This window comes from Syngnathoides biaculeatus, chromosome 11, assembly GCF_019802595.1.
Source record: "Syngnathoides biaculeatus isolate LvHL_M chromosome 11, ASM1980259v1, whole genome shotgun sequence".
Classification (NCBI taxonomy): domain Eukaryota; kingdom Metazoa; phylum Chordata; class Actinopteri; order Syngnathiformes; family Syngnathidae; genus Syngnathoides; species Syngnathoides biaculeatus.
In genome coordinates this window covers 29,955,004-30,099,182 of record NC_084650.1, presented here as the reverse complement: position 1 = coordinate 30,099,182, position 144,179 = coordinate 29,955,004, and the positions used below count along the sequence as shown (strand labels likewise).

The 144,179-nt window shown below is 42.0% G+C and overlaps 4 protein-coding genes, 1 long non-coding RNA gene and 1 other non-coding gene across 9 annotated transcripts in view; 3 read left to right on the top strand and 3 right to left on the bottom strand.

Moving 5' to 3' along the window:
• Positions 1 to 36,681: 36,681 nt before the first annotated feature.
• trnat-agu (transfer RNA threonine (anticodon AGU)) lies at positions 36,682 to 36,754 on the bottom strand. Its single transcript has one exon. It is a non-coding gene; the product is annotated as a tRNA-Thr (tRNA).
• A 17,018-nt stretch (positions 36,755 to 53,772) lies between these two features.
• Positions 53,773 to 93,719, bottom strand: LOC133508969 (uncharacterized). Its single transcript, XR_009797200.1, has 4 exons — positions 93,516 to 93,719; positions 85,584 to 85,723; positions 54,422 to 54,540; positions 53,773 to 54,325 (listed from the first exon to the last, which is right to left on the bottom strand). It is a non-coding gene; the product is annotated as an uncharacterized LOC133508969 (long non-coding RNA).
• Positions 62,312 to 80,789, top strand: hs3st1 (heparan sulfate (glucosamine) 3-O-sulfotransferase 1). Of its 2 annotated transcripts, XM_061835560.1 has the most exons (3): positions 62,325 to 62,421; positions 76,939 to 77,235; positions 78,163 to 80,789. In XM_061835560.1, the coding sequence occupies exon 3, from the start codon at positions 78,285 to 78,287 to the stop codon at positions 79,200 to 79,202; it is 918 nt and encodes a 305-aa protein (XP_061691544.1). In that variant the 5' UTR covers positions 62,325 to 62,421; positions 76,939 to 77,235; positions 78,163 to 78,284; the 3' UTR covers positions 79,203 to 80,789. The 2 variants fall into 2 exon arrangements, with proteins under 2 accessions (XP_061691545.1, XP_061691544.1); XM_061835561.1 differs by lacking the exon at positions 76,939 to 77,235 and having other exon boundaries at positions 62,312 to 62,421.
• A 26,345-nt stretch (positions 93,720 to 120,064) lies between the features above and the next one.
• LOC133508455 (uncharacterized) lies at positions 120,065 to 123,585 on the bottom strand. Its single transcript, XM_061834539.1, has 2 exons — positions 123,311 to 123,585; positions 120,065 to 122,959 (listed from the first exon to the last, which is right to left on the bottom strand). Exon 2 carries the CDS (start codon positions 122,869 to 122,871, stop codon positions 120,496 to 120,498), a length of 2,376 nt encoding a protein of 791 aa, XP_061690523.1. The 5' UTR covers positions 122,872 to 122,959; positions 123,311 to 123,585; the 3' UTR covers positions 120,065 to 120,495.
• A 95-nt stretch (positions 123,586 to 123,680) lies between these two features.
• gsr (glutathione reductase) lies at positions 123,681 to 136,031 on the top strand. Of its 2 annotated transcripts, XM_061834540.1 has the most exons (13): positions 123,681 to 123,985; positions 124,295 to 124,472; positions 127,586 to 127,612; positions 127,720 to 127,808; positions 128,902 to 128,971; positions 129,062 to 129,209; positions 130,130 to 130,184; positions 130,270 to 130,369; positions 131,399 to 131,653; positions 133,468 to 133,579; positions 134,587 to 134,718; positions 134,789 to 134,922; positions 135,864 to 136,031. In XM_061834540.1, the coding sequence occupies exons 1-13, from the start codon at positions 123,924 to 123,926 to the stop codon at positions 136,011 to 136,013; spliced, it is 1,512 nt and encodes a 503-aa protein (XP_061690524.1). In that variant the 5' UTR covers positions 123,681 to 123,923; the 3' UTR covers positions 136,014 to 136,031. The 2 variants fall into 2 exon arrangements, with proteins under 2 accessions (XP_061690524.1, XP_061690525.1); XM_061834541.1 differs by lacking the exon at positions 123,681 to 123,985 and having other exon boundaries at positions 124,341 to 124,464.
• Positions 136,032 to 141,763: 5,732 nt separating this feature from the next.
• Positions 141,764 to 144,179, top strand: part of slc30a9 (solute carrier family 30 member 9) — a 19,440-nt gene continuing 17,024 nt past the window's right edge. For both annotated transcript variants that reach the window (XM_061835532.1, XM_061835533.1), the window contains exons 1-4: positions 141,764 to 141,895; positions 142,275 to 142,384; positions 142,591 to 142,770; positions 143,850 to 143,897. In XM_061835532.1, the coding sequence (XP_061691516.1) occupies positions 142,297 to 142,384; positions 142,591 to 142,770; positions 143,850 to 143,897 (316 nt within the window). In that variant the 5' untranslated portion in view covers positions 141,764 to 141,895; positions 142,275 to 142,296. The remainder of the gene's footprint in view (positions 141,896 to 142,274; positions 142,385 to 142,590; positions 142,771 to 143,849; positions 143,898 to 144,179) is intronic.

The following is a 144,179-nucleotide window of genomic DNA, read 5'->3' as shown; positions in this document are numbered from 1 at the left end:
TATAAGTGGCTGAGAAAATCGACGGATGGATGGATGGATGGATGGATAAATTTTATTTCAATTATGCATTTTCTTACCGCGGTGGCTCTGCCCACCATCTTTTATTTATTGCATAACGAGTTATTTATGCACCACATCGTTCTTTTGTCAAATGTTATCGAACGGTTGTTATTTTGTTACTGAAATCACTAAATGTTGACTCGTTATGTTCGTTCGTTTGTTCTCCTGGTACTTTGAGTCAGACAACTTTGTCCACCATTAATAAAAAAACATGAAAATGACAAATATTGAAGCCGAAATGTATTCACGAGTGCTACCTCAGCACTTCCAAATATGATCAAGATTGCATCGGGGTACCAAAGTCCTTGCGTGCTGCGCTGTGGACTTTTAACATTGAGTGCAGCGTGAAAAGTCTGTAAAAGTCCGTCGACTTGCATATATGCAAGTTTGAAAGAAATGAATAAAAATTGCAGAAAATTGTTTGTGATTTCCAAAAACTTATTTTGGTTCATTTTGTCACCGTATAATGAAGTACAAAGTACAAAATAACTACAAGGTCACTAATATGACTTACAGTATTTGAATGTTAAATGACATGTTGTCAGTGCGCACCGATTCCATCAAAACAACAAGCATCAAGTTTGCGTCCTGTGTGAAATATTGTATCTCCTTAAATGGACATAAATTGATTTTTGAATCTGTGCATTTGAATTCAGGTTCTCTGAGGCTCACTGATGAACGTCTTCGCCCTCGAACAAGCATTCTGGCAGCAGAGTGACAGAATAATAGCCCGCTTTAGTCAGCGCTCCAGTCACACCCTGCTGTTATTAAATGCAGATATTATAGTGGTAGTCACCCGTCTAAAATGAAAACGTTTAGAGCCAGATGAGACATTATGAGGTTGATTAATAGCCCAACTTCCCATTGTGATTCATGGCTGACCTGGCAGCACACTAAGACGTGTTGTCAACTTGTGAATAGAAAAAAATGTCAAAAAATGTCTACTGTTGCAGTTGACCATGAAGATGAACCTACTTCCGAAGCTCTTTTAAAGAACCTTTCAAAATGGCAGAACCAAAACAATACTTCCATACAATTTTATAATTATTTTTTTTGTAATTGCATCTGGATTAATTTTAGTAATGTATATTTGTCTATATTTCTCTTTATATATAAAAACCCCTCCTTGAGCTATCACCTTATCATGTTGAGGGGTTTGTGTGTCTCAATGTTCCTAGGAGCTAAGTCCTCTGGTACTTCACTTCCCTCCTAGGGTCATCCATGGCAAAAAAGGTCTTAGGTGATTGACCAGACAAAGCACGGCTGTGAGAATCATGAAAGATTTAAATTGATAGAGGCTTCCCTTGCCCAGACGCGGGTCACCGCGCATCCCCCCCCCCCCCCCACCTGGAGCCATGCCTGGAGGTGGGGCTGAAACGCGAGTGCCTGTTGGCCGGTCTGCACTCATGGGGCCCGGCTGGGCACATCCCGAAAGCGAAACGTTGATCCCCCTTCCCATGGGCTCACCGCCTGTGGGAGGGGCCATAGGGTTTGGGTGCAGTTGACCTGGGTTTTGTTCAAACCCAAGGACCTTGGTGATCTGATCGCCAGCTTTAGGGATGTGAAATGTCACCTCTGGGGGAGGGAAGGAGCCAGAGCTGGTGTGTGAGGTTGAGAAGTTCCGACTAGATACCTATATTGTCAGGGTTACCTCCACACACGGCTTGGGCTCTGGTACCAGTTCTCTTCAGAGGAGTTGGACTCTGTTCCACTCTGGAGTTGCACACGGTTGCACAGTCCTCTCATCCATGCAGATATATCCTGTCTTACTTTTGCTAATCTTCATTCCTCTCCTTTGCATTGCACGCATCCACCTTTCTACCTGGTCCTCCACCTGCTCCCTGCTTTCATTGCAGATTACAATGCCATCAGTGAACATCAACGTTCGTGGAGATTCCAGTCTAACCTCATCTGTCAGCCTATCCATCACCACTGCAAACAGGAAGGGGCTGAGGTCAGATCCATGATGCAGTCCCACCTCCATCTTAAACAGTTCTGTCTCACCTGCAGCACACAACACTGGTGCTCTGCTGCCTTCACACATGTCCTGTACTATACGAACATACTTCTCTACCACTCCAGACTTTCGGATGTACTACCACAGTTCCTCTCTGGGTATGCTGTCATCTGCTTTTGCTACATGTTCAAAGACACAATGTAGCTCCTTTTGGCATTCTCTGTACTTTCTGACACAATCCAAAGAGCAGGCACACTTTCTTGCCTCATCTTGTTATGGTGCCATAGGGCTGAACTGTTGGGGGATCTCCCATAATGCATCCAGTTTCCCTTCTTCTTCTCTATCCTTCTTACCTAATTTTCACAATGTTGTTTATGATAACATCAGGGCTGTTATTATGCAGTTATTGTTAGCTGTGGTGTTGTCTCATCACCATCCATGTAGTGTGGTACTAAAATGTTTCTCGTTTTCTTTGTTGTAATCTCGCCTGTGGCCAGGGCTCCCTGTTTCCCATTTATCTCTTTGTTTTGGGCGGGGGTGTTGGGAGCAGACTAATATTGTCAATGCTGATGTCATCGTTGCAGTATTACTGTTGTTGATATGGCTGTTATTGTGTCAATTGTTCTCTTGTCTTTCTCCTGGTCATTCAACCCCTCTTTCCTGTTTTTTTCCCATCAACGTACCCTTCTACTTTGTTTCTCCATCTCAACCTAACTGGCAGAAGCAGGCTGGTTGCCCCACTGCCTGGTGTCTGTTTGAGGTTTCTTCCTCTCTTGACCTGCTCAATTAAGATGACTTCATCCATCCATTTTCTGAGACGTTTATCCTCACAAGGGTCGAAGAAGTGCTGGAGCCAATCCCAGCTCTCACTGTGCAGAAGGCATGGAATACCCTAAACTGGTTGCAGGGCACACAGAAACAGCCATTCCCACTCATAATCACACTAAAGCGTAAATTATATTCAGCAATTAATGCATGTTTTTGGGATGTGGGAGGAACCAGAGTGGTTGGAGAAAAACCACACAGGGACTGGGAAAACAGGCAACATCCACATAGGCGAGGCCGGCATTTGAACCCCGGTCCTTTTTGTCAGATGTCAAAGGCCAGCGGCACAGGGGCGGACCGCAGTGCAGGACTCTGAAGCAAGGGCATGATATTAAGAGTGGTTTTATTCCAGTTGGAGGTCGAACACGAAAAGGCTGCCCAAAAGAGGTGGAAACACAAGAACACTAGGCAACAGGCAAGATCCTAAAACGTGCACAAGGTCTGATGACTACGAGGCAAACTAAGAAACATAGACAAGACGTGGTCAATCTAAAGAGGCACAGACTCGCCGTGACAGAGGATTGTTCTACACTAAACTTGAGAACTTACGCACAGTAGCGCAGTATCCCAGGATGCAGTAAAGCATTCGCAACGAACTGGCAAATGCCGATGACACATTCACTTAAGTGCTTGGTCAATTAGTGTCCAAAATGCAACACAGCTATGTGACAGCTGTCAGAGGTGGCACCGCCCAGGGCAGTGGCTAGGCCATGCACCCTGACAGCAGATGCTCCAGGAACATTACACCAGCTAACTTTCAACTCTAACTCTAACTTCTCTTGTGAATTTAAATAACAATAAAATGCTGCACCATTTAGACCATCTCCTTACTTCCCATTACTACGGGTCACGACTTAATATGTTTGTTGAAAACAGAGCAAAAAAAAAAAACATCTATATCCCGCCTGGCACAACAGGATTTATTTGCTTTTATAGTTCAGTGAACTGCTCCCAATTATTAAAGCCAAATGTGGCAATGTCATGGGCTCAGCATGGTTCTGCAAACAATCTTCAGTGAGATATGGGCTGGAACAATTGCTTGTGGCACAGCGTGCAGGAAGAGATACATATTTCCAGTTTAATATCCAAATGGGAAAAGTCTTCACATTTTAGTGCAGATGATTGGTAAATGCACCAATCTGGAACAAGTAAGCAGTCCAGTTTATACCCTCCCTCTCTCCAAAAGTCAGCTGAGATAAGCACTGGCTCCCCCGTGACACTAAGCGTGAATGTGAGTGTGACTGTTGTCTTTCTTCATGTGTCCTACGATTGGCTGGCAACCACTTCAGGGTGTACCCTGCCTCCTGCCCGTTGACAGCTGGAATAGGCTCCGATATTCCGGTAACCCTTGTGAGGATAAGTGGCTTGGAAAATGGATGGATGGATGAATATAACTAGATTAAAGAACAAGATTTGCCACCCTTTCAAATGTAAATGAGCCCTGTCCACATCAATGTTTAATGCGACAAAAAGTCTTCTGAGTCTGAAGCACCAAACGGACCTTTGTGAGTCTCTTTTAAAATAGAAAGCTGAATGCGCTACAAAAAGAAATAACCTTCATTTTAGCATGAGCCATGTCTGTACAGTCAGTTGTCCACACCAAGACATAAATTGTGCTTTCCCCAGGTTTTCTAGTTTTCCTGCCACATCTTTTGCAAGTATAATTCCACTCTGCAAAGGGTTGTTGTGTGTGAGAGACATCTTCCTAATAGTTGAACCGACAAGCTTCTTAATTTGTTGTCAAAAATCCTTTCATCAATGACAGCAAGCGTACCTTTTTTTGGGGGTACTGTTTCTGACTTGTAAGAAGCTCTCTTCTTTCTGGTTAGCGTCAATGATAGAGGCAAAGATGCTATTGTGGTTTCTTTGTTTCCCTGTACAAAAACGACCACTTGCTTCCTGACTCAATTGAAAAGATGCTTCTACACATTATTTCCCTGCTCTGCCGAGCATTCTGGACAAGTTTGAAAGACGGAGTCAAGCATTTTCTAGTGCTGGCACTTCAGGTTACATTCCTACATCATCACAATGCTCTCTTTGCACAATGAGTCCACTAGTATAATAATTGTTGCATTCGGTTCTCAGTCTCCACTCTGTCCACACGTCCACCTTGTGTTATTATTCTTTTTTGTTTTTCATAGAGACATTTTGAGAGCCATCGTGCTTCCCAAAGTTTATAGTGAACAGCAATGTAGGAAGTTCTCCTGAGGTGTTGTTTCCAATGTTTACATTTTGGGGCATGCCACCGGGTAGAAGGTACCCGCAAATTGCTTGTTGGTGGGTGTTAATGTGAATCCCTAACGACTGCCATTCCAGTACAGTATTTGATACTTATATGTTCAAGTGTTGAGTCACTGATGGTGTAGTGGTACACATGGCAGACTTTGGTGCAGGCAGTGTGGGATGAATTCCCCCGCTCAGTGATGCTGTTGATATCTACCCTGCAACTGACTCGTGACCAGTTTGGGGTGTAGTTTGCCCTTGGCTCAAAGCTAGCTGGGATAGGCTCCGGCTCTCCTGTGACCCTTCTGAGGATAAGCGGCTTGGATAATGGAAGGATGGATGGTTGTTCAAGATGCTCCAAATGGGAGCCAATTTCAGCAAAAATGGTGAAATTATTCCACTTGTCTGAATTTCTCACACATAAACGTTGAATTAGAATTCTGCCATCCATTCCCACTGCTTTGTAAGACCAAATCGCTTCCCTCTGAGCGTACCCGCACTCCCAGGTTACAGTATAGACTTTGATAACAAGTAATAACTCCGCCAGTGATTCCTTCAACCATAATATTATTAGAACACAAGCTGATTACAACATGTGCTTTGTGTATGCGTGTGTCACAGCGATTTATGAGCCCCTCGCTGCTGACCTTTCCGCCTGCTGTACGCACCTGCTCTTACATCATCATTACAGAAGCCCCGCTGAGAGTGAGCTTTTATTTAAAAAAAAAAAAAAAAAAAAGAGCCTTTATTTTCCACACAATGCTCAGATGGACGCTTCAATTACATCATGGCACGGCAGACGTGTGAGTGTAGCCGGGCACACTCAGGCTTGCATACTGTAAACTAATACATATTTTCAGGTTTTGCTGATGCATGTCATACATTGACTCATCATTATGTAAATAACATCAAAGAGAACAGACAAGGTACAAAAAGATGTTTTGCCAGTTTTTACATAGATTTGAGCCCAATATAGTCCGGTAAAAAAATTTAATGTTTATCTGGTACATTTTTTACAAATGCCTAAAGAATGTAAGTATGTTTATAAAATGCAAAAAAAAAAAAAACAACAAACATTTGATTATACTACATTACCATAATTGCTTGGCATAGTCCAACGGAAATTGTTTTTACACAAAATTGTCCTCTACAGTACATAGTCAGATATATGGTATTTTGCAAAATGAATATACTGTGCCTTTAACTGTTTTCAACATACATACTGTAGTTGCATGCTTTTATGTAAATTATGTCAAGACTGGTAAAAATCAATGCAGATACAAGATCTCTGTATCTACCAAAGCCCATTATTTTGTCCTTCTTGTATTCTACAGGGTTGGAAGTCTTGCAAAAGAAATTTACGGTGTATTGATTTGTCGAAGACTCTGTTGTAGCAATACATATTGTAGGTCATGTTCCCATATTATGGCTGGATGTGCTATTAAAATGTTTGCATAGCAAATGAGTTTGTACAGGTTGTTAATTGTTTTAGACTTACTAAAACTCATGACCAGTTGGATTAATTTATTGAACTAACATTTCATCAATCTTGGTTGGAATATGTCACAGTGTTAAGGGGAAAAAGTTGTTTTCTTTAGATCATATGAAACGACGGACATTTGACTCCACTTTACCAAGTTGTTGTCATCGTACAATTGCAAGTATTGCCGACGAAAACTCTTGCTCTCGGACTTTGGCTGCAAAAAAAAAATAGAGTGATTAAAAAAAAAACAATACAAAGGCTACACCACAAGTTGTGAGCACAGAGCAACTGAAGATTAGCATTTTTTGTAAAGTAATGTAAAGTAATGGGTAATGTAACAGGTACAGGTACTTCTACAATGCCTAAAATATGTGCATTGGTGCCTGAAAAACAACTTTCCAAAAACTATGCCCCCATGCGACACACCGAAATTGCGCAACCCCCGGCCCATCATCGACAGGCCAAAGGAGTCGGATTCAGGACATTATTTTCTCATGGCACAAGCTGTATTTTTTATTCTACGACTTTGTGCAATTTCTAATTGGCTTTATTTCCTATGGTTGGTAGTTTTGTTTTTGCCCTCCCTCAAGATGAATTGTCAAGTTCGGCAGATGCCCAACAGTTCTTCAAAGGAGCTTCAAATAATTTATTTCCCAGCAGTGCTGTTTGTAGACCCTTTTTGGTTCACAAGGACCCATTGCTAACAAACAATGGGACACGACATGGCTCAAATATTCATCAGCATTACAATTTGACACAACAGCAACTAAACATGCCAGTACATTAACATCTATAATGTCAGGCTGAGCGGTTGAAGAGGGTGTTGACCTTCACGGCAGACCTCGGACTGCTCCACACCTACCAGGACCCTTTCTTCACATACACACATAATCACCACACTCTCTTTGTGCTCTAGTGATAAATGACGGGCCTCATTTTGCCTTGTTCCACCACCAAGAGCCTCCTCAAGAATTTATTATTCTGCTTGTTATTTTTTTTTCACCGCCTGCTGCTGCGTGTTGGATGTTATGCTATAAAATGCGATGGGACATGAGAGGCGGCTTGGGATTTTTGGTTATTAATGAGAGCCCCTCAACAGGAAACATAGCGGGGGGAGAGGGGACATATTTCAGCTCTATCAGGAGAAAGGCACTAAGAGATGAAAAAAAAATCTCAACTAAAAATAGCGGCACGCTTCGAGCTAGACTCAAGCCTGGGAGAAGCACTGCTGCAGATGTCAGCCACATGTGGCGGCGAGGTGTGTAGTCGGAGCCTACAATAACATGGCGGAGACTTTGGGCACTATAGTGTCCATTTCATTTCTTTAAAGGGCAACGAGAATCAATCGCATCATTTTTTTGAGTCATGGCTCCGACCTCTCACGCTGGCACTGTTTATCAATCACCGTCCGGCCCGCTTCCTCGCCTCGCTGCCCGGCGCACACATCCCTGTTGTTGAAGGGTGGGAGTGAACGCTGTCTACCTGGTCGCAAATGTCAGCCCAAACTTCATTCCCGCTGCCGTCAAGTCGAATTTAAGAAGTGTCATCATGATAAATGTGATTAAGATTCAAAGCTTTGAGATTAATATGGTCTTTCACATTAGTAAAGGAGTTGAATCAGTATATATATATATATGTATATATTTTTTTGTATCTGTATTCCTAAAGTATAGAGTGTGAGTTCTTTCACGTGCCACTTCGCGATAATCCCCCCATCCTGAATGATGGATCATTGCTCTCAATCCCTTGTGCGTGATTAAAAGTACAGTAAATAAATAAAAAAGAGAGCGGTGTTTTGGTGACAATGATTAATTTGTATGAACGGTCGATGGCGGTGAGGCCTCTACTGTAATCATCCAGACTCTTTTACAGCTACACGAGCCTCCTGTCACAGGTTTGAAAGGGAGGGATCGTTCCCATTATAGAGTAATTAGACTTGTTGTCACCACTGAACCTTGACAGTGATTCCACTTTGTGTGCTTCTGAAGGGATTTGCTTGTTTGCCACGGCTGAATAATAATCGCCTCTTCTTGCCAAGGACGAGGCCTCCAGACTCTCTGGATGGTTTTGTAGCATCTTGTAGGTGGGAGTGTTTGTGTTTGCATTATCCTGGCAGTGATGTATTTTTTAACATGATATAATTAAGGTGATGTCATTACGCTAACTGATGGATTTGCTTTTTTGCATGTTCCATCTGATACAGAAGCTGGTATGTTTGAATAGAGTACAAGTAACGTGTTTGTCCCTTAGGACATAAGGGATAGTGGTGAGCGGTTCTGGCTTTGCAAAATATGCATTTGTCAGGAGGCTGATGTTGACTATTGGCCCTGCGATTGACTGGCGACCAGTCCGGGGTGTACCCAGCCCTCTCACTCATATCCATTTGGGATAGGCTCTGGTTTCCCTGTGACCCTAAAGAGAAGGTTCAAGGTCCAGATTCAAGATATTTGTGAAAATCTTGGTCAAAATCCAAATTGTATAACCTTCAAGTCAAATTTGGCGGTCACAGTATACTTGAAAGAAATGTTGAGCTATACAGTATTGTACATTTGTTCCATGACCTCTTCTCTTTCAGGCTCTCTGGAAAGAACAAGACATTTTTGAGGACTCATTCAACAATTTCTTTTGGCCATAAAAAAAAAAAAAAATAGCGCAAGACACAGAGCTCTGATGAAAATATATTTCAAACTTGGTTACGGGTTCAATATCCTTGTGAGTCATTCAGCCTTAAGTGTCTCCTTCCATCTCATCTGACTTTTCTTGCTGTTTTCTTCCAAATACCAAAATAAAACTTCAATTTTTCTTTCAGCACACCAGATGTATGATTGGTGTCATTCCTTTCTTTCATTTTCTACGCGGCTTATTATTCGGGGTGAAGAAATGCAGCTGATATCCCGTCATTTCTTTTCATACTTTTTAGTTATAACTCAAAGCTCTTGTCAAAAGGTATAAAGCCTTTCCATTTCCTTATACTCTACAACGACCTGGACTGTTCATTTCCTCTACTGCAGCGACAGCTAGACATAGACTAATGATTGGATAAAGAACAAAGATACTTTTTTCAAGGGAGGGAAATTAGAAGTCATTGCTTTGTATATTGCATTTATTAAATGTGGTGTATTATGTTTTGGAGATTTGGCAACTATTAAAGTGGGGAGGTAGTCCATTAGTCAGTTTTTAAGAAAAGGTTTGTAAGTAGTTTAATATATTCCATAATCAGGTATCTAACTCAAAACACTTGTATCTCAAATGATCTTTCCCAAATTACATGCATGGAGATCCCATTCATCTGCTGCAGATCCCCAATAAAACATCAACAATTATTGTGGTAACGTGTTGTTTAACTAGAAAACAGCACTCTAATGTGATGTACAGTAATGGCATTATCATAAAACACAACATGCAATGATTTCCGCTGATGGAAATAAACATCATTAGCATTAGATTTGGACACAACAGCAGCAAAAAGTGCTAGTACATGAAGAGCTACAATATCAGGCACAAGTGGGCCGTATATAGCGTATGAAGAATCAAGCAGAGAATGCATCATGATTCATTTATTGTGTAGCTTCTTTTGGTGTGCGCTTGGTCCAACGGGAGCCAGTGTAATCCAGGCATATAGTATATAGTAGGCTATACAAAGACAGTTGAAAACTAAGTGACTCAGTTGGGTGGAGGATTAGTAGTTATTTATCACAATGGATAAATACTATATGGCTGTGAGTACTAGTATATTGTTTGTGTAAATGTGTTTTTGCACTATTTGTGTTCAATCATCTGTCACAAAGATTTGTAACTGTTAGATTAGTTAGCCCCTCTTTGGTAACTTTCATTGTGCACCCCAGTGTGCATTCTGGTTCCCCCGGCTCGAGTCAGAGAGAACTCTGTTGAAAATTGAGGCATTTTTTACACAGATTCTTTAGTCAAACACCGATTTGTAAAACAACCAAGACGTTTCAACTCCGAGGTTCCACTGTAGTGCCTTTTAATCGTGAAATTCAAAGTCATGTCAGGGTGAGTTGTTCGCATAGGTTGCATGGTTTTGTTAACTTTTAATTCAAGAAATAGCGGCTGGTGGAATGGTGGACGATTGGTTTGAGCATCTGCCTCACAGTTCTGAGGACCAGGGTTCAAATCCTGGCCCGCCTGTGTAGAGTTTGGATGTTCTTCCCGTGTCTGTGTGGGTTTTCTGTGGGGACTCCGGTTTCCTCCCACATCCCAAAAACATGCATGACAGGTTCCTTGAAGATGTGATTGCCTGGCAACCACTTCAGGGTGTACCCCGCCTCCAGCATGCCCGCGACCCTTGTGAGGATAAACGGCTCAGAAAATGGATGGATAGATGAAAAAGAGGCTTTTATTGCCTCATGAAAAGTGCAGAGGTATGTTCTTTCTTGATACATATATATTTCTCATATCTTTGGCCAAAATCAATTCAACAAAATATGAGCAGAGTGATAAATTTTTCAATGGGAGTTCTTAACTAATGCACCACAGCTGCCTTTTCATTTACACAACTCTCGAACAGATGATAACATGGACCGTGTATCTGTTGCTTAATGACAATGATTCATGTGCAAGTGCAAAATAGTCCCCTTAGCCCTTTAACACCTAACCCACAAAAATGTCTGCACTGGTCTTTTTTGCTCATGACTGAAATTTTGCTTTTCCTGCTTTTCTCAGAAAACCTTTTCAATATTTAGCAGGGTTAAGGTTAGGTTAAGTTTTCCCTGACGTATCACAGGTACGTCTTGCATGAACCTGTTTACTGAAATTGGCGAATTACTGTAGAAGGCAAACAAAACAGAGAGGAGGAAAAGTGATGACAAAACTTGAGCACCACAGAGCAGCGACAGTTGACTGATGGTTTTAATTATCAATAAATTGATGGCTTGCTTCAACTGTAGCCTTGACAGTATTGATGATCACAAAAGTTAGATTTAGTCTTAGTCTGTTAATACAGATAAAAAAGTACAGTGTGCATAAATATGTGTGAGTATGGCACAGTACAATATTCGACTATGTCATGCCAATTACCACAAAAACAAACAAACGAACAAAAAAGACTTTTACCTAACAGGAGACCACATAAAAGATGTCTGCAGAGAAGACAAGAACCAATGATACTACGTTCTCAAGGATAGACTGAGCTCACGCAACAAGGAGAAAAACACATACATCTGGATTTCGAATAAACATGACCGCAGTAGCTCATAAAACCTGACAATCTGAAACAAAACAAGACAAAACAAGAATTCAGTCCATTATCATCATTTCAAAGAAGGACAAAAAACACTCACGGTCCTCGCCAGCACGCTTTGACTCACAGTGTGAAAGAGTTGAGAGCAAACACAAAGGCTGCTGGACGTCAAGAATCAATATATTACGTTGAACTCATCATTGGAGGTCGCCGATTCTCTGTTCGTGAAGGACTCGCCACAGTACCAGCTGCATACTTTCACTTTGTTTAATTGTCTCTCTAGATACTTGCTGCTTATAAACTACTGCCTTATGCGCTCGGAACAATAAAATAGAGTCAGTGGATAAAGACCGGCAATAACTCAAGCGAGTTGAAAAGAAGCTGGATGTGTAAAAATTCACGGAAACGTCACACATTCCTGGATGCTGGCAGACCTCTGATTAGTTTCAAAACCTGTTGCAGAGTAAAACTGTTGTCTTCATAAAAGCTAAAATCCTGGAGCCAATCCCAGCTGTCATCAGGCAGGAGGCTTTGTACACCCTGAACTGGTTGCCAGCCAATCGTAGGGCACATGGAGACTGACAACAGCCGACACAGCACGGGGAGAACATGCAAACTCCACAGGAGCAGGGCTGGGATTTGAACCCTGATCCTCAGAACTGTGAGGCCAACAGTCTAACCAGTTGCCCCAACGTGCCACCTGAAACCAACTACAGTATTTCCAAAGAAATATTTCCAACCCTACTGATTCAATACCAAACAATTTCTCATTGCCAGCAGTTTCTCAGCATCTACAGAAGAAGTTATGAATGATTGGTGTTGAATAAAATAGAAAAAGATGATTGGCCCAGTTATTGGTATGTTTATCTTTAAGTACTCTCATCCCCACAAACTGCACATTTTCTTCCATTGTCAATCCATGTGGTTCCAAAGTAAAGCCCATTGTTTATATTGAATTGTTCAAGCATACATCAAACCAAACAAACAACAAAGTGACGAATGCACATTTTGAGCGTTAAATTAAAACGTTACATTCTCTTTGTCTGCTCTTGGCACGTAACAGGCGAGACACTTTGAACGTAAACATCCATCCGTAGTACAAACACATCACCTTTGAATCTTGTCAAGTTCAGTTTCACTTTCTCCTCCCAAAAATGCCAGAAGTGGGAAAATAAAAAAAATAAAATAAAAACAAGCAAGGGAACACAGCAGAAGACTGGCCTCAAGAAGTTTAAGTACTTGGCACTGCATCTTCTCATTCTGAGGTGGATGATGTAATGCTACGGTATGTTATGTTCACGTTGTGACTGAATTTAAATGTTGGGGTTTTTTTTGTGAAATCACCTTGTTTCCTTTGGATATTAATGTCTGAGTTTGATGACATGTCCATGCACGCTCATGTCTGAAATGATTTTTGCTGTAATTATCTTTTTAGTTTTAGTAAGTTTCCTTCGGCTTGTCCCATTAGGGGTCGCCACAGTCATATTAGCTGAATGCTCATATTTGTTTGGCACAGTTTTTACACCGGATGCCCTTCCTGACGCAACCCCTCTTGAGGAATAGAGGCCCCAGTGAGATACAAACTCATGACCTCTTTTTTACCAAACCAATACTCTAACCACTGAGATATGGGGCCCTAGTACTTAGTACTTAGTACTTACTTAGTACGTAGTATTGCAAGGGTAAAATGTTAGGTTGGTTACAGTAAACATTTGTTAAACATTTTCATTTTTATTTTATTTAATTTCCCCAAACTGTATTTTCAATTTAAATTGGCTGGCGACCAGTTTGGGATGTACCCCACTTCCTGCACGAAGATAACTGGTATAGGCTCCAGCATGCCCCTGACCCTTGTGAGGATAAGCACCACAAATGGATGGACAGATAGTTTTCATAATTTCATTCATTTTTTTTTTTTGCTCGAGTAACTTTAGTTCAAATACATTCACAAGTTTAATTAAAATGTATGTTCAGGAAATTGCCCCATTGTCTTTGTGTTCTTACTGTTTAAAGTCATCATCATCAGACTGTATGTGAATTTAACACTTTGAAGAAAGTCATGAAAATGGGGTAAAAGTACTTTGTCCTCACTCAGGTGAATAGCAAGGCCACCTGTGGGAAATTCAAGTGTCTACAATGTCTCTTTTTTTCAAATACAAGATGTCACCACATAAATAAATACATAACTGATATATATGAATACAGTGGCATGGTGGAACAGCTGTAGACCGTTGGCCTCACAGTTCTGAGGACCGGGGTTCAAATCCCGGCCCTCCCTGTGTGGCGTTTGCATGTTCTCTCCATGCCTGGGTGGCTTTTCTCCAGGCACTCCGGTTTCCTCCCACATCCCAAACACATGCAACATTAATTGGACACTCTAAATTGCCCCAAGGTGTGATTGGCTGGCAACCAGTTCAGGGTGTACTTGCACTCTCACAATCCTCATGAGGATAAGTGGCTCAGAAAATAGATGGATGGATGGATAGCCATTTTAGTATTGGCATGACATTCAGAAATGCAATGAACACTCTGAAGTTGAATGCACTCAAGTGCTACAATTTGCTGTTAAACGACAATGAAAGAAAGTTCAACTATGAGGAACTTTTGTGAGGGGAGTCATTTCAGTTGGCTAAATTGTGATGACAACCACAATCGGTTAATGCACCTGTGTAAAGTCCCCTTAAAAAAATAAAGCAGACAGCCGCTTACATATTGTATTTAACACATTCATTCCAGCAAGAACTATCAAATGCCTCCAGGTATCAGTAAGTAAGATCCTGCTCTCAAGTTTATTCAAAATGTTTTTGTTTTAAATTAAAGAATGTTTTTTTTTTTCACCCTACCTGCATTCTCAAGACTTCTAACAAGAGCTTTTAAGCTTCCATTGTATTGTACAGCTTGAGTTCTTTCCATTTAGTTTTAGATGTGAGCCCGGATTTGAATTATATGCTTCAGATATCCCGTAGAAAAGGAGATTCAGGTTCGCCGATACACCTTCAGCTGTCTTGTGATTATAAAATTGGTCATGCAGATAAATCCAAAATGAAAACATTCACGAGAAGCACGGAAAATACGCTTATACGCTCAAATGTGTGGTCAAGGTGAAGTTAGAGCTCTTGACAGATCACTGAAAAGGTCACGCCCACTAAAGCCACACACTGACACAGAACTTGATTTTCATCTTAATTACACTCTTTTACATATTTATACTTTATTTCTTTACATTCTTTTTTATTTACTTTTATTTTACAATATAATGATATTTTTCTCTATTGAAAATCTAATGGGAGTTCTGGAACGGATTGATGGCATTGTAATCCATTTCAATGGGGGGAAAAATTGATATGGGAAATTGAGTTACACGATTAGTCATGGAACAAATGAATCTCGTAAATGCAAGCTTATTATTTTCCTTGTGTCCTACGACAGAACTTTTAAAATGCTTTGATAGTCCTCCATATGGTTATGTTTTTTCCCTGCTGCACAGAGGTTATTTCAGTCACACCCTGAGAATAACAATGCAGCCCCCCCCCCCAAAAAAAAAGCCCCCTTTCTGCTTTCCGCACCCACTCCACAAATGTCAGTCTTCCATTGTCTGGCTTCCACATAATGGCCTGTAATTATCTCTGGTTGATTGGTCAGACTATCTAAAGTGTGCTCTTGAATTGTCATGCAGGCTCTAAATGTATCCAAGATCCGGTGAGTGAACGTGAAATTGCTTCCTCTTAATTCCAGCCAAACATTGTGCTGCAGCAGTCATTGATCATCTCCCCAAAGGAGAGGATTCATCCATTTTCCCTGGGCTGAGTCGGTCATTTGTATTATTTTTTGAATATACATGACACAAAAGTACAGCTTCAACACAGACGTAATGATGAACAGAATGAATGACTCTCAAGCACAGCATAGTTCACGTTTTGTTTTTCTTTAAAGGTTAGACTTCATGAAGAGCTTTAAAGTACTTGTCTTGAGTTGACCACAAACCCTTGCATATAAGTTGGGACTCCATCATTGTGCTGGTGGACTTCAATGCTCACATGGGGAACGATAGTGAGACCTGGAAGGGAGTGAAAGGGAATCAATCAATTGTGACTCAATCAATGAATCCATCGTAACTGGACTGTTTTGTTCGTCTTAGAAGACGTTTCCCCTCTGATACGAGCAGGCTTAATCCATTCATGCAACAAGGCATATTAGGTGTTTGTTTGAATCCAGGAACTTTTTTTTTTTTTTTTGGGGGGGGGGGGGGTAAATCAGCCATCTAGCACTTCATCATCCCCTGAATTTCCCCACCTGTGATTTTGTACTTGATTTGGAGTCCTGGTCTTCGTCAGTCCTCTTAGTGCTTCTATTTTCAGGTTAATGTCATCTTGTTTGTTTTAGCCATGTACATATCGGTAATTCCTTAGTTAGCATTGGTTGCAATCGAAAATAAAACGGTCAGCTCCTTGAAACACTCCTTGAAGCACTTCCTCTCTGGCATCGTTACAAGTATTCACCTGCCCGTCATAATCCTCATTTATTACAAATGTTCGACAAATGACAACAGTGTTGGGGAAAAGCATTTCCTCTCCACTCATGCGCTGTCTTTTGCACCACTTCAATGAACTTTCATTGCCCTCTCCTGTTATGGTCACCCCCTGCTAATGGATACCAAGACACAAATAATTCATTTGTCCTGCTGGTGTCAGGAAACATAACAGGCTTCCTCCAGAGAGATGCAGAAGCTTGTCATATGCTCGTGCTCAAAACACCAACAGACTGACTCTCAACCACTTGGCACAAATGTTGCTTGCTCAAGACGACTAAAGTTGCTTGCTCTCGTGTTGACCAGACAAGGTTCACCGACAAACTCAAAGAGGGCTCACGCTTTAGAATCCAGTAAATGTGAGTGTTAAAGGTTTTCTGTGATATGTTTTGTCTCGGGTAGGTTTTGTTTCCTCTCAGTTTGTGTTTCCTGTGCTTCTCTTGGTTTCCCCTCGGCAGCGCACACCTGTTGTATGCATTCTCATTAGCTTCTCTTTGGATATTATTCGTGCTCTGAGTTTTTGAAACAAGAGTTTTTCCTGGTGATACACTAATAATACACTTACTATGAAAAAAATAATATGTATTTGTTAGTTTTGGTTTAGGATTTGGTTTCATTACTCCGAATGCTGGCTTGTGGTATCTGGAGTGCAATAATGAGCTGTAATTGGTCTAAAAAATGTATTTAATAGAATACTTGTTTTGTTTGGTTGGAAGCAAATATAAACACAACATGAGTACAAGCCCAAATAAGTACTTTTCATGTGTAATTTATCATTGCCCACTCTGTTGGCTGAAGTGTTTCCTGTCCTTAAAACAACCATTGAGCACCTTGAATAATATAATGAAAAATGATTAATATAATAATCAAAATAAGTACTACCTAATGTGGATGATTAGCTTGTCAAGTCTCAGAAAGTGACAAATCCTGTTTATGAATTTGAATTGACTTCCAGAACAAATAAGGACAGTGCCTCAACAAAAGGAAATTGCACACTCTCTGAGGAGCTTTTTTTGGTGGGGTGGGGGTAGGCGGGCAGGAGGCTTCGACTGTGAAAGTCATCTCGGCTGAATGAGCTAATTGATTTTCACAGGCTATGAAACAATTGCTTCCTGAGCTCGGTGCACTCACGTTTGAACACTTCATTTACAAAAGAGCATCTAGTGTGTTCTCAATAGATTGGAGGGTTGTTCATTTAGCATAAAACATTAGTTTTATTAGATGAGCCCAAATGTGCCAGCAACAATGAAGTTATTTGTTTTTCTGCTAGATTGTCAGCCAATAATAGACAAATAACTAACAAAAAGGAAGGTAAACATCTCATGAGAGCTTTAAAGTTTCAGCAGTGAGTTGCAGTTGGAGCAGCTTGATATATTCATCATTTCAATGGTTCTGTTCTTTGTGTGGTATTTTTTTTCCAATGTGACATTGTTCTGAAGATGTAATTCAGCTGTATTCTTGAAATAATAATTATAACGGGGGTACTTGATTTATGACTTGAATTTGAATAATGTTGTTGACTTATGAACTGAATTCTCTAGGCTCAATTTTCACTACACAGTTCAATTGACATGATTCGAATATGCATTATACCAGTATTTTAATGCACGGCACCCAGCCACATACGATCACGATAAAGGGATAGTGCTTGCCAGTCGGGGACCATCGTAATTGGGTGGTGGGTATTCATATTTCTTTTGGCTTGACTCCTGGGACGTTCACCCAGACCCCTTCCATTGTCAAGCTGTGAGGGGATTTGGCCTTGTGAAGTGTGAAGTGGGGGCATTGGGTCGGGGGATGAGGGTTGGTGATTGGGCATGGGGGACAATCCGGTTCGTGTTTCCCTCCCTTTGGGGAATTCTTGCACCCATGGGTCCTAGCCTGGCACTAAAGGTGACTTCTCCCCAAAAATAATCCATCCATCCATTTTCTTTGCCGCTTATCCTCACCAGGGTTGCGCGGAGTGCTGGAGCCTATCCCAGCTGTCAACGGGCAGGAAGCAGGGTACACCCTGAACTGGTTGCCAGCCAATCGCAGGGCACATTGAGACAAACAGCCGCAGTCACAATCACACCTTGGGGCAATTTAGAGTGTCCAATTAATGTGGCATGTTTTTGGAATGTGGGAGGAAACCGGAGTGCCCGGAGAAAACCCATGCAGGCACGGGGAGAACATGGAAACTCCACAGGGACCTCAGAACTGTGAGGCCAACGTTTTACCACCTGATCCACCGTGCCGCCTCAAAAATAATTACACTCAAATTTAAAAAAAAAAAAAAGCAATTGTTTCTATTTATTTATTTATTTTTCTTTGTTTCATGCGATTATTGACTACCCCTTGAAGCTGCGGCACCCTTTTGCATAACATAACTCCGGCCTATATGCAGGCTGGCTCCGGATTAGTTGGTGTCGGCTGAAAAGAAAAAGTTGTGTGCTTTCACATGAAGGCAACACTTTTCATCGAGACTCACTAATCAAATGCAGCAGTAGACGATAGTCAAGGCTAGCGACGTTACCGCTACGACGTGGAATCTATGTCACTCAAGTCACATGTATGAGAGCATTTTGGTCATATTGTGAAATACAGGGATGACAGAAAAAGGTTGGTGGTCAAAACTATTGTGGTTATCATAATACAGTAGATACACATTGGCACAGCAAATAAGTATGAGAGTGAAACAATATATGGAGCTTGACCACCCATTTGAAACGACACCCCCCTGATGTTTTAGCAAGCAGCCAAGATGAAGGCTCGGCAGCAACTCCTCATCACTGTGGCAATCAAACAGCCCTTTGCTGTAATGTACAATCCCATCTATTCTAGTCTCAGCCATTACAAATGCTATTGGAGTGTTTAATGCTGTAGACATAGGGCCACACTGAGTTGTGCAAAACATGGGGTTTAAACATACTCAAAATACTTGAGCCATTTTTGAAATCCCATTGTGCACCTATCACAGTGAGATGATTGAGCTAAGTGTTCATGAAGAGGAAAAGATGCACACAAATGAACCTAGTTATCCTCCGGTGGTCTTCAGGGTAACAAGAATGTACAGTATATAACAGTTGTGAGACACTACATCACTGTGGAGTTGGAGATGATGAGCCCCCTGCAGCCGGTATCCCCCCTCTATGAGAGTCACAGGCATATGTGGTGCAGGTACTGTAGGTACTGTAGGTTACTGACAGAGTCAGTAACTGAGTGGAAGATAGATTCTATCTTGCAAAATGAAAAATAATGAATTCAGCTACGCTTTGCTATCTTAAAAATCTTCATTTTTGGTGATGTGGGCATAGGTTAGGGTTTAATTCACACTCCAGGTTTAAAGGAAGAGAATATTCATTAACTTCACTTACATGTTTTTCATCCGATAAAATATGATGTGGTGTTCAGTGGTCACCTTCAAAGCCCTCTCTGCAAGCCTAACCCTGATCAAACAATAACCTGCATTTAAAACTTTAAAATTTGTTTCCTAGAGTCTCTTGTATCCATTTCGTCGCATGTGTCTATTCTGATCAAGCTCCAGTCATTGAAGTGTAAATGTTTGAGGGGTCCAATCAGATTTTAGCTTCTACGTGTGTTGCAGTTGCCAAATGAGCTTCCAGGGCTCTAGATTGCTGTCTGATGCCAAATACACCCAACAGAAATATCAGAATATTTTTTTTATTACTAATCTGAACCAATCAGATTACAGATTAAATAAATTCTGGTACTGTGGTGATTTTTTTTCTGCATGCAGGTCTGAGCCGCTGGTCTCATGGGTGAACGTTGGCTTCTGCTGAGCAGGATCAAATAAAGGCTTCGAGACAGTGGCTTAAAGCTTATTATGAGCTGGCACTGTAGTGCGGCCGATACAACCTAGAGCTGAATATGATCAAGATTGTAGAGATGATCGTGGAGTTCAGACAGCATCCTTTGCAACATCTACCCCTCTGGCTGGCCTATGTCAACTGTTGAGACCTGGGAGTTCCTCGGAATTAAAGTGGGAGACCAACATCGACTCCCTCATCAAAAATGCCAAGCATAGGTTGTACATCCTGGAGGTTCTAATGAAAGTACAACCTGCCACGGGACCTGTTGAGGCAGTTTTAGACAGCAGTCATCACATCAGTCTGGTGTTCATCCATCAAAGTCTGGTGTGAAGCTGCCATAAAAAAGGACAAACTTCGAAAGCAAGAAACAATCAAAAATGCAGGGAAATTGACAGCACACCCCTAATCATTGTTGACGACAAACACATGAAAAATCCTCTTGGACCCTCCACATCCTGATCACCACCCCTTCCAATTCCTTCTCTCAGGTATGCAGCGTAGACATCTTCCATGTAGCCATTAACTTCTTCACATCTCTTTTCAGAGACTCCTACATCATTCGTACACTCACTGTAGTAGTTTTGCCACTCTGCATTATTTGCAGATTTGTTGTTTTGCCACTATTGGCCGCTCACCTGCTTGAGAAGTACCTGCACTGTTTGCACAACTGACACTGTTCCAGATCATCGTACTACTAGTCACTTTAAAATGCTCACATTTCTTGAAGTCTCTGCACCATTTGCACAATTTTTACTGAACCACGTTATTGCTCCATTAGTCATCTCAAACTATTTTAAATTGGGAGTGATCCCTGCATCATTTGCACAACCCCCCCCCCATACACAAAATGTATCAACATTACGACATTACCGATAACCTTTGACTTCTCAGTGCCTCTTGGAACTACGTTTTATATTTATATGTGTCAAAAGTATATTTTGTCAAAAGGCTGTCTGTTGTCATATGAGAGCAGCTCCAACTACCGGAGAAACATTTCATGTGTGTTTTTGACATACCTGGAAAATAAAGATGATTCTGAATCTGATACTGTTGCCTACGTGTCAAAACAACGGACGTCATCGTTGCATTAACTAAAAAACCGTTCCAGTTGTTGGTTCACAGTTTATAAAGGTCTAACTACAGGGACGTGGAATTTAACCCCAAGTTCTTCACATTCCCAAATTTTGTGTTTTCTGCTGTCCACAAGGTGGCTCTCTTGCCCGTGAATCAACTGTACACCCCATGTTAACGCGCAATCTAAATTGCCAATTCCTGCCACCTATCTGTCTGGTTTACCTACCAAATGTTACTTGTTGTCTTTTGTGTTGCAGAACAGACTTCTTTGAAGGCACAAATCCCTGTTGTAAAACGAGGTGTTTTTGTCTAAAGCGAGAGGTATATACCTAATAAACTAACAAATGTCCTCAGGAAATCTTTTGATGTAGAAATGCAAAGGAAATCTGGAGGGCTGAGAGAAGGGGCCATGCCCGAAATGTACCACCTGGCACTGAAAAAGAATGTATCATGTCTTTTATTGCACCTTAAGTTGTTTTCATACAATTTCAATGGCCATATATGACATGAGTTAAATGTTTTTATTTAATGGGCAAAAGTGTTTTAAAAAAAATACATGTAAAAAACTATGTCTTGTTTTCTTCCTTTTTTTCTTTTTTTTTTTCTCCAGTCCATGGTGCAAAAAAAGTTTGGAAGATTAAAATTGTGAAAAATGCCAATGTTCTTTGTTTAAGCAGTTTGATTGTCTATTGCCTTTGTACAATTTTACTAAGAGTTGTGAACTTTTAAACCTTTGGTGTATACTAAACGGATTATCTTATTATTTGAGAGTACAGAAGTGAGAAGTTTTCATAATTCCCATGCTGAGATTCTGTTATCTGAAGTGGACATTAATCACGACCCACATGGACAGCACATTTGTTCCACATGACCGTAACAGTTGAGAGTCATCTGCGACACAGATGGTGTGCCAAGTTGATTCCCCCCCACCCTCATTAATGTACACACAGTTCCCCATATTGACAGAAAAAAGGAATGAATTGCAGAATTTTTTTAAAAGATTTATTAAAAAAGAAAAACAGAAATTTCACACAGCCATAAGTATTCAGGCCCTCTGCTGTTACACTCATACTGTACCATCCATCCATTTTCTGAGCTGCTTATCCTCACAAGGTTCGCAAGACTGCTGGAGTCTATTCCAGCCATCTTTTCCGACAGGAGGTGGGGTACACCCTGAACTGGGTGCCAGCCAGTCGCAGGGCACTCATACTGTACCTGTATATTCAACTTGGGTGCTGCCCATTTCTTTTGACCATCCTTGAGATGGTTCTACACCCTCTTGAACTCCAGCTGTGTTTAAAAATACTGATTGAACTTGATTAGGAAAGCCACACACATGTCTAGATAAGACTTTACAGCTCCCAGTGCAAGCCAGAGCAAATGAGAATCATGAAGTCAAAGGAACTGCCTGAAGAGCTCAAAGACAGAATGGTGACTTTCTACCACCGGTTCATCCGCCGGGTGGCCCACACCATGCGCCCGCTGTATGAGGCTCTTAAGGGCATGGCCCAACCATGACATTGAATGGACGGCTGAGAGGGTGGAAGCCTTCGAGGCCACGAAGGCCCTGCTGAGTCGTGGCACTATGCTGGCCCACCCGTTCCACTCTCACTACTGACGCATCGGACTCCGCCGTTGGGGCCGTATTCGCCGTATTGGGTCGGCAGCGCCTGGCAACTGCTTGCCTTTTCCATCCGTCAGCTGGTCCTCAGGGTACGCAATGTAGCACATTCGATACGGCGCTCCTCAGCCTCTGGCTGGCGATCCGCCACTTCCGTTCCCTATTGGAAGGCCGTAAGTTCACGGCATATGTGGACCGTAAACCCCTCAGTTTCGCCATGTCCCAGGTGGCCGAGCCGTGGTCCACCCGCCAGGGACGCCAAATGTCGTTCATCTCAGAGTACACTACGGATATCCAACACATCGCCGGCAAATCCAATGTGGTCGCGGACTGCCTCTCCAGGGCGGTCGTCGGCACTGTGCATCTGGGTCTCGACTACTCCCGCATGAGAGCAGGCCCTGAAGACTTCTGACATGGGTTTCCGCCTGGAGGAAGTCGCTGTCACAGGTTGTTGTGCGACCTCTCGGCTGGCCAGCCTTAGCCGCTGGTCCCTGTGAACTGCTGGCAGGCTGTTTTCGAGGTGGTCCACAACCTCTCCCACCCTGGCAGGAAACCGTCTGTGAGGCTGGTGGCCCAGAAGTTTTTGTGGCGCGGGCTTAAGAAGGTGGTGCAGGCGTGGGTCGACTCATGCGTGGCCTGTCAGCGTGCTAAGGTGCATCGCCACATAAAAGCCCCCTTAGGGCCCTTCGCTGTCCCCGAGAGGAGGTTCGACCACGTCAACGTCGACTTGGTGGGTTCGCTTCCTCCCACGCGCGTTTCACTTACTTGCTCACCATGGTGGACAGGACGACCCGCTGGCCCTAAGCCGTTCCCCTCTCCTCGACGACGTCGTCGGATTTGACCTGGGCGTTCATCGGCTCGTGGGTTGCATGCTTCAGGACCCCATCCGACCTTTCCTCCGACCGTGGCCCTCAGTTTACTTCCGAACTCTGGAACGCAGTCGCATAGAGTTTGGGGGTCAAGCTGCACCACACTACCGCCTATCACCCCCAGCCGAACGGTCTCTGCGAGCGGTTCCACCGCTCCATGAAAGCAGCCCTGTGTGCCGGCTTGACGGACGGCAAGTGGTTGGATAAGCTCCCGTGGGTCATGTTCGGCCTCAGGTGCGCCCCCAACGAGGACCTGATGTCCTCGTCCACCGAGCTCGTCTACGGCCAGCCACTGCGGGTCCCCAGCGAATTCATCTCAGACGCCACGGCGCTGCTGGAGGCCGCCAAAGGGTTCGCGCCGGTTCCCACATCGAAACATGGCGCCCCGGCTGCCCAGCTGCCCCATTGCCTGCGCTTGGCAGATTTTGTGTTCATTCGACATGATCCCCACCATGGACCACTGTGCCCCCCATACGACGGGCCATTCAGGGTCCTGGAGCGCCGGGATAAGAGCCTGCTCGTGGACATTGGCGGTAGACCCGAGACTGTTTCCGTGGACAGGGTCAAACCCGCTCACCTGGACATTACCCAGCCTTTGGGGTTGGCCCTCCCCCTGTGCCAGAGTCGTCCCCCTTTGCCTTGCGCCCCTGCACCTGCCGGGGTGCCCTCGAGCCCGCCAGGGGCCTTGTCCATTGACTCAATGGACAGTGCGGCCCGACCCCCCCTCGGCCCCTGCAGTGCACACCCGCCAGGGTCGAGTTGTCATCCCTCCACAGCACGGGGATTTTGACTATGGGTGAATTCTGGGGGGGCTTGTGTGGTGTTTATATAATTCACCTGCGGGACCTCGAGTTGGGTTGTGGGGTTCCGCACGGACTGTTTTTGTTGTTACATTTCCGGTATTATTGTGTTCGAGAGTTCCCCGTTGTAATGGGTTCACTCTGTTGATGTCTGTATTATGGATTGGCAGAGGATCCCTAAATCCATGTATGAAAAACTTGTTGCATCATTCCCAAAACCTACTTCAAAAGGGTGCCGCTATATATCCTATATAACAAAGAGTGAAAAAGCTAAGGGGTCTGAATACTTTCTATATCCTCTGTATGTTGTTTTCATAATGACCTCACCATCAAGTTCCTAGCCCAGAATATCAATTGGGAACAACTGCAGGTCTGATGAAAGTAAACGCAGGATGAACTTTGAACAGAGGCCAGGCAAGAAATTGTCGCCGTATTGAGGCTATGCTAACGACAGCAGAGATGCTGCAACAACAACTCTTGACAAAAAGTTCTGAGAATCAATCAAGCATCTTGATTAGAACAAAGAAAGACAAGTGTTTATCTATTTAAAACACACTTCAAACTTGCCTCGCTGATTTTTATTTTTTGAACTAGAACTACAAGAAGATTTTTTTTTATATTTGGGCACATTTGTGCTGGCCTTTGGTGTGTCATTACTTACGAATCAATAAGCGTTGGGTTTCTATGTACTCTATTTCATTTTTGTAGAAGAAAGGACAAAAATTGAATGGCCTTCTTGGGGTCTTTTCTATGAAAGGAGGGATTTTCTGCACAGCTTGACATTACCACCGTAACCCGCTTTGTTCTTTGTTTGGTTCATTTGTCTTTCATGTTCTTTCTTTTTAAAAGAAACAAAAAGTCGGAGGCAAAGAAAAGTGCTACCTCTGCATTGGCTGTACAGTACATACAAGGCCTTTGTCTGGTTAAAATGCTGAATTTGGACAATGGGAGGGGGTCTTGCCAGAAGTTGAACTTTGACACGAAAGACCCGTCACCCTCATTTTTTCCGATAATGGACACAGCCCAAAAAAATGTAGTGTTTATCTTTCCGATGGAAATGGAAAACATACAGAAAATTGTCCAACACCTGACCCAAGCCAATGTTAATGGTTCCCATTAGAAATAAAGTACAATTGAGGTCATGTTGTGTTCATTCTTTATTTACTGTGCAGGTGATGTTTTAAGTGTAAAAATAACCTCACTGTTGTGTATAGAAACTGGAAAAATAGTCCGTAATGGTGAAGCAAAAAGCCAGAATGCCAATGTGCCTCACCTACAGGTGTCGCACTGTTGAATAATTTTACGCTTGAAGTGTAAAATGGAGTAAACAGGAATAAGTTAAGCAGCCCACTTACGGTGTGATACAAGTGACCCAACTCATGAGTTATTCAAGATATGAGCTGTTGTTTTTTGTATATTTATTTTATACTTATACACTCTATACTTTAGTGAGGGCAGTGTGGGATCAATTCCCGCGCAGTGATGGTGTTGATATGTGGCCTGTGATCAGTTCAGGGTGTAGTCCGCCTTTCACCCAATGTTAGTTGGATAAGCTCTGCCACTCCCGCGACCTTTGTGAGGATAAGCGGCTTGGACAATGGACTTCTGAAAGATGCTACAAGGTGTTTCCTGCCATGTTGAGTTTAAGCATGTTTTGGGGAGTGCTGGGAGACCATGTTGGCACAGGGAGAACATGCAAACTCCTCACGGGGGCCAGGATCTGAAGCCTGGCCCTCAGAACTGTGAGGTAGACGCTCTAACCAATCACATGGGGGGGAAATGTATAAAAACAAAAGGACAGTCACTATTCCATGTGCTGCCCACACTTGTTGTTTTTTTTTCAATAAAATGTAAAAACTGCACACATAAAACATAGTTACAATCAGAGATGTGAGTTGTTTCTCCAAGAAGTATTACAAATAAATATTCAATGATTGGACTTTTACTGTTTTAACTGTTCTCTTAAAATTAAATTATACCTGTAATAATATGGGTTTTGTTTCTCAAGAAAAAAAAAATTCTAGTTGTATATGTATTTTTTTTCATCTCAGTGTCTACCGAATACTCGTATTTGTCATTGTTATTCTAGATGCAATGCTACTCCCAAGGTGGACACAGATCAGAAACTGAAGAATGGTCGTAAATGCTCAAGATGAATATGATGCCGCGTTGTTTCAACACTTCACTTTGCTCCAAAATGGCAGAATATCAATTTAGCCTCAGCGACCGGATTGCAAATGCTCAGACAGCAGAGAGCAAAACAGATGGAGACCGCAAGAGAGCCGCTCAGATGGACGACGGACGTAAACAAACCTGCGATTTGGGATTTGATGCTTGAGAGGATTGTTGGCTCGAGTCAGTCATGAGAGAAGTGAACGGGAGCATGAACTGAACTATGCGAGCAACAGAGTGGAAGCACAGGAGTAGATGAGAACTGGACTCGAAAGGTCCGAAGGAACCTCCGCAATAACGAGCCTTTGGGATAAGACGAACACTGTTGCAGAGACACGCACGTACTAATTTAAATTGTTGTACAACTCTGCATCAATCAGACTCTGTTGACTTTCTTGTCAGATGAAAGACAGAAGAGCAGAAGGTCATTGTTCATGAAAAACAATCAGTTGAGAGTTACACATGGTACTGAAACAAAACAAAAACAATATAAGCTTCGACCCCAGGTCCCCCGAGTAGTGTGTTTGCAATTATGAAAAAATGATTAATCTGCTGAGACTTGCAACTGGCAGAGTACAAGAAAGGGAATATGTATTCATTTGACTTTTACAAGGCCATTACTGTAGCAAACCTGTATGTTTCAAAATCAAGGTGTCTTCATCTGAGATGCTTCAGTAATGTTTGCTTTTTGCCTTTCATCTTGCCTGCCTTTTGTGGATATATTTACAAATTGTAGGGATCATAATCCTTGTAGGTTTGAAAAGTGTGACCGCAAGAGTACTGCCACAATATGTATTGGTCTGAACTTAAATATGTAATAACTTCTCGAGTAGTTTCAAAACTAATAAATTGCAAACAATCTCTTATTGTCTAAAATATGAACAATAAAACACTGAAAATATTGCTCGATGTTTTCCACCTTTTACTGCCCTCTTTCTAAATCAGCAACATTCTTGCTCTGTCATGGCCAAATAAAAAAATATTAATTACCTGTAGTACCGACAACTGGTTAAAAAACACCTATTTAATAATTAGGTATTACTCTTCCGATACTTGCATTTGCTTGTGAGAGCATATGTCGGTGAATCATTTTTCACTTCAAGGGAGAATTTAATTTGTATAAGTGAGACAATTTTACAGCTATATGCGAGGGCATTTGATTAGGGTATGTGAGTGAATCATTTTTGGGTTGTTTGCGTGTGGATCATGAGCATTTTCATAGTATGTGTGACTGTTACCGTAGTGTTTGAAGGCCAATAATTTTTCAGGTGCGTGTGTGTGTGTGTGTTTCAACAGCATTTGTGAGAAGTAATACTGAAACACAGTCCATTCCTGACTGCCCCCGATCAAAATCAATTGTGTTAAAAGAAGTTTTCTCGTGTTCCAATTCATTCGTTTCTCACTCGTTCCTGAGTTAAAATGCGGACAACACTCCCAGCCTTGTGGAAAGCGTCTGAAAGAAGCAGACGGCAGTTGCGCCGTCTCATTATGTTCCTTCGACAGCAGCTCGTGCTTGACCTTTAAAACAGAGGTTGAGTTTAGCCACGGGGCTCAAGCTAAGACGCTGCCAAATGGCGCAGGAGCGAGACGCAGCATCATCATTTCTTTAAATGCTCGTGATGGATGACCTTGCGCTCCACGCCGTTTGGTTTGCAGATTTATTCGCAGGTGCAAACACGCATGAGCACAGAAGACGCGTGTGCTTGGTTATAAACACACACACACACATACACACCTGGAGTTTTCAACCCGGCGCTGTGTGTTATGTCATTTTTCCAAATGGAGCATGAGAGATTGGAGGTCACATGATCACATCAAACAGGAAGAACTGGCTTCCACAGAATACAGTATGTGCATAAATGATAGTGCTGCCGTGATTTATGACCTGAATTCATTCTAACTAGCCTGTAACTCAGTTTTCTTGTATATCTAATCAGTTTTCTCGATTGGTGGTTTTGGTATCTGCTCCAATGTCCTTGCGAGTGTTTTCAATTTGTATGTTTGACTTTTCTTCTGTTGTGACTGGGTAGTGTAACCATGTCAAGCATTTTGCGAGTACTCTCTGTGAGGTGCTATTGATGATCCATCCATCCATCAATTTTCTTAGCCACTTATCCTCACGAGGGTCTTGGGAGTGCTGGAGCCTATCCCAGCTGTCATCAGGCAGGAGGCAAGCTACACCCTCAACAGGTTGCCAGCCGATCACATATTGAACGTTGAACATCTTGACAGTGAGGGTACAAATGCGAGGTTCCTGTTCGTGAACTTCATCTCTGTGTTTTACACAATCATCTCTGAATTCCTCTCCTCCAAACTTCTCCAGCTCAACAGCTCGCCTTCCATCTCCCGGTGGATCTATAACTTCCTGACGGGCAGGACACAGAAGGTGAGGCTGGGGGACACCACCTCATCCATGCACACTATCAGCACCGGGGCGCACCAAGGTTTTGTCCTCTTCCCTCTGCTCTTCTCACTCTACACGAACGACTGCACCTCGTGGCATCCGAAACTCAAACTCCTGAAGTTCGCAGGTGACACCACGGTCATCGGCCTCATAAAAGACACCGACGAGTCTGCGTATTAACAGGAAGTAGTGATACTGGAGCTTTGGTGTGGTCAACACACCCCGGCGTTAAACATTCTAAAGACTACGGAGATGATTGTGGACTTCAGGAGGCATCCTCCACCACAGCTGCCCTAGATGCTGTCCAACTGTCTTGTGTCAACCGTCGAGACCTTCAAGTTCTTGGGAATTACAGTCTCAGAGAACCTGAAGTGGGGGATGAACATCAACTCCATCCTCAAAAAATACCAGCAAAGCATATACTTCTTGCCGCTTCTAAGGAAACACGACCAATTACAAGAGCTGCTGAGGCACACAGCAGCTATCCAATCAGTACTGTGTACCTCCATCACAGTCTGGTTTGGGGCCGCCACAAAAAAGGACAAACTCAGACTGCAACGGACAATCAAAACCGCTGAACAGATTTTCGGCACCACGCTACCCACTATTGAGGTCTTGCAGACAATGTGAAATAGGTCCAGAGCAGGCAGAATCCTTTCGGATCCTCCGCATCCTGGCCACCAGCTCTTCCAGCTCCTTCTGTCGGGAAAGTGCTACAGATCAATGAAAGTCAAAAGTAGCAGGCATTCCAACATTTTTTTTCCCTCTGGCAATTAAGTCATTCAATTCTTGATCAGCAAACCTACTATTTTTCTGCCTTGTGCCATGTGAGGACACTCACTCAAATCCTGCTGGTCCAATCATTATTAGTATTAGTAATATATATATTTTTTTTCTTTAAACATATTTATTTTTTTATATTTTGTAGACCACATGATTTGTCACTTTAAACTGCTCCCTTTCCACAATTGACATTGCACTGGTCAGAACCGCGAATGGGTCAAGGCACTCTGTACAAGCTTAACACAATGTGGGACGTTAACACACTTATCTATATAGATTTTACATCTTGCACGTCTTATGAGGAATAGTTCCTATAAACAGAAATGTCCCTTGTTCTTTGTTCTGAATGTCATACCAGGGCAGCACCGACTGCCGGAAAAAAATTCCTTGCGAGTTTTTACACACCTGGCCATTAAAGCTGATTTTGATTCTAAAATGGAGACAGACAACAGTTGCACTTACAACCCCACCTAGGGGCAATTTAGAGTGTCCAAATGATGCTGCATGTTTTTGGGATGTGGGAGGAAACCTGAGCACCCAGAGAAAACCCACACAAGTATGGAGAGAACATACAAACTCCACATAGTAAGGGCCAGAATTGAACACGGGTCCTCAGAGTTGTGAGGCCAATGCTTTACAGCTGCGCCACCATTACACAATGATATTTATGAACAAATAAATATATAGTACAATTACAGTATTTACATTCCTTTTCAGCATATATACAATTGCATACACTACATAGACAATATATTTACTATTCAAACTGATGAACAAAAGTTTCTTTTTTTTTGCAAATATTCTCTCATTTTGTAATATATGGGGCTGCCAACAATCCAGTGTCGTCCCTCGCTGAAAATGTGTGGCGCGTTGTGAAGGGCAAAATACGAGAATAGACAAAACGGACTGTTGAGCAACTGAAGTTGAACATCAAGCAAGAATGGGCAAGAATTCCACCAACAAAGCTTCAATAAATAGTGTCCTCAAGTCCCAAATGTTTATTGTGCGTTCTTAAAAGGAAATGTGATGTAACACAGTTGCAAACAGCCATTTTGGAACATGCTGTAGGCATCAAATTCAAAATGAATGAAAATCTATTCATACATCTATTCCCATTTTACTCTGGGAAAGAGGCAGCTTACACCCTAACGCCAGGAAATCGCAAGGCAATGAGTGAATCTTTAAAAGCAAACAAACTATTATGGTGGCACGGTGATACAACTGGTTCATGTGTTGGTCTCAGAGTTCTGTGGACCAGGGTTCAAATCCTGTCCCTGCCTATATGGAGTTTGCATCTGCCTATGTGGGTTTTCTACAGGCATTCTGCTTTCTTCCCACATCCCAAAACCATGCATGGTAGGGTAATTGGAGACTCAAAATTGCCCATAGGGGCAAATGGTTGTTTTTCTTTGTTTATGTACTCTGCCATCAGCTGGCAACCAACTCAGGGTGTTCGCCGCCTCCTGCCCATGATAGATGGATATATTTTATTTTACTGAGTTAAGGTTGTGCTTTGTCCCAGATGATAAGATTTTGTAACAACATTCAAAGAAAAAGCTATTTTAATTTATTAGAGTTGAGGCCATGTACTGTACGTTAATCCCATTCCTCTCCTACCTGGACCCCACATGACCTTTTGTGCGTGTGTGTGTGTGTGTGTGTGTGTGTGTGTGTGTGTGTGTGTGTTCATGCATTTAAATAATGGAATGAATGTGCATTTCAGCACACTTTACCGAGGGATTACTGCTTGTCAAAATCATTGCATAAGTATCATCCTCACTGTTCATTTCTTTCTTTCTTCTTCTTTCTTTCTTCTTTCTTTCATTCTTTCTTTCTTTCTTTCTTTCTTTCTTTTTTTTCTTTCTTTCTTTCTTCTTTCTTCTTTCTTTCTTTCTTTCTTTCTTTCTTTCTTTCTTTCTTCTGTCCTGCTCAGCTGGTAAATCTGTATGCCTTTTGTGCAGGAACAGTTTTTAAAATACTCCCTCTTTATTTAAAAAAAAAGTTTCTATCATTCTGAAACTTATTGAGGCAGCACGGTGGATCAGCTGGTAAAGTCTTGGCCTCACAGTTCTGAGGTCCTGGGTTCGATCCCGGACCCGCCTGTGGAGTTTGCATGTTCTCCCTGTGCATGCGTGGGTTTCCTCCCACATTCCAAAAACATGCAACGTTAATTGGACTCTAAATTGCCCCAAGATGTGATTGTGAGTGCGGCTGTTTGTTTCCATGTGCCATGCGATTGGCTGGCAATCAGTTCAGGGTGTACCCCGCCTCCTGAATGTTGACAGCTGGGATAGGTTCCAGTAATCCCCGTGACCTTTGTGAGGATAAGCAGCAAAGTAAATGGATTAAACTTTTTGAAAATTCAGCCGGACAAAAGGTTTTTAGGGAAGAGATAGAGGGGGAGAGTAGACAGTAGACAGAATGGGGGTGCAAACCACAATAGTGAAAACTGTCTTGATATCCAAGCACAGCTAAACTGTGTTCTTATTTGGGGGGGGGCACCCACTGAGGACATGCAATACAGCTAACTGCAGTAACCAAGAGAACAAAATGGGAGAGGACAGAAAAGGGCAGGAGAGGTTGTAGGAAATGAGCAAGGCAGTGCTACTGACGAGTGGTAGAGTGGAATTCATTTTTAGTGTCTGAAGACCTGGTCCCAGCACAAGCAATTTAGGCCTATTGCACATCTATGGTACTTATTAGTGAATGAACTGTCATGATCCTGCCGCTCCAGCACGAGCTGTCCGGGTGTCTGCGCAGGTGCGCTGATTGGCCGGTGCCAGTTCATTTGATCTTCATGTCCCGTTCGTGTGCTCCGGTATCCCTGATCGAACATGTGTGTACCGACCTTCGGCTGTTCTCCGACCAAGCCTTGTAAGCCCGACTCCTTTGTTACTGCTTTGATCGTTCTCCTGTGTACCGACTCCTGCCTGTCCGCTCACCTGCTCTCTTCGCCCGACGTCCCAACTACCGCTGCTGCACCGGACTGCCTGCTCGATCCCCGACCTCTGCATATAATAAACGTGTCTCTTCTTGAACTACCTTGCGTCTTCCGAGTTCCTGCATTTGGGTCCTACTCTCGTTCCGATGGGCCGTGACAGAACGAACTGGCCAATACAGGATCCAGCAGAAAAGACCCGGCGTCACCCCGCAAAAGAAAGACCCCGCAAGGTAGACCGTCTGCCGGAGGACCAAGCCTGTCCAATCCGGGTAGGCTCCCTGACGTCCTCCACTTCCGTGTCTTACGCTCCGCCAGCGAGGTATGAATACGTCCCGAACACGACCCGTCCGGCTCCTCATATTCTCCTGGACTCTGACTTTTCGGAATATGAGGAGGACCGTGATTTGTATGACCGGCTGCCTGAGTACGACTCCGATGACTTTGATTTTGAATCTCTTTGCCCGGCTTTTCATCCCAGTCAGTTTGTTTCACCTCCCCGCGTTTCCAGCACCCGAGCGACTTCACCCTGTAGGTCCAAGTACACCCATCTGTACGAGGGAACCCGCTTGGCCATCTACCCGGGACCTCCGCGTGGTGGCCAGAGGAGACGCTCCGGCCGGGCGCTCCCTTGTGCCTCCCGCTGCGCGGCAACTAAGACAGTCCTCCCACTCCTCGCCGGCTCTGGTTCACGTTGCCGTGGAAACCGACCCGCCCCCTTGCCAAGTGCACGTCGCAGTGGGAACGGACTCGCCACCTCAAGTGCACGTCGCAGTGGGTACGGACTCGCCACCTCGCCAAGCGCACGTAGCTGTGGAAACTGACCCGCCTCCTCGCCATTCCCACGTCGAGGTTTTGGCTGTTCCGAGCAGAGTTCACGCGGCAGTCGGAACTGACCCGCTCCCGAGACATGCCCACGTGTCAGTTTCAACTGACTCTCTGCCGACTCTCGTTCACGTTGCCCTGGAAACGGATTCGCCACCGCGCCACGCCCACGTTGCTGTTTCAACGGATGCACTGCAAGCTCACGTGGCAGTGGGGACCCACCCGATCCCGCCTCACATTGCTGTCCAGGAGGGGGCGATGGTGTCGCTGCCTTCTCACGTTCCTGTCCAGGAGGGGACGATGGTGTCGTACATTAAAAGTAGGGAGACTCGTGGGGGTGAGGTCACAGGGCAATAATGACCCCCACCAACCACCTCACCAAAGGATGTGCTAATGTATGCGGTGGATTAACAATTTGTCGGGGAAAGGGATGACGCGCCAGACCCATTGGTAGATATAGAACAGATTACAGTATACACATGCTTTCACTACAATTATTACTTTATTATATTTAGGATTATTGCTATAGTTGCCGTTGTTTTTTTTTTTTTGTTTTATGTGAACATTTTTGGAAGACCTTTGAATTGTAGAAATATGCAGGATGCTCACAATCTAACACTGGTAAAAAGCCGATGAAAAGGCAGCTTTCAACAAGGATAAAAATCCATTGTGAGCGTTTCTCCTCTCCAAGCCAAGAATGTGCTGACAGTCCTCAAAGCAGATGTTTCTTTGAGGAAATGACAGCTGATTGAAAGCATCTTGTAATGGATGGACTGTCACCGTTTGAGTGCACGATGGGAACATGGGCGCATCACATCCAATTAATTTCACACCGGCGCAAGCTGGCCACTTTGTTCTCGTGCACTAATTACAACACTCATCTGAATGTCCTAAACGCGGAAGATGTTTGGTCCTTTGTCTCTGTCTTGCGCTGCTTTAGTCGTTCGTCATTTTAATGGATTCACTCCTCTCGATTGTAGTGTAGTTACTTTGTTTTTCTTGAAATATCTGCCTACATATTCCAGCAATACTTATCATGGTGAGACTTCACCTCAGTGAGCATTAGAAGGATTAATGAAAGTTTCATTTGCTTTTTCTTTGTCTTTCTTTAACTATTTTTGAGTTTTATTACACTGTAGTGAAAAGTTTCTTTATCCAATGTAGAATGGTAAAGCATTACTTATAATACAGATTTTAAATTGCTGACACAAACCTGTGTTCAACTTTACTTTTAAAAAATGATGAAAAAGGTTTTCATATTAGATGAAAAAAATTGTTTTTGAATAGTGAAATACAGTTGTAGTCTAGAAAGCTTCTTTTTTAAACAAGGAAAACTTTTCTGAAGCATTTTATTGCTTGGTGGCACGGTGGATCAGCTGGTAAAGTGTTGGCCTCAAAGTTCTGAAGACCCAGGTTCAATCCCAGACCCACCTGTGTGGAGTTTCCATGTTCTCCCTGTGCCTGCGTGGGTTTCCTCCGGGCACTCTGGTTTCCTCCCACATTCCAAGACCCAGGTTCAATCCCAGACCCACCTGTGTGGAGTTTCCATGTTCTCTCTGTACCTGTGTGGGTTTCCTCCAGGTGCTCGGGTTTCCCCCCCACTCCCCCAAAGCATGCAACGTTAATTGGACACTCTAAATTGCCCCGAGATGTGATTGTGAGTGTGGCTGTTTGTCTCAATGTGCCCTGCGATTGGCTGGCAACCAATTCAGTGTGTATCCTGCCTCCTGCCCATTGACAGCTGGGATAGGGTCCAGCATGCCCCGTGACCCTCATGAGGATAAGCGGTGAAGAAAATGGATGGATGGATTTAATTGTCTATTGTTGTTTGTTTAATAGTGTCATCTTTAAAATAAATAGTCAAATTAAATAGTTTATTAATATTCTTTTTATTGTACAGCATGTTGTGGTGGTACACATGGCAATAAGAGGCCATTAAAGATAGGACTGCCACTGTACTGCCTCATTTTTCAGCCCAAGAGATTAGACTTTTTTTGGAATTTGTTTTACTTTACAAATGACAAAAAAAATGAAAAAACTTTTTTTTTTCAGGTTTGGGAAGGGATGCCATTAGTTTTCCTGAACTGTTCATGGAAGCTTCTTTGGAAGCATCTGGTGTGTCGAGTTGGTTGCCATACACCCACCCACCCATCTATCCATACATTTTCTTAGCCGCTTATCCTCACAAGGGCCGTGGGAGTACTGGAGCACATTCCAGCTGTCAACGGGCAGGAGGCGGAATACACCCCGAACTGGTTGCCAGCCAATGGCAGGGCACATAGAGACAAACAGCCGCCCTCACAATCACACCTGCGGGAAATTTAGAGAGTCCAATTAATGTTGCATGTTTTTTGGGATGTGGGAAGAAACCGGAATGCCCGGAGAAAACCCACCTAGGCACGGGGAGAACACCCAAACTCCACAGAGGTGGGTCCGGGATAGAACCCAGAACCTCAGAACTCTGGGGCCAAAGCTTTACCAGCTGAGCCGCCTTGTCATACATGTGCACCATAAAGATAGAGTCTTGAGTTAAAATACACAGATGTATTAACATCATATATCATTTTATTCTATTTTCTTACTTTTATTGGTCATAGAAAGTATGTTGGAATGATGTAAATGGATTTTTCTTTTACATTTTTCCCAAGGCTGAGTAAGAATAAACAAATATGTTATGTTTTGAACATGACAATGAACGGCATTCTTTGGCTTTTAGAGTTTGATAATAACTTTTTATTACTTTTGACCCCATGGGACCTTGGATCCTCAGATTCTATTCAATCTAATCTCCAAGTCAAAATCCGCTTTTTGTGAAAATAAAGAGATTACACTAATAGAAGAATTTGATGTTATTATTGCAGCCATATTATTACTGTTGCTGTGCATTTGGTAAATTTCATGATTTTATTTGGCATCATATGAATTTAACAAATAGAAACATCATATGCCATATCATAGTAAGTGAGTTTCTTTCAGCTTGTCCCTTTCAGGATCACCACAGTGTGTCATCTCAGATGAACACACATATATGTTTGGCACAGTTTATTTATTTATTTATTTTTTAAACACCAGATGTCCTTCCTGACACAACCCTTCTCAGGGAGTGGAGGCCTCAGTGGGATATGAACCCACAACACCTGGTTCACTAAACCAGTGCTCTAACCACTGAGCTACAGGGCCTACCATGACACATGAATTAATCCCAGACAACAAAGAAAAAAAATTAAACATGCTCCCCAAAGAGCTTAAAGGTCTCAATAGGCTACAGTGATAAAGTTGTCAAGCCTTTACTTATGCTTGTGTGTATGATTGTGAATTACTTAGAGTTGCATTTTAGTCGTGTAAGTTTTTATTTTCATCATCAGCTTCCCCCAGTCTCTCCGCCATTCTTTCCAGATGTTGGCAGGAAGCTGCAGTCTGCAAGCCAGACACAGGTTTGAGAAACTTGCAGATTTGACACAAAGAGATGATGCTTGAGTAGCATCTTTCAGTCCCTATTTAACGGAGTCATAGTCCACATTTTTTGACACTTCAAAACACCAGATATGTCTGTGACACAGGTTTGTCAAGTTTTAAAGTGTCACAGTAAGGGTTTGTGAAGCCGAGGAAGGCAGGGCAAAAATAGTGGAGGACCCAAGTGCAGGAAAGCAGGGAGGCAAGGCAGGAGTCAAGAAGTCTTGAAAAATGATAATGTCCCAAACAAAGGAAAACAACGATCGTGGAAAAATAGAAATAACGATTCGACCAAGTCTAAAATCTAAATGCAAAGTAATGCAAAGCAAAACACATTTATTTGTATAGCGCATTTCATACTACGAGGTCGCTCAATGTGCTTTACATGATTAAAAGCATTTTTGAAAACAAGGAGATAAAACATTTAAAATGAGATAAAAACAAAAATGACAACAAAATATTTTTAAAAAAGTAAGAAAGAACCACTAGGAAACAAAGAAAACAGGAAATAAAATATGATGGGTGATATAACTTTGCCATGAGACTGACAGGGTCAGTGGACTGACAAGAACTGAATGAAGCCAGGGAACAAAATACCAACAGATTGATGAGACAACGAGGAACACCTGGACAAGACAAGGGAGCTGGTCGGAGGGTGCTGATTGGTTAAAAGAAAGGAGGTTAACGAGAATAGGTGGACACGATCCACTGAGCACAGTAGACATGAAAAACATGGAGCACAGGAAAACATGGCAGAAAGCCAAACAGAACCCAAACCGAAGCATAGACCATTCCATAAAGCACCTTTTTTTCCACACAATTCACACAGTTTGTTGTGAGGGGATGATCCTGGTTCAGGCAAATAAGATGCTGCTAAGTCCTCTGAACTGCAGAACCAGCACCACATATGCTTTCATTACCATGATGACAGTAGGCAGAGTAACGGCGTTAGGACAAGGCGAGTGGCTAGTACTAGCCAAAGTCGTAGAAAACAAAGTCTTCACAGTGACATACGCGGGGGCCATGTTGTAAGCCAGTGTGACATAACATCCCTATGCTGCGTACATTTTATGGCACAAGGTGGCCTTTCCAGGAATCTAGCAAAGCTATTTCTTCTGATCGTCTTCAAAGATTTAGTGATTATTTTTCTGTGTCAGAGCATGAAGCCTAGTATGTAATGGTGTATGTACTGAAGATGATACATTTTGCGGGTTCTGTCAGTTACATTTCTCACCTGATTTTCTCCAGTTGGCAACTCTGAGATCATGGAAATATTAGAGGTATTGGATGCATGCTGACAGTTGTTTGTAGGCCCCTCCACTAGAAAGCGATCATGTTGTCTAAAGTGTTCCACGCTGCAGGAGCTCAAACGAGGTCTGGCTGATGTTTTGAACACTTGATGGAAAAGAGATTTGAGTTTTTTTCCCCTCCTCCCTCAGAGGGTCATGTCTGACTTTTGGCAGTTGGCTTGGAGGTCAGCCTTTATTCATTATTCCTTCTTCACCACAACCTTTTCCCCTCTGTGTTTATACTGTAGCATTCATAATTACATCTACTGAGTGCATGAGTGAATATGTTTTGCATGATTCTTTAAAAACAAACGTACATAACTTCCTCCTTAGATTTTCCCAAATCCCTGTTTGACATTAAATTCACTACTAATTCTCTTTCCAGGGGCTCAAACCAATTTCTCATGCTGATAATCCCGTACAAGCGTCATGCATGTAGTACACTAATCTCCAAATGAAAAAACTAGTTGTGACATATCTCATGGGAATGGGATGGGGAATCTTCATTATCTGGAGGAGGGATGGCAAGCCTATGACCCGTGGGTCATATCCAGCATGCCACGCAATTCTAAAGACGTGAGAAGCCCCGAAACATTTCAAATTCCTCTAAAGTGAATGTAAAAATATCTTGTAGATTTGACATACCACAGAGAGGATTGCTGTTAATAACCCTACTGAATGAAAATTATTAAAAATTCTCCAAGTGTATGAAATGTGTCTTCAAAACGTAAAAAAAAAACATATCGGTGCGTGAGGCTGAGGCTAAAATATGAGTGATACCTCGGCCAGGTCCGGGTGGTCAGAGGTGAGAACCGATTTTTAACAACATAAAAAAAATCAGCAAGTCCAAGATAGAGTTGGCAAGAAATAAGTTCAAGGAATGAACGGGTAAGAAATGGAAACAATCCGGTGATCGAGAGGGAACTTATGGTGATTCTTCACATTAGTGACGAGAAAGGACAACTAACTACAATCCTTAAAAACCAACTGCGAGTTGAAATGGCGACATTGTTCAGGGATGGGACTTTACTGATTTGTAAAGATGAGGAGAAAATTGAAAAAGCGTCCAGGATGAAGGTGGAAACAAGTTATGAGGCCCCGAGTATGTGTACGATAGAAGATGCGGTTAAGTGGTGTAAAAGGTTGATTTGGGAAATAACGACAGAGGTATCAATGGAGGAAATCAAATTTGAGAGGGAGGCACAGAGGTTGCAAATATCGAGGGATGGGGTGAGAATGAATCGCAAGAGCGCGTAATTGGTTTTTGAGGAAAGACTCCACGGGAGGTGTTACTTGGTTCCATGATATACAATATGAGGGAACATGTGACGAAATCAGTGAAGTGTTTTAACTCTCAGAGATTTGGTCATACAGCAATGACATGTAAAGGAAAGAGGTGTGCAAGGTGTGGGGAAGGGAGGAAGTACCAGGAGCAAGAATGATAAACAACCCAAGTGTTGTAAAAATGGAGGGAATGTGGTGTTTGGGGTGTGTGAAGTAATTATGAAGGAAGGTACAACAGTTAAGGGTGAAAAACAAAACAATGAATGCAGAAGCTGTCTGGGTGGTAAAGGAGCACAGTGAGGCAGGGATAATGGAAAAACGTGTGAATCAGCAAATTAAAACCACAATGAGCAGGTGAGGGAAATGTTTGGGGAGATCTGAAGAGACTTCTCACATTCATTGCAGGTTTTATAGATGCAACAATGGGAGGAGACTCAAACAATGAAGGAAAACAAATAATAGAGCAGCAGAAAATCATCTCAATATTGAACAACCAACATGAAGAGGTGAGATGACGTTTGCACTCAGGTCGAAGAGATGGCAAGAATTTACGGTTATTTCTAACAAAACTACCAAGTTGTCCGAAAGTAATAAGTGTTCAAGAGGCGTGGCTGAAAAGTAATTTTGACTTTTAAGATGAAAAATAATTCGACTCCGGTAGTAAGTCATGGGAAAGATGAAGAATTTATAGTTAAAGGGATCTGGACAAACATAGCGTGAATAAAAATTCTGAATTTTTATAATTCATGTGAACATTTATATATTTACAAACTAAAGCAAATTCAGGGACCGTTGAATGGTTACATTTGGAATGCTGACCTGAATGCACAATATGTGGACGATGAAATACTGATAAAAATGGGGAGGTAATAGTGGATTCCATGTGTTTAAACAATGGAAGAGGAACTCAAATAAATATTTACACAGGTAATACTTCAGTGCTGATTCAACATTGGTGTCAGGATGTCTGGCAGGTATTTGGGAGTGAGAAGTAATGGAGGCCATGACAATTGGTAGAAATCGCAGTCCAGTACTATGCTGCATACACATAGTACAGCAGCTGATACAACAAGGGGTGAAAACTGCATAATGGGATCAGTTTAAGTATTGTGTGAAAAGGAAAGTGAGTATATAAATGTGAAAGCAGCTATTGAAGTAATTGATGATAATTTTTGGGAGATGATAGTAAAAGGTTGCTAAAGCAGCAATACCATAAAGCGAAGGGAGAATGAAAAGAAAAGAAGTACCATGGTGGTCCGAAGAAAAAAAAAAAGACCTATAAAACATTAAAAAGAATGCATAACTTAGAGAAACTGTTAGCGAATATAAAAAATAAATCACAGGCACAGGAAAGGAAAGTAATTAAAGAAGCGTAGAAAAGGGAATCTGTTGCTCAATTAGAAGAAAAACTCCAATTAGTAATGTGAGGGGGTTGATCACAAAATGAGGGGAGTCCAGAAAAAAAAGAAAATACTCAGTTATACAGAAAGGAGATGAAAAGAAATATCCAATCAGAAATAATGATAAAGGTCTTTAAATATATTCATAGTTCTGATCATTTAACAGAAGTGGGGAAAAAAACTAAACAGGTGTATGCTGGGGCAAAAATGAATGTTTTAGCAATATATTGGATGTACCCTTTAGAACCGTAAGAAATGAGGAGAGCAATATATACGTCTGGGGTAACCTCGCTCGAGAAATGCCAGATCAGATCTATGTCAGAGTAGAATGAAGAAATAAATTGTTGGAAATGTATAATAGAATATAGGAAGAAGGCAAGCTACCAAGTTACTGGAAAGAAGTAGCAGCTTGAATAAAGCCAGGGAAAGGGCCCACAAATCCAGCAAGCTACAGGCCCATTGCACTTACACTACATCAAACATAGGGAAGGTTATGGAATGGAGGAGAGTAGATAGAATAAATGATTATTTATGGAAGCAAGGACTCATATCTCCATATCAAAGTGGGTTCAGGAAAGGAAGGGGAGGAACAATGGACCCGGTGGTCTGTCTGGAAAATGTAATAAGAAAAGCACAAGCCAACAAAGAATCAGTGCTAGCAGCATTTTTGAATGTTGAAAAAGCAAGATGATATGCTGTGGAAAGAAGGGTTACTGATCAACATGTATCAAATGGGGGATTAATGGAGGAACTTTTAATGGGATACAACACTTTTTGTAGGACAGGCATATTCAAGTAAAGATGGGCACTACTTTATCTATTGCCTATTAGGTGGAAAACGGCACACCTCAGGGGAGTGATATTAGTCCGTTTTTGTTTTCATAATCGAAAACAACATTGGCACTGGGTCCCTGCGGCCTTCGCTGTGTGGCCAGTTGCTGGGGCGCCTTAAGGGAACTGGTGGACCCCCTTGGGTCCCTCAGTGTGGGAAACAGAGTGGTTTGTGGTGGAGATGGTAGGGTTGGTTGACTGGTTAGACCGATATCCAAACTGGAAGGGATCCAAGGAAGGAGCGGCGGGGGGGAGCAGGACTTGATGTAGTGCATGACTAGCTGCTCGAAGTAATTCGTCAGGACAGGAGTGAGCACTACCTGACAGCAGTTATTGAAGGAGGAGGGAGATGACATCCTCGGGACTGCAATTCAGTTTTTGTGGTCCCAGTATATAGTTTTCTCTTTTTATTTATTTATTTATTTTGGGGTGGAGGGACTAGGTAAATGTTACTAGTTCTTTCTCCTTTGTTTATACAATAAAATAAATAAAATATTCATTGTATACTATATTGTAAAATATTTTTATTCGTTCCTCTTGCTCTCTGTACAGTATATTACATGTTTAAGTGTTCATATTGTTTTGCTTTAGCATGGTTAAAGACCATTAAAAGTCACATCCATTTTTATTTAACATGTCTAGATTATATTTAATCAAATCAAATCAAAAGCCTTTATTATCATTATATGATTGTGCATATGATAAGATACATACTGTATGTTGTATATATAATCCACAAATATGTATTGTAATTTTGTAGATAATACAAAATTCCTGTTATCATGGAAATCAATCTTTTCAAAATGCTGTTAAGGGTTTTTACATTATGTCCAAATTTGAACAGATACCTTCAATATTTTCATTTGGAAAAAATATTGATTTGCGAGGAAATTGAATGATGAAATGTTGACAATTAACTGGATTTTGGCATCATCTACACTAAATTGGTCCTTTTTAAATGAGCATCTTTATAATGTTTTTTTTTTCCAAAGTGGGTAATTTTAGCGTACGTAATTGTTATGTAGCTGATCAAGTGAAGTTCAATGTTGGTCGATGCACAATCACGAGTAGAACAGGAAATGGAAATGTGCGGTCCAAGCACAGAAGTGCAACAATTACATTTGAACATGAAGACTTCTTTGTTGTTGGTTTGGAACATCAGCCTCTGTGTTGCTCTTCCAACTTATTCAGTGTATCTTTATCTGTATCTTTATCTGCTTCCGCAGTTACTGCTGTCCAGCATGAAGACACACAACATCCATTAAAGTCTTGTAGATAAAGATCCAGGGAAGTCAGACGTTCGCAGCGGCTTGCTGAGTTAGCTGCTGCGCTTCAGCTAATCACTTGAACAAATATGTTGAGGAGTGTGAGGCTGGAATGGACGTGATTATAGATGGTAGTCTCTTACACCAACCTTATCGACAATCTGTCATTTTGACTTCTGAGGAATGCCCCCTAACCTGGCTGTTGATAGACAATCTGACATCCGCCTCCCTACAGAACCTGCTGACAGAATTCAGGACATTGCACGGCATCTAGCTGGTAGGAAAATGTGATTATAAATGCATTAACAAAAAAATAAAAAATGTCAGCGTCAAACTGATATCAACTTCAGCTAAAAATGAAAAAAGATTATAATAATGCGTAGTGAAACTCGCAGCCAGTCACCACCATGTTGTCTTTGTTTGTGGTTTGGCCAGCGGACTTCATCTACATGCCAAGCAATATTTGAGTCACGTTCTGATGGATTTCATGGAGTCGGCAGGCCTCATTTTGAAGCACCCTTTGTTGTCATCAATGAGTGCTTCTGTTTGTTAGAAGAAAAGTGCAGTCCTTCCACTCTTATGTGGTCATCTTTCAATTATCCAAAAAAAGAAAGAAAGTCCACTTACAAACATACAGCCAGTACAATAAATAGTATTGTAATGAGCATTACCTTCTAGGTCAAGATGTGCAACAACCTTTTGTCTCTTTTGAATGTCTTGAACATGCAGCCCACAGAGAGTCTGCCAAAATTGGGTTGAACTCTTTGTGCTGCTTCCCTCATTTTCATCCCAAGAAGGACATGGTGTACACTACTTGTCAGAATTTCACAAGTTAGGACTGTTCTCAGTCTTCCTTGGCGCCTTCCTCCTTTGTCCATGACCTCTTATATGAACTTCTATGTCTTTCTTTACATGTTAGTCTATTGTAGAGGGAAGCAAATTTGTGTTTACCCATTGCTAAAACCCAAAAACCTAATGACTGAACTAAATAGTCAGTGCACTGAATCCAATTACTGAATCCGTCACTCTTTTACTAGAACCCCAAGCACTCTTCATTTACTTAGCTACAACTTCCAAACATTTTCACCCACTAAGACACATTGCACAAACTTGTTCTCTTGTACTGAAAAGAGAAACTCAAAGCAGGGGTGTCACATCCTAAATGCAGGAACTAAAAAAATCATCATACTTGTGGCAAATCATGTGAAGGAGCAAATATGAGGCCATTTGGAATTTTCACTAGAGAAGCGAAGAAAAGTCAGCTAAATTGTATTAGGAAGAGTATAAATTGTAATAGCTAATTTTAAATTTTACATATAAATATAACAAGAAAAAGTAGTTTTAGTTCATAAAATGTCATAATAAAGACAAACCTTTTTTAAAGTCATATATTTCAAGAATACATTTGAAGTCATGATATCGATGGATTTTTCTATCTAGAATAAATAAATATAAATCATACCATCAATCAATCAATCATCATATAAAGTTCTCATTTTACAGAAATGAAGTCATAATATCCATCTATCCATTTTCTTAGCCACTTATCCTCATGAGGGTCGCAGGAGTGCTGGAGCCTATCCCAGGTGTCAATGGGCAGGAGGCGAGGTACACCCTGAACTGGTTGCGAGCCATTTGCAGGGCACATGGGGACAAAAACAGCCGCACTCACAATCCCACCTAGGGGCAATTTAGAGTCTCCAATTTACGTTGCATGCTTTGGGGGAGTGGGGGGGAAACCCGAGCACCTGGAGGAAACCCACACAGGTACAGAGAGAACATGCAAACTCCACACAGGGAGGGCTGGGATTGAACCCGGGTCTTCAGAACTGTGAGGCCAACACTTTCCAGCTGATCCACTGTTCCACCAAGTGATATTATAAGGTGGTTAAAGTATGTTGTATGAAAGAATAAATCTTATTCCAAGACAAGGTGAAATTTTATGAGAATAAAGTCACAATATTACAATGACAAAAGTTATATGTTGGAGGGGTGAATTGCAATCCAAGACTAAAGAAAGCCCAATGCAAGAATCAAGTTAGTTTTACAAGAATGTCCAAACTTCGTAAGTCTAAAATCTAGACATGAGTTGCAAGTTTTTTGTTTTGCATTTCCACTCGTAAAAGAATGTGTACTGTATTCCTGATAAGAACGACGCCGAGAGATCCCGAGCGTTCACTCCCTCTCACCCAGCAACAGCTTACTAACGCAAACAAAGCCTTGCCAGCATGGGCAAAACGAACACACCCTTGCATTCAACAGCTGCACCCGATGATGTGATTTTTCTACACCAACAAGATCAACTGACTTACAAGCTGTACATGTACACGTTTCACACCAAACATAACAGCAGACGTCAGGGCTCCATGACATTGAATTAATGAACTATAAAAGTGGAATAAGTGTCATTTTACACCCAAAATGGCTTTTGGCCTACCTTCTCTGTTGAAACCAACTGTAGCTTTCTCACTGACATCCCGTTGGACATCTGAAATTGATGTGTGAAGCTGAAACATTCTCACAAAAGGTATTCAATGTACAAATAAATTCAACTCCAAGTTAAATCAAAATTAGATTTATTGACATGAAGTCAACATTTCAGGAGGAAGAGGAGGAGGAGGGGGAGAACATTTGCTTATAATTATGGGAAATTACATGCTGTGTATAGGGAACAAACATGTTAGTTTATGTTTTTGCCACATCACCTCTGTTTCCCCATTCTTGTTTAATTACCACACTTTTATTTTTATTTTTTTACTGGAGATGTCAGGTACAAATTAATAGCAGACGTTTCCCCTCTGGCTGTTGAAAAAAGCATTTTTTGAAATCTTTTTAATGAGCAAGTCTTTATTAATCAGCAGCCTTGTAAAGTCACTTTCAACATTGTTGTGAGCGGATGACTAAGAAGACCGCAACTGTTATTGAAAGGTGCAAATGTTGCCACTACGGTGACAGAAGGCAAAATACAATTAGTCAAGCAAAAAAAGGAGTCACATTGACTATTCTCTTTCTTGATAAGTTAAAATGATTTGAAAAAATGTGGCACCTTTTTAAAAGCAAAATTTGTTTTTACAGGGTTGGAGTTGCTTCTGGCTCATGATGAATAGAAAGAACTTGAGAGAAATGAATGATGACGGGAAACTGAGCAGGATGGGCGTTAACTTGGAGAACATCCTCTCATGGACTCCAGCAAAAACATGCGGGAACAATTCAAAGTATTATTAAGGCATAAAGAAAAAACATGTAATAATCCTAGCGATTCATAAAGAAATGTAAAGTCAATTATATCAATCCAGGCACTAAATGGTACCATCAAAAAAAAAAAACTTAATTGTCTGTACAGGATTTGATCCATTAAAACTTTGACGTTTTGCATACTTTGAGGGATATTTTTCCCTACAAACAGGGAAAACTATTCCTGTAACTATAAAGCTATGAAATTATTATCAGACTAAAATGATTGGGTATGCAAATCCATCCATCCATTTTCTGAGCCGCTTATCCTCACGAGGTTCGGGGGAGAGCTGGAGCCAATCCCAGGTGTCATCGGGCAGGAGGCAGGGTACAAGGAGAACTGGTGGCCAGCCAGTGGCAGGGCACACAGATACAGACAACAATTGCACTCACAACCACACCTAGGGGCAATTTAAAGTCTCCAATTAATGTTGCATGTTTTTGGAGTACCCAGAGAAAACCTATGCAGGCACGGGAGAACATGCAAACGCCACACAGGCGGGGCTGGGATTTGAACCCCAGTCCTCAGAACTGTGAGACCAATGTGCTAACTAGTTGCCCCACTGTGCAAATGTCTTTATTTATTTATATTGTGTTGATTATCACAAATGCAGTGCAACCAACGTCCTCTAACCAAAAATTATTTTTCTTACAAAACCTTAAAGAGAGTAAAATATGTCAAATTGACACTCATACATTGAATGATACGCGTCCAACCTGAAAATGAGCCAAATAAACTTTGGCCATATATCATCTGCTAAGATGCAGTGTGTCTACAATTCTTATGATTCATATGATGACAAAAAGCATGGCACATACATGTTAGACTCCTTCATATTGTGGAAAAAAAGCATGTTAAAAGGATATGTCTCCTTTAAATGCCAATGTTATTTGTCAAAAAAGGTTTAAGCAACACGTATTTGTAGTGTTGGTTTTTTGAAGGTTAGAAATGGGAATGCTTTTTAAAAGGTTGCTTTCTGGCACTTGCTGAAAGGCAAAAAAAGAAAAACCTTTCATGAGTTATCACACTTACACAAACCTTGTGGCAGAATGTCAGGAATGTTGGAAATGTTTTGTATAAAAGACTTTTTGTTGGCCTTTTGTCCTTTTGAATAATTGGGAACAATGATGATGGTGACGAGTATTTCCCTTTCATTTAAAATGAAATTGTTTTACTTTCCTGTCCACTTACTTCTAACTTTTCAGCCCCTCAATTAATGAAGTCTTGTCGACTTTCCTTTTTGCGCTGTTTGTGTGGCCCAATTACTATAAAAAGACGAGGTGATGTGCATATATTCTTTTTGAGATGTAAATGTGTTGTTGGGGTAATTATGACTGGACTATTTTATACTCTCATGAATATGCACTTGTGCATCATTTGATTTTGTAAAGAATTTCTGCAAATATTTTTCATTCCAAAATTCAACTTTGAGGACTTTTTTTTTTTAGACTGTAAGTTTTGAAGTGAAATAAAAACTTTGAAACAGTCTGTTATCTATTCACAAACAAAATTATCTTTTCTTGGTTGTCTTGGAGAACTCTAAGGTCAGAAATCTCTTGGCATACGATTTTTAAGTTCCCAAAGGTCTTGAATCCAGTATTAAAGGAGACATACTGCTTTTTTTTTTTTTTTTTTTTTCACCCCAAGACCATCATATGACCACCACCATGTTACTGTTGGGAGGCCAAAACTAAGATGAGTCTTTATGTTCTTTTTGGACAGCATTGGTTTTCGTCTTGGAACATTGCTATGGATGCCATTTTTAGCGAGTTTCATCCTTATGGTTGTCAAGAACCCTGACCTTAACTGAAGCAAGTGAAGCCTGCAGGTCTGTCTAAGTTGTCCTCAGTTCTTTTGTGGACTCCTGGATAAGTTTGTGGTGTTCTCTTGGGGCAATCTTTGAGGCTGGCCAGTCCTGAAATGGTTTCCACTCTTTTATAATTTTCTATTCTATTTTCTATTCTGGCGGCACGGCGGATCAGCTGGTAGAGCATTGGCCTCAAAGTTCTGAAGACCCAGGTTCAATCCCGAACCCGCATGTGTGGAGTTTGCATGTTCTACCCGTGCCTGCGTGGGTTTCTTCCGGGTGCTCCAGTTTCCCCCCACTTCCCCAAAACATGCAACGTTAATTGGACACTCTAAATTGTCCCTAGGTGTGATTGTGAGTGCAGCTGTTTGTCTAAATGTGCCCTGCGATTGGCTGGGAACCAGTTCAGGTTGTACATCGCCTCCTGCTCATTGACAGCTGGGATAAGCTCCAGCACTCCCTCGTGAGGATAAGCAGCAAAGAAAATGAATGGATGGATGGATGGATGGATGGATGGATGGATGGATGGATTTTCTATTCAATTTAGTTCGCTGGAATCTGAAAGCTTAAAGTGGGCCTGTGATGAAATGGATGATTTTTGGTATATTATTAATCAAAAACCCACAGCGAATATGGTCCCATGTGGTTTTTCACCACAAAACATGATTTCGACGTGTACAGCTTTTTGTAACTCCTGCCATGAAAATCCTCTCAAGGATTTGTTTTCAAGAAGAAGCAGGAAGTGACGTAAAGGACAGCAACACCCCCTCGTGGACTCGTTTGTTTCCATTAGTTTTAACTCGGGGAAGGTAGTCGTGTTAGCCAAAATGCCGGCTCATTGCATTGCTGGACATTGCTTGAACACTCGGGAGAATGGAATTACCCTTCATAAGTTTGAAAGAGACCGTGTTCGTTGTGAAAAATGGATTGGACGGGTGCATAGCACAAGAGCTTCGTGGGTTACAAATAACAGGTAGGTGCGTATACAGCTACTAAAAAAAAAATCATAGTTTGGGGCGGACCACGTAATCGGTCTTTCTCATAACGTAACAAAAGATCCGGGTATGAAATGTGTCGATGTGCGTGTCGCCCACCCAACAATGTCGCATTCAGCCTCGTCTCGATAGTGTTCATCGCGTACTGCGGCGGTTTTGAAACGGCTCCACCTCCTCCTTATATACCACGGAGCCGAAAATCAGCCACACCGGCTGAGGCGCCGTGTTCGGTGGTCACAGCTTCTGCAAAGGCTGCGCGTCGGGCTTTGCGACGGGGGCGGCTCTGAAGAACCCAGCCGAGAATCCGTTACTCAGTCTCGTGTGCGCATAAAGCACCTCGTCTCTGTCATGAGCCACACCGGCCGGCTGCGATGAGGCGCGATGGCTCATCTCCGACGCGGAAGTGGATCGGACAGGGATGCGGTTTGGCGGTGATCGCATCATCTGAATATGGCTTGAAACAATAGTGTAATATTGCCCCAGAAACTTCACCCGGTTGTGAGGTGTTGTCCTTTTCGAAAACAGCTTCAGTGTCTGAAGGGGTGTCGGAAAAATCCGAATATCTCGTTTTCAACAGACGATGACGTTAAGGACAGTGGACACGACTAATATGGCAACCACTTGGATGTCGAGGGACACTCAATTCCGCAACTTTATGCATGGATGACGCGCTCTCCGCTCACTTTTTTTTTCTCGTATAGACATTGAAGTGAAAACTGTTAAATGTATTTTTCATTACAATATCTATTTTAGAATGTTTATAGGGATGACCGTCCCACTTTGAAAGGGCTTTGCAAACCTTTCCATACTGATTGGCAATTTCTTGATGACTTCACTGTTCTTGATTTTTTTTTTTTTTAGATATTGTGTGACTTCATTTTATCAGACAGATTCTGTTTGAGTGATTTCTTGAATTGAATAGGTAGTCAGACTTGAGTGTGATCAGTGAAAATGTCATGACCCATCGATACGGGAAAGGACCCAAATGCAGGACTCCGGAGATGCAGAGGCAGTTTGGGAAAAGCGTTTATTCGTTCCAGGGTCGGGGATCAGGCAGAAAGTCAAGTATAGCAGCGGTAACTAGACGTCAAGCGTAGAGAGCAGGCCCGTGGGCAAGCAGGGATCGGTACACCAGAGATCAGTCAGAGAGACCAGCAGTCTCAAGGGCATCAAGCTTACGGGGTTGGTTGGAGGACAGGCGGAGGTTGCTACACAAGGGTTCGGGATCAGGAAACCAGTAAGTGCGGGAAAAGGCATGGATGGCAATGATCTGGCTAAGCCAGACCGCCCGCTGGGTCCTATATATACTTGGGTTAATTATCAACGATGAATTGCAGCTGTCCGCCTCCTAATCAACGCAGGTGTGTAGGGGACCTGCACAGCCAGGGCTGGGACAGGCAGGACCATGACAGAAAATGAACCTAAAGTTGTTATTGGACATAATTAATGCATGATTTAACAAGGGGGAGTAATTATTTTTTCAGTAGTATAATAAATGAGTGGCACTTTCCCATTCATTGTGTGTGCTGAGGGGGTAACAGTGAGTTTCAACTTGATGCCTAGTGTTGCGTCAATGCAAAGGGCATCTGACCCTCCACATCATCATCATCCTCGGACAGAAAAGTGTTCTATTCTCAAGTGATCATGCTATGACGTCAAAAAGCTCTTCCATTGGGAGCAGAGCTGAAGGAGTGATTCCTGTGCTATTTTGCCGGATTTGTACTGTAAACGGGAAGGGGGAAATTACAGGAAGGCATATAATAATCCCTCAAATCCCTCAAAGCACTAGTTTGCTCTGAACTTCCCCATGAGTCACTCAAAGCAGGAGAGTCCACTGCAAACAAACTAGTAGTATTAGCGCAATGCGAACGAAGAAGTTCAAGGAACGGATCACTTGTGTGGCTGACATTTACTGGAAATTAGTTTGCTTTCATTCAATGCAGTCTCTCCCCCCATTCCCTGACCACCACTCCCCCACTGCCACATGGCGCTGGATGACACTGGTTACTCATTGGTCATTCACCAGAAATCCAGAATGAGTGACAGTACACTGCACTCTTAACTGGGGGAAGAAAAAAAAAATCTCTTCTGTTTTTATGTATTTTTTTTTCCTTTCGGCTCGTCCCGTTAGTGGTCACCACAGCGTGTAATCTTTTTCCATCCTTCTAATCTCGTGCATCCTCCTCTCTAACACCCACTGTCCTCATGTCCTCCCTCACAACACCCATCAACCTTCTCTTTGGTCTTCCTCGCACTCTTTTGCCTGGCAGCTCCATCCTCAGCACCCTTCTACAAATATACTCAGTCTCAAGCCTCTGAACATGTCCAAACCATCGAAGAAGTCTGCTCTCTCGAACCTTGTCTCCAAAACATCCAACTTTGGCTGTCCCTCTAATGAACTCATTTCTAATCCTATCCAACCTGCTCACTCCGAGCGAGAACCTCAACATCTTCATTTCTACCACCTCCAGTTCTTCTTCAGAGCCACTGTCTCTAATCCGTACGTCATGCCTCACCACTGTTGTATAAGCTTTGCCCTTCATCCTTGCGGGGAGACTTCTGTCACATAAGACACCAGACACCAACTGTTCCACCCCGCTTGGACCCGTTTCCTCACTTCCTTACCACACTCTCCATTGCTCTGTATTGTTGACCAAGTATTTGAAGTCGTCCACCTTCGCTATCTCTTCTCCCTGTAGCCTCACTCTTCCCCCTCCGCCCATCTCATTTACGCATATATATTCAGCTAATCTTCATTCCTCTCCTTTCCAGTGCATGTCTCCATCTTTCTAACTGTTCCTCTGCCTGTTCCCTGCTTTCACTGCAGATCACAATATCTGCGAACATCATGGTCCAGGGGGAATCCAGTCTAACCTCAACTGTCAGCCTATCCATTACTACCACAAATGTCATAATTATGTAATATTTATTTAGTATGTAATATTTATACATTACAATGAATATAATATGATGCATTCCATTGTATGCCTGATTGACCTCAAACTTACATGACTGCCATCTAAACAAAGTGTGTATGAATATGTGATTGTTAAATTAGTTTCATTACACTGAAACGTAAACAAGAAACCAACGTACACAAAAGTTTTGATGGCACTGAAAATCAGCATTACAGTGATATTAAACATTACTCAGTGCACTCGAGGCAGCTACTGGCTCAGTAGGCCGCGCAGGTCGTCCAGTGAGCAAAGGGTAGTTCGTTTGAATCCCGGCTCCAATTGTCCTCATGTTGAAGTGTCCTTGGAGGAAGTTAGGGAAGCCTGATTTGGTCCCAGTGGACCTGGCAGCTACTTATCAAATGATGAATGTGAGGCTTTGGAAAACATTTTGATTCCTGTCATAGTGTAGATAAAGAACTATAAACATGTATACCATTTGTGAGCCAGGATTACAATAATGATAATAGTAATAACATCAATAACAACAACAGTAATATTAATAATCACAATGATAAGTACGTGTAAAAACCTGTTACCTTAAATTTCTTATCAAATCAAAAAAAATCTTCCCCCTTAAGGTCCCCACTGCTTCCGCTTGAGCTTGCCTTGCGCTGAACATTCTCAGATGTTGGTCTCCTGTCCTCTCACGACTTTATGTGTAGTCTGTTTAGATTATCGAGACACTGTCGGACCCACGCTCCGTGTCTTTACTTGTTTTTATGTGCTTGACAAGCTCAACGACAGCCTTTAACTTGAAGAAACCGCGGCTAGTGAAAGTTATCCCCGGGAGGATGTCAGGACTTGCGGTTAAAAATCCCTCATAAGTGTGTTTGCTGCGTAGTATGTTATTCCTTGTGCAAACAAGTCACTCATCCTGCGAGTTCGCAGTGAACTTCTGCATGCATCACTCACCGCATATGTACTAGTACAGCACTCCTTAGCGGATCGTAAACAAAGAAGCTCAACGGATGAATCAGTTGTGAATGACAGTACATTCAGTTTCAGTACAAGTGCAGTGTGAAAAGGCTTTTCCCGCAACTGGGAGAGGCTCCAGCCCGCCCACAACCCTTGTGAGGATAGGCAGTACAGAAAATAGATGGATTATGTGCTGGGTATATTGGAGAGAACGAGTCGTGTTTTAAAGTTCCCTTAGAAAAACAAGCCATCACTTAAAACAACGGTTTCTGGCTGAAAGTTTTATAGGCCAGCAAAAATGAACATTGTTGATTGTAAAATAACAATAGCGTGTCTTCTGTCCCAATATTCAGTGGTGTCATATTGATAAACTGCCCAGTTTAAAGTTGTATCCCTTCATGATGGCTGAGTCAAGTGTTGCCAGACCTCAAACTAATGGATGTGTACACAGATCTGTCATGGAATCACTTAAATCAGAGACAGGTTGTTTCACCACCAGCTGGAACCTCGCCATCGAGGACGAGATTTCTCAAGAGTAAATTTCAAGCTCTACTGTTACTATTTATGCTCAGTTTATCAGAATTGGATTGAGCAAATACATTTCAGTTACTGAGGTACTTTGATGTTCAACCGCAATCCATTTCCGGGACATGGTTCAAACTTCAATTTGGGATAAATTATATGTTGACAATGTTTTGTTTTTACAACTTTAATGAAAGCACAGAAAATGTCTTCATTAACTTTGATATTACAAAAGTAGTGCATAGTAGAGGGAAAATATGAGTGCCGTTCTCAAATTGTCATTATTTCATTTACAATGATGGTGAAACTAGCATTGAGCCCTGATGTATACCATTATTACAAATGCTGGTTCAGAGCAGAGAGCTTCATGCATAATACGTGCCAGAGTTAATAAGGGGGGTAGAGGAGAATTAAGAGTGGTTAGATACTTTTTTCAGATGAGTAATATGGAATGAAGAAAATACGATACTTGCTTCTGAAAGGGATTGATTAAATAAAATTAACTCAATTCGAGGTGACTTGACTGGCATTCTCCCAAATAACTGAAAATCTGGAGAAAGATTAGAAGTTGTCCCAATGGCTATTGATTTGAAAATAACGGTGATTCTAGTACTAGACTACAAATGTACAGACTGTAAAACTTAATCCATAACACTTAACAGAGGCAACAGGTGTCACGACCCATCGGTACGGAGGAGGACCCAAATGCAGGACTCCGGAGATGCAGAGGCAGTTTGGGAAGTGTTTATTTGTTCCAAGGTCGGGGATCAGGCAGACAGTCAAGTATAGCAGCGGTAACTAGATGTCAGGCGTAGAGAGCAGGCCCGTGGACAAGCAGGGGTCAGTACACGGGAGATCGATCAGAGATAGGAGTATCAAAGACGTCAAACTTACAGGGTTGGTCGAAGGACAGGGGGATGTCGGTAATCCAGGGTTCACGATCAAGACTACGGGAGTACAGGAACGAGGCATGGGTGGCGACGATCTGGCAAAAGCAGACTGTTCACCGGGTCCTATATATACACAGTGGTTAATCACTGCCGATGAGGCACAGGTGTGCGCCTCCTAATCAGTGCAGCTGGGCAGGGACCTGCACAGCCAGGGCTACACCGGCAGGACCATGACAACAGGGGGTTCAGTAATGCTCAAACTCGGGCAGGAAAGAGAAAGATTGTCATTGAAAACAACATTTACAGTAACATTTAGCAGCCTCCTCCCTCAGCCTGGCAGATAAAAGTGTGTGGTAAGTGTGTGAGCAGCAAACCGGAATAAGAGGCTCATTTGCGGAACACACAATGAAAACAGCTCTTGTCATTATGGCCTTTGGCAAAGATTTTTAGCATCTATTGTGCACGGGCTGAACGCAGAGCTTTGCAAAGTGCTTGTCAAGATGCCAATATCGTTTTGAATATGACCTTGTACTGTATATAGTTGTGTTCACTTTAAGGCAAAGCACAGCTCCCTCTGATTGTTCTTTTAACGACACTTTTCGAAGAAAAAAATCCCGGTTGTGATGACGACCATCATGGCTTGATCACAAATGACTGGGAGGCTGAGTGGCTCTGAACAGGGACTTTTGATTTCAGGGCATAATTACAGAGTACAAAGTTGCCATTGGCGATCTGCCATCATTTCTTTTTCCCTCTCTGATTCATTGTTTTAACTGTTGTTATAATAGCTTCAGTAGAAAAACCACTATGCTTAGTTGAGCACAGCTCTACTTGAATTGAAATGTACTGTAGTTAGAAGGTTAATTGTCCTGCCAGAATTCATTTTTTTAATGAAAAAAAACGCATCAAACTGCACACAGCCACTCCCACATAATTACACTGAAAAGACAATAATTTGTAGGCATCTGCAAAGTGGCTATTGTATACTTGCACATTATGATCACTGCTCGAACAAAAAAATTGTGCGACACTAATTGTGTAGTTCTAATTTAGAGCTGATTAAAAAGTCTCCTAAAGAATGTTTTATTATTTTAACACTACCACTACATTTAGGAATTGGGTGGAGTTGATGAATTACCGGTATCCGGTTTGCTCAATTTGCCAGTTTAACATGCTTGAATATGAATGACAACATTCAAAATTTGCAGGATGTGAGTACCTACACAGATCTATTGTTTGTGACACATCCCAATGGGGATTTTTTTTTAGCCTTGGTGGAAGTCTACATTCTGATGAGTACCGTACTGAAAACAGATGGATGGAAAAGGGTAGTTCACATTTTCCATCCATCCTTTTTCCATACCGTTAGTCATCACTGTACCAATAATTGCGGTTGGATGTTTGGTGGTGTGCAGAGGAGCGGTAGATGCAGAATGACAGCCACACTTCCGTCAGACAGCCCTAGGACAGCTGTGGTTACACACATAGCTTAAGAGCACCAGGTGTGATAGTGCAGTGAATGAATGATGTGCAATCGCCTCTCTAAGTGTCTAGAACAAAGCTTCAATGTGGAATGCATTATTATTATTATTATTATTATTATTATTATTAGGGTCACGGGTGAGCTGGACCCTATACCAGTCAACATTGAGCAAGAGGTGACATACGCTGAGTTGGTTGCCAGTCACAGGCCACAGACTATGCTCACACTGCTGGTTAATTCAGATTTTATATTTTCATGTTAGTTTTAGCACACTTCTGCTTTATTTCGTATCCGACTCAAGCCTCTTTCTATGTGGATATAAATCAGATATGCATCTGATGTGAACCTAGTATGGAGTCTAAGGTCATACTCATCCGACCTACTATAATTTCTTAAGTATAATGTGCACCCATGTATAATGAGCACCCCCAAGGTTGACCTAAAAATTCTGGCAAACTATTATAATTATGCATAAAGCATTTCTAAAATGCATTATTTTGCATCTACATTTATGATCGAAACATAGAGCATTATTTTTTATTTCTTTCCTTCTTTTCAAATATTAATTCAAATATTAGTTGCACTTTGTTTGAACAGATAAACCTCGCTTTTGCATTTACTTGCTACAATTTTGAAATTCAGAGCCCTACTTTTATTGAGTAAATGATAAAACATAGGTGTGCTCAAATGTTTGATTATCCAGACAGAATTTGTAAGACCGCTACAATTGCTCTCACTAGAGGCCATCATGAACCCCAAACTCAGGGACAGGGACTTCATCCCCTATCTCAGCTCCCCCACCGAGACAGATGGTCATGGCGATGGCTCATTTATATCACACGGACATTAAATGAAATACGAGCCAGTCTGAAGGAGCTCATAAAAGCAGAAAACAGGAATCTTGAATTCTCACCTGGACTTTAAATTAATTGACGTTTATCTCAGAAACCTGTGCTCCCAGTCTTCAGGAGACCTCCTGGGTGTCCAGGGCTCATGATAGCAACTCAAAAAGCTTGAATGTCCGCTGGTCCAGCATGCCAAATAAATGTTCAAAAGACCGTTTATCCTTTCAACTGCAACTCAAGATCTCTGGGACAATGGATGGGTCACCAGTGACTCCCTCTGGCGGTTACTGCAGTCAGCGATTGCGAGTTACTGCAAACATAGCTTCTCCTAATTTGAATGGTGTGTAACAATATAAGAGCTTTACATCAGCACTCCCAGTGCCTAACACCACACCAATGTCACTAGAGATTGTATTTATCCGAATTCCAATTTGTCTGGTAGTTAAATTTGCTTGCCAAATGAATATGCTATGTGTTTGTCTAAAACGAATGTAGAAATGTTATACAAAGAAATAGCAAGTGTTATCAGTCACCACGTAAGGTTGAAACACTCCTTGAATGGATTAAACAGGCTGAGTGTCTATGCAAAGCTGGATATTGGTCTCGTTATCTCACCCAACCTGGCTGGGCAGTTTACGGAGAAAGCTCCTTTGGGAGGAAACAGGGTGGCGGACATCTGCTCCGAGTATCTTGCGACCATCGACACCCACAAGCTTTTTCTTGTTTTTCCTTTTTTTCTTATCATCGTCCTATTTCTATCAAATCCACCTGTTCTCAGTATGGACTGAACTGGCCAAACATTCAGGAGATCGACCATACATTATTCAATTCAAAAGGTTATACTGTAGTAGCAGCAGCACAACCTGTAGTGACAAGGGATGTAAAATATCTATATCTCACAGTTCAGTTTCATCACAATATGAATCCCATGCTATGATAATTATAGAAGACTCAAAATAAAGCAGGAAGATTCACAGTGCAGATGGGGCAAAGAGGCAAAAGCAGGAGAACCAAAAAAACCCCATCTTTTTTTCTCTCCTCTGGTTTTTAGTAGTTTGTGTCCACTTTCCTACATTTTTCAGTAAAAAATACAGCTTCAAATCGAATGTTGCTGTGCACTTCTATCTCCATCTATCAACAATAATATATGCTCACAATAATGTAACTGTCCATTGAGAAATCGTTTCTTCAATAATTTAACAGTAATATTGTTATATTGTTTTATTTACATCATTAAAAATTGGATAGTGTCTACTAACACTGATTTCTTTGCTGGAGTCCCAAAATTCAAGTGAGGTCATTCACATAGGAGCACACTTAAAGGCATAAGAATCATTTGTTTCTTTTCCAGAGCTTAGTGAAAATGCACCATCATTTATTTTTCTGAGCAGCCTCTGTGATTTGTCAGATTTAGTTTTGCATTGATATCTGTATTTGTATAAAATGGAAAAAAAAATAAAGTAAAACACAACCTCAGGGCACACTGACGATAAGACATTAATCAAGATGATGATGTAGTTAAAGATGCTGTCGATGCTGATGATGCTGTTTGTGATGATGTTGATAATGATGACGATGATGATGATGTGATGATCATCCTACGTCGTTCGAATGCAGCCAGACTATTGCTCATACTCTGGTCTCAGTTGTCAGGGAAACCAATGAGAGTCACCGCACTCCCACGCCCTATCCTAACCCCAGAAAGTTGCACTTGTTTATTGTCGCGTGACATGTTGTTACCATGTGTAATCGTTGCATACGTGTGAGGTGTCACTTCCACGTTTCATTCAAGTTGATGACAGAAGGCTTGACTCACTTTTACCTCATTAACTCATTGCCATTCAATGAAGATGCCACTCTAGTTTCACTTTTTTGTGCCCCTCGTTCTTTGTTTGCAGACACTATCATTTAGAAGGAACAATCATAAGACTGCAAGAGTACAATTTATAATAAATATCGCATTTTCGCAAATAATTGCAGGGTTGTTTATTTACTCAACTGCACATAGGAGAAGAGACTAGTTAGCATGCATGTATGCATTTTCAGAAAAATATGAAACAATGTTTTAGTAAAAAAGTTTGTGTCAAGTCAAACGAGGTGTAAAGAACTATTATGGAATATGTAAAACTATGAAATTGACTGGGCAAAATACAAATGTGTCACGTCCCATCGGAACAAGAGGTAGGACCCAAATGCAGGAACTCGGAAGACGCAAGGTAGTTCAAGAAGAGACACGTTTATTGTACGCAGAGGTCGAGGATCGAGCAGGTAGTCCGGTGCAGCAGCGGTAGTTGTGACGTCGGGCGAAGACAACAGATGAGCGGACAGGCAGGAGTCGGTACACGGGGAACCAATCAACGCAGGCAGGAGTGTCAAGGAGTCAGGCTTACAGGGTTGGTCGGAGAACGGACGAAGGTCGGTACACACAGGTTCAGTCAGGAATACGAGGGTGCTGGAACGGGACATAAAGCTCAACGAACTGGCGGCTGACCAGTTGTCACTGGGTCCTAAATATACGGGGGATGATCAGCCCGCATGAGGCACAGGTGTGTGCCTCCCAATCAGCGCACCCGCACAGCTTGTGCTGGAGCGGCAGGATCATGACAAAATGGACACAATACTGTAGCGCAATCAGTTCTATCTTCTCCACATAACATAAATTAATCTTTAATACTTCACAGGGAATAAGTACTTTTTGAAGAGGTTGACACACCCACTAACTAAAGTAAATGGGGTGTGACCATCTCAATGAGGGAAAGCCACTACTTGAGAAAGCACAATACTTTATATTTTCACCTTCATGAATATTAACCATGATAAAAATTAGATAGGTGCTGCTGTTTTGGTCATCAAACGTCTGCATGAGGAATTAAAGTTGTTGAATTGGTGTTGTAACAATGGCCTGGTTGTCATAGCAACACCCCACCCCAACTTCCACCAGCAACTTCATAAACTGCATTTTTCCAAGCTGCTCTACTGTGTAAAATGGCCACAATGATCCCTAATTCATCTCAACCAAATAGCTCCCCCAAAAATCTGGCTTCCAGTTATCAATGATTCTTTGATGTATAGAACTGAAGAGGTTGGGCCCCTTGCCCCTTTCCTGTCTTTGTTCGAACATGCAATTCAGCCAAAGGGAACTTGGGATGTAGACTTGTCTTCCCAGCCTACATGGCTCAACACAAGGCAATCAGAGTAGCTGGCACTAAAGAATGCAATCCATCCATCCATCCATTCATTTTCTGAGACGCTTATCCTCACGAGGATCACAGGAGTGCTGGAGCCTAACCCAGCTGTGATCGAGCAGGAGACAGGGTACACCCTGAACAAATTCCTAGCAATCGCAGGGCACAGAGAAACAAACAACCATTCAGACTCACAATCACACTGAGAGGCAATTTGGTGTGCCCAGAGAAAAGCCATGCATGCACGGGCAGAACATGCAAACGCCACGCAGGCAGGGCCAGGATTTAAATCCCTGTCCTCAAAAATGTGCTGCAGAGACACGAACCAGTTGCTGCACCGTGCTGCCTCAAGAACTCATATTTCATAAATGTAGCAGCCATCTTGATAAGGAATTGATCCAGGTTTTTCGTTCCCTTTTCCTAAATTTCACACATCTAAAAAGAGACATGGGGCCCATTTAATAGACAAAGATCCGTTGCTTATAACAAACTAAACCAGACGTAACACAGGTATTTTTGTCCAAATTTTCCATTTATTTATGTATTTATATACATTGATTTTGATCTCAAACCAATATATGCTATATTGGTTGAAAAATAGCATCAATGAACTGAGATAAGTGCAGATGCAACCCAGGCGGCATTGATTTGGGAGAGGCATTTATTTGCGATGCCTTAACATTATGTTAGAGGGGGGAAAAATGTTTTCTCATCACGGCTCATGAGGAGAAAAAAAGCAATTTTCTTGTCGTTATGCTGCGTTAAGACCTCACATCTGTGACCCGCACAATTCGACACACATGCTCAAAGCTACCACGTTGAGGTTGTGGTTGCAATTTTGAAAATAATAACCTGCCACACTGATGTTTCACTTTATATTAAATAATACACAATAATGCGCCGTACACGTTCCCGTTGTCACGGTTCATTACGGCATCGAGAGCTTGAACCCTTTTTTTCCATGCCAGACATGTTTACTGGAATGCTTTTTTCTGTAGAGATGTTAAATTTGGTGATGTTTCCTGAGAGATGAAAAGAAAACCATGGCGGAGCCAAGTAAACAAACTGCTTTAACCTTGAAGAACGTCAATAAAGCAAAAGCGTTGCCTTAAAACTGCAACAGCCTCTCTCAGATTTATTGCCTCTCTCTCTCTCCCTCTCTCTGGTTGCTCACTGTAACCTTTTAATTGCTTTCTGGCAAATATTTACTTTTTGAGGCTGTGCGATGAATTCCTGGTCAATGCTCTGATGTGTAGCTTATGCCAACGGGTGGGAGAAGTGAGGGCGGGGGGTTGCTTGGAGGAGAATTTAAGGAAACAACTCTTTCCTGGCAGGCTCAGACATCCTCTTGGCAGAGGGGGAACTTGTGATTTATGACCAGTTCCCACTTTCTGCCAGATAGACGAGGGTGAGGGGCCTCCGAAACACTTTGATAAGATTTTAGGTGTTCATTTGGCTCCACTCAGTCCTGGGTGTGTATTTCCTGAGAACTGAGGCTGTGCTCACATGTATCAAATTTCCAAATTTAGTTAGGGAGTTAGCAATACCCACCCACCACCCCCCAAAAAAAGAATATCACTTATCACTAACTTTTCACCTTTCAGTATGAATGGCTGTAGTACGTGATTAAATTAGATATCTCTGAAAAAAACACCAGCTGTCTCTGGCACCTATCTTATCCTACTTAATTCATGTATATATAAAAAAAAAAAACACCCATGGATACACAACCAATTAGACAAATGTAAGATTGATGAGATGTCAATCATTTGCCATGGCACACTCATAGCAGGCACACACCCACAGCCTTGGGTGGGCTGGGGGGTTCACCAGCTTCTCTAAAAAGATGGTGGAATAGCAACCTACAGAAATGTATTTAAAAAAATAAATACATAAAGAGCCATCTGTCATTTTCCAAAAACTGGGCGTACAATTAACAAACAGAGACAGAACAAAAGGAACTAAAATAGTAGACAGAATTCAGAGACAATGGAGAATTTGCTAAATTATCGTTCGACCTGCAAGTTTTTATTACCTCTTTCTGCAGTCCAAAAAATAAAATCTAGAACTGTAACCATAACATCTGGTGTTATCAGTTTGATCATTAATTGAATTTAATTAATTATAAACCAATTATAGTTTTTAAAAAATATTTAACTCACATTTTATGTTCCAAATCTTTCTCAGTGCACGATTTGCTGGTAAAAAAAAATATTTTTTAAAAAGTACACAAAGGAAGTCTTGATAGTTGTGTTTTCTGTGCAAATTGTGTAATAAGTAGAGCAGTAACAGGGCATGAGTTGCGATGATCTCGCCAAGACCAGTTGTCCCCTGGGTCCTATATATACCAGAGTCAATCACCCAGCATGAGGCACAGGTGTACGCCTCCAATCAGTGCGGCTGTGCGGGAACCCGCACAGCCCGGGCTGGACCGGCAGAACCATAACAACTAAAGCACTTCTACCCTTTGCTGGTACCATTGATATGAATTGTAAGTTTGATCCCTCCTTTTTTTCCTTTTGAGCAGCAGTTTTGCTTCTCCTTTCTTCATTTTGAAAACTTTTTAATTTTGAGGAGCAATTTTCTTGCAGGTTAATCCCACAGGGACCTGAAGCCAGGGCTTTATTAAGCAATAAAAAATACACTAAAACAGGGGAGTTGATTGTAGGGCTGCAGCTCATGAATATTTTAACAGCCTCCTGAAAATCCTACTGAAAATTCTATTGAAAATGGAGTATTTTGATAAATAAACATTTTGCCTGTTTATTCGCAATTACGAAAAGAAAAATAGAAAATAACCCTAACACTTCATAATACATGCCTAATTGTTTTCCTTATTTTTGCAATCAAATGTTTTGAAGGCTTTTTTGAAGGGTTCCCCTCCTGTTCTGCACTGTCCTGTCCAGTCCTGACCTATATTGTACTGTCCTTCCCTCACAGGATGTAGCACTACTGACCCATACAAGACTTGAATCTGTGTTATTACACTAGGTATTTAATGCTCCTCTCTCTCTCTCTCTCTCTCTCTCTCTCTCTCTCTCTCTCTCTCTCTCTCCCATTTGTTTCTTCTGCCACTCCCCTTCAAAAACTTTGATCAATTTGACTGAACAACTGAAATTCTCAATAACTATCCATCAGAATGCAAAGAAACCACGGTGGGATCTTAAAAAGTCCACTCAGATATAATAAAACTATTCTGCAGAAAAGAGATACATTGTTGCGTTCCCATTGTTTCCCTCCTCTCCCTATAGTGCTCCATCAATGCCCACAATGGTGAAATTATGTGATGGCAGATTGAAAGAGGAGTGAAAGATTGTGGCTTGTCCTTGGAAGGAGACAAGCACATGTATCTGTACGTAATGTAGCCTTTCGTGGAAAAATTACATCGGAATAGAACCATAGGTACTGTCGATACAGTAGTGCATGCCCCTTTGAGCTGCGTGAACTAATAACAAGGATTTCTGGACGTTGTATTGCATGTGACAGGACACAAAGCCATGTAATCACAACAGGGAAACTTGGAATAACATTTCATCAGCCAGAGATATTTCCCATTACCAGTAGTTTTTCTACTGTTATGCATTGAAATACATTTCTCCAGAGTTAACCATCATTTCATGTGTATCAACTATTTGATTCTTCCCCACTAAAATCCATCCATCCATCCATTTTCTTAGCCGCTTATCCTCATGAGGGTCGCAGGGGTCCTGGAGCCTATCCCAGCTGTCAACGGGCAGGAGGCGGGGAACACCCTGAACTGGTTGCCAGCCAATCGCAGAGCATATGGAGACAAACAGCCACACTCACAATCACACCTAGAGGCAATTTAGAGTGTCCAATTAACGTTGCATGTTTTTGGGAATGTGGGAGGAAACTGGAGTGCCCGGAGGAAACCCACGCAGGCACAGGGAGAACATGGAAACTCCACACAGGCGAGTCCGAGATTGAACCCAGGACCGTAGAACTGTGAAGCCAACGCTAAATTGAATAGAAAATCCATCCATCCATCCATTTTCTTCACCGCTTATCCTCATGAGGGTCGCGGGGCGTGCTGGACCCTATCCCAGCTGTCAATGGGCAGGAGGCAGGATACACACTGAATTGGTTGCCAGCCAATGGCAGGGCACATTGAGACAAACAGCCGCACTCACAATCACATCTAGGGGCAATTTAGAGTGTCCAATTAATGTTGCATGTTTTTGGGATGTGGGAGGAAACTGGAGTGCCCAGAGGAAACTCACGCAGGCACGGGGAGAACATGCAAACTCCACACAGGCGGGGCCAGGATTGAACCTAGGACCGTAGAACTGTGAAGCCAACGCTTTCCAGCTGATCCACCGTGCCGCCCCACTAAGATCCATTTAAAAACATATCACACCTACTGTCACATCGATAAAATATGATAATTCAATATTTAGAATTTACAAAGCCTATAATTACCGATGATATTTCTTTCATCAAGTCCCACCACTAACTAATGCTTGATTATGAATAAATCACTCGATGAAATTATTTCGGGTTGTTAGAGTAATATTGTTAGGGTGGGTATTTTGTTGGTATGAATACTTTTTTATAATCAAGATTTATCACGATTAGCCACTTTCATAATCATGTGGCATGATGAACAACATGTTTAAGAACCACCTTTCGTGCAAGTTAGTGAGGGGAAAGAAAGGAGGGATCAGTGAAGTGAGGCTACACCCAAATCAAGGATGAACTTCATTCAACAAATATTTTACCCATTCGTTTGCTCAAAAATCAAGAGTAGAGCAAGTCACATCCATCCAAGATAATTTGTACAATTTCAGTTAATGTTTTGAAAATCTTTTCAAGTGGGGCAGTAAAGACGAACCACTGTAATAATGTTATAATAATGTACAAGTGTGCGCACCTTCTCGCTGGGATGTGGCTGTGCTTTCTCTTGAGCAATGGAAACAAAATTGACCTTTGTGAGCATAATTCCAAAACATACATTTGGGGCATACACAACATTACTGCTCATCAGCTTCAGAACACCATGCCTACAAGTGAAGCACATGAGACCTGGACAGGCTCGAGGTTTGAACGCCAGTCCTCAGAACTGTGGCGCAGACACTCTAACCACTCCACCGTGCACCTTAAGTGAATCCATGTTTTTATTATTGTTGTTATTATCATCACAATCTTTTGGGGCTGTTTTCCTTTATGTGAGACTGAGATATTAGACGAAGTAGAAGGAACTGTGAACAGTTGCAAATGCACAAAACCTTCAGAATTCTGCCAGAAAGAAAAATAAGGGATGAAAAAGCCAACTAGAACATTAGTGATATTTGGGGTCAATCAAAGGCATTCTAAATAGTAGCAGGTGTGTGGTCACACCCATTAAATAAGGTAAAATCTGATTTGTCGATTCTAAACACAACCCAAAAAGGTGTGCTCACTTGTGCATAACTTTATTTATTTTTCCTTCCTCTCTGAAAGGAGGTAAAGGTTACAAGTCAAATTAATGGTGGAAAATTTTTGTTTTGGCCTCAATCAAAAAAATGAAAGAAACTTGCCATTTGAAAAGGGACTTTTTAAATCCACTGTGTACGTGCATATAGTGTCTATTAGGGCTATTAGGAAATTAACATGGCTGTTCCCATAGTAATAGTTTTACTCTAACTGGATAGTTTGTCATTTTAGTAGTAGCGAGCAGTGAATGATATCATGCCAAAGTACATCATGCTTTGCCATCGTTATTGCTATGACAGCATCTGTGCTGCCGGCAGGTCAAAGTTGATGTCACTTTTACCTCACATGAGCCATACTCGTACTCTGCGAGGTGATCCTTTCGTCCACCCCCCACCGGGCAAACCCTCCCAACCCATCTGCAGTCAATTTACCTCTTGCCCAATCCTCCTTAAGTCACACAAAGCTGGAGAGAGCTGCTGCCTTGACTTCAGAGGAGGCCATTTTCATTTGAATTCAGCATGCATGCCTCTGCTAGTAAATTCAAGGGAGCAAAAGGAAAAGAAAAACAGGAGCATTTACTGCGTGAAGTGGTAATTCACTTTAAAAAAAAAAGACACAAAAAATCTTTACCAGCCTTTTCCCCTCTCCCACCAGTAAATTGTGAAAGAATGCAGTTCCAGGACATGATCAATAAAAGTTCTTTGCAATTGAACTAGAACAGATGTTTGCAATCCCAACAGGTTGGCCCTGTTACATTTTAAGTGGCCGAGCTGCATATATGTTTATGTGTGTGTGTGTGTGTGTGTGTGTGTGTGTGTGTGTGTGTGTGTGTGTGTGGTGTGTGTGTGTGAGGCTACCACAATTTCATTCTATATGCAGTCACTTATCTCGAGCATTAAAGCTGTTATCCCCCGCATCTTTTCCATTATAGGAGCTTAATCACTGCTATGGCAAGTCACAGTTCCAATTATTTACCGCTAACTCGATGTTGCGAATGCAGTGTGAAAAAACACAACACGCCTACGAGTTGTTTTCTAGTTAACATCTTATTCCAAAAATAACAGTGATGCACCACTAATGTAGGTTTGTGAGTAGGGGTATCAAATGTTTTGCAATTTCTCATCAAAGGTCAGGTGAATCATCTGATATTCGTTCAGTTCTAGTGACTAAGAATGGTTCTCCTCTGAAATTATGTACTTTTTTAAACAGTGACGAATGTTTTGTCAAAGTTAATTAAATTTGTACTGTTTGGTAGAGGTGGGGGGGGGGGGTTGTCAGGCTTTCCTTAAATCCTTTTGTTTCATATGAACCCCTGCTCTTCCCATGGTGAAAAGCCATGAGTAACTGACATCTACAGAAAGGATTTGTAACTGCCTATCAATGCCACAAGATGAAGACAAAACTCATTTCCCCTTGGCATATCTCTGACGGCACCATAAATGCTGAAGGGTACATATAAGTTTAGGAACATCTGCTGCCATCCAAGCAACGTCATTTTCATGGACGCCGCTACATATTTCAGCAGGACAATGTCAAACCACATCCTGCACATAACTGCAATGTGGCTTTGGAGTAACATTACGAGTATTTGAGTGGCCTGCAAGCAGTCCAGAACTGTCTTCATTAGTGAGACTATCTGTCGCAGCGACCTCGCAAAACAGGAGTGGGGAGTGCATATAAAAAGTCAGTAGGTGACTTTTCCAATGAAGAACAGAGGCTGCATTCCCCCCTTTTTTAAGGAGGCAAATATGCAAATGTTGAATGGCAAATATAGTCCATTGCATCTTGAGCTCCAGTTTCACTTGAATTCTATATACTGTAGTTTTTAATAAAAAATAAGATAATCCTTCCAAGGCAGCACATTGGCGCAGCTGGGGAGCATTGGGCTCACAGTTCTAAGGACCGGGGTTCAATCCTGGCCCCATTTGTGTGGAGTTTGCATATTCTCCCCGTGCCTGCGTGGTTTTCTCCAGGCAGTCTGGCTTTCTCCCGCATCCCAAAAATATGCATTCATTGGACACTCTAAATTGACCTTAATGCAACTGTTGTCAGTCTCCATGTGCCCTGTGATTGGCTGGCAATCAGTTCAGAGTGTACCCTGCCTCCTGTTCAATGATAGCTGGGATTGGCTCCAGCACTCCTGCAACCCTTGTGAGGATAAGCAGCTAAGAAAATGGATGGATAAATGGATGGATGAAAAATGGATAATTTAATTAATAAGTGTTATACATTTTGATATCTTTTAATGGATAGATGCATTATATAAATATTGGACTGAATATCTTCCTGTTTCACTTTTATTTCTTTGAGGGCTTTTACTTTATTTTATGCAATGTTAACTCAGTTATATTAAACAGAACCAACACATATTTCTACCCTTGGATGACAGGTAAAAAATGTCAAAATGTTAATTAAAACATTCCCTTGTTGACAAAACTCTAATTTACTTTTTTGGGTCTTCTGCTTTCATCCACCTGTGTATTGGAATATATGAGCGATAAAACGTGGTCATCCATAAATGGACATTGATTGAACTTCTACCTTTTTTCTCTCTTGAAGCCCAGATTGAGATTTTACAATTTTTCTTTCCATTTAAAGGCACACTCTTTCACGCAGCATCATTTCAAGTATGAACACATTCCATTTACATTTGATAAGTGATAGAACATTACAGAATTACTTCGAACCTTAATTTAATTATATTCTTATCATAGTTGTGTAAGAACTGAACACGTTAATGAATGTTGTTCACAAAGCGTTTTACCAAAATCTCCCATGAGATGGAATATAAACATTATAAATCAAGCTGAAAGGAGGCTTATGTAAAACAAGAAGTTTCCAAGGGGCCCATCAGTAATTCAACTAGACCCGAGGTAACAGTGCGGCGCCTCCCTCTCAGGGCGAGTTGGATGTCTTCCATCCATTCTTCTCATTCAAGCCACTTGTCAGGAAAGGAGACTTTGCGAATCCCACGTCCAAGTGCTTGTAAAGCACGGGAGCTGGGAATGTTGACCTTTCGCCAAAAGAAAAGGCCAGTGGGCACGGTCAACCCAGACCACCATGCGGCAGTCAGAGAAGGAGGAAGGACGCTGGACAATGTGGGACGAGAAAAGTGGGAGAATCGGGATCATGGCAAGATGTCGCTTCATATTCTAACAGGACCTTCCCCCACAGAGGCTTGCACACACACACACACACACACACATACACACACATACACAACTGTACACAAGTACGGATATGTGCCTCTGTTGCTAGGATACCACTTCTTCCAGATTCTCCCAAAGTGCGTCTGGTTGTGTGCTAGCAGCCATCACAAATGAACATACAGTAAGCATTCAATCAAACATTAAGTGCTCCATTTTCATGACCGATGTAAATCCAGCATGGTGAGCGGCATAAAGACCAGCCTTTCAAAGTTTTGAAAACATTCTCAAGCTGGTGAATTTGAAAAGGGGCTATCAGCACCGTTGTGAGAGTCAACAGAGCCAATGCCGCAAATCAAAGTGGCTCCTCTCATCCCCTTTAAATGCGGTGCACTCAGTTTCGCATGGAGACATCTCTTCTGCGGAAAAAAAAGATACGTAATTGCAGTGATCCGTGCATTGTCACGACCGGTGCGCTCGCCCAGTGTGGCAACAGACAACGTGAGCGGGTACATGCGGGTAATGAGCTAGTGATTTACGCTAGTAACATGGACTGCACATATCGATCCACAGCCCAGATCGCCCCCCATAGCTGCATGCCAGCCAGTCGGATAAATGCAGAGGGTTGCGTCAGGAAGGGGATCCGGTGTAAAACTGTGCCAGACAAATATCAGTGTTCTTCTAAAGAATCTCATACCGGATCGGTAGTTGCTCGTGTTAACAACGCCCAACACCGCCACCGATAACCTCCAGGGCGTTGGTGGAAATTCAGCAACTGTCTACAAATGAAGAGGAGGAAACTGGATTCATCAGCAGAAGAAGAAGAGGAATTCACAAAGCCTACAACTGAGTGTAGGGACTTTGAATGTTGGGACGATGCCAGGAAAAGCTGTCATGATCCTGCCGCTTCAGCACGAGCTGTGCGGGTGCCCGCGCGGGTTTCGCTGATTGGGAGGTGCACACCTGCGCCTCATGCAGCCTGATTATGCTGTGGATTTATATGAACGCGATGACATCTGGCCGGCGCCAGTTCGTTTGATCTTCATGTCCCGTTCGTGTGCTCTGATCGAAATGTGTGTACCGACCTTCGCCTGTTCGCCGACCAACCTTGTAAGCCTGACTCCTTCGTTACTTCTGCCTGCTTGATTGTTCTCCTGTGTACCGACTCCTGCCTGCCCGGTCACCTGCTCTCTTCGGCCGACGTCCCAACTACCGCTGCTGCACCGGACTGCCTGCTCAATCCCCTACCTCTGCATATAATAAACGTGTCTCCTTGAACTACCTTGCATCTTCCGAGTCCTGCATTTGGGTCCTACGCTCGTTCCGATGGGACGTGACAAAAGCTCAAGAGTTGGTTGACATGATGATTAGGAGAAAGGTTAATAAATTATACATCTAAGAGAGCAGATGGAAAGGTAGTAAGATTAGACACTTAGGAGCGGGGTTGAAATTATTTTACTATGGAGGAGATGGGAAGATAAATGGAGGAGGGGTTATTTTAAAGGAAGAGCTGGCTCAGAATGTCTTGTCTTGAAAAGCGTATCAGATCGAGTGATGAGGCTGAAATTTGAAATCGAGGGTGTTATGCATAATGTGATTAGAGGCTACACCCCACAGGTAGGAGGTGACCTAAAGATGAAAGAGAAATTCTGGAAGGAACTAGATGAAGTAGTTCTGAGCATCCCAGACAGACAGCGAGAGAGTTGTGATTGGTGTAGATCGAAATGGACATGTTGGTGAAGGAAATAGGGGCGATGAAGAAGTGATAAGTACGGCATCCAGGAGAGGAACTTTGAGGGACAGATGGTGGTGGAATTTGCAAAAAGGATGGAAATGAAAGGAAAGAGGTTAGCGAAGAAGAAGTGGGAGACTGAGAGGACTGAGAAGAGACGAAAGGAATACATTGAGATGCGTCGTAGGGCAAAGGTAGAGGTGGCGAAGGGTAAACAAGAGGCATATGATGACATTTACACCAGGTTGGACACGAAAGAATGGGAAAAGGTTGGCCAGACAGAGGGATAGAGATGGGAAGGATGTGCAGCAGGTAAGGGTGATTAAGGATAGAAATGGAAATGTCTTGACTGGTGCCAGAAGTGTCCTAAATAGATGGAAAGAATACTTTGAGAAGTTGATAAATGAGGGAGAAGGAAGAGTAGAAGAGGCTAGTGTGAAGGACAAGGAAGTGTCTATGATTAATGAGGGGGAAGTTAGACAGACATTACAAAGGATGAAAAATGGAAAGGCAGTTGGTCCTGATGACATATCTATGGAGCTATGGAAGGAGTTTGAAAAGGTGGCTGTGGAGTTTTTGACCAACTTATTCAATACAATACTAGCGGGAGAGAAGATGCCAGAGGAATGGAGGAGGAGTTTGCTGGTCCCCATTTTTAAGAACAACTGCAATGTTCAGAGCTGTGGAAACTATAGAGGAATAAAGATGATGAGCCACACAATGTAGTTATGGGAAAAATTAGTGGAGGCTAGACTCAGGACAGAAGTAAGTATCTGCGAGCAACAGTATGGTTTCATGTCTAGAAAGAGTACATCAGATGCATTATTTGCCTTGAGGATGCTCGTGGAAAAGTACAGAGAAGGTCAGAAGGAGCTACATTGTGTCTTTGTGGATCTAGAGAAAGCCAATGACAGAGTACCAAGAGAGCAACTGTTGTACTGCATGCGTAAGACTGAAGAGACAACAGGAAACAGAGCTGGACGTGGCAGAAATGAAGATGTTGAGGTTCTCGCTAAGAGTGAGCAGGTGGGATAGGATTAGAAATGAGCTCATTAGAAGGAGAGCCAAAGTTGGATGTTTTTGAGAGAAGGTTCAAGAGAGGAGACTTTGATGGTTTGGACATGTCCAGAGGCATGAGAGTGAGTTTATTGGTAGACGGGTGCTGAGGATGGAGCTGCCAGGAAAAAAAGCAAGAGGAAGACCAAAGAGAAGGTTGATGGATGTTGTGAGGGAAAACATGAGGGCAGTTTGCATTAGATAGGAAGATGCAGGAGGTAGCTGGAAAAAGATGACATGTTGTGGCGACCCCTAACGGGAAAAAGAAGATGAGAAGAAGAAGAAAAAGACAAAAGGAGCAATAAAAAAATCCATTCAGTGAAGTGATTTCTGTAATAATTCAGACAGTTTGATGCTGCTCACATACTGTATTTATAATTGGTCTGATATTCAACACACATCCACGGAACTCGTGTACCTGCATGTGTACTGATCAAATTCATCAGTGATTACCCACACTGTTATTCCGATAAGTATTCACTTTTACTATAGGTAGAGCAGTATTTAAGTTCAATTAATGTTTCACAATATTTAAAATCTATTTGGAGTGTAACTCCAGCAGCGAAGGCTGCGCGTCGTGCCTCACGGAAGAGCACAGCTTCGGCCAGGGTGACTCATACATACTTTCTGGGAGTCTGTCGCCCCCGTGTCTGCCAGTCACGGCTTTGACGCCGCGTATGCCGGTCACGGCTTCGGCCGGGGTGGCTCATTTTCGGCGCCGAGGTGGCTTATCACGGTGCCGAGCCGGGCTGCTTTACACCGTTGCCATTGCACGCGGCTGAGTGCGCTATTGCTGGAAGCATTGCTCATTGTCGCTGCCGTCCACGACGTTGTTCTTAGCCACCGCTGTCCACGATGAACAACACTGCCGATGGTGACGGCAATAAAGAGTGCCGCCGACAATGGAGCACTCAGCCGCGAGCGACGACAACGCCATAAAGCTGCCCTGCTTGGCACTGCGATGAGCCACCTCAGTGCCACCCTGGCTGAAGCCGTGATCGGCTCGTCGCACCCAGGCGACAGCGTTGTGATCGCTCGCAGCTGAGTACACTACATACTGTCATACTGTCGGTGACTCTGTTTTTAGTAGAAGTGATCCGCATATCATCTAAATATGGCTCGAAACAATAGGATAATATTTCCCCGGAGCTTCCGTGTCTGAAGGGATGTGTCCCACAGTAGGGGCCAAAGCGTGTTTTCACTGGCGAATGTCCGGGGTGACGTCACGGACAGTAAATCCAGCCAATATGGCGACTACTTGGATGTCGAATGAGACTTCCGTCACTTTGCACATGGATGACGCGCTCTCCGCTCATATTTATTTTTTCGTGTAGACATTGAAGTGAATAATGTTATATGTACTTTTCATTTCAATATCTATTTTAGAATGTTTATAGGGATGACACTTGACCTTTAATTGTATAGCATAACTAAAAGTTGCAACAGAATTCAGTGAAAATGTTTTAAAAAAGTACCCCCAAAAGGACGAACAAATTAGTATTTTTTTAATATTAAAGTCATTATGGAGAAACTGAACTGTGATATTAACTAAACGAAAACTAGACTCAAGTAAACTCTGATTTTAACCTGAATGGAGAAAAATGCTGATTTGCACTTCAGGCAATCAATAGATAAAAGCCACGTGTTTGTCATCCATTGCGGAACAACCAATGTTTTTTCTCAGTTGTTTACACATTTTGTATGTTTATTTTTGTGGTAATTCCACTTCCCAAAACCAGGTAATTAAATAGACATAGAGTGACGAGACAACAAGGAACACGTGGACAAGCTGGAGGGAGCTGATTGGTGGACACAAATTAGCGGCTTAATGAGTACAGGTGGACACAACGAACTCCATGAGCACACAAGACATGGAAGCCATTGAACGCAGGAACAAAACACAAACCAAAACATAGACTGTGCCGATTACTTTGGCATGCACTTGACATCGTGGCAATCAATTTCCATGTTGACCCAGTGAAATATTTCTTTAAGGCACTTTGAAATACAGATGACTCACAAAGATTTAGGGGTGCGAAATTTAGAATACGGAGTCTTCAATTAACCTAAACATATTAAAGTTATTTGTAATGATGTGGCCATGAGCCGCTCAATGTAGCACTTCTTGAAATTGATCTTTTAGAAAATGAAGCTGTAGATAAATACAATGTATGTTGTGATTAGAAGGCCATCCACAATTCCCACATCATTTGCTTTTAGTTCAACACACGTCTGCTTCTCACAGCTCAGCTTGTGTGTTGAGATATTTACACTGTTAGCTATAAATCTAAACATTTGTAAACACCAGATGTTTCTTCAATGCCTTTAAGTTCAATACAATCCTCTTCAATGTCTCATCACAGGGCAAGTGTGGTTTTCAAACAGTATTTGTCACTTCATTTGTACTTCCACTGTTTGGATGGGATTTTTTTTTCTTCCTCAGTAAAAATGTGAGGTGTATTGAATAGAAAGGGGCTTGGAATGATTTCTCAAGCCGCAGTCCAGCAGATTTGCCGAAACGTTATTTACACTAAACAGCCGCTAATCCTTATTTTTGTATGCTTGAAAGCTGTTTGATTCACACCCACACACACACACGAGCATCCAGTATAGATGAAGAGCAGTCAAGTAAAATATTTCAACTGCAGCTGTGTCAGAAGTTTCCCACTAATCCTCCGAGTGTAGTAGTTTTTGGGGAGTAGTGGGAAAACTAAATGTGTGCGTCTGAGGCCTGTCACACGGCATCACATCACACGCTGATCAAAACCGCCTTCGGGAAGCCTTTTTTTTTAACTCTCATCCAGAAAAAAGAGAAGGAAGGAGTGGAATGGGCAGGTTGGCTGGTGGCAAGCCGGGTTAATCCCCCACCAGTCATTATACTCACTTCTTAGCCACAGCGTGTGTCTATAATGAAGACCATTTCCAAGGATTTGCACCTCTACAGTAATTACAGATACACACAGATTCTGCTTACCTTTTTTTTTTTTTTTTTTAAGTGTTTGTTATAAATAGTAATCCCCTGGTGGCTGTGCTCAGCCCACATGAGGTGCTGCATCAAACTCCTGAGTGGTAATGATGTTTACACTTACAGAAGAGGACCAGTGTCAACAAATCCGATGCTACTGGCTGTAGCCCATTTCATAATATATTTGTTTGAATGGGAAAGATCTTAGATGAGGGGGACGATAGGTAGAGTGGCAAAAACATGCTGCCTCTATGCACTTTTATTTACTTCGTAATGTTCTGTAGTTACTATCAGAAGTTTCAAACCTCAGTTCAATTTGTATGGAATACACATTAAGAGATGTTGCATACACTGTACATTTTAGCTGTATCTACTGTACACTTGCCTGGCTACATGCATCAGCGTGAATTCTTAACTTCCTTGTACATTCAAGGGAAACCCGTGTTGTAACTTGTCTAGAAGACATTTCCCATGACAAACTCACTCAAGACAATGATGGTGATGATGATGATGAAATCCTCACCTTTTCATTCTGCACAATAACGATATCGTTTGCTGTTGCGTGAGCGCAAGAACAAGGCGGGGGTGTTTATAGGTGAGGACGCGGTTTTGTCGGTTGGACCCGAAACGCTTGCATGCAGCTAGTTCGACAGCTTTCTGGAAAGGGAGAACATCATCATCATCAACAACAACCATTGTTTGAACTTTCCCATGGGAAATCATGGAAATAGGAATGAAGAGTTATGAATGGAACTAAACCAATTTAAAATCTCCAATGATTTATTTGTGCATCATTTTAACAGCCTCAATTATCATGTAAGTCTTAAAAAACCCATCCAGTATCCAATTATAGTCCAGTGGAACCTCCAATGTCATTCAGTTTTTGTTTTGTTTTTCATGACAATGCTGGTTGACTTCTGAGTTGTTCTGATTTCAAAAATGTTTTCTGATGGACAATGAAATTATGAGTCAATGATAGTATAGTGGTTCACTGGCTTGGCTTCCTTGTTAACAGCATGGGTTCAAGTCAGGGACTGTCTGAAAGTGAGTGTGGATGATAGTCTGTTGCTAAAGTATCTCACAAAAGTGAGTACAGCCTTCACTTATTGTAAATGTTTTTATTCCATCATTATTGGACAATTTTTAAAAAACACACAAAACTAAGGTTTTTTTTGTGAATTTGGCACTATTTTCCTATGTCCATTTTACAGTGTCACTTTATGGAAGTCTAAACAGCTAAAATACAGCACTATGTCATATATTGATCGACTACGTGAATGTGACTGTAAAAAAATATGTGCAAACGATGTTCAACAATGCAGGACCATCTACATTCACTTCACCCAAATACTGCATGTTCACTCCTGGAGTGTGTGACTGAGCAGAAAATCAACGTGTTTGCTGCAGGGTTGCACACTTGAGCAAATACAAACAGAAGAACACAAAGGTCACTCTGTAGTGGGTGCACTTCTCAAGGCAAATGTCCAAAAAGATCTCCTTTTGTGCTCCCAAAGTGTAAACAAAATGATGACATATGACTGAATAAAAACACCCAGAATTTACTCCTGGCTTGGATATAATGGCAAGATGTCACACGAGAGGGAATACTACATCAATGGAGGGTATAGGAGTACAACTGAGGGCATTTATGTCCTTTAAGTGTGCTACAATTATGTTAATGAACTCAAAATCTTCCTCAATGCGGGATTGTGCTGCAGGTCACTGAATCTGACATGAGACCAGGGCATGCACAGAAATTGTGTTTTATTTGTTTTGTTCTTCTGTTGGGGGAAAAAAAGCATATTACCGGTATGTGTTCTTTAAGATAATTAAATGCCACCCTTGAATTGACTGGCTGGAGTACTAAGGTGATATTGTTTATATTTTTGCTATCCAAATCAGCAGCACCTACCGAAGCATGTCGAAAGTCTCGCATGAATTCAACCTCCCACAGCCTCTCCGTCAATATATTTAATATAGATGACTGCCCACGGCGTAGGAATTGCATCCATTTTCCCATCCCCATGCGTATGTATTCATATTCATTCTGCAAAGCCCTTAAGCCCTCGTTGCTTGCATGTGGGGAGGGCTGTCCTCCAACACCATCGACAGTATTTTAACACAAAATCAAATCTTATCATAGCGAGATAATCAAAACTGTCCTGTTCTTAGTGGAAACAGGTTTTATTCATTAACATCAACCTCAGGTGTCTACAGCGGGTCAGGGTTGTATTTGTGCTAATGCGTTTCTAGGATAGCTTTGAGTGATATCTCTATCCATCCATTTTCTGCAGCGCTGGTACTCACTGGTCACTGGTGAGGTCACTGGTGGGCAGGAGCCTATCCGACCTAATTTGGGGACTAGAGGGTACATAGTCGCAGGGCTCATAAAGGCAAGCAATCATTCTCGTGCGCGCCTGAAGACAATCTCAAGGTTTTAATCATGTTGACATGCATGCTTTGGAAATGTGGGAGGAAGTTGAAGAAAAGTCACTTAAGCAAAAATATGTAATCTCCATACAGGAGTCGGGACTGAGCTGGGATTCGAACATGGAGTGTTCTGACTCGGAGGCAGATGTGCTGACTTATAAAAAATGTTATCAACTTGTTGTTTTTAAATTAATTCTTTGTAGATGTATCGAATTAACAAGTGATACTTTTTCTTCATTTTCTTAGTCAAAATACCACCACGTGACGTCACTGTGAGTCGCAAAGGGGCGTGGTTACCGTGTAGGCGAACATCCCGTTTAAAAAAAAAAAAAAAAAAAGGAGAGCGACACAGAGAGAACAGCTCCGTCAAGAACCAGAGTAGCAGTGTGCTGGAGTGGGCAAAGCTGGCTCGCTTCTCCCGCGGAGGTGACGCTCTGCTCGGCGTGAGCGAGCCAACAAGCGCAGCGTTTGGAAGAGACGCGCACACACTGGAGATGCACCACATCACGTCCTCCGCCTGTGGACTTTTGTAGACACAAAAGGGTAGGAACTACTTGTGAATTAACTACTGAGTATGTGTGCATAACTGTCCTCTTCAAGTGCACGTTGTTCTGGACGATTGCTGTGCATGTACTGCAAGTTATTATTGCAGGACAATTTTTTGTTGTGCATACATACTAAGTGGAGAGACATCACTTTAGTGGGGATCACAAATTTGAATGACTTGATCCGGTTGACTATAATATTTTCTATATTAATAATTTTTATTTGACTTTTTCCTTCTAGACAGATCTCATACCATGAGTGATATTTGGACGTTTGTGGAAAAAAAATCATTTCTTAAATTATTCTTTGTTTATTTATTGTTTTATTATTGCCATCACTGATGGTGTCATGGTACACACGCCTGACTTTGGTGAGGACAGCGTGGAATTGATTCCCGCTCAGTGATTGTGTTGATATGTGTCCTGCGACTAATAGGCAACCTATTCAGGTTGTAGTTCGTCCTTTGCCTGATATTGGATGGGACAGACTCTGGCACTCCCATGACCCTTGTGAGGATAAACAGCTTGGAAAATGGACAAGTATTATTATTATTATTATTATTACATTTTGCGGTGGTACTTATGCAGGGGTGGGCAAAGTATAGCCTAATGAGCCATCAACCATTTACTTCTATTCCCCTTAAATTCGATATTAAATCAATTAATGCCTCAATCTTTTTAAAATTGTAGATCAGTTATTGATAATGGAATCCCTTTTGTAATATTTTACATGTACAGATACAGAGAGAGAGAGAGAGAGAGAGAGAGAGAGAGAGAGAGAGAGAGAGAGAGAGACAGTGTTGTATTTGATTTTAAAACTACATGTGCATCTCTGGACCACAGGTTATAGGTTTCGCACCCCTCCATTATCAATAAAGTCATTTCTGTGTGACATCATGTCTTTTCTTTTCTTTTTTTTTTGCAGAGAAGAGGACCAGACAGTTTTTCACTCTTCACTGCTCCCATTGTCTCCATCCAGGCTTCAATGTGGGATCCAGTTTTGTCACTCTCGCCAGACTGAAATCCCCCAGGGTCAGGACCTCGCTCATGGCGGCCCTGCTCCTTGGGCTGCTGCTCTTCGCCATGGAGTCCCCCACCGTGCCCTCCTCCTCATCCCTGCCGGACACCGAGTGGCTCCCTGCTGTCCCTTCGCCACCTGACGACAGCGCTGTGGTCCACCCCAACGGGACAGAGCAGCAGCTTCCGCGGATCATCATCATCGGTGTGAGGAAAGGTGGGACGCGGGCACTCATCGAAATGCTGAGCCTGCACAGCTCTGTGGTGGCAGCCCAGAACGAGGTGCACTTCTTTGACTGGGAGAGTCACTTCCAGAAGGGCTTGCCTTGGTACCGCAGCCAGATGCCCTTCGCCCTCCCTAATCAGGTTACCGTGGAGAAGACACCTGCCTATTTCACATCTGCCAAAGTCCCCAAGCGTGTCCACCAAATGAACCCAAACGCCAAGTTGCTCCTCATCCTCAGGGACCCCACGGAGCGTGTGCTCTCAGACTACACGCAAGTCTTCTACAACCGCCTCCAGAAGCACAAACGCTACCAGCCCATTGAGTCGGTGCTGATAAAAGACGGCAAGGTCAACTTGGGCTACAAGGCGCTCAACCGCAGTCTGTACTACATGCATATGCAGAACTGGCTGCAGTACTTCCCGCTGGAGAGCATCCATGTGGTGGATGGTGACCAGCTCATCCGGGACCCCTTGCCGGAGATGAAGAAGGTGGAGCACTTCTTGAGGCTGGCGCCGCAAATCAACGCCTCCAACTTCTACTTTAATCAGACCAAGGGATTCTACTGTTTGCGAGACCAGGGGCGGGAGCGCTGCTTGCATGACTCCAAGGGCCGGGCGCACCCCCGCGTAGCTCCCGCCATCCTGCAGAAACTTTACCAGTTCTTCCAACAGCCCAACAGGAAGTTCTTTAAGCTTGTGGGCCAAACATTTAACTGGAAGTGAGAGCTTTCTCTTTCATGGTTAACAGAGTACATCAAGACGGCACTAAATCTATTTTTATATAAGTTAGACTACTCACAAAAACTTTCAGGTGAAATTTCAGGAGGAGCCAAAAATGCACTTTAACATCTACATGTGAACTTCATCTGACATTTGCATGTCTAATTTTTGCACGCACTTGCTGTGCTCTAACTGAACGAAGAGATTCACAACAAGTGTTCCAGTTGATGAATGAACCACTACATTTTGAATTTGGATTGGTATTTAAAAAGCTGCAGTTTACACTCTGACGTCATGAGCCCAAGACAACCCCGAACACCTAATCGACACCAGGCTCCTTTGGGGAGCTTTAAACGGGATGTTCTGAAAAAGGAAGTGGCCACAGAGTGTCATCAGCAGCTTCCAAAAGAGTTACAGAAAGCCAACAAAGTAGATCTCTTTGGAAATGTTCTGGTATCAAACACGTGTCGTGAATGCCATTCAACTCCTTGTGAGAAAACATTGAGTCATGAAAAAATTTAAAAAAAAAACACAGAACAGTTCGACAAAGTTCAGAGAAATTAAATTCACCTGTAGAAGTTACAATGCAATTTAGGTTAATCCTGAAATTTTGTCCAAAAGCCAAATATTCCTAATAATTGTGATTGTGAATTATGATTTTAAAAAATAAAATAATAATATTAGTTATATGATTATTATTATCATTAAATATTGCTAACTTTTTGTGCGTAGATTATTATATCTGAACCCGAAGGACATCTACCCGCTGCGATATCATCTTTCAGTACCTTCATATTGCATTTATCTTGCAACAACAGATCAATCTTTTTATTTGAACTGTGTGTGTTTTAGAAAATCTAATCATTTTTCCAGTGAACTCAGTCCAGATTTGATTTTTATGTCAAGGGCATAAGTTGTCCAAAATGCATCTGGGCACATTCATTTGCCGATTAGAACGGTGTAAATGTAAGACTTTGTTCTGGTCAGATTTCACAAAAAAAAAAAAAAAAAAAAAGCACTCTAGTCATGAGACATATTTAATTTGATATGTTTTAAATATTTTTGTTTTTATTAAAATTCCCATTTGGATGAATGCCAAATTGAATAAAAAATATGGAAAAAGACGATATTTTCTACAGCCTAAAAAGCCCCAGGAAATTATTATAGTTTTACATCTTTTTACACTCCGACAAAAAGAATATATAATTTGAACATGGTAAGGCATATATAATCGTGTGTGTATATACATAATCTTGTGAGGAGGAGTGGAGTGGAGTCCAATCCAAAGATTTACATTGTGTAATATGTTATTGCGCAACGAAGGTGTGGACTCCAGTTGTCGCAATTTCAACGCAACACGTCCACCATGTTTGCGGAATGTTCTGCGACCATTTATATGAACAGAGTGAAGATTTCCGTCCTTTTGTTGCATTATAGTCCCGTTTATACCTCATCAAGTGCTTAACATTTCGTGAGTTCTTGCTAAATGTTGCTGTGATCATGTTTCATGTAAATAGAGGTTTCTAAGACAAATAATGAATACTACATTAAAGAGCTATATTATTTTCAGAATGTCTCATTTTATTTATGTATTTTTTTAAGTGTTAAACCCTATAGAGCAGGGGTGCCCAGACTTTTTTTTACCCCAAGATCTACTTTTCAAGCAGCCAGTCTCTCGTGAGCTACCGACGACGTGTGGTGATGATTCTTCCAAACCGTATTAAGGTTAATGTTATGTTGCCTCCTATATTTAAAATACAGAATTAGCTTTTTGTGCACTGTATTGTCTGTATTTTCATCCTGGATCAGGCTGTGCCAAGGTGGAATTTTAAAATGACATACCATCTCAACCTGCACTTTCTACTTTGGCTTCAGACCAGACCTTTGCAACTCGGAAAAGAGAAAATCCCATCTAATTTCGCCACTTTTTCTTCGATTATTCACATACTCCAACAATCATTGCATCTCAAAACAACAGCATTTCTTTTTTAACTTTTTCCATTATTATCAAGAGTAAACATAAACAATATGTGTAGCTCGTCTTTGCTCTACGTTGCCCATACTGTGTTGCTAACTAAAGCAGCGGTGGTGGACGCTACCATTATAAAACACAATGATGGGCTGCGTAAGTACTGTAACATAATGTCATTATGAGTGTAGGTCTTTCTGGGGGGTGAGGGGGGTGTAAGGTAAACTAGGAAAAAGAGAGTGTGGCGGAGCAGTGTCGTTGTTGGACAAAGTTCTGTGTGCTGCCTAAAAGAAACTAATGGTTCTTCCTTTCATTTTTTTTATAGTATGTATGTGAATTGTGTCATTGGATGTAAAAACCAGACATCCCTCACTCACTGAATCACATTGCAAATGCCACAAACTGAATAGCTGTATGTTATACTTTCAATTTGCGTTGGAGTATTTTTTTTTTGCGCGTGCAACGTCGAATATCTGCGAAGAGATTGCATCAGCGGTGCACATTCGTGCATGCACGCAGTTTAGAGGGAACATTGGCTGATGCCTTTTTTAATTTTTTGGCACGCCATCCCGCGATCGACCAAGACTGCCTCACCAATCGATCGCGATCGATGCATTGAGCACCCCTGCAATAGAGTATGTGTAGGTGCCTATTGGACTTTAGTTGTTGGCCAAAACAGCAACACCTACAATTTAAAAAGATTTTTGGAGAGTAGTAAATATAAATCATGAAAATCATCACAAATTTACTTGATTATTTTAGATTTATTAAATAAAGGGTAAACTATAATTGCACACATCGTTAGTAGCGTGGTTGGTGGATCAACCATCAGCTCAATTCTTTCAAAAAATAATCAGTTTTGGTGGGGATCCGGGGCGTGGGGGATTTAACTGCAAAAAAAACCCAAACGAGCGCGATAGATATGATTTGAATGAGTCATCTGTTGGCAGGGGCCAAATTCATGCAAAACGGTGTTGGCTATCATCCATTATTGACCACTCTGATTGACTGCAAGCTCGCAAATCTGTGCACGAAAAAAAGAAACATAAGAGACGAAAGCAAACAAATGACAAAGAAATGGGCGTTATGTCATAAATCAAGTTTAGGTTAACATTGGTCTTTTTCATGGATTATTTTTTTTCCTGCTCGTACGACAAGGTTAGTATGCGTTCTCGTTATTTCATAAAACCCTGACAAACAATGAGTTCTCGGTCATGTTCACAGTTTTGCAAGGTCAAGCTGGCAACTAACCATTTGTGGGAGGTACAAGTCATCGGAACTGGTTTCAACCTCAGCCAACTGTACCTGTGTATTCCATGCTTTCTGCCAAGTCTTTCTCAAAGCACTCCGATTGGAAGTGACCCGGACATATATCGGAATGCTTGCTCGGCCAACCATGTTTCTTCCCCTATGGAGTGACTTTTCCTATCCACTGGGCATGTATCGCTTGATCACTTGGAAGGCCAAAGAAGCTCTTGCCACAGCCTGAAACATTTGTACAACCAAATGCCGCACAAATAAACTATCACCTCTGACCTTTAAGGCACATACCAGAAATTGGACTGGTTTTGTTTTGAACTCCTGTTTCACGGGACATAATTGCAATGTCCTGAAGCCATTTTTGATATTTTTCCCAAAAATGTACAGCCCATCTGCAGTTTAGTAAATAAACACCCACTGGCCACGATGTGGAAATATGGTAGCAGCTTCCTTCCTCATTCCAGAAACATACCAGGCATGCATATGAATAGGGTTAGAGTGTGGTTCTTTGCTCTATTTGTGCCCCATGATTGGTTGGTGAGCAGTCCATGGTGTACCCCACTGGGATATGCTCCAGCTCACCAGTGGCCTTAATGAGGATAAGCGCTATAGCAAATGGATAGATTGAAATATGGTCTTGAAATATGTCCTACGAAGGGCTACACATTATCTGTATTCATCAGCAATGTTGTGTGCAATTTTCTTTTGTTTTTCTTCTCCCACCAGACACATTTCCATTTATGGAACGTTTGCTGTGATCATTTTCAAAGGCCGCTGTGTGAATTTAAAATACAACCAGCTTATTTGTGACCTCAGTCACCTTGGATTTCATGCATAAGCAAGTACAGGTGGCGAAATCAGTCAAAGAAATAAGTCGCTGTCGACAGAGCGGTAAGTGAAAGCTGGATCTTGAAGAAAAAAATATGTATGCTCAAGGACACGCGTTATTGCTGCATTATAAAATCTTTAGTGATATATTTGAAACATGGTCAAAAGCACAATAAAGCTATAGCATTTTCTGAGAATCAACTCATTATAAATATGGAAATGAATGTTCTTCTGTAGGTACAATTCTAAAGTCCTAATTTTATTCTATTATTCCATAAAAATCCAAGCAGAACCATTTTCACCTTGTAACAGAGCTCCATATGTGGCAAATAGCCATTTGTCAACTTGCTGCTCACGAATACAAGAGAGTTATTTGGACTCCAGCCAGACGGTTTTATTTAGCTTGACTTCATCCAATGTTTTACCAAAAAAGGCCAAAACTGAATGTTACGTTGGCCTGTAGTGATAACAATTTCAGTGTGCATATTTCTTAAATTTCAAAACAGATTCTTCTGCCAATAATTATTTGCTTGTGTAATTTAGTCAGTGTTGATTTGTTCCTCAATAAGGTTAAAAAAAATCTTCTCGGCTTTTGCGAGTCATCCATGCAGTTCACGTGACACATTTTTTAATTTATTTTTCAGCTGATTTACCGACAGTGTGCCGAAATGTCGACTCACAGCTAGTAAGAGATCATGAACGTCTCATTAGACTCGTTACTTTAGAATCCCTTTAAAGTTTCGCAGCAGCACATTTGCCCATAAGATCAGATAATTAATCTAAACCGCATACATAATGCGAGTACTCAACCCCCACACGCGGCATTAAACCGGGGCTACAGGCGGGATTTATTGGACCCCCACCACACCCCGCCGCCCTAGGAATGACATAACATTTATTCAACTTGTAGGCTAAACCGGTACACACACACACGCATGCAGTGAGCAGTTCCAGAAACAGGCGCCCTCGCTGAGAGTGACAATCAGCCTTTTTGTGTTCTTTTACCGGATGATGTGATCCAGTGGAGTGTGGACTCTCATGCAATTTGCCGGGTTTCTATAATTGGAAAGGATTGTGTTGTCTGCTCACCCACTCTCCTGAAAATGCTCACACACATGTACCGCTGCAACACCTTTAAATCCAGAATGGTGTACAATGAACTTTTTAGTGTAACATACTGTATAAGAGGATTTCAGTTCTTTTTAAGTGAGCATTTCAGCTTAATGTGTGAGAGCATTTCATTATGGGGAAAATGTGAAAATACTGTAACACCCAACTACAGAAGATGCCAGGTGTTTATTTGAAATGAGGCCCATATTTGAGATGAGGGCTTAAAGTTTAAAAATGCTTGTGTGAGATAAAATGAAAAACATGTTGCGCCGCTTTGTCAAATCATTTCCAGTTATGTTAATATATTCAGCTTCTGAGGGCCCTACATATTTGTTTGAAATAGAGCATCGACAGTATATAACTGTATTTGTAAAACTTAAAAGTCACATTATTACTATCAGTTTGGAATTTTTCCCATCAGACAAACCTGCTATCTTCTACATCCACTGTACTGCTGAGAATTTTGCTTCAACGATTCAAACAAAAGCAGATAATTGTATTGGGCTTTTAATGTGCACTTGGTGGTTAGAGAGGGATCATTTGATTACGGGAAAAGACTAAAGTTGCACAGAATAGCTGCCTCGTCAGCGGCAAACCCAGCTAAGATATGCACAAAAAAGAACAGATTTGCTCTTGCAATGCAACAATGATCATTGTTACGTCGGTCTGCCTCACCAAAAGTAAACCTGCGCAGTATAGGAAAGCTGTGGGAAGAATGTAAAAAAGACATGAATGCACAGCTTGACACTGTTGGAGATATATTACTTTTAACAATATATTTATAAACGATGTGGTTGCATGCAGTGGTGTGCAACTGAAATGAATCCCACTGAAAGCTGTTTCAAATGACTCCGTTCACGGCATCAATTCATTTCACAATGAACGTCTTTATTAGTCCTTAAAGCAAATTGCCTCCCGGTCCTTCAGCTGTCACAAACGATGATGGATTTTTAAGACCCTCTCTCTATTTCTCCTTGAAGCCATTATGCAGAGTAAATTGAATGTAAATTAAATTCGGCTGAAAGTTATCATCTTCATGCGGGAGATCACATTCATCCATTTTCAATTCCATACTAATTACCTCAATACGCTTTTTTTAATTTTTTTACATTGCAGTTTGCACATCATCAGTATATTTGTAGAGAATTGTGCATGTGATTAGTTGGGGTGGGGGTGGGGAGGAAGACAGTAGCAGAAGGGCCTTGTGACATACTCACAAATTCCCATCATCCCTTTGTGGAACACAGCAGGTCTGGATGTCCTGCTGTTTTGGGCCACTGTGTTTCGTTATCACTCATTTCCTGGCATGGCCTTCTCTGGATCAGGAATAGACCTCCACTGCCAGTGATACCTCCCACTGAGAACACACACACACACTTCTGCTTGTGTGTCTATTTGCGTGCAGCGTACCACAACCATTTTAGCACCAACTTTGATGCAGACTCACTTCGCAATCACAAAAGAAACATAAAATATCTGTGAATGAGTTTTGCGTATCATTTTTTTGTTGTTGTTTCTCACATCAAGGGTGAACATACTGGAAAATGTTTTGTTGCTGGTGTTCTTAATTTTACAAGCTTGTTGTGCAATGATTGCATCTTTTACCAGAATATTTTACTACTCAGTGCACATCTGGTTTATATTGAAACACACACATACCAATAATTGGGCCAAATCTCAGCACCCCCCCCCCCCCCAAACTCTAAGCAAAGCCAGCAAAGGCCAGATTGTTGGATATTTCGTCAATATTTCCTTGAGGCATTATCCTGTGGTATTGATAAAGGGAAGTTGTCAGTTTGAGAGGAGACCGTTATTCAAATGCTTGTAAGAGGGTGAAGCAAGATATTCAGCTGCTCTCTGTTAAAGAAAATAAAAACATATACAGTGATTCTTCAACTACAGGCCAGATTTGTTTTTTCACATTCAACTCCAGAGAGTCCCAGGCGTTCCAACAGCTTCTTTATTCTTGCAATTTACTTCTTAAACAGCTAACTTACAATTCAACTCCAACATGCTGCCTGTTTAGGTTTTTTTTTTGTCTTGAGTATGTTGTCACATTTCCGTTGTGCCAATTACTATTTCATTGGAAATATGAATTCTGCACTCATGGTAGCAGTCTCACCATGCTGCACCATTTGCACATCTGAGGAGTAACTGGAGCATTTGCACAATGGACATTTTCCCGGATTATCGCACTGCTACTCACTTTAAACTTTTTGGATGATTGTCAAAAGAAAAAACAAAGTCTCATCATTGCCAGATTAAAGACAATTTGTTATTGTTTTCACAAAGTCTCAAAAGTATTCTCTGTTAATTAACTGTATGTTGTCATACTAGAGCGATCCAGCTCCCGGAGATAAATTCCTTGTACCTTTTCGACATACTTTACAATCAGGGTGAAGTAATGTGGAACAAGACTGGCAGCTGTTCGCTGAATTAAATTTAGACTTTTAATTGCCTGTAGGTGTGAATGTGAATGCGAATAGTTGTTTCTATGTGCCCTGCGGGTGGCAAACTGTCCAGGATGTACCTCGCTTCCAGCCCGAAGACAGCTGGGATAGGCTACAGCTCTCCCGTGACCCTTGTGAGGATAAGCAGCTCAGATAATTTGATAGATGGATAGTTACCATAGATGTGTATTCTCTAAACTGCACAAAGTACCAAGTGTTTATTTGAAGTAAGGTGGCTAATTGAATGAAGGCCTTAATTTGTATAAATACTAGTTTAAAGGTGTTGCTGTACATGGACATGTCCATTGGAGAGAAAAAAAGATAAGCATCTAAGATATTTCATCAAATTGTAGCTTGGAGTGTTTATTTGATGTAAGGGATGTTTATAAGAAAGGAGTTCCTAATTTTTTTAGAAGTTATATATATTATTCTTTCTCAAATAATGATATAAGTGTATTCTAATCAGATTTTTTTTTTTAAAATCACGTTATTTTTTGGGGAGGCTGGAACGGATGAATGACATTTCTATTCATTTTAACTGGCAAAGATGATCTGAGACACAAGTGCTCAAGTTGTGTGCAGTTCAGGAACATATTAAACTCCTATCTCAAGACCACTGCACACAAATGGAAGCACTTGTAGACATTCTGAATAAAGTGAGTTTCGGGCAATCCTTACTGCAGAGAGTGGCACGTTGTTTATTTGGCAACGGCAAAAGCAACCATTCAACGGGGTCAGAAAGGAAGGAGGGTAGGTAGCAACAAAGGGAGGAAGGAAGAAGGAAATCGTGGGTTTAGGTTAAGGAAGAATGAAATGAGGATGCAAGATTAAAACCATCTTTGAGGGAAGGAAGAAAGCAAGGAGGTCAAAAAGAAAAATATGCCCCTAATTATTGTAACGTTACCTTCTTTTGACTGAGTCTGCATATACTGCAGTGTATACTCAACTATTGATAATCCATCCATCCAGGGTACACCCTCAACTGGTTGCCAGCCAATTGCAGGGCAAATGGAGACAAACAACAGCCACACTCACAATCACACCTAGGGGCAATTTAGTGTCCAATTAATGTTGCATATTTTGGGGATGTGGGAGGAAACCTGAGTGCCCGGAGAAAACCCACGCAGGCAGGCATGAGAAGAATATGCAAAGTCCACATAGGCGGGTCCGGGATTGAACCCGGGACCTCAGAACTGTGAGGCCAACGCTTTCTAGTTGATCCACCGTGTCACCCTATTCCTAATTAATTTGGCTCAAACAACAAGACACATTAAGTCATTCTGCTGTCCCAGTTCTTCGTGCCCTGTTTGGTAAGCCCTTGCATATCCAAACACTAAAACCTCATGGCTTTATGAGAATTGATTAATGATGATTGCGCTCTGTTTCACACATTATATGCTCTGTCATTGTGCTTTACACCGTGTTCTTATACAGTACAGACCCACCGAAGGGATGTAATCAAATGTTTTCCACTGGTGACCTTGGTCACAGAACATAAAGGCACTGCATTAATGCTCAAAGTCTCTCTCAAAGCGTCTGCACTTGCTTTCCAACATCCCACGAGTGATCTGTTCCTTGTAATGGCTGCAAAGAGAGATGACTGAAGCTGAAACCTTGACACGAGAAAGTTTATGGAGCAACAGTTGCTCTCTTTTTTTGCGTGTTCAGGAGCCACTCGAGGCCTCTCAGCTCCCAGACAAGGGAAAAAAAAAGCAGGTTCAGGGATTATAAATCTCCCCTGAGAGAGTGAATAGAAAAAGAGGCCATTGATCTAGCAGTGTAACATGCTGCAGTTTTGCGCTCGGGTCAATGAAATCTCTTCTTGTTTTCTCGCCGCTTTGATCAATACACATCCGTCTCTCCCAAGTCCTCGGCCACTTGTGTTCATTTTGACTACAACATGAAGGTTAACACACTTTGATGAAGATTTTAGCCTCAAGAGAGACACAATGCCGCAGCAACATTTTTGCTCTTCATGCATTTATGCTTTGAAGTATCCAAGGTTTTATCTGACAAAGTAAGTCTTTTGGGTATTTAAGGTTTTTTTCATTATATGATTATAATGCTCCATGCCAGCAAGAAATTGCAAATTCAACTTTGTGGTACCTTTGCTTATTTTTACACCCTCTAGTGGCTTCATGGTTCACTTTGGACACAAGATGCAAACTAATTATGTAAAAAACAAAAAAAGAAAAGATGTAATGTAATGATGTAATCACTGAGGCTAGCATGCGGTATCCATGCAATTTAAACAATACAAAATTGCATATTAGAGATTTCCCAACACAAATTATGTCAGTCCAAAACTACTGTACTATAATATCCAATAGTTCTGTTACACTAGAAACGGTTACAGTTGAGAGTTCCAAAGACATTTCGTTGAAAATAAATGCAAACAATAATAATAACTGCAACTTTTTTTTCAAATAGTATAACTACATACGCTGCTTTTAAATCATGAAAAATTACTACTATTTGACGGGGGAAGCAAATAAAATTATGTTTTTAACACAGAATTAAATGTAATATTCATTTATTGAGGAGGGCATGCACACTCTTGAAAAAAATGTACCTCTGTGTAAATATAGGATTTAAATATATACAATATATAAATGTTTATAATATTTTCCATTGGGGAGCCTGTTCTCATAAGTAAGATTTTGTTCTGAAAGAAAACCATATTTATCTCTTAATAAATAAATTATGGCAAACCACTTGGCACACATTTGTACTGCAAAAAAATGCCTTAATTTGTAATCCACGCTATGCTTAAAATCTTTACTTAAAAAAGATAAAATACTAATATGCAGTATACATGAATACTTGAATTCACATATTATTATTATTATTATTGAATTTACATTTAAATGATTTTCAGACAGTGGGATTATTATTCCAGTTTAATGGCATTTGGCACCAGATTGCAGGTCATTAATTGATGTACTTGTGTCTACCACGTCACTTCTCAGAGTGACTCATATTTGCAGTGTGAAGCCAATAACTAACTTCAGTGAAGTGTGACCTAAGGCTAATCTAATGGAGCTGCTGCCACCGAAGCCGAAAGATATCACCTTCGGCAAGACGCCATGAAATTGTCCATCAAAGCGTCACATGCACGAAATGTGCATTTTTTTTTTCCCGTCATTTTTGTGGCAAAGCGAGTTTGTGCTAAGTGATCAGAATTTGACCAAACCTCCATGGTTGAAGGCTCTCATAGTTTAACTCTGAATCAAAGAGAGTGTTTTGCATATTACCTTGGTAACTGCCTTGTTTTTGCTTTTTTTACCCCCCTCTCTACCATCATTAGTCCGGTGCTCACAATTTCCTTAATAGTAGTTTCATTCTAACACGGGCATTTCGTATGCAAATCATGTTCCTTCCTGCTTTGTCAAAATGAGGCTATCAGCAGAAAAGATTTTGTTTCGGAACGTTAAGAAAAGAGAAAAAACATGAGGTGCTGATTAACATATCAAGGAAAGTAGAAAGAAAAGATTTTTTTTCCTTAAGATTCTCCCAGTGGAAATCTTGACAAAGACGTCTTAGTGGAGAGGTATTTTAGTCGCATTAATCTCAATTGCAATATTACATTGCTTTGATTTTTTTCCGGCCTTTTGTTCTCTCTGTTCGCAGTTTAAAAATACGCCTCTCTTTTTCCTTTTGGAAGGTTTTGTTTTCTGATATGATATATTTTAAAAATGCAGATACGAGCGATAATCATGTGATACAGATGCAAGTAAAACACACGCTTGATGTCTCGCAGTTCACTGAACACTGGTTTTAAGTGAAAAAGAATAAAAATGATGTACGTCAACATTGAGGGTTTTTTGTTAACTGTGTTTTTTCCCCCCCATGTCAATAAATATTTGGACAATGTTTCCCTTCAAGGTGACCAATGTCCCCCTCTCAAACCAGGGTAGTGGCAGTGGGGCTTGATAGCGAGTGCCTGGTATCTGGTTTTGCAAACATGAGGTACCCCAACACAGTCCAAAAAGGAGGAGTTAAGTCCCACCTCGCATGGCCTCCCCACCTGTCAGAGGGGCTTAGGGTTAAGGTGCAGTGTCAGCTGGGTGATTGGGAACATCTGACTGAGTCCTCTGTTAGAAGAAGGCGATTGACTACAGCCCATGCTCAGTGGAGGACATTGAATACGAGTGGGCAATGTTCTTTGCATCCACTGTTGAGGTGTTCGAATGGAGCTGTGGTCGTAAAGAGGTCTTTTCCTCCAAACCAAAATCCAAACAATCTCCAAACCCATTGGTGAACAAAGACGGTGAGGAATGCTGTCAAACAGAAGAAGAAGTCCTGTCAAGTCTTACTGGCTTGTGGGACTCTGAAGCTATGGGGTACCACATACTCTCGGATCCTTTACGACCGGTATCAGATTTAGCTGCCCTTTGTTACCACTTCTGTTCACAACCTCTTATGGACATGGATTCTAGTTTCAGAAGTCAAAGAAGTTCGACATTGTTACCTCTCCATCCGTGATCCTTGAAGTACATATTTAACACAAGTTTTTTTATTTCCCACCTCGTATCTTTTGTACCCACATGACACAGTTTCAAACTGACACATTCATTGATTACCATTCTCTCTTCATTGGTTGCACTACAATTTGATTGGATGCTGTCAAAATAAAAAAAACGGGATGTAATTTGATGGGACACAATGCCACAACTCAGACACATACAGAGAAAGAGATAGAGTTTTGTTGCGTTTTAGGGACACCTCCACCCACACACACACATACACATACACATTGAACATTGATTTACATAGGAACCCCCAACCTTGTTTCCCGATTTCATGTGGTAGACTTCGAATAGTTCGTATTGTTCCACTGCTACTCACCATGAGTTTGATTCTTGTGGTTTAGATAATGAATATGACACTATAATTTTATTTCGCCTTCTGGAGTCTGTCGGAGGAGTTATCAGGTGTTGATTTTGCGGTTGTATATTGCTTATTGAAATTCATTGTTTTTATTCATCGCTTTATCTATTTCTCTTGTTTCTTCTGTATATCTTTAAAGAAAGTTTTTTTAAACATAAATTCTAGGTATTCATTACAAACACTAGACTGGGTTGTTATTTTAAAAGTGAAGCTTACTTTTCACAATGGAGAGTAAAATGTACTGATGCAGCCTGTACTGAAGGCCTCTGTGGGGTGATGTTTATCCAGTAGTAGTATTTCTAAGGCACCTGGAGCTGGTGAATGTACAGTAGCACAAAGCTGAGTGAACGTAGGCGAATGAGAGGCAAGAGAAGTGACATTCAGTAAGAAGCTGAACCATCTGTCGAGTGAGTCAAACAGCTGATATTACAGTACAATAGGAAAGTTCTGACATGAATGACTAACGGGCACATAATTAAAAGTCATATGAAGAGCCAGTGCATCTTTAATTATTCAGACATCTTGTAGAGGTAACTTCAGATTAAATACCAACATCTCTGCAACATACTTTCAATTAGCAAACGCTCTCCCTGCAACGTTGTAGCGATGGAACTTTTGACATCGAACTGAAATTGGCGCAACATCTTTGCTGTCTGTGTACTTCGTCCACTTTGCACATGCAGGTGTAGTGAGGGGAAGAGGGCTCAGAGTTTGAGAAATCTGGTCAAAACTGAATTAGGCTTGAAACTGAGGTGCCGCTAGTGTGTGTGTGGATGGCAAATATTAAGGGATGTCACATTAGTGTCTGTCTTGCATCTTGAGGGCTGAAGAGGGAGTGCCAGAGAGGCTTAATGTCTGCTGTCGACTTGTATTTCTCTCTTAATTTCACACGCTATTGACTCAGCCTATTAACCGCTGCATGCTGTCCATCCACCAGCACACGCATAAGTCTTCCACGCACTAACATGGCCTTACTTATCTAATGAGCTGCAAGTGTGTGTGTGTGTGGTGTGTGTGTGTGTGTGTGTGTGCGTGTGTGCATGCGCACACGTGTCTTGATGCTCTTAGCGGGTTGTTCCCCTCACCCTGCAAGACCGCATCGCAAATACACACTTTGCACCTTCAGCGTCTCGTGTGTGTTTCAAATCAATTGCCAACCTCTCCGGGGAATTTAGGTGGTAAAAGTACAAACTATTAAGTATAACAATATGTTTGAGATCAACAAATGGGTTGCTGTGTCCATTGCAAGCTCTTTGTGCACATGCAGATCAATCTGAAAAGGCCTAAAAAAAATTGTGAATCTGCATCTTTTTGCAAGACTGTCAGATTTTGCCATGGTTTCAAAGGAGTGAGGATAGTGATGTGATGTTATCATTTAAAATTGCGAAGTATGATTTACCAATTAAATCCATCCATGCATTTCTTGACTACTTACAGTATTCTCATGAGGTCACGAATGAGTTGCAGCTACCGGGTGACTGGCATACAATGGAATAACCAAAGCAAAATACACCAAATGTATACATTGTAATTTACTTACTAATTGAAAGGAAAGGTGAGCGGAAGGTTTTCTGCTGTGAAGTTGAACATTGACTAAAATTGTTCTTCTTTTTGTCATTAACTTTATTTTATAAAGTGAATGATCCTGTTGGCTTTTATGTGCTCAGTCACAACAACCCTTTTTCATCTATGTCAGCGGTCGGCAACCTTTGACACCGAAAGAGCCATTTGAACCCGGTTTCCACGGAAAAGAAAACACTGGGAGCCGCACATCTAAAATGAAGAAAAAAAAAACTTCTACTACTTTACCGCAGCATGTTTCTCCATTGGCTTTGCCGGGCTTGAAAGTCGCTCAAAATAGACGGCGTTTCAGCGGGTATACCCGCTTCCGCAGTGTGACGTCTATTTTGAGCGACGAAAAAATAATATCAAATAATTTAATTAATATTTTAATATTTCAAGATCACAATCTTCAAATTTAGAACTAAAATAATATAAAAACTAACACAAATAAAACGCACTTCAATTAAATACAAAAAAATTTTTTAGTAATTTATTTTCCCAAGCCAATCAGAGCCGCATTATAAGGATGAAAGAGCCGCATGAGGCTCCGGAGCCGCGGGTTGCCGACTGCTGATCTATGTCATTAAATGCAACGTCAGTAACATCACATTTATCTATCATGAAATATCTGACATTATCAATACTAGTAATTCACAACACAGGAATAAAAATGTCAAACAGGTCGGGCGATGCAATTCCCCGCGTATTCCTGGCACAGAGCAGTATTCATTGTGTTTGTCCACTTTGCCTGAAAATAATGTGTGACACCGGCTCTCTTTAGCAGGAGTGAGTGCCGTGTCTTGGCCCATGATTTGCTACTCGGTCAAGCACACCTCCAGGGAAATAGATGTAGTGGCGTGCCACATGCCCTCCGCACAAGATGAAGGTCACTCCTCTCCTGGGAGAGAGAGGCCATTTGCAGCGCAATTGTTTCTATGCAACTCAAAGGAAAGGGAGGAGAGAGTCAGTCAAAGCTGTTTGGAATTAAAGCTGTGGAATGAAAAGCGATATTGTCACAAGTTCCCGCCAGCCTCAAGTAAAAGTATGTGTGAAGCCTTGGAGTGGTGACAATGTGACAGGTGGAAGGATCAGCTTGCAGCAGCCTTCTCTATGGTGGAACCACGAATTAAGGACGCCTCGGTGTTCAAACTATTCCATTTACGAACCAAGGAAAATGGCTTGATAGTTAAACATTGCCGCATTGTGCCAACGTTCATATGTCCAATAGGTGTTAGATGGTGAAGTCATTTTCTTGCCTTTTTCCCAATGTAGGTGTACATGGATGGCATTATCTCTTCCACTGATTTAGATATTTAATGTTTGCCAGGTGTGTCACTTTCTCCAATGGTCATTGGTCAACCAATAGTATGTCAAAGGTGAAAAACGTTGTTTCATGCTGACAGTGTATCTTTTCTTTTGACTCAAGATTGGCGCTGGAAAGATGCAAATGAACCTGTCTAAAGTTAGCAGTCTGGTTCTGTGACTATCAGAGATAGCCACAAACGGGTGCAGCAATTCATAGGATTTGATCATATTTATATATGTTATATATAGCCACAGTGGTCTATGATCTCACATCTCCCCAAGTTTGATGACGGTGGTTCCCTGCAGGAGCAAAGGTTTTCCATCTGCTTAAAATGCAGTTCACTACCTCTCTAATCTTCATGGGACCTGATCCCAGGCAGAAGTTTGTAGTAGGGTGGATGATTCCAATGAGGCAGTGGTGGTGGTTCTCTCACAATGTTCTGAGAAGGACAACAAGCTCCACCCATGTGCCTTGCTGAGTATCTCGAGTTAATTGAATTGTTTTGGAGGAGACAGCGGCCATAGGGGGCATAGCGGCCATCAATTGCTTGCTTGGACCAGAAGAACTTGGAATATATCTGTGGACTGAACGGACGTCAAATCAGGTGGACATTGCATTTTAACAAGTTTGATTTTGTGCTTTCTTACAAGGCGGGGTCTCAGAACCCCAAACCTGATACCTTCTCTCGCCTGTTCGACCCTGAGCTGACAGAACATGAGTACATCCTACCGCTGAAATGTGTGGTGGGAATGTTACTTGTTGTTTAAACAAAATCTTCAGCAACACAGTTTTCTGTAGTAGATGTAGTCTTTTCCTCTTTTGACTGACTCTTTTGTTGATGTACTTTACGTATTAAACAATCAATGTTTGGAATTTTGCTGTTTTCATCTTTGAGATATGCACTTGGGTTCAGACCTAGTCTGGTTATTATAGAGCAAATCCAAACCACCCCTGACCCAAGTATGGTCAAGTTCTCGTGAAAATGAATATCTTAAACTTTTTTGTCTGTGATATTTTATTGGCCAGTTGTCTTGGTATTTACTGTCCCAATAATTTTTTTTTCAAGGTATTTTGACTGTGTTGAATGAACGTAAGTAAAGATTGCTGGAGGATAGTCAAAAAACTGAAAGCAGCCTGAGTAGATAACCCACAGAAAATAAATAAATAAATTTGTTGTGACACTAATGTCCCCTTGGAAATGCAATTTTCAGCCCACATTCATCTTAAAGGTCTAATCCAGAGGAAATTTTTTTTTTTTTTTTTGTCTATCATGCAAATGTAGCTAAAAATTTCATTTAAAAAATATTTTAAAAATTCGCAACGCAACAGAAATTAAATAAATTAGCGCCAAAGTGCACATTTCTTTGTAATCCGAATACCTCCCATGTCTGTTTCAAACCAAGGCTCTGTTGAAGCTGCTACCATGTGACGTCACGCAAAGACAGCCCCTGTACAGAAATGGCTTCCTACACATACAATCATATACACGAGTGGGATATAGAGAAGATAGATGTAGTAATTAACTTTTTATGGAATGTGTAAATACTACTGGTTTCTTGTCCGTGCATAAGATATCGCACAGGTTTCCAAAGCAATGAGTGTTTATTGAACTCCGAGGACATGGAACACGGTGAGCGGCTACACATAGACTGCCGCAGCTAAATAACTAGAACGTAGATAAGGGACCCAACCCATAACAGCTTGGAGAAGTGTATGCCCCTACTCGGCATAGTGACAAACAACCAATAATCTACAGAATGCTCTGTGGAAGAGGAGGAATTTTCTTATTCTTCTCATGTTCAAAAAAGATCCCATGCAGGTGTAATTCAACCATATATGTTCGAACCGGTGTGACGGGTCTGAGCGTCGAATGCAACACAAGGACAGGATTCGGCGAGACTTGACGAAGTTGATGTGGAACTTCACACCCAAAACGCAGACTGGTAGGTGCCTCAAGAAATCTACGTACACTTTGTTGATGAAATAATTCAAACACGTTTAAACGTCTGATGCTGCTTGCACACAACAGTGAGTTATTTGTCGTTTTTGTTGTACTAGCGACTGAGTCGGTGTAAAACAAAAATTGAAACCTTCAGTATTGTTCTGCGTTTAAAGATTTAGCCCATATTTTAAATAATGCACCTAACACTTGAGAGCACACACAGCCGTAGTCGAATTTCAGCAAGACCTCAGCGTCAACAGTACACTAACTTTATACAGTGTCCAAATTTCGTCACCTCCTCAACATCACATGGATACGGATATTAGCTGACACATATAGTTGTATCGCTAATGTACTTACATTTAAAACGTGGTAGATACTTGTCAATACTAAACAATTGAACACGTATGTAGTTACTTGCTACCGAAGCCAAGTGAACACTGTACCGGGTATTCAAAGAAGTCCTCCGTGAAATGCTTGGAACATATTACTGTTCACTTTGATTTGTAAGTCCAATACACCCGCCTGGAACCTCGGCTCGCGGCTGCCGCCGGAGCTCGCTCGTCGGACTCCACGTCATTCCCGTCCGAAGAACCATCCGTGGCTGCTAACCCGGAGCTTCCGGGGATCTTTGTTTTCGCACTTAAGTTGCGCGTTGGCCTCCAAATAGTCAGACTCAGCATCATTCCGCACGACGAACCATCAGAATATTCAACATTAATTACAGCCACAGGTTCAAATCTGTATGGAAGTAGTCCTCAATCTTCCCTATCAACCGATACTGCTATTTCTTCATCAGATGAGGATAAATCAGAGAAATCAGCACTGGGCATAAATGGTGTCCAATGTAATCCAGCATTTGGAACGGCATGGTACACGTCACATACACCCACGTATATTATGTGACTCGCGAAAATGGCAGCGGCCCTGAAAATTCGTAATTGTCATTGAAAATCTTCACAAAACACTAATAAATGAGAGAGGATTGAACATCACATTGTCAAAACAGGGTACTTATTACATGACCTTGATAGACAAAATACATTTCCTCTGGATTAGACCTTTAACATAAAGTAAAGCAATCCTTTATGTTAACAACTGGCTTTGAATGCTTTATTTGTACTTCTTTTTGACATTTTTAGATGCCGCTACTTTTCCCCACTCAAAAGCATGGAGCAAGAATTCACACCTATTAGAGTCTTCTGCACGGTTGCCTTGCAACTGAAATTGGTGAGCACATGCGTGTGCGCATGTGAGCACATCATCAGAATTATAGTCTCCAACTGGACTTCAAAATCAATAATGTGACCAGACTGGTTGTGTTGAATGTCGACTGATGTTACAAGAAGGATCAAGACTGTCTCTTTAACTGCATCACTTGGAGATTATCACAGTTTTGACACTGACAACGTTGGAATCATTTCAGTCACCACGCAGGCATTTAAGCGTTAAACTTTGGCCCTGTCCCCTCAACCACTTGTCTCTCATGAACCGCTAAAAAGATTAAAGTGTGTGCGTGTGTGCTGGCTTCCATGTGTGCATGCGTGGGTGTGAGTGTGTGGGAGATCCATGATGATTTGAATGGAGTGTCTGCCCTGGAGGTAATGAGGGTGACGGTGGCTCTCGCTCTTCTTCACGTTAATGTAGACGGATTGCAGGCGAGGCTGCAACCGGGGCAAGGACCTGAACTGTGTGCCTGCTGCCGATCTGCAAGCACACACGAAGACAGATGTTCACTCCTGTGCCCCCCGCGCCAACTCCACCACCCCACCAACTCCCAAAGTGGCTGTGACACATTTAAAGGGAGTAGTGGTGGTTGGGAAAGTCAGGCCCAGGCTTCAGCGGTGAAGATGTTGCAGTAATTAGACTGAATCATGCAAGCATGCTGCCCTGTTTAGAGGGATTGATAGATGCCTAATAAGTAGCTAGATAGTTAGATGGATAGCTAGATAGACAGACAAATATTGTCAGTCAGCGATTAAAAAAAAATCAGTTTTTGCAATTTTTGTGCACTTTCTGTAACGCTGTCATATGGTAAAATGCTACAAGATAGTGTTAAAGCCCTGGCTATGAGGAAAAGTATAATTGATATCAAAGAAGTATTTCAAGCGGTAAACCTGCATCTCGACTGTGCTCGCAACTTTATGCCTCAGGGAAGAGTTACAGTATGCCAAAGTTAGTCAATGCCACATGTACAAGACACTGATAACCATCCCAATGTGTGCCACTAATAATGAGTGTACAGTATTTGCTGTGTCCACTTCTGTAATGGGCAAAATGCACAGGAAAATTTTCATCTCGTTGTGTTAACAACAGATAAATGTTTTTTCTTCTTCTTCAAGTCATTTATTTTTAAGTGTAATGTGGTAAGATGACTTTGAAATGTTTTGAGATAATAGTTTGTGGATTGTTTACACTTGTACTCATTTATCTTTCAAGGTTTTGTAAGCAATGTTAGGTGGGAAAAATTAGTTCTTCGATATTGGCAGCAGAGCTTGGTCCTTAACTCCAGGAAATAGGGAGGGTTCTCGAACAGTAGTTTTCCAAAGCCTCAGGTCATTGAGCTGCTAAATGATAGCTTTTACATTGACCAACCAAAAATATTACTCTTCCATGTCTGTTTGCTACATCAAAGCACAACATAACTTTTAACTTTTTAAATGTACACATTAGCAGGACACTTAGTCGAGTTAAAACATGTAAACATTGCATAAAGTGACTTAAAGTGAAAATAAATGTCTTGTAAATTTGGCATACCACAGAGAAGAGTGTTGTGAACATTTCCGCCAAATTTCAATGATTTAAAACTCCAAGTATTTAAAATTAAGCTTCAAAATTGGGAAAAATCAATCTCTGCTGCCTTGGCACTGAAAAAAAAATAAGGAAAACTGAAACAGTGAAAAAAGGCCTTATAGCAATATCTTTCAAGTTCAATGCTACAAAGTTTTGGGTGTATGCACATTTTCAGCAAATGTTGTCAAAAATCCATCCAGCCATTCATTTTTTTTTTTGTACTGTTTATCCTCACAAGGGTCGCAGGCATGATGGAGCCCATCTCAGCTGAGTGAACTGAGCAAGTGGTGGGGTATGCCTTAATTTGGTTGCCTGCCAATCACAGTGCACATATAAATAAACAACCAGTCGCACTCACATTTACACTTACATGTCGGCGTTAAACTCGATTCCTCAGAACTGTGAGGCAGATGTGCTTACCAGTTTCCCACATCTTCAAATGTAAACTATAATATATTGAGAAAAATATTATGCATTCAAGTGAAAGAGTCTTTAAAACATTGTCCGCACAGTTAATAAACATTTTATGGCACCAGAGTTGGACCTTGGAATGTATTATTTATATTTCCATGATTACTTGTGCTAATTCTATCGCCAAACAAATCAAAGGTTTTTTTATTTACTTCCACCTGACTTCAAGGTTTTGGTATAAAAGTTCAAAGGCATGACACATTGCCATGTACCAGAACGGGCATCTTCCTCCATGAGCCTCATATTTCATGTCAGGGACATTGGTTTTCTGGTCAACCCCTGCTGTAAGTCACCACCGTTGCCGCTCCATCCATCATCTCCTGACCTTCAGCACCATGTCTGCCCTGGGCAGGGGAGGGGGTGACTCATGTCGCCTCGGTCGCCACCTTCCCACACCACAGGCCTAACTCCCTCCCCTCGCCAATATCCATGCGCTCTTATTCGACCCCGGTGTCCATAGATTCATATCAGCGCTGGTGGCTTTAATTATTCACTGCACTGAATCCCGGTCTCATCGGAGAGATAGAGCGGAGAGATCTTATCTGTGTGACAGTGACACTAGCTCATCATTCTTATACATATACTGTGGATTAGAGTGGCCAAGTGCTGCTCTCAGAATGCCTAAACACCCAAACCGTGGGGAGTGAACTCTATTAATAAAATCAAGAGGAGTTTCATTGACCAAGAGAATACTGCTTCGTATTGCTGATTGTATTTTAGTAAATATTAATAAGCTACTGAGCAAATACGACACTCACATGAAACTACAATCCGTATGCCATCAAGTAAATCTATCTTTATGCTTTGCCAATTTCTTTGGGAAATTTCCAAGACTGCAATTGTAGTGACATTTAAAAAGTAACTGCAAACGCTCCATTTTTTTTAATATATCCCTTCCTCCTTTCTAAGCAGATTCTTGTGATTGACTCACTGATCATCCTGCAGTAGTCTCAAACATGACATTCATTCATTAATTTTCCATACCGCTTATCCTCACTAGGGTCACAAGCATATTGGAGACAATCCCAGCTGTCTCTGGGCAGAGAACTTGTTCCCAACCAATTGAAGATCACAGAGAAACAAACAATCATTTGCACTCATTCACACCTACGGTCAATTTTTGGATTTCAAATAACCTTACACCCTGAACATTTTTGGATGTGGGAGGAAACCGGAGCACCTGCAGGAAACCCACGCTTCCACAGGAAGAACATGCAAACTGCACATATGTAGGTGGGGTCGTGATTTGAACCCCAGTCCAAAGAATTGTGAGGCAGATGTTCTAACCGGTCACACACCGTGCTGCCATGAAATTGTTAACTCTATAAAGTACAAATAATGTGGTTAATTCCAAAGTAATGATCTATGTTTTTAATGTAAACATACTTAATTATTTAGTTATACTACTATGAGGTACTGCTTTGATGAATTGAATGAAATGCTTGGCTCCAGCTTTCTTTCTTTCTTCTCCTCATGTTTGCATTGGTGTTCCCCGGGTGCTCTTCCATCCATCCATTTTCGTTGCTGCTTATCCTCACGAGGGTTGCGGGGAGTGCTGGAGCCTATCCCAGCTGTCAATGGGCAGGAGGCGGGGTACACCCTGAAGTGATTGCCAGCCAATCGCAGGGTACATAGAGACAAACAGTCGCACTCACAATCACACCTAGGGCCAATTCAGAGTGCCCAATTAACGTTGCATGTTTTTGGGATGTGGGAGGAAACCGGAGTGCCTGGAGGAAACCCACGCAGGCACGGGGATAATATACAAACTCCACACAGGTGGGGCCAGAATCTGGGTACTCCTATATTTAAAAAAAATAAATAAATTGCGGGTCTGAATGTGAGTGTAAATGGTCGTTCGTCTATATTTCCCCATACAACTGGTTGACAACAAGTCTAGAGCATACCAGGCCACATGGAGGGAATAGAAAATGAATGGATGGAGAATGTTCGAGTCCATTCACACTGGACAATTTGTGTCATGGTTAGATTAGCTTAATGTGACTAGTTGAGCGTGCTCAAGCACAGTACAGTTTCCTGGCCCCAGGGCTTGAGCACTGTAGACTCACTCATGCACAAGCACATACAAGGGTGGCAAATCCGTACATGTTGCATATTCGATGTGATCGACGCCACTGAAAGTTGCTGTCATCCAATTTCATATTATGAAGTGAAGGCACACGCAAATTGAAATGTAACAGCGTGTCAGGTCGCAATAGGTGAGAGATGGGTACAAATTGTCCCAGTGAAATGAAAATTAACATTAGCCAGTACTCTGTGCTACCATTAACTAGTGGGTGACTGTTACTTCCCAATGTACATAAATAAAAGTAATATCTCGAGATAGCTGTGCTGTATCTTCACCCATCCATCATATATCCAACTATCGACCCATCTTTCCATCCATCCATCCATCCATTTGAACTTGTGCTCATTTGGGTAGCAGGATCTAACTCTGGGTGTGATTTCCAGTTGAAAATGTAGAATGTAATGAACCAAACATGCATGCTTTTGGAATATGGGAGGAGCCTGGAGTCCCCGAGGAAAACATATAAAAACTCTGGGAGAATATGTAAACATACCATACAGTATGCAACTGTAGCGCTATGGCCAGTTGGAGCATCAACGTAAATGTTAAATTTGGAAACATCCCAAATGCGTGCAGTAGTTAAATAAGGATTTAATTAAAATGCTTTGGACTTACAGTAAAAATGAAATAAAAATTATACTTATTATGTTTACAAATGTTGTTGTTTTTTTTTTTTTTCAAATATGTGTGTGTGGAGAAAAGAAGATCTCTGGTAACCCAAAAGTATAGAAGTGATACCAGTAAGATAATAAATGCATGAGCGTTGTGGTTAAATTTGGTATTTCAAACTCACCCCAGGCACAGGCTTTGAAGCCTCCAAACTGGCACTCTGGATCTTATTTCTCAGTGAAAGATCCAGGACTGATGAGGGGAAGTGTGGCTTGTCTTTTGGTTGCCTTGTGGAGGACAAGAGGAGGAAATGGCGGGGGTTAGACACAGGAGGAGCTGCCTGATTGACAGGCCGATGGCTTGTGGCTAGGAGCAAAGGTGTGGACGTGTTTGGGGAGCTGTCTCGAAAGATAAGCATCGGTGAAAATGAGAGGCGAGATGGTAATCTTTGACGGGAAGCCGAGGTGATTGTGTTGCAGGTCCAAACCGCAGGAGGGATGCTGACCTTGTGGGCCTGCGTCGGGCCTCCAAATCTGCTGCAGACTTCAAGATAGTTGCTCATGGTTTTTTGAGTTTTTTTTTTTCTCAAAAGTAACTCATCAGAAACACATGCACACCGAATGTGCTCATCTCGGATAGAGCATATTATGTTTTTAATTCTACATTTGAAGCTGTTTTACTGCATACGCAATATTTAGCCTGGATTATTATTATAAAGGAAATGCATCGACGCATTAAAGCAGTTTTCCAACCTTCATTGAACCAAGACACATACTGTACAATAAATTGAACATTCATGGCTGCAGAAATGTCAAGAAGGTATTTACAGAAACTGCATATTGAATAATGTTGGTATTGTTGCAATTTACTCAAAAATGTATATATATATATATATATATATATATATATATATACAATACCTGGGCCTGTATTTTTAAATACACTACTTTTTGCAAATGAATAATAATTTTTAGAGAAATAAAGTAAACTTTTGAGTTTTTCCCACCAGGACACCTGATGATCAGTCACAACTAGTGATCGCAACCGGTTACAAACCGGTTATAACCGTTTTTCGTTTTTTTTGACACCGTAATCGGACTTTCGAAATCGGTTAAAATTTCCAATCATTTCTTCCGGTTCCGGTACTCCACATTGCGCTATTTTTTCAACATCATCTCCACTTTTTTCAAGTTTCGCTGTTAAAGTAAAGTTGGAGTCAAAAGAACATTCAGTTAAATCAAAGAAACATCAAACATGGCATTGAGGAAACGCTCGGTATACTTTCATGCCCTTTCTGAAAGTCCGAAAGAAGAATGTCAACATTAAAACATTTTTACCAAAGAAATAACAAAAATTTAACTTACACGAGTGCGTTGTTGAAAGCCACATTCAAAAAGATTGTTTGCCAATATTGTATACAAACTACCCCATTACCGCGGAGTACATTAACGATCGATGGTGTAGCGCCGGAGAAAAGGAGTCGGAGGCGGAGTGTCGGACACAGGAACAAAACTTGTTTTATTGGCAGACATCAAAACACTACTCGCATAACGGGGGGAACTCTGTGAACTCGTCACCCCGCAAGAGCAACAACAAAAACAGTCCGTGTGGAACCGCACCCCAACTCGAGGTCCCGCGGGTAAATTATGTAAACACCACAATGGTACCGGTTTTAAAACGTAATCGTTGTTTTTTTTTGCTACAGCTGTTCGGTTAAAACCGGTTATGAAAGTAAGCGTTTTTTTGCGATCCCTAGTCACAACACCCGTATGAGCGGCGATACAGTGAGTGGAAATCACTGTACATAGTCGATGACATTACATGCTCTATATTAAATTGTATACAGTATTTATAATTTATGTTAACTGATACATTTAATTACCATTTATTTTATTGTTATTTTTTTATTTTGCTCCACAAAAATATGACCAATTCTCAACATTTATAGAGGAATATGCAAAGGCAACTTACTGTAAAAACCTTGAGATTTTTTGAGCAAATCTGGGTAAAGTGGTTTGCTTCATGTTGCCAATAAAAAAATATGTTCTAATATTTCTTAGATGTTTTTATGATTATTATTTAGTTGAAAGCTTGATGGTAATACTATTTTCTACTTAATAAAGAGATATATATACATAATTTTTGAGTACAGTAATTTTCTAGCCTGTAGTGGACTTGACATTATATCGATTGTTATATTTTTTCTCTGAATGAATGAGCTGTGAGGCAAGAGGTGTTCTGCAGAGAAACTCTGTACTTATAAAATGTAAATAAATAGTATTATTAATTATTGTATGAAATATTACAATGGGGCCGTACAGTAGAGCAGCTGTAAAGCGTTGGCCTCACAATTCTGAGGACCCAGGTTGAATCCCAGCCTACCTGTGTGGAGTTGGCATGTTCTCCCTGTGCTTGCGTAGATTTTCTCTGGGCACATCGCCCTAAAAACATGCAACATTAATTGGACAGTCTAAATTGCCCCGAGGTGTGATTGTGAGTCCGACTGTTGCCTGTCTCCATGTGTCCTGCGATTGGCTAGCAACCAATTCAGGGTGTATCCTGCCTCCTGCCCGTTGACAGCTTGCATAGGCTCCAGCACTCCTGTGATCCTTGTGAGGATAAGCGGCTAAGAAAATGAATGGATTCATGTACGGAGGTGGGAACGAGAGAACAAATGTCATGGTCCTGCCAGTCCAGCCCTGGCTGTGCGGGTCCCTGGACAGGTGCACTGATTAGGAGGCGCACACCTGCGCTTCATCGGCAGTGATTAACCCCTGTATATATAGGACCCAGATCGTCGCCACCCGTGCCCCTTTCCTGCAGTCTCGTATTCTTGATCATGAACCCTGGTGTACTGATCCTTGTTTGCCTGCGGACCTGCTCTCTACGCCCGACGTTATAACTACCGCTGGTCCACTTGACTGTCTGCTTGATCGCCGACTCTGGAACAAATAAACACTTTTGCCAAACTGCCTCTGCGTCTCTGGAGTCCTGCATTTGGGTAATCCTCCATACCGATGGGTCGTGACATAACGATCTGGCCAACACAGGACCCAGCAGGAAAGACCCGGCGTCGCCAGGACCAAAGCGTGATAAACTGACTGCCGAAGGACCAAGCCTGTCCTATCCGGGTAGGCTCCATGATGTCATCCCCTTCTTCCGTGTCACACGCAGCACCTGTGTGTCATGATTATGTCCCGACCACGACCAGCTCACCACCTTATATTTTTTTGGACTCTGATTTTTCGGACTTTGAGGAAGACCTTGATTTATATGACCGCCTGCCTGACTACGATTCAGATTTTGACTGTGAATTTCCTTTCCCTATTTTTAGTCCCAGTCAGTTTGTTTCACCTCCCCGTGTTTCCAGCTCCCAAGCGTCTTCGCTCGGTAGGTCCAAGTCCTCCTTCTCCAATCCTTTTTTTGGGAACCCGCTTGGCCATTTACCTGGGTCCTCCCCGTGGCGGCCAGAGGAGACGCCCAAGCAGGGTGCATGCCGAGAAAGACACCGTCCTCGTCCATCCACTCCTCACCGGCAACGACCAAACCAGCAGACCCGGAGCTGGTGGCGAAACTTCCAGCCCAGAGGGAAGAGGGGTCACCAAAGCCTGAAGTGCAGTGACTCGAGGATCACGAGTTTTCTACCTCGAAATGGGGGCGGTAATAGAGTGGCAGAGTGCAGAACTGGTGGCCCTCACGGCCCAGGTTCAGCGGGGATAAGATAACTAGCCGAGCTACGCCCACGTCACGGTTGCAACAGACTCGCTGGTGACTCACGCCCATGCTGCGGTGACAACTGACCCGCTCCCGAGCCATGCCCACGTTGCGGTGGCAACGGACTTCCCAACAAATCACGCTAACACCACAGGAGCAACGGACCCGTTACAGAGCAAAGTTCACGTCGCTGTGGCAACGGATCCACCGCCGCGCCATTCCCACGTCGCGGTTGCAACAGCTTCACTGCAAGCTCACGCTGCGGTAGCCACTGATCCACTACCGAGCCAAGATCATGTTGCAGTGGAAACAGATCCGCCACCTCGTCATGCCCACGACGCGTTTTTAACAGATTGACTGCGAGCTCACGCTGCGATAGCCACAGATCCGCCGCCTCGCCATGCTCACGTCACGGTTTCGACAGACGCACTGCTGACCAATTCTCACGTCACAGTATCCATCGACTCCTTTCCAAACCGAGCTCACGTCGCTGGTGGCAACAGATTCACTGCCGCGTCACACCTACGTCGCGGTGGCGACAGGCTTCTGGGCGACCGTCGTAGGAAAAGGATGGAATTGGCGGTCGAAGATAGGTCTGCCAGAGCGCTTTGAACATGTGTTTTCCCAAAGAAAAAGACTCAAAAACGAATTGCAGAGGGCTTACATTCCGAGGATGGAGTGAATTCAGGTAAAGATAAGGCAAACTATTTTCCTCCAGTTAAGAGGGGTAGGACTTTATCATTCCCGTCGCTCTATGCTGTTCCCAAGAATGATCTATTCATGCCCGCTAGTGTCTCCCAGTTCGCTTCAGGGATCCCTGACTATGAGCCAGTCGGATTCCGCCTGAAGCAATCGACTCATCCATGGGCAAGCCCCAAGTTCAGATGTGCCAAGTCAAACACCGAAAGAGCAACAAGGGAGCATTCTGCGGCAAGGGAGCTTTCCGGAGCCACTCTCCAAAACCCACGTTCCTGCCCAGGAGGTGGCGATGGCTCCGCAGCCGCCTCACGTTCCTGTCCAGGAGTTGGCGACGGTTCCGCAGCCGCCTCACGTTGCTGTCCAGGAGGTGGCGACGATTCCGCAGCCGCCTCACGTTGCTGTCCAGGAGGTGGCAATGGCTCCGCAGCCGCCTCACGTTCCTGTCCAGGAGGAGGCGACGGCTCGTCGGCATCCTCATGTTCCTGTCCAGCAGACAGCGTCGGCATCCTCACGTTCCTGTCCAGCAGACGGTGACGGCATCACAGTCTCCTTCGTTGCAGTACCGGCGGCGACCGGCCTGCGGCCATCCCATGCCCCTGTCTCGACGACGACAGGAGCTTGGGAGTTCAGATGGGCCACCCGGTACTAGAAAGGCATCGGGATTGCTATGATTATGATTGTGGCGGTCATGGCTTTGGTCATTCTCTCCGTCGTCCTCCTCACTCCTGATGATTCCCAAACCTTTCATGACCTAGCCTTGGCAGCGACTGATCCCCGGTTGCCTCATGATGAAGCCTCGGTGGCGACCGGCCCCTGGCCACTTGCCGACCGAGCCTCGGCGGCGACCGATACCCGGTCATCCTGCAACCGCGTCTTGGGAGGGCTTCATCCGGAGCAGTTTTTTGTCTGGTTCCTGCTTCGCCGTTGGGTTCCTCCTCGTGGACGTCCACCCGAATCACCCTGTGGGGACTCTGGTGCTTGGCGTCCGGGTCGTCCTCCTGACCTGTCCAGCCGGACGCCTCGCTTTTGGTGGCCTTGACGGCCACCAGACAGACTAGGGTTGGGGGGGAGAGGTGCCCTCCCCCGGACCCCCTTCCACCCACCCCGGGACATGTTAATTTTTGTGTGTGACACGTCTGGGCTCCGCGCCTTGGGAGGGGGGGGGGGGGTCATGTCATGGTCCTGCCGGTCCAGCCCTGGCTCTGCGGGTCCCTGCACGGCTGCACTGATTAGGAGGTGCACACCTGCGCCTCATCGGCACTTTAACAAAAAATGTCATCTTGCTGCTGACATTAGTTCTCATACAGAGAAAGAGAGTGGAATGTCAGCATGTTCCCACCCGCATTAATTGATGATTCATCTGAACTTTTTTTTCCACATAAAGCAGATGTCTGCTGCCAGAAGGTAGAGGACATTTACTTTTTTTATGACACTGTTGCATGAAAAGTTACAGTTGAATGCAGACTAAAAATATGTTTCTATATTTTAAATAGCAAGCTCAAGACTTTAAAAATATATGCTCTTCTTTGAATATGCGTGTACTGTATGTGAGGTGCATATCACAGAGAAGCTTACACAAGCTGCATTTCCTTGATGCCGACAGCAAAGCCAGGTCACAAATCCCTAAGTAGCCCAGCTGAGTGTCCACAAATCCCTGTGGCTGTACCCCTTTCCCTATTGGCTACAAGTTTATTTTCCAGTTTCATCTTTATAATCTCTTTTTCTTTCATGTGACTCATCCACTTCCCATGACCCGCTAATCTCGGCAAAGAAGACAAGACAAGGCCCTGCTGTGGGTTGCACCGCACTGGAAAATCCAATTCCAAGTTGGTGTCCGCTAAATCATGGCTTTGGCTTGAACAGCTTTGCTGAAACTTTGTTTGTGTGCCTGCTTGCGTGTCTATGTTTACTTTTTGTCAATCCCAAAAGCATTCATTAAATGTGACAGTTCGGTTGCAAATGTTTTGGGAATAGACCCTCATGTCTTTGCCCCTGTACATCAATGACTCATGAATATCAGTCACCTAGATGCACCAACTAACCAAATCCAAAACAAGAACTACTTAAAACTGGCCTTAATTTTGATTTACACTGACAGAGAGGTATTCATTGAACAATACAGTATGATTATTGCAGCCAGACCAAGTTGTGCTGAGCTCGGACATGACAGTGGCCAAAATAAGATGTTACTCAAGATCTGATGCTTGATACTGATTCACTTGTGAAGGCTAAACGATACTAAGTTTCAGGACCACAGAAAGCCTACAAGCCTAAAGATGAATACCAAAATTGCAAAATATTGTCATGCTCCTGGCATCCTGCCCAGGCTGGGCATTGCCAGCCAATTAGTCGGCACACACATGCACCTTGTTTCGGCTGATTAAGCCCGCTACATATAGGACCCGGTGACGACTGGTCCTCCGCCAGATCGTTGAGGTTCATGCCCCGTTCCAGCACCCGCGTATCTCTGATCGTATTCCTGTGTGTACTGACCTCCGCCTGTTCGACCTGTACCGACCCCGTAAGCCTGAGTCCTTTGACACGTCTGCCTTCCTTGATCGATCTCACGTGTACCGACTCCTGCCTGCCCACGGATGTGCTCTCTACGCCCGACGCCCTGATTACCGCTGCTATACCTGACTGTCTGCCCGATCCTCAACCTTGGATTAATAAACTTTTTCCCGAATTACCTCTGCGTCTCCCGTGTACTCCTGCATTTGGGTCCTACCTCCGTTCCGATGGGTCGTGACGGAGCGATCTGGCCAAATCAGGACCCAACAGTAGAGACCCAGCGTCGCCGGGACCAACGCAAGGTAGACCGACTGCCGGAGGACCAAGCCTATCCGATCCGGCGAGGCTCCATGATGTCCTCCGCTTCCGTGTCACACGTTCCGCCGGCGAGCTATGAATACGCAGCACATATTCTTTTGGACTCGGATTTTTCGGACTATGAGGAGGACCTTGATTTATATGACCGGCTACCTGACTACGACTCAGATTACTTCGACTATGAGTCTCTTTGCCCGATCTTCAATCCCGGTCAGTTCGCTTCACCTCCCCGCGTTTCCAGCACCCGAGCGTCTTCGCCCGGTGGGTCAAGTACACCAATCCGTTTGAGGGAACCCGCTTGGCTATCTATCCGGGCCTTACGCACGGCGGCCAGAGGAGACGCCCAGGGCGGGCGCTCTCTTGTGCCTCCAGCTGCGTGGCAAATAAGACACTGTCTTCGTCCTCCCACTCCTCGCCGGCAACGGTGAAACCAGCCAACCCACAGCTGGTGGCGAAGCTTCCAGCCCAGGGCGAGGAGAGGCCGCCAAATCACGAGGTGTTCTCCCGCGAAATGCGGGCGGAGATAGAGCGGCAGAGCGCCGAATTGGCGGCTCTCACGGCCCAGGTCCGGCAAGGATTGAAGAACCACCCAAGCCACGCTGACGTCGCGACTGCTACTGACTCGCTGCTGACGCAGATTCACGCTGCAGGCGCTGTAGATCCGCTACCAAGCAAGGCTCATGTCGCTGTCGCAATGGATCTGCTGCCGAGACATGTCCACGTTGCAGTTTTGACGGACTCGTTAATGACTCATGCTCACGCGGCAGTTGGAACTGACCCACTCCCGAGACACGCCCACGAGGCAGTTTCAACTGACTCTCTGCCTACTCTCGTTCACGTCGCTGTGGGAACGGATCCGCCACCGCGCCACGCCCACGTTGCTGTATCAACGAATGCACTGCAAGCTCACGTGACAGTGGGAACAGATCTGCCGCCGTGCCATGTTCACATTGCGGTTTTTACAGACGCGCTGGTGACCGATTCTCATGTCACGGCATCCATCGACTCCTCCCCCAGCCGAGCCCACGTCACGCCTGGCAGCAGGTTCACCACCGCGTCACACTCACATCGCAGTGGCGACGGGCTTCCGGGGGGCCGTCGAAGGAGAAGGATGGGATTTACTATCGAAGATGGTCCTGCCAGAGCGTCCTCAAGGTGTGTTTTCCCAAAGAACAGCCTCCGGACCCCCTTTCACCCGCCCCTGGATTTGTTAATTTTTGTCTGTGTTTCTTTCGTTTAGACACGTCTGGGAGCCGTGCCTTAGAGGGGGGGGACTGTCATGCTCCTGGCATCCTGCCCAGGCTGGGCGTGGCCAGCCAATTAGTCGACACACACCTGCACCTTGTTTTCGGCTGATTACGCCCGTACTTAAAGGACCCGGTGACTACTGGTCTTCCGCCAGATCGTTGAGGTTCATGCCCCGTTCCAGCACCCCCGTATCTCTGATCGTATTGCTGTGTGTACCGACCTCCGCTTGTTCTCCGACCGACCCCATAAGCCTGACTCCTTTGACACTTCTGCCTTCCTTGATCAATCTCATGTGTACCGACTCCTGCCTGCCCGCTGATCTGCTCTCTACGCCCGACGTCCTGATTACCGCTGCTAAACCTGACTGCCTGACTGATCCCCGACCTTGGATTAATAAACGTTTTTCCCGAATTACCTCTGCGTCTCCTGTGTACTCCTGCATTTTGGTCCTACCTCCGTTCCGATTGGTCGTGATAAATATCAGTTCAAAACAGGTTGGTTTGGTGGAACCCTTTGGTATTTTCATGCTCAACTTGTACTTTTACTTATTTATTGACTGCACCCTCATTCTGAAAAAAATCCCTCTTTAATTAGTATAATGGTGGTGGTGATGAGTTAGTTGACGTCCAGATAGATGTGGAAAAATATATTTAAAACCAAAATGATTCCAAGATCATAAGTTGTCTTACAGGATGTGGATGACTGATTAGCACATCTGCCTCACATATCCGAGGTTCTGGGTTCAAATGTTACTCTAATCTTTTCTGTGTGGATCTTTGCAGGATCTCAGATGTGGTAACCATTACCCAATTACGTTGCCCACAGATTATAATGTACATTATTCAGAGTATTTGATTGTTTTCAATATATAGTATATAATGGATCTCAAGCTGCAGCAAAGTGGAATGATTAAGATGCATGCTTCAAGGTAATCTCTGCATGCTTACTCTAGCTTCTTACCACATTCCAAAAAATATGCATGTTACTTTCACTGAAAACTCACATTTGCCCATCGGTGTGAATGCTTTTGTTTCTTGTTGGCTAGTGACCAATCCAGGGAGTATCCCACCATTCGCCCAAAGGCAGCTTGGATAGGTTCCAGTTCACCCGTGAAACTAATGAGGACAAGCGCTATAGAAAGGATCTCATGTACTTCATATCGTGGATGTACAGTATTTTGATAGTAATGAGCAAAATGAAGTAAAGTTGCAGGGCAGGAATACCAAAGGAGATGATATTGTTACCCTACTGGTGTTCTATTCATATCACTTGTTTGCTCCATAAGGCTTTGCCTTAGAAAAATCTGTGTTGAATATGATTAGACTGAAGGAGAGTGAAAACAAGAGCTCATCTGCACACTGTGCTGCGAGAATGAAAGCAGTGTGGATGTGAGCGAGACGTCATGCTGAGTGAACATGATGCTCCAGAGGGTCTCCGGGGCCATCTGTTGGCTGTGTCACACCACGGGAGATTACAATTATCCAGGAGAGAAGAAGTAGGCATGCACTGTGAACATGACTCTCCCTCAGATATGCTTTTTACTCTCTCTATTAGATGTGGCTTGGGAGTGAGTAGGTGGGTGAAGGGTGGGGGGAAATCATTTGCAACTTCATCCCAAATGTTGCTTTTAAAATGTCTTCACTCTCTTGGCCGCTAATCACCGCAATGTGTTTGAAAAGTGCTGCTGGGACTGGCTGTGAGCAATTCAAAACATTGATCCAAAGTCATGACTGTTAAAAGTGCGGAACTACAGCATCATTATTACTGCTACTCAGTTTGCTATAAAGCAACAGATTGTCTCTGGGAGTGATTCCCGACCACTGCGCTGTGGGAAATTAATCAGCTTTACTTAATAGGTTCAGAAATTACTCAATATATAAGTTAATGTGCAATATCTTTGTTCATCTACCGGGAGTGTCAAACTCATTTTCTTCCATGGGTCACATTGTAGTTATGACTTTTTACATGACCTTTATGACCGTGAGACAACATACTGGAAATAAATTATCACGTCATGTAACTATACATCCAATACACAACAAATTAATGGACAACTACTTTTGAAATCAGAAGTCTATATTAAAAGAACTTCAACTATTACAGTTCATTTGAAGGGAGGTTTTGTTTGTTGCCACAATGGATGACAAATAGCAATTTTTATATTTCTGCAAGAAACATGAAGCCTTGCATGTAACGAGGGCGGATCGAGGGCGGACCCAAATGCCCGACTCAAGAGGCAAGCAAGTAGTAAAGAGGAGTTCTTTATTTGTGCTGAGGTCGGTTACCAGCAGGTAAGTCCGAGAGAGTACTAGTAGTGGCAGGCTTACAAGGGTGGTCAGGGGACAGGCGAGGGTCGGTACACAGGAGATCGATCAAAGAAGGCAGAAGTGTCAAGGGAGTCAGGCTTATGGGGTTGGTCGGAGAACAGGCGGAGATGCGTACACACGGGTTCACGATCAGAGATACGGGAGTGCTGGAACAGGGCATGAGATGCAACGATCTGGCAGAGGACCAGTCGTTCCCGGGGTCCTATATATATATATATATATACACACACACAGGGGTTCATCAGATCGTATGAGGTGCAGGTGTGCATCTCCCAATCAGCTGGCCACGCCCAGCCAGGACTGGAAGGCAAGGACATGACATTGCATGTGTCAAGGTGATCAGAAGAAGCTCATACGTGCTTTAATCTTATGTGAAATTGACTATTGTAATGGTCTTCTGACGAGGCTCCCCAAAAAGAGCATTAAACAGCTGTAGCATGTTCAGAATGCAGCAGCTCAGGTTCTGAACAGAACAAAGAGGTCAGTGCATATAAATCCAATCTTAAAGTCCTTTCGCTGGCTTTCCAGTCAGCTTTAAAATAGATTTTAAAGTCCAGATCATGGGTAAAAGTCTATCCTGGCTGATTTTGGCCAAGGGCTGAGTGCACCCTGGACTAGGCTGCCAGCCAAGGACAGGACAACTACAAACTAAGTTGAATGTGAATATGAATGGTAATCGACAGACATATTCAACACCCTGAGACAATTTCGAGTCTTCACTTAACTGAAGAAACATGTTTTTGAACTGTGGGAGGAAGCCAGTGTACCTTGAGGAAATACAGAGTTTTGTGCTGAGATTTCAACATGAACCTTCAGAAGTGTAACATTTACAAGCTAACCAATCAACTACATTGTTGTCCTCAAAAAAAAAAAAAAAAATCACCATCTTTTGATTCTCTCCCACCATGGCTGCGATTTGACATACGTGAAACTTTGACAGCATGTTTTCCTGCAAAAAAATAGTTGAACTACAAATGATTTGGTGACACTGATTGTGTAGTGGTACACACGCCTGACTTTGGTGTGAGGAGCGAGGGATGGATTACCGCTAAGTGACGGTGTTCATCTGCCCTGTGACAGACTGGTGACCAGTTTAGTTTGCCTTTTGCCCGAAACTAGCTGGGACTGGCTCCAGCTCTCCGTGACCCTTGTGAGGATAAGCGGCTTGGATAATGGATGCATGAATGGATGTTTTGGGGATATTTGTATTCTGAGGTTCCACTTTATACACCTGAGGTTGATCATGAAAATACCCTTGTTTTACAATGATTTTCCTCTTTTGTGGTTTAGCTTGAAGATAAGATTATATGTCAACAACAGGGTTTAAAAAAACAAGAACCTTTGTATTACCAGTTAAGGCATCTGAGAACAGTTTCTCAATAAGAATGTGGACCTGGAGGCAATTTAAAGTTCAGTTTCTTGCTCCAAGGACACATCAACAGCAGACAGTTAGAGCCTGGAATTGAACTGCCTAAGCTTCAGTCATTAGATGACCTGCTCTGCTGATTGAGCCACATGCAGGCACCTTGACCTTTGGTAGGAGTCAATTGAGGAAGAGTTTCTTGGAGCCCTGTGATAGGTTTAAGACCTGCTATGGATCCCCCCCAAAAATGGATATAGGTACTCATGGCTCTCTTCATCGGGAAGATGATACTGTAGTTTTCCTCAAGGTGTACTGTACACCAATATGTAGGCCATATAAATGATTATTGGACTCCATTATAACTCGTTCCTTTTAGGGCCTAACAAATTCCAGATATTTTTCCAATTTCTTTGAGGGTACTACTCCAAAGACAAGCTACAGTGCCCTTCCATGTTCTATTGCACCTGTCCTCATTAGGGTCGCAGGTGAGCTGGCACATATCCAAGCTTACTTTCGACAGGGGAAGGCTATTCTTTGGACTAGTCATCTGTTAGTAGCAGGCCTCTTACTGTACAGTGTATGGAAAAAGCACAGACAAGAGAAAGACAGGTGATTGCTGTCACATGTACTAAAAATCAACTCTTTCCCAGAAATCTGCATCTACGTCTTTTGCTGTTGGTTTATTGGCAGCCTCCCTGACACTTATCGCCTTTTCATCATTTTTGGCAGGATGTCTGTTTTATTTTATTTTTTTTTTTAGCAAAATCAAAGTTGCATCACGTTTACTCCACTTGATGATGACTATGTTCCCTGGTGGATTCCAGGGGTGTCAAACTCATTTTTGTCACAGGCCACATTGAGGTTGCGGTTTCCCTCAGAGGGCTATTATAACGGAAACCATAAAAATCTTTAATCCACTCATCATATTTACACATCAAAATCATGGACCAGTTTTGGAATGAGAAATCAAGGGTAATGTTTTTTTTTTTAACTGTTGATGATGTCTGATAACACAAAAATGCTTCCCACATCTCAATGTTAGCATTTATGATATGACAATTAGGAATGCTTTTAGATTTTAACAAGAATCATGGAAGTTGACATGCAAGATTTGCCTTCACAGGCCACATAAAATCATGTGGTGGGTTGGACCTGGTCCCCAAGCCTTGAGTTTGACACGTGTGGTGTATTTAATGTCTTGGGAAATTCCTTTTTCTCCTTCTTCTGATTGATACTATTGAGAGGGGGGAAAATGGCCATTTGAATGGTGTGAGACTTTTCACAACAACTGCAGAGACAAACAATCATTCACATTGACAATTTAGTGTCAAGTTAAAACAGGATCATTTTCCACTGTTAAATGATCCTAACATGTTTTTATGTTGAAGAAATGCGCTGTATCAGGAAACACACACACAAGCACGGGAAAAACACAAACTCCCCACAGCAAGGTTGGAGCTAAGATTTGAATCTGAACCTCAGAGTTAGAAGAGTGACATGGTAACCAGTTTCCTTACAGAGATTCCACTCCATTTTCTTCACCGCTTATCCTCACGAGGGTCGCGGGGAGTGCTGGAGCCTATCCTAGCTGTCAATGTGCAGGAGGCAGGGTACACCCTGAACTGGTTGCCACCCAATCGCACGGCACATACAGATGAACAACCATTCGCACTCACAATCACACCAATGGGCATTTTAGAGTGTTCGATTAATGTTGCATGTTTTTGGGATGTGGGAGGAAACCAGAGTCCCCGGAGAAAACCCACGCAGGGATGGGGAAAACATGCAAACTCCACACAACCGGGATCGAACCCAGGTCCTCAGAACTGTGAGGCCAATGCTTTACCAGCTGATCCATCGTGCTGCCCCTTCAGAGATATTGATATAAAACAACTAAGAAACCCAATGTGGGAAATTAAGACAAAAAAAAAGATAAAGGTTGCAAAACGTCACGTTTCAGGGGTACAAATTTAAGGGTAACACTCCCTTGACAATTGTAACACTAAAAACGTACGTTTACTGCACTAGTGTAATTTATGGACATCCATTACAATAATACACTGTGGCTTCAGCACCATCTGCTGTTGATAAAATTCAATGCAGCATGTTCCTAAGAAGTTTCAAGCATTGTACATAAGAGTTGAAATTAAGGGCATCACATAATCCATTCATCCATTTTCTTTGCCGCTTATCCTCACGAGGGTCGTGGGTAGTGCTGGAGCCTATCCCAGCTGTCATCAGGCAGGAGGTAGGGTACACTCTGAACTGGTTGCCAGCCAATCGCAGGGCACATTGAGACAAACAGCTGCACTCACAATCACACCTAGGGGCAATTTAGAGTCTACACTTAATGTATGTTTTTGGGATTGAAACTGGCGTGCCCGGAGAAAACCCATCCAGGCACGGGGAGAGCATGCAAACTCCGCACAGGTGGGTCCGGGATTGAACCCATGACCTCAGAACTTTACCGGCTGATCCACCATGCCGTCCCATCACATAATGTCCATTGAAAATGCATTTGCATTGTCATGTACTATATTTTGATTTGATTGTTCACCATAATATTTCAAAAGTAATGATTCTATACTACATGATCCCTTCCTTGATTCATGAGACCAAACAAGATCTATCATCTGTAATAAGGCTGCATGGCTGTGCATGTTGTGGTGTCTTGTACAGAAATGTGCCTTGTTTATCCTTTGCTAGCTTGCTTTTCATTTTAAGAAGACATGATGACTTAATAAAACCCTCTTGTGATCATCACCTTTTTAATATAAAAAGACAGTAACAGTATAAAAACATGACCATGATAAAGAACTGTCTAAAAACGGTAAAGTAAAATATTTTTTTTAAAGACTGTTGAAATGCTTTGTTTTGCTTTTTTCAGTCATGGCAAGTTTGTCACTGCAATGTTAAGAACATGTGAGAACATTTTTGCTGCTGTGACACAGCCCTGTTAGACGTTTAGCCCCCCCCCCCAACACACACACACACACACACACACACACACACACACACTCACTGGACATTATATTAGGTACAGCTGAAAACTACAACCTCTATTGTTAAATAGACCCCTTTGACATTGTCAAAACTGAGCATAAATATTTTTTTCCCATTGAACTTTGTAGAAGGTGGGTCACTGACCAAGGATTCTATTGATGTAAATCGAAATCATGGTACAGATTGCTCTATCTCGTAATAGGTGTACCTAACACTGTGGCCAGTAAGTGCTCACATAAATATAAACAAAACCATATGGATATCAAAATGTACAGTATATATAAAAACATACTGTACAGACACAAAAAGGTCTGTCAATTGTAACATGATGTTTAAGCAAGGGCAATTACTGAACGCAAAATCAAAAGTGACATTACATTCAAAAGACAATAAGGATCAAATATAAATAACGGCCGTACAAGCACAGTATTCCCAAGGTTTTCTTTTCTGTACATATATCGCTATCATTCTGTGTCGAGAATTGTAACATCAGGTGGCTTTCGCCATAAAGACAACACCGTTTGTGGATCTAGGTATTATCTTCAAAACTATAATCAAAATAGTAACCATGTTTTTAGTATTTACACACTATTCACAAACACTGTCATGTGTGATGACAAGTCTTAAATGACCGCAACACAAGTAACACATGCACATTGATGAGTATGAAGTATGGAGACATGATGGCAAACTTCCAAATTGGTCTGAGGAAAAACATCCCAAAAACAACATGATAAATAGGATGATCAATTTGTCCTGTTTCTCATGTTCCATGTAAGAACATTTAAATCTTACTCTTAAATCTTCAGGTCATTGGATTGATCACAACTGGACTAGTTTTGATTCTCGTAGAAGACGTTTCACCTCACCCAAAGCATCAAGGCTTGGTTAGGATAGACGAGCCTGAGGTGGCTGTGTGAGTGGCAGGCAACCAGTTTAGGGTGTATCCCGCCTCTCGCCCGAAAATAGATGGGATAGGCTCCAGCCTGCCTGTGAACGTAGCGAGGATAAGCACTATGGACAATGTATGGATGGATAGACTCAGTTGGTGTAGAAAAACAACTGTCTTAGCTCCAAGTGGAAGTAGGACATGACCCCTAGCTGAGAGGCCACTGCCCATAAACAAGTGCTGCTACGTGGAAACTCCCCCATTAACACTCCATTCAGTTGTAAAATGGAAGTGCAAGTGTCTCCAACCCAATGAGACCATGTTTTTGTGTTGTTTGTGGTATAGACTGGGTGAATTACAATATTCACAGACAAATTCTAAAATATTTAAAAACGGGCAGGTAAGAGACTGGCCTGTTTGTTTGTGCCCGGAGCGCCTCTGCATCCTCAAGGACCCAAAGCACACAAGCCCACTCCTTTTCTTTTCCTATTTTTATTTTTACAAGTCTTGAGAAAAAAATGAGCTCATCGGGCATTTGGGGTATTGAATTTGCTGCCATATGTGTAAATGTGTGTTGGTATGGCAGTTAAATTCTTTGAATCCTCAAACACTGTTGTTCATAATTTGGCTCAAAACTGAGCTGTGCTGAATGACAATTATTTTACATAAACGGCTATTGATTTTTGCATTAAATGTACAAAAAATATCAAGAGAATCAGCTGCATTAAAAAAACAACTTTGCAATAACATTTGTTTCAAACAATTTGTGGTAGGTGTTGGAATAGTCACGACACAGCATGACATACAGGTGCCCTCTTTTTCAAAAAGGAACTAGTACTTACTTGTACTGATAAAATGACGAACTTTCATTTGTTATTTACTCGTGGCAATAGCCAACTGCAAAGGACTTGGCTTTCTGAGGGTCAACAATTTTAATTTGACTGCGGATTAAAAAACTTCAGAATTTGATTTTTGTTGATTTCCATGCACTTCAACAAAGCATCATAAGTCTCCCAACTCAATTGAGGAAATAAAAACTGCACAATACCATTTAAATTATTACTATGTAAAAATATTTGGCACATGGGTATGTTAGAATAGATTATTACTTTTCCCACTGTTACATCTCACTCGCTCACACTGGAGAAATGTATGATATAGTTGAAAATACTGAAGACTTAACAGTAACCTCTCTAGAAGCATCTATATGCAGTCATAATTGCTGATACGTTTTTCTTTCAGTGACAGGCTCTGCTATAGCCTTGAGTGTGCTTTCCAAACACAAACAGATAGGCAGGCTGGGTCTAAAAAAAAAAAAAAAAAAAAAAAAAAAATTGCAAAAAATTAGCAGTAGAAAAGAAAAAAAAATGTCAGCAACCTGACATATATTTACCAAAAATCTTTTGGAATAATCTAAAATTGTAATACTTTCTTTCAACGTATATACAGTTCCCATGCTCAGCAGTGGATATTAAAAGTATAAAAACTCCTGTTCAAATGACAGGTCTTGTTTATTTAAAAAAAAAAAAAAAAAAAAAAGAGAGATAAATTTCCAAATTTTTCTTCCATTAATGTGACCTATAATACACCTCATTTTTTTTAAGCCCTCAAGAACATCTGAACTTTGCGTACGGTTAGTCAGAAACATTTTGAATGTGAATCCTATTCAATATGAATTGGTATGTGACTGGTTAATTCTGAGCATAGCCACAATGTAGTTCTCGGGGAGTGTGCACACATTTGTGCAACTGCCTTTTCTCATGTGTTTACTGTTGCTTGCACTCCAAAAGATTTTTGTCTAACTGAGCTGCACAGGCCATGGCTCACAATGATGGGAAATGTTATAGAAGGATTCATCTCAGTTTTATGTTTGGCCTCACAACTGCTGGCATTTTGACCAGGGGTGTGTCAACTTTTATATCCACTGTAGATGCTTTGAACAGCTCATTGGGAGAACTTGACAGTGCAGCCTGTAACCTCATATTTCTGTCCCATCACTTTGCCCAGCCTCATTTTTAATATTTGACACTTGGGGGCCTTTTCGGGGCTTCTGGCATCAGCAACGGTGTCCAATGTCTCGTTGATTGGGACCCGTGGCTTCGGGTGATTGAGCACGACCACGGGCTGGTTCGGGCCCGGCCACGTCACCAGCTGTTCCACCTTGAGTGGCATCAGGCGAATGGTGGTGCCCTTGCTTGGCTCTGGCGCAAGTATCGTTGCATCACATTGAGGTGCTGGGGGTTCAGGTCCCTTACTGCTGTCCATCCAAATGCCACGTTCGTCCACTCTAGTCAAAGGGACAGTCAAAAATTTAGAGAGGTCATACTGCTGATTTGTACTAGCAGAAATGGCCGCATCAGATGTGTTTGTAAAAATGGGCTTGGCATCTTCAGATCTCAAGTCTAGAGTTTGACTGCAGTTGTCCTTCTGCGTCAAGCTGGTTTTCTCCACCTTGACATCATCCTTTAAGTCATTCAGCACTGGGTTGGGCAACTGTCGGGGAATAACATTTGGATTTGCTTCTACTTTCACAGAACTACATGTCTGGTTCATCTGTAACTGATCTTTGCGATCGACATTTGGTGTCAACTTCTCAGTGGTGTTGCTTTTGTCCATCACGATGCCCCGCAGTGCCATAACCAGCGGCTGCATTGCGCCCTGAGCGACTCCAGGCTGTTCACTCAGGGAAAAAACAGATGAGATGACTGGAAAGCCCTCTGGCTTTAGTGTGTCTCTCTCAGACGCCTGCTTACTGGGCAATCCTGGAGGCCACGCTGGAATGTTTGACTTGGAGCTGGATGACAGCACGGGCATTTTGACTGATGGGGACACGTTGATCATCCTCTGCGCAGTTGCTGGACATGGGAAAGATGAACGAGGACTATCTCTTTCCTGATTAACCGTTGGAGGTAACACTGTGACAGGTTCAACTGAAGGAACATTCAAGGAAGTGGGTTTGTGACTTAGTTGGTTGACACATGCTGGAGTGTTCCTGACTTTTGGAGAGTCTTTGACTATGGAGCCAGTGTTATCATTGAAGCGAACCACAATGTGTTCATGTTTAACAGCAGCCAGTGTGTCTTGGAGAAAACTTTCTGTCCTGATTGCAGTTGCAGGGGAAACACGCTGGCAATGTTCCGAAATACTTTTCAGTCTTTCATCTATTGCTGTTTGCTGGTACACACGGGATCCAGTTTTTACCGGCTGCAGGAGACGTGTCAACAAGCTGGTCTCACCAGTGGAAGGAACAGTGGCTGCTTTTCCACAACCTTGGACAGGATCAATACGCCTTGGTGGAATTTCAATCCATTCTCGCAAAGGATCGCAAACAGTTTTGGAAACTTTGGTCAGGCTGTCTAAGTTAATCACTTCGTGTGACATCCTCTTTCGAGTAGGTTTCTCTTTGCTTGTTTGATTTGAGACAAAGCTTGTGGATGTGCTGATTGGTTTTACAGCGAGTAATTGATGACCCGCTATCTTTGTTTCCAATTGCTTTCCGTTCACCATGCACATTCCCATGTTTGTCAACTTCACTGCATTTTGGGTATTTAATTTGGACGTCAAAGTCTTGCCCATTGTGAGATTTTGCTGTACAGTTGTTCTTGTATCTTTCATTCTGGCCTCATTTTCTTGTTGAGAAACAAGCCTCAACTTTAGCTCCTTGGAGCCATTCACAGTTTTCACTTCCACAAGTTCAACGAGGCAGCCAGCGGGTATACTTATTTCATCTGGGAGAGAAACTGTTAAAGCCCTGTTTTGATTAATAACACCATCTTGAACACCATTTAAAGCAATTGGAAGCATTGTGTTCATTGTTCTCCCTTTCTGCCCGTCTTTGACAAGACTAACAGCAGGTGTGTTGAGGGACGGCATATTTCCTCGAACCTGTGGCTGCGCTGAGGGCTCAGCACATTGCACACTTGGTAAGGCATTACAAACCTGGGAATCTTTATTCACACCAAGCTTTTTAGGTCCTTGACTTATGTTTTTACCATGCACACGCTCAATGTGCTTCAAGAGGCCAATCTTCCACAAATAGCCCTGTCCACAGTGCGGGCATGAGAATGTCGACCTGAGGTGTTCTTCTAAGTGAGCGTTTAGCTCCGCCTTGCTGTATACAGCCTTTTGACAGTAAAAACAGCAGAGTTTGGACCCCATGTGGTCAAGCATATGTTTCTTCAACAAGTCCATGTCTGATGAGGCAAATCCACATTTGCTACAATACATCGAGTCGGAGGATTTCGGTGTGCAAACCAAGGCACTGTGTGGTTGCACGGTCTGCACCATGGAGGAAAAGCTCTGATAGTTGACAGGCTTCATGATGAATGGTCACCTAGGGGCAGCATCACCCTCTTCCACTGCTTCACACTTGGTTCCACATGTCTCCGTCTTATGTTGCCACCGTTTACTGTATAGGGAGGGAATTTTCCCCACAAGATCAAAGAGACAAAGTTGTTATGAGGGTTAATGATAACAGATCGTCCCCACCCCCAAATACACATTGCTCATTGAAGAGCCACTTGCTCGATAGCGATTATAAACACCAGAAACCCCATCTAAACATCGTAGAAAGCATCAGACAATGTATTGGAATTAGAATCATCGATAGTCTGCAAGTTTTGTCCGGGGGGAGCGAAACGAAAATGACGAAGTACAGGCCCCAAACACCTAGGTTAGATGGTAAAGAGGGCCAGCCCCCGAAGACGCAACCCGTCGATGAACGATTTATTCCCGAGGTAGATACATGCCACTTGCGTACCTGAGAGCAGTGTTTGGTCAACGTGTTAGACGAAAATACTGAAGAATTTTTTTGGAGGAGGATGGTTGCATAAAAGGTTTTCATCTATGCGAGTTGAGTAAACGTTAGCGTCATGCTAGCTTGCCAGAGCAATACCAGAAACGAACGTCTACTTTCAAAATACGAGAACCTATTTATGTATTTAGTCGATACAAACCACGTTTTAAAGGCATGAATTACATGTGATTCGCGATTACAGCGCATCACATTTACACAACAAAGTGAGTACAGTATTTAGTTTTGTGGGATAAATGAGTGTTTCATGATATTCTGTCAGAAGTGTTTAATTTTGAAAGTCAGAACCGGATGAGCTATCGCACCTACATGACAGCGTTGACGAAGCGCATCTTCGGTGCTATTCTATGCGAACGTTTACGTAACTCCTGCGTACAATGTCATCTGATTTGCGCTGGATTTCGACAAAGTTTGAAAAAGTAACGTAAACGACCTGATTGGTTGAAATCGTTCCTCGATCGGAGACAACAACTTGACTGGAAAGGCCTGCGATTTTTATTCATTAGACGTCAGGAACTAGCCAGCTCTAGACGTAACATGGCGCCTAAATAATGGAAATATGCCTTTTGTCAAGGCAAGCACGTTACTCCAAAGTGTGTCCAGTTTCTTACAGCCCTTAAGGTAATATTTTAGATGTTAATTTTTCTAAAAATAGTCATAAAGTCGCAGTCAGGCATGAACGTTTCAAGTTTTGTCACTCTTGTTTTGACCATTTGTTGTGAAGTGAGCGCCACCGTGACCATTGTAGGGACGTTTTCTAGGATTTCCACACCATTGTTGCCATTCACAATGACACAGCAACCGCTCGCTTTCGCTTGACCCCCCTCCTCTCCCCCGCTTGTCAGCTTCCTGGTTATGGCGATAACAACCCGTTTAACTGGCTCACAACCCCCCCCCCCCCCCGCTTTTCTTCTCTTCATTCGTCGCCAGGCACTTCTCCTCTTTTGGTGTTTTCCGTCGAGCAATGGCAGCAGCGACAAACGAGGTGACCCGGTTCGACTTCCTGGCGGTGGGCGGCGGTTCGGGAGGTCTGGCTGGGGCTCGAAGGGCAGCGGAGCTGGGCGCAAAAGCCGCCGTGATCGAGAGTCACAAACTTGGAGGTACCTGCGTGAGTAACAATTGCAATCACCGGACACTCCACGCGTGACACCCACTAACAGCGTGGAGTCGAAGCCTCCGGAAGCCTTCCTGGTAGACCCTGAAACAAAGTATCTCAATGATACAACATTTAATTATGCATATAATTAGAGTTTGGTTGGCGCACAAAACTACTGTAGTCTTTTTGTTAACATCATACATTTGACTTTTTTTTTGTGTGTGTGTTTGTTTTACCCCATTCTGACCAAGCAAAACTATATTATGCATCCTAACATTATTCTCTAAGATTGTGCACTGGTTTGAGGTATATGAAGATTGAATTTTCCTTGATAAAGTGGGTTGGGGCCAACAATCTTAAATTTAAACGTGTTCAATATTTACGGACCAAGATTTTAGTGTGTGTGGCGGGGGTAGCTAATGTCCACTAAGTCTTGGCTCGGTGAATTGTGAAACAAGGAAGGGTTCTGGTCATCCCAAACATCTATTTAAGAACGATTCTCCCCAAAATTCATACATACGATAAGAACGCCATTGTAAAGTATTATTATTATTACATATATTTTGGACATTAATTGAAAAAAAAACATGAAAATAACACCCACCCCTGCTGTATATTCTCTACATTTAAATCAACTCCTCAGAAAAGCATCAAACAAATCTCCGTGGTCCATATTATTATTTGTCATCAGCGCCACGCCCCCTCTCCAACACGTCATGTTCCCCCTGTGTGTATTCTGGCTCAAAAGCACATTGTACATTATGCTATTTTTGTTTTGTTTGTTCAATAGTTGACGTTCTCTGTTCGGTGAAACAAGCAATGGGGGGGTCAGAACAGGAAGCACTGCAGGCGTGGCAAACGCTGATTGACTGTCAGTTTTCCATCCGGGCTCATTGGAATGTTTGAGCGAAAGAGGAATTTTGATAATACTTTTACAATTTATAGATGTGTCTTGGTGAAATCTGTGGATAACTCTGGCATTAAAAGCAAGACTGAACCCTCATCTACTAACTTTTAATGTGTGCTCCCATTCCTATTACTTTCGACAAAGTGTTCCTTTAAGGATTATGGATGCCTCTGTTCTCTTAGAAACCTGAAGTGCATCAGAATGTTTTTGTAATCTTGGCCAGATCGGCCTCTGCCTTGTTGCAATGCTGTCTCTGAACTCTTCAGGCAGTTCCTCGTGTTTCTCACATGCTGTGATATACACCGTGAGCTGAAAGGTTTTATATCGGCTGGAGGCTTTGCTGAATTAAGTCCAATCAGTATAATCAAACAGCTGGACTCCAATGAAGGTGTAGAACCACATCAAGGATGATCAGAAAAAATGAAGAGCAATCCAATTAAATATTGACTATCACAGCGAAGGTTAGTATTTATGTCTATGTGATACTTCAGGTTTTTCTTTTTAATAACTCTTCAAACATGTCAACAATTCATTTTTCTCCTTTTAATACTAGGAATAGCTAAAATAAAAATGTGTAAACTATAATCAAATCAAATGGCCGCAATATAGCAAAGAGTAAAAACTTGAAGGGGGTTTGAATATTTTCCGTACCATCTGTAGGTGGACGGGAGAATGGGCACAGAGGGAAAAGTGCTGTTGTGTGCCTTTTCTGACTTAAACACAAGGGAGAATGTAGCCCATTGAAACAAGGGAAATTGCATCGAGAAAATCTCTGTTTTAACTTTTTTACTACAAACTGATTGCATTCAACCCAAAGCATTTAGTCAGATACATTTCCCAGATTTGTACAAAAAAGGAAATCATTCTTAATTTGAGTTTAGAATATTATTTTTTTTCTGTTTTTGTGAGCTATTTTTCTAAATATTGTTTTTATTGTATTTTTCGAAACTGGCAGTAGCGTTGAGGAGGGATTAGCTAGTCCGGGTCACATTAGAGGTGTCCTGAGTTTGAATTTTGGCTGAGGTCTTCCTGTGGGGCGTTTGCATGTTCTCCTTATGCTTGCATGGATTTTCTTGCAATCTCTGGGTTTCTCCCACACTAAAAAAACATGCATGTTAGTGTCATTAAACACTGTAAGCAACCCTTGTGAGGATACACAGTACGGAAAATGAATTTTAGGTTGTTTTGGATCTTCCGTTGAATTCTGTCTTTGGCAGAGATGTGGCAATTTGAGATTCTTGAAAGATGTGCTGACGTAAAATACGAGGGTGTGTAATGAGTCACCATTTTTCCTCTTTCTGCTCAGTCTGAAATGATCCCACACTTCGTGTTTTTTATTTTTCCCTCATATTATTATTATACATTATTCTTCAACGGAGGTTTTCCAACTATAATAGTGCATTTCTGGCCGTCGCGCCATCTTCCTGTTCCTTGAGTTGAATAATTTGAAAAGTCTTTGGTTCCACCTGCTTCCTTAGCGTTGATTACATAAGCATGTTGCTTTTGCTGCTCTTCACAATTCACTCATTCCTGCCATTGACAGGCACCTACTCTATTAACCAATAATATCAAAGTGGGAGGGGTGGCAGTAATTGAGTTAAATAAGCCTATCCCTTTGGCAGATAAAATTCTATGCTAATTTTTTTTTTTTTTTTTTGTACTAAAAAATTTGAACACTCGTTGCACCCTGGCTTGTAATTGTAATGATTACCAATGCTCTTATTATAGGAGATCTGAATGTAAACCTTACATCGGTTGATGGTCTAATAAATCTGCTGGAAATTATTTTGAATTTTTTTCTTTAATACTTTTTACGTTATGTTAACTATCCATCCATTTCAGAGCTGTTTATTTTCACAAGGGTCGCAAGAGTGCTGAAGCCTATCCCAGCTATCATCATGCTGGAGGCTGGGGACACCCTGAAGTCGATGCCAGCCAAACGCAGGGCATATAGAGACAAATAACAGTCACACCTAAGGGCGATTTAGAGTGCCCAATTATTGCATGCTTTTTGGGATGTGGGAGGAAACTTTAGTACCCGGAGAAAACCCACACAGGGATGGAGAGAACATGCAAACTCCACACAGGCAGGGCAGGAATACGAACCCCGCCCCCCAGAACTATGAGGCCAACACTAACTAGCTGCGCCACCGTACTGCCTTACTGTACGTTAGCTATTGTTAACTTAATCAAGAATGTTTTTAACTATTTTTTACAGGTCAATGTTGGCTGCGTCCCAAAGAAGGTAAACTTTTGCTTTATATGTCGAAACACCACCATCATCTCTACTAAAAAAAATTATAACAAGTGAAACTTGTCTGAAACTGAATGCTCCTTCCTCCTTCTACCCAGGTCATGTGGAATGCGGCAGTCCATGCAGAGTTTCTTCATGACCACGCTGATTACGGCTTTGACGTAAAAAAAGTTAATTTCAGTTGGGAGTAAGTGATTTGTGTGTCATCGTTTTGTGGGGGGAACCTGCTATGGCCATGAGTGGAGGAAATGCAAAGTCATAGCTAAGTGCATATCTGCACTTGTTGGCTCATTCAGCAAAGTCAAAGTGTAGAAATGAAGTGTCGGGCTTCAGGGAGGTGTGTTCAAAACAATGTAAAAAAACCATCACAGAAAAAATATTATAGAGGCTGGATTGAGCTAATTTCCTTCTTATCAATGGAGAGATGTATCCATCCATCCTTTTTTTTTTTTTTTTTTTTTTGCCACTTATCCTCACAAGGGTTGCGGGAGTGCTGGAGCCTATCCCAGCTGTCAACAGGCACGAGGCAGGGTACACCCTGAACTGGTTGCCAGCCAATCGCAAGACACAGGGAGACAGACGACAGTCGCACTCACAATCACACATAGGGCCAATTGAGAGTGTCCACTTAATGCGTGTTTTGGAGATGTGGGAGGAAACTGGAGAGCCCGGAGAAAACCCACGCAGACATGGGGAGAACATACAAACTCCACACAGGTGGGGCCGGGATTGAACCCTGGACTTCAGAACTGTGAGGCCGACGCTTTACAGCTGCTCCGCTGTGCACACTGTAGGTGTGAATCGGAGTGTCAATGGTTGTTTATATGTGTCCTGCAATTGACTTGTGACCAGTTCAGGGTATACCCTGACTCTTCCCCAAAGATTGCTGCGATAGGGTTCAGCACACCAGCCACCCTAGTGAGGATATGCGGTACAGAAAATAAAATGAAATATACAGCTAATAAATGCACTGTTAGGTACGCTGGCACCATCAGCAGGTTTTATTTTTTCCTTCAGTGGTGTTTCTCATTGTAACACACTTTGAACTATCGACCGTGACACATACTTTGATGGTTCCCTAGATACACGTACTGTGTTCGAGGGTCAGGTGCCCAAACTTGTCTGACTTCCAAAGAGTTGCTTGCAGAAAAAGTTCTGACTTGTATAAGCTTGGGGATATTTTCAGAGGTCCCACTGTATCGTTTAACCTGAATTTTGTTTTGAAATTGTGGATGAAAATGCTTCAAAAATGTTCATTTATTGTAATATTGTATTTTTAGAATACTAAAAAGAAAAAGGGATGCTTATATCAGTCAGCTGAATCAAATTTATCGCAACAATCTTGACAAGGTAAGGACAAATCTGTTAGACATTTTTCCCATCATCAAGAAATTTAAAACTCTGCAAAATACATGTACATATTTTTTTTTTCCTGGATAGGCTAAAATCCAAACCATTGAAGGTCATGCCAGGTTCACCAGCGATCCTGAGCCAACCTTAGAGGTCAACGGCAAGAAGTATACTGCCCCCCATATCCTCATCGCCACTGGGGGGCAGCCTTCAGTGCTCTCTGATGCTGAGGTTCCAGGTTGGGCTTTGTAAGATACTTACGTGGTTTTTAATTGGTAATCAGCTTGGTGTGTAGCTCGTGACTGACCTGTTTTATGCTCCTCATTATGATAACAGTAGCACAATTAAGGTCAATTGTTAATACAGGGAGGATAATTTTCTGCCGATTGGCAGAGTTCTGACTTTTTCAGACCAAAATGACCATTCTCGAGATAAGCGCAAATCTGTTGAGAAAATTTCGGTGGCTAGGGCTTGGGTATCGTGCGCCTGCCTCTCGGTAGTGGGCTTCAAGCTGCAAGTTCAGCTTAGTGCTAGCACGACTATCATATGCCGTTCTAACTTGCTCGGTAGTGTAAATATTTGCATTTTGCGACATAAACATTAAAACCTGTTTGCGGCAGATTACTCGATTGGACAACAGAGTTATACAGTATAACGATCCAATCGTGTTTGTGGTTAATCGAGTTTCACCATTGCCATGTACACGTGTTCTCTGTTCTCAGAAATCGCGGTGTAACTTGTTAGTTATCCAAGTAATGGCGCTTGGGACTTAGATAGCGCGAACTGAGCGACGGTGTGTTCAAAGTTTTACGATGGCGAAAGTGTTAGAAAAAAATTATGAAGATCAAGCGAGGGCAATTGACAAGGATGCTGGAATCAAAAACTGTTTCAGACGGGCATGGCTTGAATAAAGTGTAACCGTGAAGATAGGACCGAAAACGGTATCAACATGTCTAACCGAACACATACAAAAAGTGGACATTCCCGGCAAAGTGCTGTGCACTCTGTGTTCCGATAGGAGCAAAAAATATCCAGGAGGAAACTCAAACACCCCCCCCCCCTCCCCATCCGCGCCACCCCCCATCGACAGACATTTTCAGTGTTTTTCCAAATTGGTCATTCTCATCCCTGTTAATATCATTTATTTGATCAATGCAGGAGCAAGTCTGGGCATCACGAGCGATGGCTTTTTTGAACTTGAAAGCCTTCCAAAGTAAGCATTTAAGTCCGTGTTTTTTTTTTTTATTGTCTTGCTAAAAATGTACATGGACAAAAAAGCTATTTTGCTCTATCAACAGGCGTAGCGTCGTCGTGGGTGCTGGTTATATTGCTGTGGAGATGGCGGGTATCTTAATCAACCTGGGCTGTAAAACCTCTCTCATTATACGACAGGGTGAGGTAAGAAGATGAGTGAAAAAATATCAGGACATTTAAATTGTTCAGGCATACCTAGTAAGTACCAATTATGGTACAGCGCCTTAACTTACAAGTGTCCCGACTTACATTTTTCAGAAAGAAATAGCCAACCAGCCATTTTTTGTCTTGAGTTGTGAGCAAAAATGTTAGTTACAAGTTCTAAATGGTGGCAGCCAACTTCACAACTAGCTGATCGTTGAATGTGTCTTGAAGAATGAGGTTCATTGCTTCAAGCTATTTATTGCCATTCCAAGATGAGTTTTACACACAAAACCAAAGACCAAACTAACTAAGGAAAGTCAGCCAACTCAATATTAACAAAACGATGCAAAATGCACTATCAAGGGACTAACGAAACTAGCATCACTGTTGTGATACAATCCTTTAAGCAACCGCTATTTTAACATAAATAATGTAGCAACAGGTGTCGTAACTTTGTTGTAAAAGTCTCCCCTGTTGGACAATCTGGGCACACCAGAAGCAGCATGTTAATGTGCAATGATTTCTATTCTATTTAGTTATTTTATTGCACTATGTTTTTATGAAGTACAATACTAAAAAGTTATTTTTCAACATAGAAATACATTATAAAAAATGTTGGTGGTTTTTGTGGGGCTAAATTGTATTACATTAGGGGTGTCAAAGTAATTTTTGTTGCGGGCCACATTGGAGTTCCGGTTTTCCCTCAGAGTGCCGTTATGAGTTTGAAACCATAAAAATCTTGAACTGTCTCATCATATTTCCACCTGGAATTCCTAAACTACTGTATTTTTGGAATCGGAAATCAAGAATAATGAGTTTTTCAACTATTGTTGGTAACACAAAAATGCTTGCAATACCTCAATGTTATCATTTATGAATTTACATTTTTGGTACAAATTTGAACAAATATGGAAGTTGATATGCGGCGAAAGATAAGTTGACATGCCTATTTTCAGTTATGAGCATGGTTACAAAAAACAAACTTGTACGTTAAGGCATCACTTGACGATAACGTTATTTACTCTTTAGGTTTTGAGGACCTTTGACAGCTTCATAAGCACAAACTGCACCAAAGAGCTCCAGAATTCTGGTGTGGACTTGCGGAAGAATTCCCAAGTGACTTCAGTGCGCAAAACTGACACAGGGCTGGAAGTGACATTCGTGACCAAAGACCCTGAAAAGAGAAATGGCGAGGAAACGAGCGGGACTATTTCGGAGGTAGACTGTCTTCTGTGGGCCATTGGCAGGAAGCCCAACATCTCTGGACTAAATATCGGCGAGATGGTATGTGCTTTTTAAATATAAAGCCCAATTGCAATGAAGTTGGGACATCATTTAAAATGTACATTAAAAAAAAAACTGAATGGAATGATTTACAAATCCTTTTCAATTAACATTCAATGAAATTTCTATTATTATTATCTATATTTGAGAATATATTTAATGTTCAAACCGATGAACTTTGTGGGGGGTGGTGGTGGTGGGGTTCTATCTTTCGCCAACCATGGCTCTGGGTGTTCTTTGTTCTGTATGGCTTTCACTTTGCACGGTAGAGTTTTTACTTACATTTGTAGATGTAATGATGAACTGCGTTAACAGACAACGATTTTCTGAAGTGTTCTTGAATCCATGTGGCAATAGTATTTACGTAATGATGACAAATTTTAATGCAGAGCTGACGGAGGATCAAAGGTCATGGGTATGTATGTGTGTATATATATATATATATATATATATATATATATATTTTTTTTTTTTTTTTTTTTTTTTTTTTTTTTGGTCTTAGCGCATACATCCTGATATTTCTCCAAATTGTCTAAAGCTTTTGATATTACGGACCGTAGGGAGTGAAGTCCCTACATTTTGTTGCGTTTGCCCATTGAGAAACATTCCTAAACACAGTTGTTTATTGAGCATTCAACTTTCCCTCTCTTTTGTTTACCTTTCCTTGTTTACCTTGTCTCTGTTTATTTTTTTTTTTTTAATATTTTGTAATATTTGTACACACAGAAAAAAAAAACCCACAATCTTGGTCATCAGTTTGAACATGAAATACCTTGTAGTGTATTCAATTGAATATTGGGTGAGAATTCTTTGCAAATCATCATATTCAGCATCATAATTTACATTCTACACAACTTTGCAACTTCATTGGAATTGTGGTTTATAATATTTGCCATTTGTTTTTGTCACACCTTCATTCCAGTTGAACAATTGTCATCCATCCCATTTGAAATGGTTTGTTATTCAAATGAGTAACTGACAGTTGTTAAATGAGGGGAAGTGTTCTTTGTCAACGCAGTTAAGTGCCGTTATTCAGTGAAACTGATCGGCCTTGTTTTTTAATCTATTGGAACTAATGGAAAATATAACAAACCTAAAAATATAACGGACAATCCAGGCAATATTTGGAGTAATACTGGAACATTTCAGCTGTCATACATGTGTAAAAAAAAAAAAAAAAAAAGTTTATAAATGTGTGTGCAATTGTACAACTTTAGGGGGGTGATGCTGACACCGCCCCATTTTTAAACTTTTTACCTGTATTTGTTAGGTATCTGGCCAGCGAGATGATTTAAAATTTATTTATTCAAATAGATTGTAGTGCTCAATTCAATTTCTTTATTCTTTGATTCTGTGACAGGATCTCACAGCTTTTAAACATAAATTTTCAGGGAATTTTCATTTGTGGTATGTTGTAATGTTTATACGCTGTGAATGGGAATATCTTGCACTAGCTCAACAAGAAAATCCAGTGTAATAGCGGATTAAAGGGGCATCTGAGTGCATGTTTAGTCAGAACACATTTCTATTTGTGGTTTATTAACAGTAGTAGTGATTGTGTTTGTCCATGAACAGGAAGTATAGTACAGACGTGTTTACTATGAACGCAGGACACAAAGAAAAATCTTGACTAAATCAGATGAAAATACAAATACAGTACAATCATAATTTGAAATGAATACCTTCAACCCAAAAGAACTTAGTATTAATTCAGATCTCATTAGATTACACAGGTGTATCTTCGACAATCTGCTTATTGCCTACTTCTTTTAAAACAGTTTGGCATGTGTGTCCGTCCTTTTGTTTGTTGTCAGGGTATAGACACAGATAAACAAGGCCACATCATTGTCGATGAGTACCAAAACACCACTCGACCAGGAATCTACGCTGTTGGAGACGTTTGCGGCAGAGCTCTTCTAACACCTGGTAAGATATGACCAATGCATGTAAAGACATTTGCGAAGAAGTGGAGTGACACTGCTTACCTGGAACTCTGTTAGATACCGCAAGAGTAGTGTTTGCCAACATATCTGGAATTTACTTCTAAATTCAGCCTCTTTTTTTTTCTCACGGTCCTTCTTTTAAATAGGTTAAAAAAAAAACAATCAATACTTACTGATATCAACTAATGTGAAATATTTATCTTGTGAATGTCTTTCAGCCATATCACCCAGCCTTATGTCCAATCTTAATCATTATCACAATTTTGTTTTTGTATCATATTTAAGCTTTTTTTTTTTTTTTTTAACTGCCAGTTTTTATGCATCTTTACTGAAAATGTTTAAAAAAAATAGTGCCTGGTACTAACAAAGACAGAAAACCCAACATTGTATTATCATAATGTAATAAGCAAATAAGGCAAATTACATACATTTTATTTGCCGCTTATCCTCACAAGGGTCGCGGGGAGTGCTGGAGCCTACCCCAGCTGTCAACAGGCAGGAGGTGGGGTACACCCTGAACTGGTTGCCAGCCAATCACAGGGCACATTGAGACAAATAGCCGCACTCACAATCTCACCTAGGCGCAATTTAGCATGTCCAATTAATGTTGCATGTTTTTGGGATGTGGGAGGAAACCGGAGTGCCCCGAGAAAACCCACGCAGGCACGGGGAGAATATGCGAACTCCACACAGCCGGGTCCGGGATTGAACCCGGGACCTCAGAACTGTGAGGCCAAAGCTTTCTTCCTGATCCACCATGCCACCCAAATGACACAGTAGAATAGAATAGAAACAAAAAACACTTTTTACTCAATGATTCAACAAATGAACAGCAGCACACGAGTTTACAGTCTTGAATTTTTAGGAATGTTATGGGTGACATCAATTTCACGACTCTCTGCGTCACATTTATCCCCATGTTCGATAATGGTTACCTCTACTACGGAACAGGAAAAGGTCAAATCAACTGTAGAGTTTGTTTCTTCTCAGTTGCCATCGCTGCCGGCAGGAAGCTGGCACACAGACTGTTTGAGGGCAAGAAGGACTCCAAGTTGGACTACTCCAACATCCCCACGGTGGTGTTCAGCCATCCGCCCATTGGCACAGTGGGCCTCACAGAAGGTGAGTTGGAAGCACCCTCCCAAGAGCCGCATCCTCTGTTAACTCACTCAAGACTGTTGGCTCACTCCAGAGGAGGCTATAATAAGCAGGGGCCAGGAAAATGTGAAGATCTACAAGACCTCCTTCACACCACTCTATCATGCCATGACTAGCCGCAAGAGTCTGTGCATCATGAAGATGGTGTGCGTGGGTAAAGAGGAGAAGGTAGGAGTTGTCTGGTTTGGAAAGTGTGGAAAATTTAAACTCTACTTTAACAGACTTATTGGAAGGCGATTGGGACCGATTGCAAATAGTGGAAATATGCTAATAATTGATGCCCTCATGAAAAGGTTTACAAATGTCCATAGATGCCACGAAATGGTGGGAAAGCACAAATTTTCTCTTAAAATGGGCAATCATTTAATCCTTCACTACAACATAGGCACCAAGATGCCAATAGACCGCACCAAGGCAGTACTTTAATATTAGACAGGGCTTTAGCCTTTGTACAGAAACAACAAAAAGTTTTTCAGTGAATCACTGAGGCAAGGTTTAAAAAAAAATAAATCACAAATTTGAAGGGGTGTTGCAGCCAAAAGGAAGCATAATTTATGTACAGATTTGTATAATTTGTGACTGCAAGTACACTCACTTGTTAAATTCCAATAATTAAAAAAAATATATTTTTCAAAAGAAATAATTCATTTTTGACTCACTTTGATAAAGAGGATTTAATTTTTGATGAGGCTTTATTTTTTATTAAAACAACCATTCTGCCTGTCTGGCTCTTGTATTTTGGATTGTATCCACAACCACACTACGTTGTTTCTGTACACATCCTATTTTTAGATTTTTTTTTTTTTTTTTTTTATTTGTATCTTTGAGATACTTTTTTTTTGCAATGACAAATTTTGGTTTGTATTGTATAACAAAGCTGAACTTGGCTTTGTTGTGATTTTAAGAGAGGGACAAATTAAAAAACGCGGTTGGTACATGCAAAGCGACAGCTAAATAATTATATCGTTTAAAGTAGATGGAATTTCTTTGTGTTAATCAAAACTGGGATTTACCATCTTTGTTATGGTAGAACTGCAGAAGGTTTTGGAATGTAATTAGGATATTGGTGTAGGTTTTCATTGAAACATGCTATTATTTGGTTTCCAAAGGTGGTGGGTTTGCACATGCAGGGTCTGGGCTGCGATGAGATGCTGCAGGGCTTTGCCGTGGCCGTCAAGCTTGGTGCTACCAAAGCAGACTTTGATAAGACAGTCGCCATTCACCCCACCTCCGCTGAGGAGCTTGTCACCATGCGTTAGCGGGAAACGACAAGTACACTTGCATAGCACAATTAAGTCCAGTTGGGTTGCTTGATAAGATGACACTCATTTTCACTCACTTAAGTGACCTTTGTTGTGCACAGCTTTTCCTTTTTCTGCCTCTGACCAAACTGCATCAGGACCGAGTTGTAGTTTTCGAACATAGTACTATGGGTCTTGACGACTGAGTGATTATTGGAATAGATTGTGCTTTTAAATAATGGATGAAGTGATTGCATGGCAAGTCCAAAGACCTCGATCTAATTGTATCATGTTTGTTCCTATGTCTCATATGTCAAGAACACTGCTACTTGCTGAAGAATGGTACTTGCGAGTACCATTACAAGTCATAACACATTTACTTTACTGTTATAAAGAATCAATAAACGTGCATTCTGTTTGTCTTTTTGGGATTATCTTGTTTTTTTATTCGGTTTTTAACTCAAAGTACAGTGTTGTGGTTCACTCTCTGGTCCATTGTGTTTTAAGTTTCTAGGAGTTGATAGTATTGTAAATATGTAGTATGAAGAAATTAGAAGGCTCCTTGGTGGTGCAACTGGTTAGAGCGTTGGCCTCACAGTTCTGAGGACCAGGTTTCAAAACCTCGCTTTGCCTGTGTGGAATTTGCATCTTCTCCCTGTGTCTGCACAGCTTCCAGTTGATCCTTGCAATTCTCCAACCAAATAATTGTTAGAAAATGTCATAGATCAAAGGGTGTGTTTACCTTGGCCCCCTTGCCTGCATGGATGAGTGACTTTTTCCTCGCAACATGTTGGAGGTGACTACTCTATGCTGTTGATTGACGGCCACTGAATTTCAACAGAGACAAAGGGGTTGCTGCCCCAAAATGTCTCTCCTCACCCTATGTGAGTGTCTCCCTGCTTAAGAGGATGCACACCTCTGAAAGCTCAAAGTTCCAGGGAAGTAGGATTTGGAGAGCATTTAGCAACATTCCTGCAATGTCTAAAAGATGAAACAATGTCTCACTTCTTGACCATGTTGACGCCTGGTTCCACATGTATTTTCATTCATTCTCTGGCTTATTAACAAGAGTTTTCAGGGTGTCAAATTTGCAAAATATTTTTTTTATCTGTTCGGTTGCAATTTAAAATTACCAATATATGCAAGATGGCTTGCAAGGGAAATTTCAGGATGACTCAAAATGGACTATATTTAAAAAAATGTACAAATTAAATTTGAATAAACTTTTCAATGTCCAATTGTTCAAGGCTTTTATACTTTTTGCGCTATCTGCTGTTTTCTAACAATAAGTTGACCAATACATTTCAGGGACTCTTTTGGTTACAACCTCCTAATGACACTTGAAGCTCAATGGCCCCTTCCCTTTGAAAAAATCCTGTACCATTACACTTTGAGATGAAAGTTAGTTATTAATGGAAAACCCCTGAACTGGTTGAGGTCCTTCCTGGGGGAAAGTACCTACTTTGGAACAATTGAAAGTGCTCAATTTCAACAAATGAAAATTGATAATTGTTTTTGGCAATAAAAAAAGGGGGTTTAAATGTTGTTGATGCGTTTCAGGTTCATTCTGAAATATTACCCAAAAGCCAAACAGCCCTCTTTTTGGAGCGTATATAAAGAAATGAGCTGTCAAAAAATAAATAAGTATATATTTTTAAATGTATGCCAACTCAAATATAATAATGAGACCAACACAATTAATGAGAATTTGCATTGATGAGCAACCATGACCCTTCAATTAGAGTAACAGTAAAAAAGAAAAAAAAATTGAATTCAAATGCAATTTGCTTTAATTTAGGGAAGCAAAGTTTTAAATGTCTATTTCAGGTGCTGAGTATCTATAAGAGGGTTGCACCAAAACAGTAATGTATACATGATACAAGCCTACTGTAGAGACTGTTTTTGACCGCGTGACTACATCCGGGGCGCGCGTCCATGTTGAATGGGTTCACGCTACTGACGCGCCATTCACTCTATCGCTTTTGCATACAGACTGGAGTTACACAAATGTTCGTATGACTCATAAAAGTGACGCATGATGGCTAAAAAGACTTTGGAAAGTCATCGGGGCTCATTAGATGTTGTTTCAAGAAACCGTTATGATGAGAAGTGTGCTTTAATCGACAATATCGAACAATATGTCTTAGAGAAACACTAATGGAGCAAGAATTTTGAACTGTGAACGTCAGTAACCTCTCCAGACATGGTCAACTATCTCCTCTTCTCGACAAGCGCTTATACCGTGGACCAACTAAAGAATGACAAAGGTCTGGAGGCCTACAACCAATCCATCAATGGCTGGGTTTGTGATGTGACGGTATCCATTGTAAGCAACCTGTGTCTCCACACTGCTAAGGTTGGTGTAGCGCACAATGCAATTTAAGTATGTACTGCGTGATTACAGTCAGCGTTGTGTTAAATTATGTTGATTATACCAACAAAAGAGGTGTAGATTTTTATTTTCGTTTTTGTTACTGAGAGGGAGAGAGAGGTTCGACTGGGACGAGTCCCAAGTGGAGCCCACACCTCTTTCTTCACTTCCATGGGTACACTTTTAACTCAACTCACGAAACTGCTAGCGGTGCGGTAACTTTTTTGCAAACTTATTATAATAAAAGAGAAAATACAGATTTTGGAGACATGCATTGCATTCACACACAAGTATTATGTAGGCCCTTGGCCCTAAAGAATACTTCTCCTTCGCAGAACTTAATTATTGCTAACTAGGTGGGAAATTTGAAAAGGTATCCAATACTTACCAAGAATAAAATGTTTGGAGCAAACTCTGACGTATAAGGGAATGACTTGGCTGCTCGATAGGCTCTGCTGATACAAGGCAGCCATGGTTGTCGTCGTTTGGTTGATAACTGTTCCGTTTTCTCGCACTGGTTCTTAATCACAGCTGGCAATTGACCCCTCCGTAAAGGGCACTTAACCACGCCTCCTGAAGTGACGTAAGACAAACAGTAAAAATGGCAAATACAATACAATACATTCTTAACTGAGACAGACTCAATGCTTCTGATTTCATTCAAATCAACGATATATTATAGATTCTAAATACAATACATTCTTAACTGAGAGAGACGCCATGCTTCTGATTTCATTCAATCATTCACAGTAAAGGAATATAAGACTTTGAGCTTAAAGTAGTTCATTAGATGTTGCTGCATCCTGTGTATGAAAGTGTGAGACTGTAAAGTTCTGAGTGTGTGACAGGTGAAACGAAACCGGGTATGTGGTGCAAGAATGGAATGTTTTAGAACAGACGGTGCTAAATGCAAGGAGGATGCGGACACGGGAGGAGTCGGAGGCAGTTGGTGGAAAAACTACTGTCAGGAAACCACCACCAGGAGGAGCCAGCACGCGATTCTGCAGGGGAGGAGTCGGGCCAACATCCGGCGGACCAAAGGAGACCAATGAGAGAGCGCCAAGGATACCTGCAGGAGACTCAGAACCAGTAGTGAATCAGTAGATTGTACTTTAAAATTGTTCTGGGGAAACTCGGATGTAGAGTACGTCGGCTGAGGGAACAGAGACGTACAGGGTTGTAATGAGAGGGACCCGAGACCCAGGTGTGTGTCGAAGGAATAAATCCACTCGTGTGTGAAAATGCCGCCTTCCTGATACCTTTCTATTGCGGAACGAGCGCGCGTATTGTTGGATGAGTGGCAGTTGGGTAAGGTCACAAATTGGAGTCAGATTACTAATTTAAGTTTATGATGATTTAGAAATAAAATATCCAACAACACGTAGCAATGTTATGCTAGCAGAGAACGTCTCATTCATTTATACGAGACGTGTATTAAAAATCAATTTTATGGCATATCTTCGTGCAAACACAGTCTGATTAAGCTTTGGCCGCGAGCCAGCAAGAAATCGATAACGTTTGTGCAGTCCGATCATCGCTAAATATCGCTCAACAAAGAATAAGTGTGTCAATCGTTCACACGTAGCGGTGTTATCCTAGCGAAGAACGTCTCATTCATTTATACGAGACGTGGATTAAAAATCAAATTTAGGGCATATCTTCGTGCAAACACAGTCTGATTAAGCTTCGGCCACGAGCCAGCAAGAAATCAATACGTTTGTGCAGTCCGATCATCGCTAAATATCGCTCAACAAAGAATAAGTGTGTCAATCGTTCACACGCAGCAGTGTTATGCTAGCGAAGCACTTCAAATTCATTTATACGAGACATCTATTGAAAATCAAATATAGGGCATACCTTCGTGCAAACATATGTGTTATGGTTGATATTAGATGGATTTAGTTGATGATGCGGTCGTCCACAAAGTTTGATCCATCGAAGGCATTTTTCGTACTGGGTCTTCGGTTTTGGAAAGGGTACGAATCGAACTCCACCAACTAGCCTTTCAGGATACCTGTCGTCACTATTACAAAGTCCGTGACTACACCTCTTAACCATATTTTTTTTGTTAAATAACCCAAATACGCGATAAAACGCTAACTAACCCTATACTGGACCATGCATCGTTGTCAGAGAAAATGGCGGGAGCAAAAACGGGCTTTGGTTTATGCAGATCTCTGGCCTCTGATTGGTCAGTGACGCGGATTGACCCCTCCGTGGATATTCTGGGATTGCGCAATATCCACACGCCTTTCTGAAATGATTCCTGCTTAGTTACGGTTTGTTTACTCGAATTCAGCCCACCAAAATGGCGAACGTGTTCTAAACTGGATGGTGTGCGAAGTCAGTCGAAAACACTCTATACAGAAAAACAATAATAATAAAATAGCTCAGAAAAAGTGCTGTTAATGGCTGAGTTTGACGAATTGAATTATATAACGGTTTCTTATCTGTTTTCCTTGAAAACACCAAATAATGTGTGTGGGCGTGTGTGCGTGCGTGTGCGTGTGTACAATGACTTTAAGCATCACATTTGCAAAGGTATAAATATGTAACACTCATTTAAATAACGCACTATCATGGTGTGTAAGCAGATTACTTTCTACTATGTTGTTCTTTTTATTTGAAAATAATTACGTTTCAGTTTAGAACCTATATGTATCTGTAATATGCAGAGAAACATGAGTTAAAAAAATAATGCAGTAATACCAAATACTGTACGTTATTAAACAAAGGTAACTGTGTAGATACGACACGCCCCGATCTTGAGCGAGGCGGGTCAAAATCGCCCGCGTATTCTGTATGTTGACGGCAAGAGACTCAAAAGAACAAGGACGCTGGTACATGCTGCATAGGGATACGTCTTATGCCGTAGAATTAATGCAAGGGAACTAGCAGCGACGTTATTATTATTAGTAGTAGTAGTATTTACATCTGTTATATATTGATATTACACGCGTTTGTATTAGCTAAAAAAATACGCCTCGTTCAAATCTGTTACGAAATGAGCAAATTATGACTTAATTTCCATTTGTGTACATTGTCTTTGATAGGAACATCGACCTTTGCAACATGGCCGCTAGATATGCACGTCGGTTACGTAGCCTGATGCAATGTGCTAGATTATCTTCGTACTGTATCTCTGTCGATAAACTTCAGGTGACGCAAAGTTAGCTAGTATAAATGGTCGTGTACTTCAATATATTGCGTTTATAAAATACAAAACTTAACTGAATATAAACACAGTACACAGAAATAGTATAGAATTTATCGAATACATAAATGAAAACAAAAATATGGATAGGAAAGGGACTCCAGATTGTCTCCTTCGTTTAAGTTGCATTCTTTATAGCGTTTTCCGGTCGGAACGACCTTGGGATGCAAAGAGTTTATGTCGAAACCACGCCCAACAGACGATATGAACGTGGCGTCACTGAGTGTCGCGGATCACGTGACCGTCGTGTTTGTAGCACTTGCTTGTTTGTCCAAATGGGCACAGACTATGCCGAACAAACCTCGCCGTAGAACGGTACGACTTCTGTCCGAGTGGGTTCGCTAGTTTAACCACGTTGGTGTTTGTGATTCGAGAAAGTAGCTAAACGTCGTTTGTCCATCCGCTACTCAAAGGCGCTAGCTTGTGTTTAGCTTACTTTCAATTATGGGAGGCATTCGGCTTTAGGAGCGTTAGCCTAACCGGTCAAGGCATTTGTTGACCTTTTTGGAAACTACAATGTCCAAATAAAGTATCGATAGAAACGTCGTTTGTGTGCTCTCCGTTTTGCTCCGTTTTTCGAAGGTGTCATGCCTGGAGCGCTGAGGACTCGGGAGTTAATCCGTTTGAATGAGTTTATGCATGCGGAGGCTGCTGCTAGCTAGCAGATCTCACTGGGATTTGTGATATTTGTCAGTTGGTCCGCGTCACGAGCCAGGATGCTCCCCACCCTGGCCCACAGACCGTGGCAAGTTTTCTGCAGGGCGTCCTGGAGCCACAGATTTAGGCTCCCCCAGCCATGCCTCGGTGAGATCTCTGTTCTCTCTCTCTCTTTCTCTCTCTCTCTCTCTCTCTCTCTCTCTCTCTCTCTCTCTCTCTCTCTCTCTCTCTCTCTCTCTCTCTTTCTCTCTCTTTCTCTCTCTCTCTCTCTCTCTCACTCTCAAAATTTGAAGAACCCGTCGTGTTAACTTGGAGCTTTGATCGAGTTGGTCTTTCATGTTTACGTTTGGCAGGGTGGAAAAATGGGAGCACATTTAGTTCGTGGTTCAGACCTCTGGACTGTCAGCTTGCCTCGTTGGGAGCGTCCAAGATCCACTTCTATTCCACCATTGGAAACAGCAAAGATGGACCTCCAAGATCTCCGTCTGATGCCTCTGAAAAACCCACTGCAACACCTAGCATTACACCAACAGGTGACACGCTTTTCATCATTTTTTTTTTCAAACTTTTTAGTACCAGCTCAAAATTAATAGGGAGGGATTAATAGGGCTGTGCCGCTCATGGCTTTGTATGGAAGTATTCCTCCATCTTCCCGATCAACCGATACTGCTATTTCTTCATCAGATAAGGATAAATCAGAGAAATCAGCACTGGGCATAAATAGTGTCCCATGTAATCGAGCCTTTGTTGCAGCACGGTACATGTCACATCCGCGCACGTAGGTCATGTGACTTGCGAAAATGGCAGCGCCCCTGAAAATTTGTAATTGTCGATAAAAATCTTCTCAAAACACTATTAAATGAGAGAGGATTTAACATCACATTGTCAAAATAGAGTACATATTACATGACGTATTGGAAACATTGTTAATGTAAACCGGTGGATTTCCCCTTTAGCAACGCTTAAGAAATAAACACGTAAAATAATGTCAAGACTACACAAAATAAGCGACGTCTTTCAATATCTATTTTTTCTACTCGGAGCAAATTTTATGCGTGTGATTTTTCGTGCTCAACTCTGCAGATTTGGGAGCATGGTCGCACTCGTCAAATGTGAGTGACTGATACCATACCTGTCCCGCCCCAACTTGGATGGATACGTGCTTTGTTCATCCCCCATGAGAGAAATTACATTGTCATTGCAACATTTACATATACACTCCTCCTGGTCCATGAAAATACTTCCTGGTTCATTTAGAATCACTATTGTCTTCTGCATTCCATATTTGAGTAGTAATTTCACTGAGTCCCCTTGTCCGATATCTTTTCAGTAAACCACAATCCACAGTGTGCTTTTACCTGAGCAACAGGCATTTTTAGTTTTTTTTTTTTTTTTTTTTAACAGTACCGAGTTCATCAACAAGATGGCTGAAATATACAAGTGCAATGTTGTTAAAAACTTTGATAGCTGGTGCTTGGTACAAAATCGCATTAATTGATTTTGTAACGTTCTTGTTTTTCCCTATTCCTTTGTAATATTTTTTTTTTCTGAACTACACACTGCATGGTCACCTCTGTTTTGTATTTATTTATTTTTTTTCCTGCTCTCTTAGTGTCTGTGCTTAAGGGGCTCACTAAAGCAGAGACCATTCAAGTGAAAGGTAAGGGGATACCTACTCTTGCTATGATTCTCCATTTCTCCACTTCATTTTTGTAAAACAAAAAAAAATTATTTCAGACTGTGAAGACTTTTTCAAACTGTTTATATGCTGTGTGTAATAGAATTTAATAAATTGTCTCATAATGTGTTGTACATCAATAAATAGCCACCTCTTGCACATGTCAGATTTTACGTATTTTCTTGTATTCATATCCTTGCCTATCCTTAGCCCTCCACAAAATCCATTTTTGTAGTTTTCAAACAAACTTTGTGTAAACATGAA

What these genes read in the sequence shown, in the direction of transcription:
- gsr (XM_061834540.1), top strand. Translation starts at nt 123,924, where the DNA reads ATGCCTTTTGTCAAGGCAAGCACGTTACTCCAAAGTGTGTCCAGTTTC. An exon ending in ACAAACTTGGAGGTACCTGC is followed by an intron (nt 124,473 to 127,585) that starts GTGAGTAACAAT and finishes TATTTTTTACAG; the next exon opens with GTCAATGTTGGCTGCGTCCC. An exon ending in CAGAGCTCTTCTAACACCTG is followed by an intron (nt 133,580 to 134,586) that starts GTAAGATATGAC and finishes GTTTCTTCTCAG; the next exon opens with TTGCCATCGCTGCCGGCAGG.
- hs3st1 (XM_061835561.1), top strand. Translation starts at nt 78,285, where the DNA reads ATGGCGGCCCTGCTCCTTGGGCTGCTGCTCTTCGCCATGGAGTCCCCC.
- LOC133508455 (XM_061834539.1), bottom strand. Translation starts at nt 122,871, where the DNA reads ATGAAGCCTGTCAACTATCAGAGCTTTTCCTCCATGGTGCAGACCGTG.